The sequence below is a fragment of the Schistocerca piceifrons genome, chromosome 5 (genome assembly GCF_021461385.2).
Source record: "Schistocerca piceifrons isolate TAMUIC-IGC-003096 chromosome 5, iqSchPice1.1, whole genome shotgun sequence".
NCBI classification, from domain to species: Eukaryota; Metazoa; Arthropoda; class Insecta; order Orthoptera; family Acrididae; genus Schistocerca; species Schistocerca piceifrons.
Genome location: NC_060142.1, coordinates 66,332,114 through 66,447,176, shown reverse-complemented (window position 1 = coordinate 66,447,176; position 115,063 = coordinate 66,332,114). Strand labels below are relative to the sequence as shown.

At 42.1% G+C, this 115,063-nt stretch overlaps 1 protein-coding gene across 1 annotated transcript; it reads right to left on the bottom strand.

Annotated features, from left to right (window-relative positions):
* Window positions 1–49,799: 49,799 nt before the first annotated feature.
* Window positions 49,800–114,837, bottom strand: LOC124798661 (UDP-glucosyltransferase 2-like). Its single transcript, XM_047262161.1, has 7 exons — window positions 114,705–114,837; window positions 102,655–103,058; window positions 94,095–94,350; window positions 84,165–84,371; window positions 67,832–68,063; window positions 60,328–60,547; window positions 49,800–50,131 (listed from the first exon to the last, which is right to left on the bottom strand). The coding sequence occupies exons 1-7, from the start codon at window positions 114,708–114,710 to the stop codon at window positions 49,852–49,854; spliced, it is 1,605 nt and encodes a 534-aa protein (XP_047118117.1). The 5' UTR covers window positions 114,711–114,837; the 3' UTR covers window positions 49,800–49,851.
* Window positions 114,838–115,063: the final 226 nt, after the last annotated feature.

Sequence of the window (115,063 nt, the reverse complement as noted above, 5' to 3'; positions counted from 1 at the left end):
TCCCACGCTCTGAGACTGGGAATGAATCCGGTCTGAGATGAGTATTCAGAGCTCTGCTAAGATTTAACACAACTCCGGCTTTTCCTCTTCACGCCCACGCCGTCTAGTATCTCATGGGTAGGATTGCCGTCGGCCGTACTGCTACGAGGATTCTCCTAGAACGTTGTTATTCCCATCCCGATTAAAGAATTTTGTCGGGACGATGGCTTGAGCCGCTTCGGTCACAGATTCAAATAATGTCTCGGGCATGGATGTGTGTGATGTCCTTAGGTTAGTTATTTTCAAGTCGTTCTAAGTTCTAGGGGACTGATGACCTCAGTGCTCAGATCCATTTTTGATGGCTTGAGGCCATGGAGCACGCCCAGCTACAGTTTGGCCGTAAAAACAATAAGTGGGGCTTAGGAGCACAGACGCTTCTATTACTTTTCAGCTGAGATCAATAATGTTTAGGGGTATATGAAGTGCGGCAGAGAAACAAGTGGCCGAGCGGTTCTAGGCGCTTCAGACCGGTACCGCGCTACTGCTACGGTCCCAGATTCGAATCCTGCCTCGGGCATGGATGTGTGTGATATACTTAGGTTAGTTAGGTTTAAGTAGTTCTAAGTTCTAGGGGACTGATGACCTCAGATGTTTAGTCCCATAGTGCTTAGAGTCATTTGAACCATTTTTGAAAGAAACGAAAACTTATGTGGAATTAGAATTATCAGGGAGGAAATTTTCATATTGGATTTATTGTAATCTACGGAACTGGAAACTTTATTACAGATACTGAAAGCTCTAGGCCAGAATAGCAAGATTGCTTCCAAAAATAAGCGGACGATGATGTACGGAAGGCATGCTAGTCTGTAGGCTAAAGTGCCCACACTCTAAAAAGGAGAAAGACTTTACAAATAATTGTAGAAACCAATAAATGGCAGAAAATACCAGAATAAACTGGTAAGAAAAGATTTCAGAATAAATGTAGTACAAGAATTTTATGTATATTGTTCAGAGGGAACTGTCGTATATAATATTAGAAATGACGCAAGTTTTTTTTTAAGACCTTCACATATTTTTCCAGAAAGGTAAAAATCTGAATAGACACACAACGGACTAAATGGAAACAAAAATTAACCTGTCTACTGTGTAACAAACAATACAAACAGTAAATGGGGTGAGTTCATCCAAAACTACTAACCAGTTGCAATGTGATCATCGACTCGTAAGATTCGAAGTAAAATTAGACACAAAAGATGAAATAAATAGTGTAGTTCGACAGAAAGTAAAAAAAAATAGTAGATTATGAGAATTTATGTAAGAATAGGGAAGTCCGCCAAATTAAATTAGGCAAGATGTTTAGAGCCTCAAAGAAAGGCGTTCATGGAGGCACAGATGATAGAGGTACTAATTTAACACAGGTATTTGACGGAAACTACAAAATAGTGGCAGAGGTGGGGCAATATACTTGTGACGACGGCTGCTCAAACGCCCCTCCATCATCCAGAACTAGGTTTTCCTTGGTTTCCCTAAAACGCTCAAGGAAAATCACAGAATGGTTCTTTCGATAAGGACGCGACCAATTTTCTTCTCTTTACTTTCCCTGCAGGAACCTGAGTTCCGTCTCTGCTGACCTCTTCATCAAAGAGATGTTGGTCCCTGAAAACTGCAAAAGGTGCCGGGTACGGCGTTATGCAACTGGATTCCGTCGGTTCAGCAGTTCAAGCCGGTTCAGCAGAAGTGCCGCTGTGACAGATGTATGATACCTCTTATCGCTGTGAGTGTAAAGATTCGGTACAGCACCTCGACGGCGATAAGATTTGGAGTGCCACGCACAACGAGCATGTTTTTTGCGCAACCATTCAAAAATTCTCCGCGGATGGAAAATTTTACTGCGGCCTCTCATGCGCGTACCTTCACACTTTGGACATTTGTCACTAATCGCGATATAATGACATGAAGATAAATTACGTACTGTCGAGCACAGATTCATTTCCCTTATACACTGATACAGTGTATATTAGAATCCCTTCATGCAGTATGCAGCGTTTATTCACACCCCGCAAAACTGGAATACATTTACAAATATTTTTAAAAAATGCGAAAGTGATAAAAACGAGTGACACAAGAAATTAGCTTGTAAATGACAGAACACTAATATTTCGCCACCATAGAGTAAACGTTTTGAGAAGCAGCCAACAGCGGAAACCAGATTTCGTTCATCACGTAGCGAAATGGACACGTCGAATGTCCACATGATGTCTCATTTGCCGTCCAGTCTATTCCTTGTCCACTGTGTACTTGCATCAGTCCATGGATAGAATGTATAGATCAGATGCCGTATGAGAAAATTCTACAAACCTTTTGCCGACACAACCTGTAAGCCGATAAGCTGGCGAAGAATTAATGTCTGCTTTACCTCAGGGAATAGAAAATGACAGCGTTTGCTTAATAAAAGTAGGTTGTCGCGTTGCCTTTGAAATGTAGAGCCATACGTGAAGCAAGACAGTTGATTTTCTAGTTTCAATGCGGTGCTGACAGCTGATCGCAAAGGCTCCACATCGATGTAGTGTAGGGCGTCGTCATCAGGGTCTGTACGGGCCATCGGAGTGAGTGTCAAGCTCAGGATAGGCTAACAGCACAGTTTTAGTGCATTTGATCGCCGCTAGGTCGCGGTAAACGCCATTTCGGATTCTGTAGAAGGTTTTGACCTTTTCAGTGTCCAGGGCGCGTCGTGAGTATCTCTATGTGCGGAAAATGGCTGCCAACGGAGACTGCTACCCACATGACCACGGCTGACGGTAAACTGCGGAAAAACTGGTCACAGAGAGGGAAAACCCTCGCTAATTCAGTGTTGGAAAAAGAACCAGTTGAGTAGTAGTATCAAGAAGAATCTCACCTGTCAGTTCAACACATTTGGGACGCAACTGAGCAAAATACGACTTCTACCTGGTTTCGTGCGATTTTCTTAATTGGTGCACGGCAGCCGGATGGTCAAAATTAAAAATGGCTCCCCAACGTTTGTGAAATGTCCTCCAAGACTCCAAGTCGTGACACTTTCATGTTTCATTAAAAATGTAGTTGACACTAGGTAGGTGTTTGTATTTATACTGCAGATGCATCCTCTACTAGACGAGAACATCGGTTGTAACAAGGACAGGTGGAGAATTTGCAAGGTTGATAGTTGTATGAAATTCTGTGATTATTATCGAACCATCATTTCAGAAAGCTATGGTTGTTACATAAAAACACAGGTTATTTAAAGAAGAATGAACAACTGGTAGAGGCAGACCTAGGAGGAGGGTTTTGGAGAAATCTGGGAACAAGCGTGTTGATACTGGCACTAGGACTTATCTTACAAGATAAAGAACGGCAAACTAACGTTTAGAGAATTTGTAGGTTTAATGGAGGCTTTTGATTATGTTGACTGGAATATCATCTTTGAGATTATTGATTAATTATCGCAATCTAAATAGCAAACAGCAACAAAGTTCCAAGACGGGATGGAATAACAGCTGAACTACTTACGAAGAAGCAGATACGATTGCGAAACAATCACACAAGCTCGTGACCAGAATTCGAGTGAGGAAGGAATACCATCTGCGTGGAAATAAGCGGTCATAGCACCAACTCATAAAAAGGGCGATGTGCAAGGACGAAGGGCCGGCCGCGGTGGTCTAGCGGTTCTAGGCGCGCAGTCCGGAACCGCGCGACTGCTACGGTCGCAGGTTCGAATCCTGCCTCGGGCGTGGATGTGTGTGATGTCCTTAGGTTAGTTAGGTTTAAGTAGTTCTAAGTTCTAGGGGACTGATGACCACAGATGTTAAGTCCCATAGTGCTCAGAGCCATTTGAACCATTTGAATCAAGGACGAAGGAATTATAAACGCATCTCAATAAATAGCACAGCCTACGGAGTGTTCTCCAAGATTGTCCAGAAAAGATTAGAACCATATTTAAAAGAGATAATAGATGAGAGTCAAGATGGAATTATGAAGAGTCCATCCACTACTGATCAGGTACTTGTACCGAAAGAAGCCACATCAAAATACTGAGAATACAATAAAACAATGGCATTACTACGATATGCAATATTGCAGTGTCTGTGTTGTTAAGAGGTAGGATGTAATGTTCCATCAGACCTGCATGCATGCATGTCGCAGTGCCTGTTCTTTCGCACATGCGCTACAATATCCTACTTATCCGCCGATACCTGGCAGAGACTTTCAGTTAAAATGTCCTCTCCCTATACGGAAATTACATAATACGTACGAATGCAGGTTGTTACGCATGAATGACGACATACGGAAGTTAAAGTGTGGGCGTAAGTCGTCCACGGGCAGTGAACCCGGTTAAAGCGACTGCTTGCGTAAATTGGGAAATACAGATTCCAGTCCCGGCCTGGCACAAATCTTCGCTGTTGTCATTCCATTAAACACCTGATGGTTGTTCGTATTCGCAGTTGCGATTACATTTCATGTGTAATGACAATACTGAAAAGTTGTGGGAGAAAATGGAGAAGTTTGGTGTACCAAAAAAGCTACAAATCTTGCAAAAGTTACAGTAAATGGCTCAAAAGGGATAGTGAGAATAAATGAAGAGTGCTCCATGGCTTTTGACGCAAAAACGGAGATGGAATATTACCACTCTTGTCCATTGTAATAATATAGGAAGCACTAGATGCAACAAGTGGAGAAATGAATTAGCCTAAGAATAAAACTGAGTGTACTGGTCTTTGCGGATGATGTAATATTAATCGCTGAAAATTTTGATGACCTGAAAATACTGACAAGAAAGCTATTTCAAAAAGCAAAGGAAGCTGGATTAGAGGTAAATGATGAGAAAACATAATTCATGAAGCTAGAAAGAAATGACAAGAAAAAAGGCGAGTAACGACCATGTGTTTGAAAAAGTAGGAGTCTAAATATCTAGCGCTTGGAGTAAGTAACAGAAATGATGAGTAACAATGAAAAGCGGCGAGGCTAAAAGCGACATGCAGAGAATTGTATTCATTCAGCATACTACTATGATCCAAATTTTTGTCAAGAGGAACCTGAATAAGGATATATAAAACTATAATCAGACCAGTATTACTACATGGGGCAGAAATGTGGACACTAGGTAAGATTACGGAGAGAAAGATGAAGGTTTTCGAGAATAAAATCCTACGGAAGATATTTGGGCCAGTTTGACGGAAAGGAGAATGGTGAAGAAGAAAAAGCTAAGGGAGGTGTATAATAAACCAGATTCTGTTGCGGAAGCCAAGAAGAGGAGGCTGAGATGGGCCGGCACGTCTATACAAGGAGGGATCAAGAATGGGAGAAGCGTCAGAGAAGGAATGCGACCGGTGAAGAGCTATTCGCACACCGAAAATAAGATAGAGAGATCAGATGGCCATGGGTCTTCAGACACATGGAGCAAGGGAAGAAGATGCCAGGACAAAATGCTGTCGAGGAGGCTACTGCGCGAGGCCAAAAACAGACTGCATTTTGTGGGGCCAGAAGAGTAAAAGTAAGAATGACTACTGTAGTTGTAGTACTCAGTCTGATAACTAGTTTGGTGCAGGCTCCACGTAATCTGTCATGTTGAAGACTCTTCTTGTCTCCATAACTACTGCTTTGCGTAGTTAAGTCTAGCGCTCCCTCTAGAAATTATATCCAGATACCGTCTCCATTAGAAAGTGACAATTGTCCGCAGCTCGTGGTCGTGCGGTAGCGTTCTCGCTTCCCGCACCGGGGTTCCCGGGTTCGATTCCCGGCGAGGGTCAGGGATTTTCTCTGCCTCGTGACGACTGGGTGTTGTGTGATGTCCTTAGGTTAGTTAGGTTTAAGTAGTTGTAAGTTCTAGGGAACTGATGACCATAGATGTTGAGTGCCATAGTGCTCAGAGCCATTTTTGAACAAAGTGACAATTCATCGATGCAGCAGGATCTGTCAATTCAACAGACTCCTTGTTTTAATCAAGTTAAGGTATAATCTTCTTTTCTCCCCATTTAGATACTGTACGTCTTCATTACGTATCCGATATACCCATTTAATCTTCACCGTTAATCACAACCAGCTTCTATTCTCTTCTTGCGTCAGGATACTAGAATGGCGCTACAAGACAACTGTAGTGTTTAACTGGAATTTCAGCGTAATTTCAGATCACCATTCTTAGTCGAATGGAACTAATATAATTCTACAAAACGTTTTGGATACTCTACATTTATTTATTTATTTATGTATTGAACCTGATCTGATTAGTACCATTAGGCACACTCCTACATCAGACTAGGGTTTCACGCATAGAGTACCGTGTTTACGTCATAGTTACCTAAGAAATAACAATTTTAGTATGACAAATAGTATTAAAATGATTAAAGTGTTTATAGTGATAATGTGAGAAAGTAATACTGACTATGAACTAATAAAATCAACACTGCCAGTACTTGTACTACTGTTGCTACTGTCGCTAATAATAATAATAATAATAATAATAAGTACAATAATAGCAGTATTTATAGTGCCAAACATAAAAAGAATTTATAGGTGTACAAAAATGTTCAAATGTGTGTGACATCTTATGGGACTTCACTGCTAAGGTCATAAGTCCCTAAGCTTACACACTACTTAAACTAAATTATCCTAAGGACGAACACACACACACACCCATGCCCGAGGGAGGACTCGAACCTCCGCCGGAACCAGCCCCAAAGTCCATGACTGCAGCGCCTAAGACCGCTCGGCTAATCCCGAGCGGCTTTAGGTGTACAAAATAAATGCTTTCTGATATAATAGGTTATGACGAAAGGAAATTTAAAGATGCTGCATCGGCTAAGAACACAGGTTAATGAGGAAAACCAGGTTGGGAAGACGGATGTACAGGATAACGAATGCGTACAGGGACGATGTTAATCGTTACTGTCGCTTTTGCGGATATGTCATTAACTGTGTTCTGAAGCTGGATATGTTATTCAGTTCTCTAATATGCTACAGGAGATTATTCCAGAGTCGGGTCCCTGTTACTGAGGCGGACTTCGAAAAAAGTGGTTGGACGGTGGAGTGGGAAAGAAACGATGTTGCTCTCATGGGAACGAGTGTTTCTGTAATGTGTTTCAGACAAGAGCGTTAAGGTCGAGAAGGGATATGGGGGAGAGTACACGTTGATAAGACGGTAGAGAAGAAACCTCTGCGCTTGTCTGCATGCTGCTAGGATAGCATATGATGGTGAAATATGATCAAAGGCTAGAACATCACAGATCTAACGAACAAAAGCCTTAATAACCAGTTTCTAGCGCCATGAGCCTTCCTGAGAAATGCTTTGCAGGATAACACCGCTGTAATCAATGATTGCAATGTTAAATGTTTGTACAGGTCTCTTCTCCAGGTGAAGAGAAATAAGCTTTTTACGTTTTTGTAGAACATGGAGAGATGCTGATTCTTTCTTAGACACTGCAGTTACCTGCTCAGTCCAGTACAGATTTTCATCTGTTTTACTGCTACACTCTATGCTGAAGAAGAGGAGTTCATATTTTCCCCATTAACGGTTAAAGGTGATAGGGATTCCCGATAATTCGGGCTAATGAGCCTAGAATGACCGACGGGTACCGGCCAGGTTTTGGATGGGTTGAGCTTTAAGCCTGTATCCTGCACCCATATTCATGGTGCACACATGTCGGTATTAAGGTGATCGATAGGTATTTCAGGTACAATAGAGGTCATCAGCGTGCATGTGGTACTTGCAGTAGGACAAAACTGATGACAAACCGTTTGTAAACAATGGTATGAATATAGGACCTACTACTGAACCTTGTGGGACGAGTGATATTACTATTCAAAGTAACAGAACTCCATAGAACCAATAAACATACGATAACTCATTTAGCTATCCCTGTATCTCCTTAGAAATATATCGTAATGAAGAGATGTAGTTTTCTAGTTGATTTTTGGTTTCAAATGCAATATATATCTGATTTCTTTTTCCTTTCAAGGGAAGTTGGAATAAATAAGTAAACAAGCAATGTCTGGTAATCAGACATTTGTAGATAAAAGCACATGTTTTCTTCAGTATAAGTAGGATTAATTCATGTATTTAAACTTCTCTTAAAGGTCGAAATTTATAGAATGTACTTCCTTCTAACATTCTAAAGAAGAAGCACTGGAAATGTTTGCCGTCGGCGGTTTTTCGTATTTCCTTTTTCCTGGACCCCTTGTCTTCTCTGAGAAACGTAAGATATTATGATTACAGAATAAATCAATGTATTTTGACGTCTATAATGATGTAACCGCCTTTTGGCGTGCACTTACCATGTGTACAATAAAGGTTATGTTTCGCGCTAGTCCCTGACAAAACAGCTAGATTTTTAAGGAAAACATGTACGAAGACGCGGATTACTGAGATTAAACCGCCTGCAGTGGTAATAAAGAGACTTGCATGTGAATCCTGAGTGTATTTGGCGAGTGTACCACAGCTCAGATAACAGTTGGGATTGTGGCGGGATTTTGGTTTTGTTGTTATAAATTCCGCTTTACGACCGGAGTTCTCATTGCGGCACTGCTGTCGATCGCAAACTACAGTAGCGGCGTGCTGCTAAGCATCATATTAAAATCATGTGCTCAGATTATTAACACTGAAATTTTATTGTGTCGTTACCCTACCCTAATTTGTCTCTGACTTACGTATAAAGGTAAGTGAATTCTTCAATGAATTTACAAATATTTGACGCCGCATAAAAGTAACGTGGTTCTTAATAGATGCCGTGATAATCAGGGACTTAAGTGCATGATCTGAAACGTGTTGCCACGCTGACCACACGGTTAGTGAGAGGCTCACGTGGTACAGCGTTCCATTACTCCACCAGTGCCCTTGACAACAGCTAGATTGCCATTGGTGCGTCTTTCCGTGTGGCTGTACGTGTCCACAAAGCACCCCACTCGCGCTCGTTCAGATTCAGGTCGCGGGTTACGAGCAGGCCAGTCCACTCATCGAACATCTTCTCGTTCCAAGAGCTGCTCTCCTGCACTGTTCGGTGCGATGGCTCAGTGTCATCCATAAAAATTGAGACCTGGTTGAATGCACCCCTGAAAATAGACAAGTGAGGAAGGAGAATATAATATCACAATGACACTGAGCGCTGAGTGAGCCGTGTTCAAAAGATTTGGAAGTCAGTGCAAAAATGATTCAAATGGCTCTGAGCACTATGGGACTTAACATCTTAGGTCATCAGTCCCCCAGAACTTGGAACTACTTAAACCTAACTAACCTAAGGACATCAGACACATCCATGCCGGAAGCAGGATTCGAACCTGCGACCGTAGCGGTCGTGGTTCCAGACTGAAGCGCTTAGAACCGCTCGGCCACTCTGGCCGGCGGAAGTCAGTGCACCCATGTAACATCGTCCCTAGCCACGCCATAACGCCTGGATCATCAAAACGATGATGCTCGACAATGTTGCTGAGTGCATTACGTGCTCTCAAATCTCGCCACGTATGGACACGTCCAGTAGAAGAACCACATTGGCATCGTTTGTCGCCTACCTAAGCATCTCCAGTTAGCTGTCTTTCCTGCTTCTTCTCTGTAACTATTGCGTTCCTAGGAATGTCTGCCTCTTTTCCACATCGCTGCAGGTCGCCATACTCGCTCTTTGTGGGATATTCCCTTACCATCAATATGTGACATTCGACCATACCAGTGTGGTTGTGTCCTTTCTAACCATTCTACAAATGTTGAATCGATTTTCATTGTTCGTTTGTCCATTCTTCAACCTTTCTGTTATGGAGTCTTCAATGTACTGACTGAGCAGTAGGGGCGAAGGGTTATATTCCTGTCGTATACCCTTTCTAATTCGAGCAATCCGTTTTCGGTCTTCAGTCCTTATTTTTCCTTCACGGTTCTTTTACATATTGTACATTATCCGTCCTCCCCTATTGCTTACAAATCTTTTTGTGAGAAGTTCGACCACCCTAAAGAGGAGGCACGATGAGGAGCACTAATAGATACACTGATTAGCCAAAACATTATGACCACTGCCCACAGTGAGGCTGGGTGCAGTCTGATGACGTTGTCGGCACGTGGAGCGTAATGCAAAGTGTGTAATCGCCGTAATGCAAAGTGTGTAATCGCAAAAGTGACGGATGGGGATCACCCAAGCGAAGGTATGGTCTGCAAATGGGGAAATCCACGGAGATAACCTACTTTGTCAAACGACTGATTATTATTACAGAAAGCCTGTGAACGAGTATCTCGTAAACGGCGAAGCTGGTCGAATGTCCACGTGCTACTGTCGTGAACATCCATGGAAGAAGGAAGAAGGACACTGAAACTATTGCTATGTGCTAAATGCTAGGGCGTTCACGACTCTGCACTGAACGTGGGGTTCGGAGGTTTGTCTGCTCTGTGAAGTATGATAGATCTCTGTGGCACCTCTGCCAAAGGAGCACAATGCTGGAGCACCCACAGGTGTTTAGGAGCACACCGTTCATCGTACATTGTTGAACATGGAGCTCCGCAGCAGACCACCCTTACGCGTTTACAAATTGATTCAACGATATTGTTAATAACGACTGCAGGGGCCACGGGACCATCGGGATTCGTCTGTCGATCAAAGGAAATGTGTTGGCACTTCGGGTGAATAACATTTTTGCTACACTAGATTAATATTTTTGTAACGCTAGGTCGATGATCGTCTCCACCAAAGCCGCCATCGAAATGAATGGCTGCTCGAAACGTGCAGCCCGCCTCGGACGCAGCCTGGTGGCTACGGTATTATGCTGTGGGAAACATTCTCCTGCGATTGCATGAGACATGTGGTATTAATCAAAGATAAGCTAACAGTTGCGAATCACCTATAAGATCCATTCATGCTTGATGTTTTCCCCGACGGCGTTGTCATCTTTCAACAGTGTAACTAAAAATGGTTCAAATGGCTCTGAGCACTATGGGACTTAACTTCTGAGGTCATCAGTCCCCTAGAACTTGGAACTACTTAAACCTAACTAACCTAAGGACATCACACACATCCATGCCCGAGGCAGGATTCGAACCTGCGACCGTAGTGGTCGCGCCGTTCCAGACTGTCGCTCTAGAACCGCTCGGCCACCGCGGCCAACAACAGTGTAACTATCCGTGTCTCGGAGATAGAACCTTCCTAGTGATTGGAGGAGCATTATAGTGAACTCACGTCAGTGTCTCGGGAGACCATATTCGCCTGATGTAAATCCTATGGAATCCCTCTGCGTCGCTATCGGGTGACATTACCGCGTAAGCCAATCAGCGGCCCGTTATTTACACCAATTACATGACCCGTGCGTAGACAGCTAATCCCACATACCTCCACAAACCTACCAACAAACTGTCGGATCAGTAATACGCAGACTCGGTGAAGTATCTTGTTCGAAAGACGGACAAACAAGCTATTGAGCATGTGGTGGTAATGTTGTGGCTCTTCAATGTATGAGCATCGACGACCGCAATCTGTCTCTGCATTCGCACTAACGTAACGGAGCACTCTACGAGGTAAACCCTACCATCACGACAGGTAGGCGAAAGACTATGTAGCTGATTATGCTGTGAACTGAGAGTAAACAGAAAAAAATGGTTCAAATGGCTCTGAGCACTATGGGACTTAATATCTGAGGTCATCAGTGCCATAGAACTTAGAACTACTTAAACCTAACTAACCTAAGGACATTACACACATCAATGACCGAGGCAGGATTCGACCCTGAGACCGTAGCGGTCGTGCGGTTCCGGACTGAAGCGCCTAGAACCGCTCGGCCACAACGGCCGGCAAACAGAAGAATGACTCGGGGAACGTGGACAAGCAGAAATATGATTAGCGATAAAGTTGACACCAAAGTTGGGGACCACGAATGGTTTCTGGTGCCTGGAAGCGGAACACCACGTGACGGACGAAGCAAGGAGCACTTGAAAAATTTCACTAGACTGGTAAACAAAGAATTCACTGGGAGTAGTAATTTGTTTAAACAAGGAGTATCTGAGAATATACATGCGGTGTAAGTACTATTTGTGAGAGAATCGCGGATTGTGTGATAACTAGAAAAAAAATAGAAACGAATCGTTTGAGATGTAGTGCTACTGAAGGATGTTTATAATGAAGGGAACTATTAACATAAGAAATTAGGAGCTTCTACGCAGAACCGGTGTGGAGGAGTACGTCAAGGGAACATTGTCATCGACAGGATGATAGCACTGTCTCAGGACGTCGAGGAACAATCCCATGGTGCCTCAGGGAACTGTAGAGGATGAAAACTGTAGGGTAAGACAGAGGCTGTAAGATATATCCAGTAAACAGTTGAGGATGTAGGTGCAAGTGCTGCTCTGAGGTGAAGAGGTAAGTACAGGACTGACGAAAATAGCAACATAGAAAAAATGAACCTCTGACAGTCATTGCTCACGTATCTCAAATGAAGCCTCAGGGCTCCCAATCGGCAAGTCCGTGTGTAAGCATAACACCACGCTCCGTAACATTCTGCCACACAAAAGCAGATTGCCAACTTTTTTTATTTTGAATTGATAATGAAATGTAATTTCATAACTAATATTCTTGGCTTATGAACTCCACACTGATTAATCTGTGAATATTTACCTTTTTCATAATTTCCCTAATCAAATTAAGCCAAATGCCTGGATGGTTTCTTTCAAAGGTCGCCGTTGATTTCCTTCCGTATCCTTCACTAAGGAGAGCTTGTGTTCCGTCTCTGATGGCCTCCTTGTCGATGGTACGCTTAACTGTAATCTTCATTCTTTCTTTTACACATTTTCCTTCATGCAGGACTTCTTTATGAAATGGTACCTAACACACGTAACACGAAACACGCACACACGAACGCGCACGCACACACACACACACACACACACACACACACACACACACACTTACAGAGAGCGTGAGAACAAAAGAGGGAGAGAGAGAGAGAGAGAGAGAGAGAGAGAGAGAGAGAGAGAGAGAGAGAGAAACTATATACCCTACTAAAAATTTTAAAGTTTATTCAGAGTTTCGCTTCAAATTCGAGATCGTTCGAACTTCTCTGTTGATACATGAAGAGCACGCTTGAACAAACATTACCGAATTTCAAAGATCGCTGGTAATCTAGAAACAAAATGTGAACATATTTCCTTTTAGCGAGTTAGAATGTGTTCACTGTTTCTGAGGAACAATTTCTATCTGTAGCGCCGTTTACATGACGGCACCTAGCTCCTAAATATCGTTTGCTACTCGTACATTTTCGCTACTTTAAACACAATAAACTTCCACGTACGGTGTGTATGAGCTACGATGATGGAAGTGCTGGACAACATGTGAGCGATGTTGAAAAATCGCTTCTGTAGAATAAGGGAACTGGACAGAAGCAGCTAAAGGCTGATCTGTCAATCAAATATTCAAGAAGCTAAAAGACTGTGAACTTTTGGGCATGTTTTTTCGATAATTGTATTGCTTAATAGTAGAAAGAAAAAACTTGAAATATCATTTATCGCTATCTACTTGTACAGGACGAGTTTGTGCTCTGTACAGAAATATAAAATTATACACTTCACAAAACGAAAAAAAACTTTGTGTTGTATGACTACAGCAGCAGTTATTCCCGTTAGAATTACATCGTCATACAGACTCTATACACAAGTCCCTCTGCAGTGCAGAATATGTCTGTTGATGTAGATGCGGACTTACTAAATAGACTCATTGTGATCCTAGCATATGATTATCAAGAATGAAACTCGATATTAACTTATTTGTGAGATGCGACATCCCTGTAGCCAGTAATTTTTTTAAAGTGAAGTGGAATATCGAGGTTCGCACTAAATTCTTTAAATTTGTGTTTGTTAATAAACAATCCTACGTAATAGATGAAAATTAATTCAGTACTTTTGTTTATAAATTTGCTCAGAAATTTCAGATTACCCTAGAAGCTCTTAGTCCCATTTCTGCCTCTTGCACACGAAGCTTCACGATTTGTGATGTGTGACACCATTACATTAAAAAAAAATGTTGTTGTAGACTACGTGCGGCACCAAAAACACTTAAAGTTTTCTTTTTAAGTGGTTTGTTAATTTCAAAATTCAATTAACGGCGTCTGCCGGCCTAAAAACTGATGTCATGCAACATATTTACGTAACATACTGGAAGGTAGTATTATCTTGTAACCAACCTTAAAAACAAGTATTATGAAACAAACTCTGCCGAATAAGCAGTAAAAAATTAAGAACAAGAAGAAATACGCTTTTGCTGTGAGGCTTGTGCAAAAGGTAACAACGGGTGTCACTGGCAGGCAGTGAGCTAATGACCTCCTTTAGTAATCCCTAAATCGAAACTCTGAGAAAGATAAGGTGAGAATATGTCATAAAATGTGTACAAAAACAAACTTCGCTGATTGCATTTGGTTCAAGGCAGTGGAAACCAAGTTGGCAACAACTTTTCCGGGCGGGTGTCACCTTCCTTTCCTCTACAATTTCGAGGGCACTTCTTCCCACATCCCAATCCATATGAGTTAATGTTTCGCCTTTAATGATTTTGATAAAGGCGAGGCAACTGACATCGTCCTTTTACTTTCTGTGTAGTTCCCATTGACTACCTACCAGCATGTAGGCCTATTTTGACTCCCTCCAGCACATGAAAGATCTAGAACGTGGGTTCTTGTCCATTTTCACGTTTACTTCTGCTCTTACTTTATATAATTTCATGGACATTCCACTGACGTAAAGCTCGTTTTTAGCACGCAGCGAGTACGCTTGTCGGATGCACGATTATCGCTGCAGATAAAGCAGATACAGAAACTAAAACGCGTCCCAAATACGTTTCCTTGAGAGCTAGAAAAATCTGGATTAAAGCAATCGTGCTGTGTGAGATACATGATGATGTTCCAAATCTGAGCAAAGCCGCCGTCGCTTTGAATATTCGTTGCTATGTGACACGTACATTGATTGCAACATAAAAAAATTAGTTTTCTTGATGATACTGTCAGTCGCAAAACATCCATACATTTACGCAGAATATCTTTTTATAATGATTTGTGTTAATACTATAGCAATACTCGCCTGATTATGAGGTGTCTCTTGAAACACAGAACAATAAATTAAGTACTTAATGAAATGCAAATTGCTTATTTAGTGATTGATATCGTTACTGCAAAACTGATGTTGCTTGCCAAATTAGACGTAAATATTTATTTATGGTGTATATTCTATATTCAGAGCCTTACTACACATTATAATTTCTCAGTTCTCTTAAAAGTACAAGTGACCATAAATTAGCGCTGAAATTTCTTAGATACACTTTGAAATCATGTACTATGATCTTGAGATACATTTGATTGGATTGTAACTAACAGAATGCGTAGCCGACGGGTCATAATCAACGATACAACGCCCCAGTTGAGGAGCGTAACTGGTTAGCCAGGACAAGCAGTTCAAGGAGGACAGTATTTACGTTTGGAACCACAATTTTCAGAATCAATTACGAAAATTCTCTTAATTAGTTTTTGTAACAGTGAGACAACAACAAGGTACAATGTAAATATACTAACCGCTATTGAATTTACTGCGTCCACAAAGACGGTTCGACGTAATCTTAACTCGCTGTATGTGTAAAATTACTCATCAGCGAGTTCCGGTTGCAAAATGTTGTCGCGGACATGGGCACAGTAGCGCGAAAGCTTACCGTTCTAGATATATGTATGTTGTGTGCCTCCATTGTGTAGCGTGTGTCGGAGGGTAGTTTGTTCCAGTATTATCGATTTTCTGTCTTATCCGATTCGACCCTTGAACGAGGAAGAAATGTCTGCCTCTGTTCGCGGAGGGATCTCGCGTTTCTTCTTATAATAATACCTGCGCGGAATAAAGTGATGACAGCAGAATACAGCTTCTCTAGATTTATCTAACAGGATTTATCGAGAAAATGTCACCATTGTTCTAAGAATCTCCATTTAAGATCTCCTAGCATTTCTATTAAACCTTCGTATGGATTATACTGACCTGTTACAGGTCCTAGTAACGCATCTGTGAATAGTTCGATCTCTGCTATCTTTCCTACTTGAATAGTATTCCAAACACTGAAGCAGTGCTTCAGAATTGGTCACAGTAGCGTCTTGTAAGCGATTTTCTCTACAGGAGTCCTGGAATCAAATCTGTCTTCCAATTTACCTTCTCTAACAGAGCTTTTGTGTCTCCACTAAGTACATCCATTTGCAGCAGGGTATTCAATCCACGGTCTCCCACTACAGTTTTTGTTTCACACACTGCCCTCCATTATGAAACTGACTGTTCCAAGATGTGTCAGGAGTCTCCTATCACCTGTTCGCATCATTTAGCCAAATTACGAAGTGAAGATCTGTTCTCCCTAATTGAGTCCAGTACTCTTCAACGGTTGTCTGACATTCCCATCTGATTCTCAAAGTTCTTTATGTAGCGCCAATTTGAAAAGGTTTTATTCAATTCTTCTCTGAGTTGTTTATCGCCCGCTTAATTCCAGAGAAATACTTAGAGAGAAAGACTTCTTAACACTTTAATTTACACTGACGGAAAAATTGCAATACCAAAAAATAATTCATGTGGCTTAAGGAAATTTCTGGAATACATATGTCTAAGTAACGTATTTAAGTCGATTAACATTGCAAGATCATAGAATAATGTAAGTGTGAGATAAATGATTGCAAATGTGAAATTCTGGTACATTAAAAAGCAGTGCAACCGCGAGAATGTTGAATGCAAGCAAGCAAACGAGCATGCATGGTGTTGTACAGGTGCTGGATGGAGTTCCATGCCTGTTGCACTTGGTCGGCCAATACAGGGACGGTGAACACTGGTTGCGGGTGACGCTGCAGTTGACGTCCGAAGATGATGCACTTGTGCTCGATTGGAGACAAGTCTGGTGACCGAGCAGGCCAAGGCATGTTGACACTCTGTAGAGCATGTTGGGTTACAACAGCTGTCTGCGATCGAGCTTTATCTTGTTGGAAAACACTCCCTGGAATGCTTTTCATGAATGGCAAACAACACGCCGAATCACCAGACTGACGCACAAATTTGCAATCAGGCGCGTGGCATAACTACGAGAGGCTCTTGCTCTTATGCGAGATCGCACCCAAGACCGTGACTCCCGGTGTTGGTTCCATGGGTCTAGGCCACAGACAAATTGGTTGCAGGCGCTCACCTGGATCCTTGTAACCAACGCACGGACATCACTGGCACCGAGTCAGAACCACATTTGATCAGAAAACGCAATAGGCCTCCAACCTTCCTGCAATGAGCTCTCGGTTGACACCGCCAAAACCTCAAATGGCGGTGGCTTGGGTCAGTTGAATGCATGTTACATGGCGTCTGGCTCGGAGTTGCCCTTGATGTAACCGATGTACAAAAGTTAGTTGTTTCACTGTGATGCCAACTGCTGCTTAGATTGATGATGCAGATGCAGTACGATACGCCAGAGCCATACGCCAAACACGATGATCTTCCCTCTCGGTAGTGCCACGCGGCCGTCCGAAGACCAGTCTTCTTGCGACCGTACCTTCCTGTGACCACCGCTGGCAGCACTCAGGTACTGTGGTGTCACCGCCAGACACCACACTTGCTAGGTGGTAGCCTTTAAATCGGCCGCGGTCCGTTAGTATACGTCGGACCCGCGTGTCGCCACTGTCAGTGATTGCAGACCGAGCGCCACCACACGGCAGGTCTAGAGAGACTTCCTAGCACTCGCCCCAGTTGTACAGCAGCCTTTGCTAGCGATGCTATACTGACAAATACGCTCTCATTTGCCGAGACGATAGTTAGCATAGCCTTCAGCTACGTCATTTGCTACGACCTAGCAAGGCGCCATTACCAATTTATATTGAGCTTCTTATTACTGTACCGTCAGACCGATGTTCTACGGTTATGGATTAAAGTTAAGTATTACATCAACTACGTACTTTATTTGCTACTAAAAATTCCCTTAACTGTTCCAGACCTCACGCCAGTCTGCGTGTAATTAAACGCGTGCATTTCGGCCTCCTCTAGCAACATGGTGTTGGCTCTTCTGCCAACACAGCAGGTACAATGGCTCCATTCTGCCACTTTTTTCTGCAGTACTGCGAAGGAACATACAGCTTCTCGTAGCGCTATTACAGGACCTTCTTCGAACTCAGTGAGGTGTTGATAATGGCGTATTTGTCGTTTAGAAGGCATTTGACTAACATCAACTCTCCATAGCGATAAATATAAGGGAATGACATACTAACTCCTTGACCGTTCCAATGCTCATTAAACGTTTGTATTAGGTAGTAGAGTAGAAGATAAATTGGAGCCACAGTGGGCGTAAACTATATTTGTTGTCTTTCTGGAAGGATAAACGTTCACGAATAGTTCGTATATTTTGCGCTCACAAATTGCCGATAAACAGCACCTGTTCAATAGTCTGGTAATGTTACAGCTTTAGGAGTCACTCGTCTGCAATTCCTGTCCTACTAAAGCAAACCTATTGCCTTGCTTCTGCAAACGCTTTAGAATTTGCATGTGCCCGCACTTGCTTACTAACGTACTTTATGAAACGTCCCCTTAGAAAAATTAATGAATGACTGTGCTGATAAACCTCTTACGTTATTTCATTTTCAAACAGCTGAGCAGAACTGAATGTACTCAGACGTTTCTCTCTTTACTTATTCTGATCAACAGTAAACTGACACACAATATTTTTAGCGCAACGCAATCTGACTTTCAATTATCCCTACAAAAGAATGGCCCTGACTAACAATAACCTATAACTTTCATGAATCACTTACCTCACAAAAATCTTCGATACTCGAACTACTGCAATAGAGCGAGCGCCAATACTGCCATCTAAATGAAAGATTCTAACTGCTGAAGGCACTAACTACTGATAGGTATAGTTAGCAAATGAAAGATTTTATTAGAGAACAAACAATGTATTTACCTTAATAATGTTCAAAATTCATAACATATATATCAGTTCATGATATACAGTACAAAAAATTTACTCTTTCTAATGGAAACACGTCCAGATCGTCCGCTCTCAAAATTCTGCCATCTCGCTCCCCACATCCACCACTGCTGGCGGCTCACCTCCAACTGCGCAACGCTACGCGCTCTTGACATCCAACTGCCCAACACTACAATAGCGAATATTCCAACAATGCAAACCAGCCCCAGACTTGACACAGCACAGTCAGTGAGTTTCATATAGAGCGCTACGTGGCGTTACCAACATAAAAACCTAAACAATCTACTTACATTTATTATGCTACTGTCTGCAAAACCTATCCTATTCAAAGAACTGCGGATTTTCAGCATTCTGTCAACAGTCCACTGGCAAAACTGAAATCCAGCACGGTAGTCTTGTGTCCTGAGAGTTCGTAAATACTGTAAATTACATGAATTGAGTAAAACAGTGGGGCGCTAATGGGATGATGATGCAAATATACAGAGAGTCGACAAAAGTGATGGGACACTTACTAATAACATGTCGGGCCTCCTATTCCTCGGCGTAGGGCAGCAGATCGACGTGGCATGAACTCAGCAAGTCGTTGGAAGTCCCCTGCAGAAATACTGGGCCGTGTTGCCTCTATAGCCGTCCATAATTCCGAAAGTATTACCGGTACAGGATGCTGTACTCGAACTGACACCTCGATTATGTCGCATAAATGTTCGAGGAATGCGTGTTGACGATGTGGGTAGCCAAATCATTCGCTCGAATTGTCCAGAACGTTCTTCAAATGAATCGCGGACAGTTGTGGCCCGGTGACATACGTCTTTGTTTGGGAACATGACATCTATGAATGGTGCAAATGGTCTTCAAGTAGCCAAACATACTGAGAGGCACCCACATGCCTTGCTCATACTGCGGCATCAAGCAGTCAGGCCTGCAAGATGAGTGGTCTGCCAAGCGAGTGGATTCATTCTTATTTATCGAGTAACATGAACTCTAGTACTCACACTTAAGTTACCAGTTATCCTCCTATATGATTAATACGCAACGGAAACACGCGTCTGACTATCAGTAATTTACAGAACTCTGACTGTACACTACGCACTGGCAATACCACATTTTCTTTTTGTCTTTTATTTAACGGCTTTTGTCAACACGTGGCCACCGCATTGAATATGAATGGCGCACACATTATAAATTCAGGACATTATGACAACATACAATTCGAAGGAAAAATCCACCAATATTTTTCTTTTCACTATCTTATTTATTCCGATAAATTCTCTAACCTAAACACACAAATTCTACAACCTACAACAATAACACATGAGAAATTCCGCCCAGTGGGCATGGCTTTACAATGGTGAATCTCTATATTATGGTCTCGTAATTATTTTAACGCTACTGTGCACTTTCTGGATAGGATGGTGGATCTTTTATTATACCTCACACTTCGACTCTCACAATCATCACCACGAAACTTTCCTCCAGACCGAGCGGTACCGAAGGAACAAGCATAACCCACTAATGTTTTGTAACTACCTCGCTACTCTCCCATGCAAACCACACATACCCAAATTACATGACATACACCACACTACAACATGAAATACTACACAGAGAATGGTCACAACATTATCACTTTCAGCTTTCCCACTTCAATTAATATTTATCCCAGTTCCACACGACACTGCCCCACTTCGTAATTCTACTTTCCTACTGTGAACTCTGGAGATATTTGCACGTCTTCCTGTGCAATGCAAGCCAAGTGGCGTTGCTGGATAGACGGCCGACTCACGTTGATTCTCTCTCAGAGTTTAAATCTAGCGTCACACAGAATCATATCATGCAAAGTAATATTAAGAACATCACACACGCGAGTCCTCAACTGATACCATGGACGAGTACTTCTCTTTATCCTTTGTCTCATACACAGATTGAGACTCACACAGTACTCACCACGTGGAAGTACTCGTCTCTAATTTCAAGTCCTGCACACGCCATTTATTAAATATTTCAACTTATGGCACACCCGCTATTTCTCAAATATTTCAACTTATTGTACACACGCTAGTAATTCAGCTTAACTTAAGCACACGGAAGTATTTCAACTTATTGCTACACGTGGTTTCATTGTGACCGTTGGTCACTTCCGAAGATTACTACAATCCTTTTAATATTACCTGCCTGACATTTAATTCTCCCCACAAAAGTTCCTGAAATAGAGAAATTATTATTTCAAACTACTCTTAAATATTCCACATGCATACCATGTCTCCACTCTTTCGTCATTACGGAGCACAACTAAAACAGGTCTTAACAGCACAAGATCCAGCGGCAGAGTGCTGAAACATGGCCGTTCTCTAGGTCCTCTCCCATCTCTGTCGAGGTGGGGGAAGTACCTTGCTATCGTATTGGTCAGCCACATTTCAGGCGCTCAAAGCTCTGGTAAATTTCATCTCTTTGGTCCCACCAAAGGTGGCCAAAGGATCGACTCAAAGATGATCATATATTCACATTCACTATCTGCGGTTAGCAGACGACCATACATTCATTCATTTCACAGATCTCTCCAAACTGGATGTAGGGATTTACTTTGTGGGAGTGCACATGTGATCAATTAAATAAATAAATTGTCATTCTTTCCCACACTGGTATCCGGCTTCGCTGTATTAATTGAAATTGAGTTATTTTACAAAAAAAATGTGTTGTTCTGACAAAAATAATGAAGTATGTTGTACCTATTTTCAATGTCGGGCGGTACTGTACCCTTTCAATACATCTTTTCCAGTCAAAGTTCGGTTAATTTGACCAGAGAAACCAGTCAATTCCACCCAAACACGGCCTAAATCATTATGGAGCCACCACCAGCTTGCATATTGCCTTGTTGACAACGTGGGTTCGTGGGCTCTGCACCACACTCTTACTCTACCATCCGCTCTCACCACTTGGAAACGGAACTCATGTGACCAGGCCACGTTTTTCCAGTCGTCTAGGGTCCAACCGATGTGGTCACGAGCATAGAAGAGGCGCTGCAGTCGACTCGTGCTGTTAACAAAGGCGTTTGCGCCGTTCGTCTGCTGCCGTAGCCTATCACTGTCAGACTTCGCGCACTGTCCTGACGGATGCGTCCGTCGTACGTCGAACATTGATTTCTGCAATTATTTCATGCAGCGTTGCTTGTCTCTTAGTACTAAAAACTCTACCCAAATGCCGCTGCTCATGGTCATTACGTGAAGGCCTTTGGGCGCTGCGTTGTCTGTGGTGAGAGGCAATGCCTGAAGTCTGGTATTCTCGGAAAGTTTGGTATTCTCGGCACGCTCTTCAGACTGTGGATCTCGGAATACTGATTTCCCTAACGATTTCCGAAATCGTGTGTCCCATGTTTGCCGGCAGCGGTGGCCGAGCGGTTATAGGTGCTTCATTCCGGAATCGCGCGACTGGTACGGTCGCAGGTTCGATTCCTGCCTCGGGGGTGCATGTGTGTGATGTCCTTAGGTTAGTTAGGTTTAAGTAGTTCTAAGTTCTGGAGAACTGATGCCCTCAGCAGTTAAGTCCCATAGTGCTCAGAGCCACTTGAGCCATTTGTTAACCGAAGCCAGCCATGGTGGCAGAGCGGTTCTAGGCGCTTCAGTCCGGAACCACGCAACTGCTACGGTCGCAGGTTCGAATCCTGCCTCGGGGGTGCTTGTGTGTGATGTCCTTAGGTTAGGTTTAAGTAGTTCTAAGTTCTGGGGAACTGATGCCCTCAGCAGTTAAGTCCCGTAGTGCTCAGAGCCATTTGAGCCATTTGTTAAACGAAGCCAGCCACGGTGGCCGAGCTGTTCTAGGCACTTCAGTCCGGAACCACGCAACTGCTACGGTCGCAGGTTCGAATCCTGCCTCGGGCATGGATGTGTGTGATGTCCTTAGGTTAGTTAGGGTTAAGTAGTTCTAACGTAATGACCAGAGACATTCTTGAATACAGATCTAGACAATGTAACACACGAGCTATGAATTATGTGTGCACCCAAAGAATAGATATGACATCGTTAAACATGACACAGGACGAAAACAGCCATCGCTCATAAATAGACGTTATTGCTGCAAACGCTGGGAACATGACAGTGACCGTGCAGTGGTTACGCTGGTGCTTGAGACACAAAGGATCATAGTGTGTAGGGCTCCCGGTACAGAGTATGGTCTGAATGTAGCACGGACCATTGTTGAAAGAGAGCAAGTGTCAGTGGTTGTTGACGAGACTCGGCACCTCGCCTGCAGCCCCTTATATCAATGCCGGCAGCTCAGACAGCTCAGACACAGACAACACTGAAGGCGGACGTGAATGCATGTGTTAACTGCTCGATTATTTCTTCTCCAAACTACATTCCACACGCCTGGACTGCGAAAGCGAACCTAAGATGAGCACGTGTGTATAAAATGTAATTCTGAACGGGGGCAAGGACCTGCTCAACAGGACACCATTCGCTCAATGCAAATGGCGCTTGACACACATACTTCCCCTTTTCAATCCACGACGAGTCAAGATATGCGCTAAAAGCGAGGAAATCCACTGAGATGAGCGACTTTGAGAAAGGGCAGATTATTACGAGGTGCATTCAAGTTCTAAGGCCTCCGATTTTTTTTCTAATTAACTACTCACCCGAAATCGATGAAACTGGCGTTACTTCACGACGTAATCGCCCTGCAGACATACACATTTTTCACAACGCTGACGCCATGATTCCATGGCAGCGGCGAAGGCTTCTTTAGGAGTCTGTTTTGACCACTGGAAAATCGCTGAGGCAATAGCAGCTCGGCTGGTGAATGTGCGGCCACAGAGAGTGTCTTTCATTGTAGGAAAAAGCCAAAAGTCACTAGGAGCCAGATCAGGTGGGTAGGGAGCATGAGGAATCACTTCAAAGTTGTTATCACGAAGAAACTGTTGCGTAACGTTAGCTAGATGTGCGGGTGCGTTGTCTTGGTGAAACAGCACACGCGCAGCCCTTCCCGGACGTTTCTGTTGCAGTGCAGGAAGGAATTTGTTCTTCAAAACATTTTCGTAGGTTGCACCTGTTACCGTAGTGCCCTTTGGAACGCAATGGGTAAGGATTACGCCCTCGCTGTCCCAGAACATGGACACTATCATTTTTTCAGTACTGGCAGTTACCCGAAATTCTTTTGGTGGCGGTGAATCTGTGTGCTTCCATTGAGCTGACTGGCGCTTTGTTTCTGGATTGAAAAATGGCATCCACATCTCATCCATTGTCGCAACCGACGAAAAGAAAGTCCCATTCATGCTGTCGTTGCGCGTCAACATTGCTTGGCAACATGCCACACGGGCAGCCGTGTGGTCATCCGTCAGCATTCGTGGCACCCACCTGGATGACACTTTTCGCATTTTCAGGTCGTCATGCAGGATTGTGTGCACAGAACCCACAGAAATGCCAACTCTGGAGGCGATCTGCTCAACAGTCATTCGGCGACCCCCAAAACAATTCTCTCCACTTTCTCGATCATGTCGTCAGACCGGCTTGTGCGAGCCCGAGGTTGTTTCGGTTTGTTGTCACACGATGTTCTGCCTTCATTAAACTGTCGCACCCACGAACGCACTTTCGACACATCCATAACTCCATCACCACATGTCTCCTTCAACTGTCATTCAATTGGTTTCACACCACGCAAATTCAGAAAACGAATGATTGCACACTGTTCAAGTAAGGAAAACGTCGCCATTTTAAGTATTTAAAACAGTTCTCATTCTCGCCGCTGGCGGTAAAATTCCATCTGCCGTACAGTGCTGCCATCCCTGGGACATATTGGCAATGAACGCGGCCTCATTTTAAAACAATGCGCATGTTTCTATCTCTTTCCAGTCCGGAGAAAAAAAATCGGAGGCCTTAGAACTTGAATGCACCTCGTATTACGCAGAGCCTGTGAACGAGTATCTCGAAACGTACTACTGTCGTGAACATCTTCGGTAAGTGATAGAAGGGCAGTAAAACTACCATTAGGAGCTGAGTGGTCGGACGTCCACGACTCTTCACACAACGTGGGGTTTGGAGACTTGTCTGCTCTGTAAAGTAGGATAAATGGCTATCGGTGACACTTCTGGCAAAAGAGCACAATGCTGGTGGACGCACATGTGTTCCGGAGCACACCATTTAGCACACACTGTTCAACAAGTGGCTCCGCAGAAGACGATCCAGTGTGTTCATATGTTGGCCCACCGACATCGTCAATTGTCGTTGTAGTAGGCTCGTGATCATTGAGACTGGAGTGTGTACCACTCTAAACGTATATGAAGATAGTAATGTTCTCGAAAGAACAGATACCATTGATGACGGTGCAGCTTCTCTAGAATAAATGATGATTAATTGAAACTCTCAGCTGCCGAGAGGTGTTGTTGATATACCTCGACGGGGACAGCTGAAAATGTGTGCCCCGACCGGGACTCAAACCCAGGACCTCCTGCTTGCATGGCAGAATGTGGGTCTCACGGGAAGCGTGCAAGGGATAAGTCCCTGCAGTTGCACTATTCATGTGTCTTCGGTGGCTCAGATGGATAGAGCGTCTGCCATGTAAGCAGGAGATCCCGGGTTTGAGTCCCGGTCAGGGCACACATTTTCAGTTGTCCCAATCGAGGTGTATCAACGGCACCTGTCGGTAGCTGAGGGTTTCAATTAAGTATCATTCACTCTAAACGTGCCGACTTGTCGGTTGAATCACAGGTAAATGCCGTTATCCAGGCTAACGTGTGCTCGAAACGTGCACCGCAGGCTGGTGGGAGCAGTCTTGTGCGATGATAGACATTCTCCTGCACATGCATAGGGCCTGTGGTAGTAACTGAAGGCACCTGGTCAGTTGCGGACCACCTGCATCCCTTCGTGCTTGTTGTCTTCCCTGACGACGATGTCATCATTGAGCAGTATAATTGCCGGCGTCTTGAAGCTAGAATCGTGCTGCTGTGGTGCGAGTAGCATGATGGTGAAATCACGTTAATGTCATGACCAAATTCGCCTAATGTGAATCCAATCTTGTCAACTGGGTCGCTATTCAGCGCCATCACTACGTACACAAACCGGCGGCCAGTAATTTATGGGAGTTATGTGACTTGTGCCTAGACGCCTGGTGCCACACAGATCCACGAAACTTCCAACGAACTGTAGAATCGATGGTACACAGAATCGGTGATATATTGTGTTACAAAGATAGCCCAACAAGTTATTAAGTCTGGCTCGTCAGTTTATTTGTGTTTAAACAGTGACACATCTTGCGCTTCAAGTAGTAGATGCACTATGGTAGGATGGTGTTGTCCACGTAACACCAAGTACCGCAGTAATTCGTAATGGACAGTCGAAAATGATGTGGTAGAAGTCATCCTCCGCTCCACGATCGCATAGAGGTGAATCAATCACGCGTAGCCGAAAGGGGTGCAGTCGGAACCGTCCGTAGTTAAAGCGGAGGTGGAATGTCGTGACCAGCAATTTCCTACGGTACATACCAAGTGAGTACTACGGTACTACGGTCGTGCAAGGATACTTGGTAGTTTAGCTGCATAGTATCTTTCCCTTTATTAGTAAGGTAGGCGCCACTTATTGTCACGCAAGGTTCTGATGGACAGCCCCCTGTTTCGCAGAGTATCTGCGTATGGATGATTTTCGTTCGTCTTTGACTCGTGGTGGATAGAACTCATAGCGAGGCCGTAGACTATTTCGTTGGCTGACAGCACATGAAATGAGTGAGCGTCAGTGTGTACGCGCAGGAATGATAAACCAAACAATGTAAGAAACAATGTACTGGATGAATTTGTTCAGCACCTTCTTTCGAAAGTATCGGATAAGTATTTGACCTGCGCAAATAATTCGCACTGTATCCTGATCAGTCGCCAATAGGTAATACGCTGTTGGATAAATAAGTAAATGCAAGTTTTTATTAATGAAATATATTTTATTTTGAACAGTAGAACAAATATTAGTATACCGTAAAAACTCGACCTCATAATGTACAATATGGTTAAGTGCAAAACATAAAAAAGTAGACATTGTCTTTGTCAGATTAATCTTGTTTTTTAAACTTTTTTATTTCACGAAACTTCTTTGAAAAGAATGTTTGTAGTTATAATGTGATCGTCGTTTACTTTTTGGCTGTATATGTCTTCAGCACAAATATAAATATCACTGAATGAGCGTACTCATGAGAAAGCCGTGTAAAACTGCCCGTGTGTAAAAAAACAGGTTCTGTTAAAATACAGTCTTGCCCAATAAAGCGTTTGACCTTATCCTTTGTTAATGGTCGTAGCGAAGGCTATTTTTATTGAGAACTGTTGTCTCTCAAAGAGAGAGCTTAATACGTGGTATGAGCATCGTTTAATAGGTTTCAATGGATTTAGCAGAGATTCTCCAAAGTGAGTTACCACGAATGTTACAACATTAATTAATGCTAGATCAGCGTTAAGATATCAAATTGACATAATAATAGCATTTTTTAAAAGCTACTGACGAGATGGATTTAAAGAGTTAAAAAGTTCTGCGAGGTGCAATTGAACGTTGTTTCTTTCTTAACCCAGATAACCCTGACGTCCTTCTGGAAGGACGACGTAACTCACTGTTGAAATTATTTATTTTTGTGAATAATGCATTGTTGCAACGGACTGTGACGCATTGTGATATGAAGTAGGCAGAGTCAGTTGCGCGCTGCGACAGTCAGTTTGACGCCGTCGTTTATAGTGAGTGAGAAACTGTGTCTGGAAAATAGGGCCGATTTTACCATGGACGAACTGACTGACCTTGTCATCGATGGGTATGTATATTTTCTTTCATATTGCATCAATAATTCTGAAACTTGTCATATAATATCTTAAAGAATTAACCTATATTATTTATGGGCTCATATTACGATTGAAAGTTTTCGTCAGTTGTAATTCAATAATGTTTTCAACCGTCCTTCCAGAAGGACGTCAGGGTAATATGTTGTCATTTTGTATTCACAGAAAACGATGTACACTTATGGAACTTTTGGACATGTTAGAATCAAAAGATGAGGAAATACCTGATACTGGTCTGAATGTAACATTACACCCTTCTCTAAATTCAACTGATGACGTAATAGATGAAGATTCGGGTGCTGAAGAAAATCCAAGTGTAGATAAATTACCAGCAAGTCAGCTCAATGCTACTGCGCTACATGACCTAGAAGAGAGGGGCGTGGAAGTAACAGGAACAATAAGAGGAAACAGAGTTAAGAATTGTACTCTATCATTTGTAGATAAAATGATAAAAGAAAATAGAGGATCATATGAAATTTGTTCTGACTCAGCATCCGGGATTTCCATTGTACGTTGGAATGACAACAATGTTGTTACTGTAGCCACCAACTTTGACAGAGTGCACCACTACACTCTGTAGCAAGATTTTCCAGGGAACAAAAGAAAAGGATTAGCGTGCTTCAACCTAACTTGGGAGGCATAGATCGAACTGACCAAAATGAATCCCTATATAGATGCTCTATAAGAGGAAAAAAGTGGTATTTCCAGATCACTGCACATTTTATAGACATTGCAGAGCAAAATGCCTGGGATCTTTACAAGCATAACGAATAACCCATAGATCATCTGACATTTCGTCGTCGAATTGTCACTGCAATTCTTGAAAGTAACAAGAGTCACTACCAGCAGAGGATGTCTTAGTAAGAGGGCAAATCAAGATTCTATATTTGATGGAAGAGAACATTATGTTGCTGAATTACCAACGGACGAGATAACAAAAGAGAAGAAGCAGCTGAAATGTAGAAGTTGCCACAAAAAAACTACTACTATGTATGTGTGTAAAATGTGACGAACCACTTCATGTTTGTTGCTTTTTGTCTTATCATACTAGTGCATAAAATATGTGTATAGGTTATTTTCTTTGTTTTTTGTATTTATTAGCTGTTTTAGCCCATAATTCAAATTTATTTATGTTTATTTGAAAGTATAGAAACCAAAACAAGTTAATTGTGCAATGTCATATACTTTAAACACATGTTCCCTTATTGTCCTGACGTTCTTCTGGAAGGACGCCCATTTTTGGAAATACTAAATAAAAATAAATACTCAAAATTGTTTTTACTTTCTTCCTTACAACCTTGTGAATGAATGTAGATAAGATATAAATCAATTTTTGAAAAACAAATAATTCAGGACTATCTGGGTTTCTTAATGTTGGACAGAATCAGAACTGAGGTAAGCCATTACCATTCAAGCTAAAAAATGGAAATAACGTATTCATTAACTGTTGTAAAATCATCGTTTTTGACATAGAACTGGAGCCGAATAGAACGAGAAACATTTTGTTCATTGATTGGTGTGGCATTGAATTTGATGGTATATAAAACCATCGTAATGCTGTAAAGTAAGCACGTTATATAGAAGAATGTAGATTTATGGTTCTGAAGGTAACAGAAGTGTAACATAAAGTTGTAATCGTCATATGTAATCATGAATTAAAAGTTTAATATATTAAATTATAAAAGTAAATGGTATTTACCGTTGACGATCAACACAGATTTAATTCAGTTTGTTTGCACAGTACACAACGCTTGCTTAAAGAAAGTAAACAGTTTCAATCATATTTTGTGCATAATAGTAAAATTAGATTGTCAGAAAATGGCGGCTTCTAAACTCTTAGCATTGATGTTTATGACAGAAATCACATGATAGACAATGCTTGTGTAAAGAAACTAAAAAACTGTACCAGCTGTATATGTTATTTGAACAGACTTTCAATAGATGTCTCTTTGTTCATTGACTATTAAAAAATGTCTTCAAAAAAAGGTTTTTTAATGAAGGGAATAACTTTAAATTAATAGTGGTGAACAAACTCTACAAAATGATGACTGTTATTAAGTTTATTTCAGAAAGATGGGAGATATGGCATACTGAAAAAATAATATATATTATAGTCCATATAATACATATTGTAATTCGAAATACCTATACTGCTGTATAAAGAAAAGTCAATTTTTAAAGGTGTTACAAAATTAGTTGACCCATTTACTTCAAATTTTTCCATTATATTCTAATTATCATTTAGATGGACATAGGGTGCTTTTTAAAAATATGTATGTATATAAATAAATCTTCAGACATATATACGCTACATACTATTCACTATATATGGTATAGAAATATATATTTAAAATCAAGCTATTATATAAAGACAAATCAGCTTTAACATTGCTACCAAATATCTCGAAGAGCTCGTCACAGATTACTTCAAATTTTTATACTATATTCTGATAACTGTTTGGACTGACAAAGGTTACTTATTTTCGATATATAAGGTATATAAATATAAATACAATAATGCATAAAGAGGAAATCTCGAAAAGTACATGACAGATTCACTTGCGATTTTAATAACAACGTATTCTAATAAACATACTGACTGACATCAGCAACATATTCCTTTATATACATGGATATATGACCAATTTTTCAAATTTTTACATATGTTTTTATAAACATGAGGCTGCAAATATTTTTAATGCACAGTTTCACAGAACAGCATTTTCTTTCTCATAGTCGGTTTTAACAGTAAACCTGTACATTGTGTTTTAAGAAATATATAGTTTACATCTGTCAGATTGTTTATTAGAGTATGATAGGGAAACGTTTTTAGCTAAAATCTCGAAAACTTTCTGACCAACATGCTACAAAATCTTATGACTGTCAAAAAGAAAATTCTGTGCTGTCAAAATGTGCAGTTTGTTTTTCTTTCTAACTGTCAGGTTTATATGTGATAGCAAGGTCTTTAAATCATTAGACAATTTTTTTTTTCTTCCGTATATATCCAATATCCTCATATATAATTTTAAATATGTGTTGATAACTATGGAATGTTTTGCTTTCTTCCTCTCGGTTTCAACAGAAACCAGGAGAGTTATATTTACGGCTCATCAGCTTATGATTTGAATACTGCTTTGGCATCTGAATCGTGCATAACTTCGTATTTCTACCTGTTTGCAAAATACTGTCTTTGAAGCTACTGTCCTCACACATCCAGCAACAGGGGAGGTCTCTCTCGTACCCTGTATGTAAATGTTCGCAACGTATTAACCTATTTCTTTTAAGCGACTTCAATTTCGAATCAAGGTTTCATTGGCTATATCAATACACGAGCGGAAGGGGAGAAAAGGACAGAGGGAGGGAGATATGGACATAGAGAGGGGAACCTGCAGAAGGACAGACAAAAGAGTTAGGAGGAGGTGGAAAGAGATAGGACGAGGAACAGATGCTCATAGAGAAATGGGTAAGCTGATGGACAAAGAGAGGGGAGAGGAGGAGGATATAAGCAAAGAGAGGGCAGAGGAGGAGATTGAAAGAGAGAGAGGGAAGAAGATCATCATGATGTATGTCCAATTCCCATATAGAGGCAACAGTTGCGAAGAATTTCTCGTTTCGCTAGTTTCCTTGTAAGTGTTGTGGTTTATACTTGAGTTTAGCACATGAAACCAATGATTCCTATCAGAATGGTACTAGAATGAATTACTATGTGGATATCTTAAATTATTTATTCTAAAAAAATGCAAAGTGTAAAAATTCTATAAACATGCAGTACACAGTGCCGCATTCTACACTACATGAAATTTCGAGACTGGCAGAACACGTTTGACATTATTTAGGCCGCGCCCCCTGTTAATAGGCGAACACAAAGCTTGCTGACTTGCACCTTCGGAAAATGCAGAACAAGCGAACTGAACTCAACAAATTTTTTGTGAGTGTTTATTAATCCGCCGAACTGTAGTGCGCATGCCACGTGTTGAAGTATGGGAAGCAGATGTATCGCACCGATGATCTGCTCGGTGGGACGTTTGCCTCTGCGCAGATGACGTATACGATGTACCTGCAATTCTCTGCCTGTGCAGTGATCGCAATATTCGGTCCGCAAGCTCCTTTGGCTGAAAATACCTCAGTACAAGACAGAACACAGGTCATGATTTCTGTTTGCTCACTAGCCAGGAACAGACATTCGATTCCAGTATTCCCCCGTAAAGGAACACTTCAGTGTGTGGCAGACTCTGCAGAGAGATAAATAATCATCACCCGAATAAACAAAATGATGAGCTTCTAATGGAGAAACTCCCTGTGTCGAAGCAACATTTCTCAAAATCTAACTGCTAGATTCTACACTGTGGTTCTCGGACAGTGAAGTCTCTAGCTCGGTCGCCAGAGGGAACTGTTTTCAATCAGTCCGGACAGGGATCTGTTCTCAGTCCATCCCCGTAGGGGAGTGTTCTTGATCGGTTTCCTGAGGGAAGTCCTTGCTCACGTCATACTCTGCCCCCTCCTGGACATGCAGCCTCTACTTTTACACTCAGGCAACGAATCACAGTTGCCGTTAGAAACTCATTATCTGCCACTACGTAGGTCTTGAAAACGCCACTCAATCAGCTGAAGCTCATATACCTTTCACAAGATTTTCTGGAATGTTCCATTTTCGCCTACATTACTTAGCACTCCGCTAATCAAAAACATGTCTTTGCTTTTTTGGTGGGACGTGTAGCCCAGCAATCCCTGTGAGAAGATTCGTCAGAGGTTAGCTTGCGACCATTGTTAGCGACCCTGCAGATTCCTTCGCTAAGATGATGTCCTTTCACCTTCTGTTGCCCCAGACTCTCTTTCTTGAGTTATGCTACTTTTGTTCGTCCAACGGAGGAGCAACCTCGTGCAGTCGCAAATTTTTGTACGGTGGTAGGGGTGTGTAGTGAATAGCACACCAAAAATCCTGATCATTGTGGCTGTGAGCGGTGGAGGGCCTCAAAAGATCACAGTATTCTGTCTTTGTTACATAACTCGAAACACATGTTGGTGGAAAGGTGTGGCTGGAGGGTGGAAGCATGAGGGGAGGTAGGTCGCCGGATTGTGGTCAAGCACTTCCCTCCTTCATAGGTCCGCTAAATGAAGAGCGATCAAGCATTCTGTCTACTGTGCTACACCATAAAAAACAACAGGGTGATTTGCAAAGTTATATCAATCCTTCTACAGTTTGCCTTATGAGTCACTGCAGTGTCCATACATGCCCGGGGGTGCTTATTTTTTACAGTGTGCATTAACAATATGTGTAATACAGTATATGATTTACTACTAACGGTAGAAGCGCGAATAGACAGAATGTATGTAAATCTGGACACATCGTTCTACAAATTGACTTTTAGTCATCTTGTACGGCAGTTACGGTGTTCTTCCGGGAAAGATGACTTCCCCATCACTAACGCTGGTCACTTTTCATGCTGCAGACAGACTATACCTCCACTACGTTTCCTCTCCAGCTCTCTTACGTCAGCATACAAAATAACTTCAGTGAACTCGTTTGTATACTGGAGTTATATTCAGTTTATTGGTTGAGTGCCGGTACTTACGTGCAGTTTTTAAGTGAGCTCTTATGTAAAGAATTTCAACGACTGGAACCGGCCGCTGTGACCGAGCGGTTCTAGGCACTTCAGTCCGGAACCGCGCTGCTGCTACTGTCGCAGGTTCGAATCCTGCCTCGGGCATGGATGTGTGTGATATCTTTAGGTTAGTTAGGTTTAAGTAGTTCTAAGTCTAGGGGACTGATGACCTCAGATGTTAAGTCCCATAGTGCTCAGAGCCGTTCAGCGACTGGAGTTTTCTGTAGTGTTGCTAGACGAGGCCAAAATGCACGCGTATAATTACACGCTGACTGGCGTGAGGTCTGGAAAAGGACAATGTCTTGAGAATTGAAAATAAAGTACGTAGATGATGTAATACTTAACTTTAATCCATAATTGGTGTACATTGCTCTTGACGGTACAGGTTTTATAATAAGCTGAATTATAACGGGTAATGGCGCCTTGCTAGGTCGTAGCAAATGACGTAGCTGAAGGCTATGCTAACTATCGTCTCGGCAAATGAGAGCGTATTTGTCAGTGCAGCTTCGCTAGAAAAGTCGGCTGTACAACTGGGGCGAGTGCTAGCAAGTCTCTCTAGACCTGCCGTGTGGCGGCGCTCGGTCTGCAATCACGGACAGTGGCGACACGCGGGTCCGACATATACTAATGGACCGCGGCAGATTTAAAGGCTACCACCTAGTAAGTGTGGTGTCTGGCGGTGACACCACATTTTCAGCTGTCTACCACGCTGAATTCAGTACGTATTGACAGCCTGCTGGAATACTTTTTGTAGCTTCAGGATATCAAATGCATCATCCAAGCTTCAATTCTGCTGACATCCGAAGGGGCCCTGAGGCTTCAATTGACTCCCTTTGTATCAGAAGCAGGTCACCGAGGTGTTATAAAACTTGACCCATTTCAAAACTATTCGAGAAATGTATTACAGGACACCACGGCTCTAGATTTAAACATGATCAGTCCTGCTCTATCAAACATATTGACACCCAACTTGCCAGATGTATTGTGGATGTGTTGTAAATGGCCTGACTGAGTGCAGCCATCAATCACTCTAAGAGTGACAGCAATTCCTCAGTGGAAGAGATTTATCCTGTCTATAAGTTACTGTTCCAGAATTAAACATGATCAGACCTATTCCATCGGACATATTGACACGCACCTTGCAAGGTGGTTGCACAAGTTACACAATTAATGGTGAGACAGGCGCAGCACCTTTCTGGTCCTTGTAACAGGTAACAAGCCGACGCTTTCCATCGACACCGGACTTCGCATGATAGACGTGATAAGCAGTATTTGTTTGGGCCGATTCTAACTAGACGTTGCAAAACTAAATGGCAAATATCTGTCAAAAGACCAGAGAAAATTCGCCTGATGACTCTTAGGAGAAAAACTCTGTATAGTGTATTTTCATTTTATTAAGTGGGTATTTATTTGCATTATCTGTTATGTAAAGAAGCTCAGCAGGTGAAGCTGTGAAGTAACTCCCACGCTGAAGAGCCTGTCCAGTTGTAACATACTGTCCATGTGTATTCTGAAATGTCGATTTCATTGTCTCCACTATCAGTGACTGTAACACTTTTTGCAGCTTGAGGAGTATCAAACATATCACACCAGCCTCAGTTCTCCCAACATCTGAAGAGACCCAGAGGCTTAAATTGCCTCTCTGTGTAAGAAGATTACTGTTCCAGAATTAAACATGATCAGACCCATTCCATCGGACATATTGACATCCACTTTGCAAGGTGGCTTTGGAAGTGTGGTGACTGGCTCCACTCAGTGCAACCCACTCTACAAGTGTCAGCAATGCCTGAGTGCAACAGATTTATGCAGTTCACCAGTAACACCATTAATGATAAGGGAAGTGCATTAACTTTCTGGTCATTTATTAATTCACCACTAAGTAACTACAACACAGTTATACCGCTTTACAATATGCTGTCAACGACAGACAGAAGTAAGATGCCACATTTATCAGTCCAGTTCCCTTCCCACCTACGCTACATAGATCACCAACATCACACTTACAAATTAAGGATTTCTCAGCCATTGTTTATGAGCGAAACTTAAACAAATCGTAAATTGTGCTCTGGAGACGTACGTTCCGAGTAAAGTAGCTTAAGGGGGGAAGAGAAACACCGTTGTTTAACACAGAAATTTGGAAAACGCTGACGAAACAAAAGCTGTTGCACTATGTGTTCAAAAGAGAACGCGCAAATAACGGCAGGCAAACGTTATTAGAGATTCTTGCATCCGTAAAAAGATGGATGCTCGAAGCATACAACAGTTACCACCGTCATACCTTAAAAAAACTCTGTTCGAGAACGCGAGAAAATTCCGGTGCTTTGTAAAATCGCTAAACTGGTCTAAGGCTTCCATCCAGTCATTCGTTGACCAGTCCAGTGTGGCAGCAGAAGGTAGCAAACCGACAGCCGAAGGTTCAGATTTGCGTTTAAGAAATCGTCCGTGCAGGAGAGTCGTACAAATCTATACGGAGTCCCTTATGGACGACATAGTAATAAGTGTCCATAGCTTAGAGAAACAACTCAAGTAAAAAATAAATGTCTCCAGTTCGGTTTTACATATTGTACTCTACAGCATTGGCTTCTTACTTAGCTTGCATGTATTGCGATCCTTTCGACCAGCGAAGTCCCAAGGGAATGGAAAGTAAAAGAACGGACCCGTAAAATTACAGACCGATATCCTTAATATCAGTTTCTTTCAGAATTCGTGGAGATATTCTGAATTTGAATATAGCAGATTTCCTTCAGTCGGAAGCTTATGTCGAGGAGTCACTATAGTTTTAGAAAGAATCGCGCGTGCGAAACTCATCCTTCTCTCACATGATATCCTGCGAACTGTCGATGAAAGTCAATGGGCAGAGCCCATATTTCTAGGTTTCTGAAAAGTATTTGACACAGTGCCCCACCGCAGAGTGTTAACGAAGGCAGGAGCGTATGGAATAGGTTAGCAAATATGTGGCTCGAAGACTTGTTATGTAACAGAATCTAGTGTGTTCTCCTCGACGGCGAGTGTTGTTCACAGACACGGTTATCGTGAGGAGTCCTCCAGAGAAGTGTAACAGGACCGCTGTTATTTTCTGCATACATAAATGATCTTGCGGACAGGATGAGCAGGAATCTGCAGTGTTTGCTGATGATACCGTGGTGTACGGGAAAGTGTTGTCGTTGACTGACTGTAGAAGGATACAAGATGACCTACTCAAAGTTTCTAGCCGTGTGATGAATGCAGCTAACTCTAAATGTATAAAAGTGTAAGTCAGTACAGATGAATAAGGAAAACAATCCCGTGATGTACGAATACAGTATTAGTAATGTGCTGCTTGAAACAGTCACGTCGATTAAATATCTTGGCGTAACGTTGCAAAGCGATATGAAATGTAAGAGTATGTAAAGATTGTAATAGGGAAAGCGAATAGTCGACTTCTATTTATTGGGAGAATTTTAGGGAAGTGCGGTTCATATGTAGGACGCTGGTGCGACCTCTTCGTGAGTGCTGATGGAGTGTTTGAGATCCTTACCAGGCCAGATTGCAGGAACACATAGAAACAATTCAGCGGCGGACTGCTAGGTTCGATTAACACGCAATTGTTACGGAAATGGTTCGTGACTCAAATGCAAGTCCATGGAGGGAAGACGACGTTCTTTTCGCGAAAAATTAATGAAAAAATTTAGACAATCAGCATTTGGAGCTGACTGCAGAACGACTGTATTGCCCCTTCGTAGCGGGAGGTAGAGGTGAAGTGACCTTGGTGGTGGGGAGGTAGAAAGATAGACAGACAGACAAAGAAGGGGGAGCTTTTTTGTAAGGTGAAATCATTTTGTATAATATCTGGGTTCCAGAAATTTATCTACACGAACTAAGTAAAAACACACGTTTCCTCACTTTTAGTAAAAGCTGCTACATACACAAAGCTCTAACACAAAATAAACAGTTGTTTAATGATACTGTAAACCTGATAGTACAGAGTCATTGTACACATGACCTAAAAAGGAGGAAAAAACTAAGAGACTAGTAGAAAACAAAACACAAACGAAACACGTAGACGTTCGTCGACCCAGCAGAATATAAGTATACACCAATGGTGCAACTTTTTATCGTCTTTGACGTAAAGAAACCGTGTAGGAACTAGGCCAAACACTGGAAAATGTGCAGCAGACGTCACTTCCAGATGTGAGCGGAAATCAAACTATACTGCATTACGTCTATTTTTAGATCTAGAAGCGCTGCATTATCGTAAATATATTTAATTAGAGACCACTGGCAATGATTTAAATGAATTCAACGAAACGTGTCTAGTGAAATAAATAGGACCACGCATTTTTAACAGTTGGAAAGTCCTATTTCTAATGCATTTAATACTTTTAACTGAAATAGGAGGAATATTGTTCCAGGAGATTCGGTCAAATTACTGCGTTTTGTGCGTTAGGTGCAGGAAGTCTAAATTGCCTTGCGTAACTCTCGTTGAATGCCTTATTACAGTGAAAAAATACGTAAAGGGAAAAAGTGAAACTAAGTAGCGTTGTAAGAAATTATATGAAATATTAACTTGGTTACTGAATTATCTTTCCCCTAATAATTAAATTTACGACGTTCCTTAAGGAATTTAATTTCGATTTTCTCTGGAAGTTATTTTTGGCTCAAACAAACTTTACCCAGCAAACAGATTTTATTTAGTGTCATCTCAAATACGTTCGTTTGACAGAGCTCGACATTGTGGAAACCAATCCAGCAAATTCGACTCAAGGCTCATGTTATCATGTTGACACAGAAATTTTGAAGGTCTAAAACCGAGGACTTCTGGTCAAAATTTAAACATATTTATTGCCAATTAGCCATCCTTGGTGCCCTTTTTCTTGCGATGCTATGCCACACAGTGTTTTTCATTTGATTTCTTTTTTCAGTACTCTTTTTGAGACTCTTCTTCATCATCATCAAGTACGGTCAACATCAAAATTTATTTTCATGTTACCATTTTCTGCGGCCGATTTTATCTTAAGAAACGCCTTCTCCGTCTCTGGCGATGATCACTTTGTGTCATCGTCATCAGTAATTTTATGCATTACAGTCTGCTGCTAGACCCACCTGTGACCATCCTCATTGTTTCCTATTTTTTCTTGAAAATTTATTTAATCACATTGTTATGAATCTTTTATTATCTATTATAACTCAGTAATCGAAACATACATTCGTCTGACTACACGATAAAGAAAAATTCATGTAGCAGTTAATGTATAATGAAACGACACTAAAGTTGACACATACGAGTAGCAGCATAAACAGTTAAAGTTTAATGAAATTCTATGTGAACGGCACTTGATGATGAGATGGTTCCCTGAAAGCGCGATGTGGAATCAAAATAGCCAAAGGAATAACACTAGATAATTTCCAGTCGTCGTCATTCAATAAATTATGAAACTTGACGAAAATTTTACAGTCACAGTTATGCGAATATTTAACCTTTACAAAGTTCACGGCGACTGCGGAAAACAGCCTGAATATCATCATGCACGTGTTCTTGCAGGAGAGCTGTAGATAATTTGCAGGCGGAGTGTAAAATCATACGAGAAATGTGATGTCGGACAAGTGCAGGCCCACATCGTTCTGCGACCTTAACAATTAGCAATTTCCTATGGATGCCGGGTAATTAATTGCGGAATAGAACGCTTCTCAGACGAAGACTTACTTGTTTCAGCCATCGATTACGTGATGGAATAATTTTGTACTTAAGCAGTGGCTCTGAAGAGTAATGCTGTTGACAGTTTCAATGATACACAACAAACTGAATCACACTGCACAATCTTCCAGTCACTCGTTAGACATAATATTAGCCAGCATATGTAAACTGCACAAATATCTTGGAAAATAACATAGGTTTTTCTAAGAATGAAACTAGATGTCCGGTTTACTCATCTTCAGATTTTGAATTTAAGAAAGATTTGCGAGTTTTTAAAATACTTAATGGACTCTGTGCGAAACATTTTTGTGTACCGTGATACTACGTATTCATTGAGAGTGATGTAAGTATTTCATGAAATTTTCTTGCAAATTTTATTGTCTCAGATCAATAGGTAGACATAGAGGTAATACAAAGAAATTGTAACACTGTGGTATGACGTCAGCGCGAAAGAACGCATAACAAACACTCCTCACCACATTTCGCTAACAGATGGCTCAGTGCATGATAGTTAGTAGCTTCAAGGATACAGATTGTTCAAATGTGAACTGGTGAGGACAGTTCCAAATGTGTAAATGCTATAGTACGAAACTTTTTATTAATCGCATGAAGACAACTGACGTTTGTTATAACAAGTGGAAACACCCATTGTGATTCGTACGTACAGAATGTTAGAAAACGGTTTATTTGGTTCAATATTTTGTATTCTACATTTTGACTAATGGTTAATGTAGATACGAAATAAACAAATGCATTCGAAAGTAGTCACCTTAACTCAAACGTGAACGTGACTAAGAAAGAAAATTTAAAAAAAAATAGTAAAGTTTGTTTCCAATTACTACAACATAACGACACAACTCACTAAATGTTGTGTGTCTTCCGAAATATTAAGTGTACAAATATGATAGATGCAAGAATATAAACCATAAACGCATTTAGTTTGCATTGTGGCCGCCGGTTGGTGTTACGAGTGCAGTGTCTTGACAAAATGGCGGCAAAGCAAGAAAAGAGTTTTTGTGTGGTGGAATATGCGAGATGTTTATCCGCTACAACAGTGCAGTGCGCGTTCAGAAGAAGTTACTCCAGAGAACGGACATGTAAATGGAGCACTATGCGTTCGTATCAACTATTTAGGGACAGTCATTGTCTGAGTAAACAGAAAAGTACTGGTCGCCCAAGTATGCCAGATACGTCCGTGAAGACCGTGACGGAACGTTTACTACGGAGTATATATATATATATATATATATATATATATATATATATATATATCGCCGGTCCCACCAAGCCAGGACCTTGGAATACCGCGTAAAACTGTGGCGAAGATGTAGCGACGGCGGTTACATTTCAGGCCGTAGCGTCTGCAGCATTGCAACAATTAAAACCGGAAGATTACTGGCGGCGTCTAAAAATGCAGGAACCATTTGAGGATGATCATTTTGGTGCCAAGTTGATATTCATCGTCGAAGTAACTTTCCATTTGTCTGCAGAAACTTAATCACCACATGGTGAGAGTATGGGGCACTAAAAATTCTCTTGTAAATTTGGCACATTAACATTCGCCGAAGGTTAATGCTTTCTGAGCAGTGTTACAGACGAAGCTGTATGTATGTATTCTTCTGTGAGAAGCTTTTTGAGGGTTAGCTCTTACCTTGGTGTGGTGCAGCTGTGGTTGTTTCCAAAATCGACTGCTGATTCCGGGAATTTCTTCTATAAAAATGGGGCCCTCCCTCATTGGAGCCCCGATGGTCGTCGCTACCTAAACAACTGACAACCACATCGTTGGATTGGGCATAATGGTGTCGAAGATGTGGGTGCGTTCTCATCCTACCCCCCTCCCCAAGGTCATATAACATAACGCCTTGTGACTCATTTCTTTGGGAATTCGTTAAGGACTGTGCTTACGTACTCCCTCTATCATTAACGCTGAATGAGATCAGAGATTGCATGAATGCTGCTGTGATGGCCATTGACATACTACATGCTACATAAAGCACTGAACGAAATTGAGTACAGCTTGGACGTTTATTGTTGACCAGAGGGGCACTCATAGAACTTTGTAGAGTGCAAAATGCAAATTTGGTGAGTTTGCTGTCCTATTCCTGCAACTTTGGGAAATTTAGAGGTCTGAAAACGAATGAATCGTTTATAGTACCCCTGTACTTTGATCGATGAGTTCTATGAAACTGGGAAGGCGCTAATGATGTCTCTGTACGTTCCGCCTGTTATCAACGTGAAATGTAGAGTGCCTAATGAGCTTCACGTATCTCATTACATGGTAACGCGAACTGGCTTGTTAGCTTTGATGTTGTAAAGTAGTCGGAAAACGGCTTCGTAGGAAAGTGGCAGCTGCGAATGTTTACATATTATACAATAGATTGTACTAGAGGGACATGACTCCTTGTGTCCAGTGTCTTACATTTGACATTGACAAGTTCAGCCAATTCTGGGATGTCGTCTGCTCTCGTTGTATGGCTTCCTTATTCCATTATTATATAGGTACTATGAACCACACGACCGTACCAATATGATGCATGCATCTTTTTCTTTGACATTCGCAAATAATACTATAGTTACTACTTACTACCTTCTGAAAGGCGCTAAGTGCCTCAAACCGGTTAAGGAAATAAAATTTCTTTTGTCGAGCTAATTGCGGATTATTTCAATTAATACAACTACAGTTGTTTTGTATACCTTTTTTTTGTTTATTTTCGAGGACCGCACAGCAACGTTTGATTAAGCGATATCTGATCCTTTAACGTTTCAGAACTTGATCGGTCTTATCTGATATAAATGATTTAAGTTAATGTTGGGTACAATGGCGACTGTAGACCATTTTCGTCTGCTTCTCTCTCTCTCTTTCTCTAAAACTGGATATTCGTTCTCTTCCTCTGCGGAAGAAATAAAATGTAAGAAGTACATTCGGTGACTGATGTGTGACTTTGCGTTATGTGGAGGGCGGAAAGCATGTGAGATACTACAATGTGTTTCCAGTGGTAGGTCAGCTAGTCTAACAAACACAGGCCGCAGCCCCTCTATACGCTGCTGCCCTCATCGATATGTTTCAAGTTCACATCGAGATATAACACCACCTCTTAGTTAGCCAAACATACAAATTTTTCTAGTTGTTTCAGTTACCCTTAGTAGTTTAGTAACGATTGTTACTCCAACAGCCTGAACGTAAGTGACACCAGTTTCAACGTGAACCTTTCGAAACAGTTGAAGGTAATGTCAGAAGCTTCGCCAGTCAGTGAGAAATGTGCGTCGAGTATATTTCTCTGTCTACTGTGAAGGTGAACTTTTCATTACATGTTCGATGATGGAGTGAGCTGCTTATATAAGTTAACACACAGTGCATTACATTGGGTAACAGGGTTGTGAACCAGACATGCGTGGAATTCACGCGCCTATATAACAATCACTGATCTATTCAGCCGAACCACCAGCTCATGTTTGGTAGGCTTTGATTCATTAGCAGATCATTTCACGCGTGGAAATCGTAAAAGAAAATTGGAAGAATACTTACATAGATTATCCTCGACCAATAAATGGTTGCTTATCTAAGTCTACATCTGCATAGGTACTCTGCAAGCCACCTCCGGTGCCTGGCGGAGGGTACCCTGTACAACTAGTAGTCATTTCCTTTCCTGTTACAATTGCAAATAGAGGGAGGGAAAAATGAATGTCTCTATGCCTCCATATGAGCCGTAATTTCTAGAATCTTATTTTGGTGGTCCTTACGCTCAATATATGTTGGCGACAGTAGAATCGGTCGCTAGTCAGCTCCAAATCTCGGTTCTCTGCATCTTCTCAACAGTGTTTCTCGAAAGAACGTCGCTTTCCCTCCAGGGATTCAGATTTCAGTTCCCAAAGCATCTCCGTCATACTTACATATTATTCGAACCAAAAAGTAACAAATGTAGCATCCGGCCTCTGAACTGCTTCGATGTCTTCCTTCAATCCGACCTGGTACGGGTACGGAACACTCGAGCAGTAGTCAAGAATAGGTCGCACCAACGTCCTGTATGCAGTCTCTTCTACAGGTGAACCACTCTTTCCTAAAATTCTCCCAATAAACCGAAGTCGACAATTCGCCTTCCCTACCACAATTCTCACATACTCGTTCCATTTCATATCGCTTTGCAATGCTACAGCCAGTTATTTAAACAACCTGACTGTGTCAGGCAGGACACCAGTAACACTGTATGCGAACATTACAGGTTTGATCTTCCTACTCTTCCTCATTAACTTACATTCTTCCGTATTTAGAGCTAGCTGCCATTCATCACATCAACTGAAAATTTTGTCTAAGTCGTCTTGTATCCTCCTACAGTCACTCAACTTTGACACCTTACCGTACACCACGGCATAATATGCAAAAAAGCGCAGATTGCTGCCCACCTTATCTACCAAATGATTTATGTATATAGAGAACAATAGCGGTCCTGTCACACTTCCCTGGGGCACTCCTGATAATACCCTCGCTGTCGAGGACAACATGCTGCGTTCTATTACTTAAGAAGTCTTCGAACTTATTCCATATGCTCGTACCTTCGTTAACAGCCTGCAATGGGGCGCCGTGTCGAGTGCTTTCCCGAAATCTAGAAATACGGAATCCGCCTGTTGCCCTCAGTGTACCAAGTGCGAAAAGGGCAAGCTGAGCTCATGACCGGTGCTTTCTCAAACCATGCTGATCCGGGGACGTTAACTTATTAGCCTGAAGAATGTTTATTATATACAAATTGAGAATATGTTAAAGGGTTCTGCAGCAAACGGGGTTATTGGTCTGTAATTTTGCGGGTCCGTTCTTTTGCCCTTCTATATACTGGAGTAACCTGTGCTTTTTTTTCCAGTCGCTTGGGACTTTGTGCTGGGCGAGACATTCACGATAAATGCAAGCTAGCTTTATTAGCTAAAGTACAAAATTTTGGAACACAACGTGTATCGTGGCAAATAAATCCATAGCATGTGCAATCATATCTTTCTGAAATGATACCGCCTTTGCTTTTTCTAAAGCTTGAGGAATTTCAGCGCACAATCATTTTGCTACTGACGTGAAAGGAATTTTTTTTTAAATTAAAAATATAGCATGAGAAGGATTTCGTTGCCTTGTTGAAATGACAGGAGTGGCGAATTTTTAAATGCATAGTGAAGGTTTAAAGTCAAAACATTCACATCTTCGGATAAGATACAACAAGAAAGAGTTATGTATTTCTCATTGGAAAAAGATAATAGTTTTTTTAGGATAGAAATCTAAAAAAAACTTGTAGGTTAATACACGTCAGTCCATTGCTGAACTGGCACAGCTCATATAGCATTTAAAATTTAGTTAAATTCATTATAATCTTCGTTCTATTCCTCTCAGAAAATAAATATTTATTGCTGGACAAAAGTAGCCTTTATGACTGGAAGGACTAAGCCATACACTCCATTAATTTCTTATCTTTACTTGTGTCAGTATTGCATGTGATGTTTTCTGTAGTTTAGCTGGCGCCATGAAGAGCCAGGGAGTAAACGGAGCCGCACATCAGTGACACAGAGTGCAGTCGAACTCACCTGAGGGTTTCAGCTCTCCTTTCAGAAGCGAAAGGAAGGGCACGTGGTTAGTCTCCACTCACAGCGGGTATTACACTACGGCCCCGGTACTGTGTAGCTCAGATACCTGGGAGTCGCCTTCCACCAGTTTTTCTCATTATGTGCCCTCCACCCAGAGGACCCATATATCGTGTCGTGCCGGGCCCCAGGGCGTATGCAGAATCTTGGCATTTACAAGCTGAGGCCTCCAGTCAAAACACATTTCCAGAGAACATTGCTTTTACGATTCCGTGCCACAAAGTGAAAACGGAACCCTTATAACATCGCTTTGCTATCCGTCAGTCTACTTGTCTACCTTTCTGTATGACTGCTAACAACCATTTTTCTCATGAACGGGTGGAGGTATCAAGTTAAAATGTATCACACGCAATAAGGTCTATGGTCCCTTGGCGGCATAAGAATTTTATCCTTCAGTCTAAAAGTACGGCCGTTTATGTCAGATATTTTGAAACTCGAAAACTTGTTCATTATAACTTGTAGCGTACTTTCCATTGACCCAGCGTCGGGAAATACGGCAAGAAGCAAGGATTCAAAGCAGAAGTACAGTAAAAAAAAATCTGAAACTTGTTAAACTATAATGCAATCAGATAAAATATGTTTTGCCATTTGAATATACATTGCATTCATCATCGGTAAGAAGCATAACAAACGTACATTACCGCCTGAACACATAAAATGTAAGTTGTAGCCACGTTTTAGCAGCTTAATAAAAATGTTTTACTAAATCTTCTCGCTCTACGTATATAAAATGAAGTTCCCTGCTCGCTTCTTTTTGTACGTCCCAATTAGTCTTGCGGTAGCGTTCTCGCTTCCCGCGCATGGCGTCTCGGGATCGATTCCCGGCGTGATCAGGGATTTTCCGTGCCTCGAGATGACTGAGTGTTGTGTCGTCTTCATCGTTATCATCATCATTCATCCCCATTACGGTCGGAGGAAGGCAATGACAAACCACCTCCACTAGGACCTTGCCTAGTCAGCGGTGCGGGTCTCCCGCATCGTCCCCTACTCTCCTCGGGGTATGGGACCTCATCGTCATCAATTAGTCTGGGGGGACTGTTGTGCCGATTTTGTTTCGGTTTTCACTAATAGGTAGACTGATTCACGAGGAAGGTATGTATATATCAGCACATATGATATGTTAAAGTTCCTGCCGCATTTTCTGCCTGTATGTGAAGGCTAATTCTCAGGAGCTACTGGAGGAATTTTGATTGGATTTCCACAAACAGGCAGATTCGATTGGAAGACTTCTGTATAGTCCGCACCTCGTGGTCGTGCGGTAGCGTTCTCGCTTCCCACGCCCGGGTTCCCGGGTTCGATTCCCGGCGGGGTCAGGGATTTTCTCTGCCTCGTGATGACTGGGTGTTGTGTGCTGTCCTTGGGTTAGTTAGGTTTAAGTAGTTCTAAGTTCTAGGGGACTTATGACCATAGATGTTAAGTCTCATAGTGCTCAGAGCCATTTGAACCATTTGAACTTCTGTATACCACTACAGGAAATAAACAAGTGTGGCTGTAGGTACTTTATGCTACCTGGGTGAAGCTGGAAATGTCTCCAGTTCAGTATAAAACTGTGTAATCGTATTGTACTATCGCCAGCTGCTGTGAACATTTATATTGTCAATACCAGTTTCTATTAGTGCAAATCCTTATCAAGCACAAGAAGTTTTTCAATAACATTATCGGTATGGATACATATATCGCTTTCCATGCCACACTACATCACGTCATGAACACGTACAACAGAACTAAAAAAATAGGATTTAACCATTATCTGGGAGACCCAGTATGTCAGTAATAGAATTTACCTGTGTATGTCAATAACACAATTTCAGAAGCCTTGTAAACTATTTCGGGGTGCACTCAGCGTCGTGATGCCAATTGAGGAGCTACTCGACCGAATAGTAGCGGCTTCGGTCAAGAATACCATCATAACGGCTGGGAGAGCGTTGTGCTGACACCACGCCCCTCCTATCCGCATCCTCCACTGAGGATGACACGGCGGTCGGATGGACGGCGGATGGATAACGGACGGGAGGATTAAGCCCCAGCACTTCTTGACTCCTCCACATCTGCGCCTATCAGTTGAGAAATAACAAGTAATGGACTGCCTGCGACATTCTATGCCATAATGCTCCACTGATAGGGTATGAGATGGCGTAGGCTGCTGTTAACACCACAACGGCTGCCTCTGGAGCGCTGTCTTGAGATGAGAGCGTGTACTGCTGATGAATGGCGTCACACTGCGCTCATCGACGAATCAGTTTCTGCACTACACCGAGTCACCATCGTCGGCTAGCATAACGGCTGTCATGAGCGATGTCTCATTTTTCCAGTGTTTTGAAAACATACTACTCTTATTCGTGGCGGCATGATGTAGGTAGCCATCGCGTACTACTTCTGGTCATTGCTGGTAATGATTCAGTGAACTCCGATGACACAACAGTACATCACGGGCATACGGCACCCTCATGTATTGCCGCTCAGACGATAGTATCGTTATTTTTCAGTAATACAACGCTCGTTTAGACATGGCACCAGTTTCTGTGAACAGTCTACGTGATGGTGAGGTACTCATGTGGCCATTGAGGTCTTTTGATCTGTCCCTGGTAGGAGGTGTTCTAGCCCCAGAGCCAGTATGTAGAACACCAAGAGCTTGCTACAGAAGTTGCGCATCAACTTGCCTCAGCAGAGGATGCAACGACTTTATAATACCCTTCCCATCGAGTTAGTGGATGTATTCAGGTCGGGGAGGGTGGAACATCATGCACGATAGTGGGCTGATATTTCCAAGACATTAGTAAATTTGTAAGCACTGAAATAGCGATACATACCTTCTCAACCCATGAAGTCTCATTTTGTTTTGTCCTCTTCTTGCGAGTGCTTCTATTCTGTCAGCCAGTGTGTTTTAAGTATCTTCACTAACCACCTACAATACCACACTGAAGAACTTCCACATCTGTTTCGACTATATACTACATGGTGTATCAAAAAGAATCATCCGATTTGGCATGTCTGTATTTCTTAAATTAATAACCATATACAATGAATTTTGTTTTTTGATGAACGGGAAACTCAAAAAGTTTTTTGTTCATACCTCTTCATAGGTGTTCAAATATGCCCCCCTTTAGATGCACGGGACATGTCAATGTGGTGTTTAAATTGTTCCCACACTACAGCGAGCATGTCTTGAGTTTCTGCTTCCACTGCTGCTGTTTTGCGATGTCTCTGTTCATGCATTGTCGTTGGTAACGGAGGCACATTAACAGAGTCTTTTATAAACCCCCGCAAGAAATGATCACAAACACTCAGGGCCGGTGACCTTGGAGGCGAGCAATGTAAGGCTGAATCATTTGATCCAATGCGAGCGATCCATCGTTCAGTAATACTTCGATTTAAAAATTCCCGCTCTTCCAGATGCCAGTGTGTAGTGTCCCATCCTGTCGGAAAATGAAGTCGTTTGAATCAATCTCAACTGTGGGAATAGGAGGTTCTCAAGCATATCGAGATATGTGTTTCCTGTAACAGTGTTGTCAGCAAAGAAAAATGAACCGTAGACTTTTTTCCAGTGAAACTGCACATAACACATTAAATTTTGGAAAGTCTCTCTCATGTACAACTTCATGAGGTTGTTCCGTAACCCATATTCTCAAATTATGACGGTTCACCTTTCCATTTAAATGGAATGTTGCCTTGTCACTAAATGCCAAGCGTGGAAAAAACTCTTCTGCTTCATCTTGTTAAAAACGAAATTACAGAACTCCACAAGTTGTTGTTGTGACCTGCACAAAGAGCTTGCAGTAGCCAAATTTTTTATGGTTTCATGTGTAAACGTCGTTGCAACACCCGCCAGACGGACATCGGGGGCATATTGAGCTGTCGAGCTGCACGGCGAACAGATTTCTGCGGGCTCCTTGTGAAACAATGTCGGATGCGTTCGACGTCTGCGCCAACTCGGGGACGGCCCAGCGATTTGCCTTTACACAGACAACCTGTTTCTCGGAATTGTTCACGCCATTGTCTAATGCTCTGGGCTGTAGGAGGATCCACACCATACCAGGTACTTAAGTCACGCTGAACAGTTATTACTGACCCGTACTGCACAAAACGTAGAAGACAAAACGCCAAAAATGTACAGACACCATTTTTAATAGAAATGAAGTGGGCGCACACTGCTACCACCTAGCGGGAACTCGAGAGTATGCTCTTTCCAGCAGTATGTTGTTCACCCTAGTATCTCAAATAACATAACAATTATGATTTTTTAAAAATTGGATGATTGTTTTTGATACACCCTGTATTATCTACAGGTCCATAATTATGAACGAGGATTTTATGATTTTGACGGAATGTGAACGGAGCTGACACAGTTGGTGGCGTGTTACATATTGTTGTGTACATAGTTCCGCGTAGTCAGCGCGTACACAGCTTTCCCACTAGAGCGCGCCCCGCTAAGCACAACAGCGCAGGCGCAGCGCTTGTCTGTCTCCGCACTACGAGATGGCGCTGTCTTAGAGACGGACCAAATACTGCATCCGCCGAACCGCGTATTAATATGTAACGCAGCCAGTGAGATTGCTGCTAATGTAGAACCTTTTCTCCTCGCGGATCACACTCGCGCAGTGAGACCTGAACGCGCGAGATATTATAACGAGTGTACAGACCTACGATTAGTCAGTCTGCATTTGTCTGTACCAGTCTGCATTTGTCGGCTCCAGTCTGTACCAGTTTGCATTAGTCGGTACCAGTCTATAGTCAAGTTTCAGTCTGCGCCTAATAAGATTATCATATTCCTGTACATAGCCATGAAGAGAAATGTATAGACCCTTTGTCAAGTATCAGAGATATGTGAGAATAATATTAACGTACCAAGTCCAAAGGAACTTCAGATTGTCAATTGTAAACAGCATCCAGAACTAAGTTACGTAATGTCTACGCTTTTTATTATTTTAATAAATGTGTGTGAAAATTAATCAAGTTCTGTTTAAAGTTGGTCACCGTCAATCTGCTACTCTAAGCGTGCAAGTGGCATTTCTATCGTCTGACCTATCGGCAGAAGATAAACACACCACGATAAGACCACGAGACATATTGCTGACACTCGCCTACTTCGTTAGAGCGACAAGTCAAATAATCTGATGGTGTGTGTACCGAGCGTCTTACAGTACGCACACCGCACATATTTAACTCATAAAATTGTAGATTTAAGAATGTCTGAACGTTACAGAAGGTGGTAGTTATTTCTTACGATTTTATTATATGGACAGCTAACAATAAGAGAATTAGCGTTCACGCAGCTTTTAACTTCTCCAGTTTTGATCCCACGTAGAGGTCCACTTTCCTGAAACACACGTAGAGCAACGTGGCCGTCAAGACGGCAGCGAGTCCCACGACTGCTGTGACATCTATGAGCAGGTACTGGTACCAGGAGAGGTCGAGCGCGGCAGACCTGAGGTGCAGTGCCCCCTGGTGCCTGATGACGTACTCCAACCAGTACACCGCCTCCTCCAGCGGCGGCCGGGGACGGTCCCGGAACAGTGCAGACAGACGCCTGGCGCGGTCGCGGTACCTGCACATTGGGTTACAGCTGCCATTCATTTTGCAAACCTCTGTGGCGTTATCTCACTTCACAGGTGATTAATTAAGGGAAAGGCTACCACAACAGTCGTACACAGTGTGTCTAAAACGTTTGCTGAATGGTTTCGAAAAAAAAAGAAAGAAAAATAGAAGATACGAACGAAGGAGCACAATCTGGAACGTTATATGATTGGAGGATAGGCGTAACAAAGGTTCACTTCATATGTGGAAGGTGAGAAGAAAAATGTGGTCGCACATTGTCAGCAAACAAGGAAGAGGTCTGAAACTGACTGGGGTCCGTGGGCAGGCCTCTGTTTGCGTCTGTTGTTTCTCTTGATTTATATCAGGAATGGGCCACTACAAATGAGATATGAATTCATAAATTCTCGCTTTCAAGATGTCACACATGTTACTGTCAAAAAGACGTCGAATGTACCGTGGAAGAACTGCTTTATGAAATACTTCACACAAACTTGTCTGTACGTGCTTTATTCTGCATCTACATCTATTTCTACCAGCATACTCCGCAAGCCACCGTACAGTGCGTGGTGGAGGATACGTTGTCCCAGTACCAGTCACTTCCCTTCTTGTTCCACCCGCAAATAGATTAGAGGGGAAACGACTGTCTATACACCTGCTCACGAATCCTAATTTTCCTATTTTATGCTCTTCGCCCTTACGTGAACTGTATGTTGGCGCCAATAGGATCGTTCTGCTGTCAGCTTCAGATGCGGATTCTCTAAATTTTCTCAATAGTTTTTCGCCAAAAGAATGTCGTCTTCCCTCCATGGAATTTTCATTTGAGTTCACGAAACATTTCAGTAACACTCACGTCGTAATCTAACCTACTGGTAACAAATATAGCAGCTTGCCTGTGAAAGGCTTCAATGTCTTCTTTAATCTGGTCTGACAGCGATACCAAACACTCGAGCAGTACTCCTGATTGGATCGCACTAGTGTTCTGTACGCGGTCTGCTTCATAGATGAACCACACTTTCCTCAAACTCTCCCAATAAACCGAAGCAGACCATTCACCCTCGCTACTACAGTCTTTACGTGCTCGTTCAATTACGTGTCGCTTTGCAACGTTTGCTGTTGTTTCGGTCTTCAGTCCAAAGACTTGTTTGATGCGGCTCTCCGTGCTACTCTATCCTGTGCGAGCCTCTTCATCTCTGAGTAACTACTGCAACCCACATCCTTCTGAATCTGCTTAGTGTATTCATCTCTTGGTCTCCCTCTACGATTTTTACCCTCCACGCTGCCGTCCAATACTAAAATCGTGATCCCTTGATTTCTCAGAAGGTGTCCTACCATTCGATCCCTGCTTCTGGTCAAGTTCTGCCACGAATTCCTCTTCTCTCCAATTCTATTCAGAACCTCTTCATTAGTTACGTGATCCACTCAACTAATCTTACATTCTTCTGTAGTACCACATTGCAACAGCTTCTGTTCTCTTCTCGTATAAACTGTTTATTGTCCGTTTTTCACTTCCATACATGGCTATACTCAATAGAAAATACTTTCAAAAAAGGCTTCCTGTCACTTACTCGATGTTAACAAAATTCTCTTCTCCAGGAACGCTTTCCTTGCCACCGCCAGTCTACATTTCATATCCTCTCCACTTCGACCAACATAAGTTATTTTGCTGCCCAAATAGCAAAACTCATCTACTACATTGTCTCATTTCCTAATATAACTCCCTCAGCACATCCTGATTTAATTCGACTACATTTTGCTTTTGTTCTCGTTCATCTTATATCCTCTTTAAAGACACTGTCCACGCCGTTCAACTGCTTTTCCAGGTCCTTTGCTGTGTCTGACATAATTACAGTGTCATCGGCGAACGTCATGGTTTTCTCCCTGGATTTTAATTCCTACTCCAAATTTGTCTTTTGTTTCCTTTACTGCATGCTCAGTATACAGATTGAATAACACATGAGTTACGCTACAACCCTGTCTCACTCCCTCCTCAACCACTGCTTCTCATTCGTGCCCCTCGACTCTTGTAACTGCCACCTGATTTCTGTTCAGATTGTAAATAGCCTTTCGCTCCCTGTATATTACCCCTGCCACCTTTAGAATTTGAAAGAGAGTATTCCACTCAGCATTGTCAATAGCTTTCTCTAAGTCTACAAATGCTATTAACGTAGGTTTGGTTTTCCTTAACCTATCTTCTACGTTGAGCCGTAGGGACAGTTTTGCCTCGCGTGTTCCTACTTTTCTACAGAATCCAAACTGAACTTCCCCGAAGTCGGCTTCTACCAGTTTTTCCGTTCTCCTGTAAAGAATTCGTGTTAATATTTTGCAACCTTGACTAATTAATCTCATAGTTCGGTAATTTTCACACCTGTGATCCTCTTGTTTCGTTGGAATTGGAATCATTATATTCTAGAAGTCTGGGAGAATTTCGCCTGTCCCGTACATCTTGCTCACCAGATGGAGTAGTTTTGTCATGACTGGCTCTTCCAAAGCAATTAGTAGTTCCAACGGAATGTTGTCTGCTCCCGGGACCTTGTTTCGACTTAGATCTTCCAGAGCTCAGTTAAATTCCTCATGCGCTATCGTATCTCCTACCTCATCTGCATATACGCCCTCTTACATTTCCATAGTATTGCCGTCAAGTACACTGCCCTTGTATAGATCCTCTATATACTCCTTCCACCTTTCTGCTTTCCCTTCTTTGCTTCCCTTCTTTGCTGGTTTTCCATCTGAGCTCTTGTTTGATATTCATACAGATGGTTCTCTTTTCTCCAAAGGTCTCTTTAATTTTCCTGTAGGCGGCATCTATCTAACCCCTAGATATATCGTCCTACATCCATACATTTGTCCTCTAGCTATTCCTGCTTAGCCATTTTGCACTTCGAGTCGATCTCATTTTTTGTATTTCTTTTCGCCTGCTTCTTTTATTGCATTTTTATATTTTCTCCTTCATCAGTTAAATTCAGTATCTGTTGTGTTACCCAAGAATTTCTACTAGCTCTCGTCTTTTTACCTACTCGATTCTCTGCCACCTTCACTATTTTATCTCTCAAAACCACCCATTCTTCTTCTACTGTTTTCCTTTCCTCTGTTCTTATCAATCGTTCCCTAACACTTCCTCTGAAACTCTCTACAACCACTGGTTCTTTCAGTTTATCCAGGTTCCATCTCCTTTAATTCCTACCTTTTTGCAGTCTTCAGTTTTAATCTACAGTTCAGTAAACTGTGATCAGAGTCCACATCTGCCACTGGAAATGTCTTAAAATTTAAAATCTGGCTCCTAAATCCAATTGTCTTACTATTGCATAACCAATCTGAAACCTTTCGGTGTCTCCACGTCTCTTCCATGTACACAACCTTGTTTCATTGTTCTTAAACCAAGTGTAAGTTATGATTAAGTTCTGCTCCGTGCAAAATTCTACGACGTGCCTTCCTCTTTCATTCTTTACCCCCAGTCCATATTAACCTACTGCTTTTCCTTCTGTCGAATTCCAGTCACCCGTGACAATTAAATTTTCGTTTCACTTAATTATCTGAACATTTTCTTTTATCTTAACATACATTTCTTCAATCTCTTCATTATCTGGGGAGCTTGTTGGCATATAAATTTGTACTACTGCGGTTGGCGTGAGCCTCATGTCTATCTTGGCTACATTAATGTGTTCATTATGTGGTCCTTAGTAGCTTGTCCGCGTTCCTATTTTCTATTGAATATTAAACCTACTCCTGAGTTACTCGTATTTGATTTTGTGTTTTCAACCGTGTATTCACCTGACCAGAAGTCTTGTCCTCCTCGCCGGCCGCGGTGGTCTAGCGGTTTTAGGCGCTCAGTCCGGAACCGCGCGACTGCTACTGTCTCAGGCTCGAATCCTGCATCAGGCATGGATGTGTGTGATGTCCTTAGGTTAGTTAGGTTTAAGTAGTTCTAAGTCTTAGGGGACTGATGACTTCAGATGTTAAGTCCCATGGCGCTTAGAGCCATTTCTTGTCCTCCTCCCACCGAACTTCACTAATTCCCACTGTATCTCACTTAAACCTATCCATTTCCGTTTTTAAATTTGCTAATATACTTGACCGATTAAGGAATCTGACATTCCACTCTCCGATCCGCAGAACGACAGTTTTGTCTCTCTTGATAACGACGTACTCCTGAGTAGTCCCCGCCCGGAGATCTGAATGGGGGACTATTTTACCTATGGAATATTTTACCCAAGAGGAGGCCGTCATCATTTAACAATACAGTAAATCTGCTTGCCCTGGGGAAAACTTACGGCTGTACCGCACCCGTATAGGGGCGCACTTCGAACAAATGCTTTCATGAATCGTTTCTTTACCTCCAGACTGAGGTTCTTGGTGGTGAGTAAGTCCTTCATCAAATTAAATGCAGTTTTAATCTGGTGTATACTGCTTACAATTTCTTTCTGGCTTCTCCCATCCCATGTTAGCCTGCTTCCCAAATATGTACGTTCCTCTGTCTCTTTTAGTTCTTCTATTTCAATTCTTGTTCTTAAAATTTGCTCTTCTTCAGCACTGGACACAATTACTTCAGTTTTTCTCTTGACTGCAGGAAAGCCTTTCCATTGTGCTGAGGACCTTCTCTAAATCTCGTTTCGTCTCCGTGATGACAGCAGTGTCATTTTCGTAGAGTAGCATGTCTATCTTCTGCTTATTAATTTTGATCCCCACTTTAGCAGTTCCATGAACTCGGCCTATAGCTTCCTGGACGCAGGCACTGAATATAAGGGGAGAAACAGCGTATTCTTATCTAATTTTTGCTAATTTTTCATGATGAAAATTCCGAGTCACAGCCACTTCGGAAGCTATTTATCACCAGCACATCATTGCTTCTTAGACCTGCTTTCTTCTGCTCTCTGAACATCTCTTGTTGGATAACATTATGAGATGCTTTTTCCAGCTTTGTTTTATTTTTGTGTATCTGCTTTTCAATAAGAAGCCTCAATGCGAGTATCGTCACTTCTCTCCCTAAGTCCCTCCTGTATTCAAACTGATTTTCGCTCTACATTTACTCCACATTCTTTTCAATTCCCTGAGACTTTTCTTCTTCGGAATATTTTATGGATGTGATATTAGGCTTAGAGATCAGTACTGTTTACATTTTGTAGCTGCCGCATTCTTCGGTATAGGAACCATGATGCTTTCTGGAAGTCGGATGGAATTTCTCCTGTTCTTTCGATGGGCCTAATCGGTTTCAGCAGCATCATTTTTCGTGTTGTTACCAACATTCTTGGTTAGCTCTTAGAAATGTAGATAATTAAGACCATTCTCAAACTTTTCTTGCAGAATGAAGTTTCCTTTGTCATCTTTGGCTGTTTCTCCTTTTCCTATTACGTCCTGTGATAAAGATGTTTCGTCGCACAATTCACCAATGTATAGTTTCCATCTCTTCACCTAATATTCACCAGTGATTTCTCTCTTTGTCCTCTACTGTACCGGAGTTTGTTATTTTGCGTTTGTTAAAAAATTTATTCGCTTTTCTGTAGGCTACATCAGTTCTTCCATTTCGCATATATTCTTCCACCTCTGTGCAAATTTCTACAAGAAAGCTTCCCTTTTCTTTCGTAGCTTCTCTGTTGACGAAATTCCTTCATTCTCTGTGTTAAGATGTTCCTTTTTCATCAAATGCATTTTTGCGTAGTCTTCTGCTCTAATCCACTTCCTCTTGTTTTTGGTTTAGTTTTCCCAAATATCTTTTCTGCTGCTTTATGTATACCAGATTTAATTTGTTCCCATTTACTCCTGCATGCTGGAAAGTTTTAGCTCGGTAGTCAGTCTCTTGTACGCAGTCCCTTGCCAGTCCGTCGGGGGACCAGGTGTGGTTACTGTCTATATACACAGATAGGTTGTTCCTGCAGTCTTTTACTTGGTTTGTAAAATGTGGTTTCACTAAACTGTAATTGACCTGTCGGCTCCTGGGGCTAAGTCTTCTGGGGCCTTCGAGGTGTACCTTCTTCGCTTGTGGTGTTGAAAAAGGAAATTTACAACGGAGCAGAACTCATTTAGTCAGGTTTCTCTTTTATTTTTTTCTTCCAAGTCCACAGTTCCCCACAATCATCTCTTCCGGTTCTCCACCCTCTCTTGCATTTCAGTCCCCAATGACAATAAGGTTTTCATCTCCCTTAACATGTCCTATGTTACTTATGTCTTCCTACATATTTCGTGAACTACCACGTCCCCTTCTTTGGACGTTGGCATGTAAACTTGAACTATCACAGTGTCCTTTGGTGGGTTTCAGGTTTGACTAGTGTTGTTCTAGAACTGTATCGCACATACGCCTTGTCAAATGAGCCCTTACGGCTTTCTTTTTCCTGCTCATCTGCATTAACTTACATTTTATGCATTTGGAGCTAGCTGACTTTCATCACACTAACTTGACATTTTGTCTTAGTCATCCTGTGTGCTCCTACAGACACAACGACGACACCTTCCCGTACACGACGGCATCACCAACAAACATCTGCACATTGGTGGTCACTCTGTCCGTCAGATAATTTACGTACATAGAGAAAAACAGAGGTCCTCTCACGCCTTGGTTCAAATGGTTCAAATGGCCCTAGAACTTAGAACTACTTCAACCTAACTAACCTAAGGACATCACACACATCCATCCCCGAGGCAGGATTCGAACCTGCGACCGTAGCAGTCGCGCGGTTCCGGACTGAGCGCCTAGAACCGCTAGACTACCGCGGCTGGCCTCTCACACCTTCCTGTGGCACTCTGCCACTAGAGGTTTTACTTAATAACTACTTTCGCAGTGCCTGCGTACAACAACAAAAATAAAACAATAAGGAATTCATGGAGTACAGTCAGTTAAAGAAGAGGTGATATTACATATTACTTAAAAAGTGCATATATTACTTCTGTATGATGTCATGTCATATCCGCATGGCAATGTTGTTAATATAGCCCCGTCAAGAGTGCTGAACATCAAAAGAACATACAGGTACCTGTACTCAAGGTGTGATGTGTCAGATGTAAATGCACAGTTACAACTTACCACCAGCTGATTTTTTACAAGTCAAACAGTAAACTGAGATATTACCTTGTCTTGTGTTTTTTATTACACTGTTATACAACTGATTGTAATCTTGTCGTGTATATTTGTCCAATCATTATGTATAGTGTCTACATCTACATATACATGACTACTCTACAAGTCACAATTAGATACTTAGTAAAGGGTTCATTGAACCTCCTTGAGGCTGTTTTTCGACCGTTCCACTCTCGAACAGCGCATGGGAAAAATGAACATTTAAACCTATCCGTAAGATCTTTGATTTATCCTATTTTGGTACAATGTTAATTTCTTCGTATGAAGGCTAGCGTCAGTAAAATATTTTCGCAATCAGAAGAGAAAAACGGTGATCGAAATTTTGTGAAAAGATCCCGCAGCAACTACAAACATCTTTGCTTTAATGATTGACACCCCAAATCGCTTATCGTATCCGTGACACTCTCTCCCGTATTTCGTGACAATCCAAAACGAGCTACCCTTCTTTGGACTTTTTCGATGACCTCCACCAGTCCTCTGTGGTAAGGACGCCATACTCCACAGCAGTACTCTAGCAGAAGATGGACGAACGTAGTAGTAGTGTAGGCAGCTTCTTTTCTAGATCTGCTGCATTTTATAGCCGAAATGTAACTGGTTCCTATTAATAGTCATGTGGAAGACGTCGCACTTTTCATTACATAGATTCAGTTGCCACTTTTTGCACCGTACAGATAAGCTACGTTGTCCAAATCATTTTTGAGCTGATTTTGATCTTCTGAGGACTTTACTTGATGGTCAATGACAACATCGTCTCCAAACAATCTAAGAGGGCTTGCACAGACTCGCCTCCTGAATCGTTTATAAAAATTAGGAAGAGCAGAGGGAGTGTAATACGTCGTAATGTACATCTGTCGTTATTGCCTCTTTGATAAGTCTAAAATCACCTGATGATCAGTTACAATTGAGCTTTTACATCTGACACGTCATCTCTTTCTACACATACCTTTATTGATGTACAGCTTTTCTGACGGGGCTTTATTAATGACATTGCCATATATATTGATCAGTCAGGACATACCTACTGGCCGGTATGTTCACCTTTGACACGGATAACAGCGGTGACGCCTCGTGACGTGGAAGCAGTGAGGCCTCGGCAGATCGCTGTAGGGAGTTGACACGACGTATGCACTCACAAGTCACCTAATTCCCGTAAATTCCGGGGAGGAGGGCGATGAGCTCTGACGCCACGTTCAATCGCATCCAAGATGCTTTCGATCGATTTCAGGTCTGGCGAGCTAGGGGGGACAGCACATCATTGGAACTCGCCACTGTGTTCCCCGAACCACTCTATGTCACTCCTGGCACTATGACATGGCGCATTACCAAGATGAAAAATGCCACTGCCGTCGGGAAACAATACTCTTTGGTCGTCATGATGCCTTGATCGAGCTCTACTGGACCCATGGATTCCACGTCAATGCTCCCAGACTATAAAGGAGCTGCGGCCAGTTTGTCTCCGTCTAGAGGTACAGGTGTCCAGGAGCTGATCCCCTGGAAGAAGAAGGATTCGCGCCTTCCCCTCGGCATGATGATGAAGCTATCGTGATTCATCAGGCCATGCAAAGTTCTACCACTGCAGCAATGTCCAGTGCTGAAGGTCAGGCGCCCGTCTGAGTCGTAGATGCCAACATCGCGGTGTTAAAATTGGCAAATATTGCGTCGTCGGATGCGCAGGCCCATAGTTAGCAATGTTCGGTGCACTGTGTGTTCAGACACAGTTTTACTGTGCCCAGTATTAAAGCCTGATGTTAGTTCCTCCACAGTTTACCGCCCGTCCTCTTTTAGCAGTCTGCCGTGCGTACGACTTTCGACATCTGTAATGAGGGGTGGCCGCTCAACCCCACAACGTCTGGAGGTGGTTTCATCTTGGTTTCGTCACGTGTTGAAGACACTTACCGCAGCATTCCTCGAACACCCGACAAGTCGCGTAGTTTCTGGAAAGCTTGTGCGGCGCCCCTGGGCCACCACAATCTGTCTTCGGTCAAACTCGGATATATCGTGCGCCTTCTCCGTTCTGCATACGGACCTCACACTCACTGACATTAAATGCACCGTGCGTGTTTCTGACTGGCAGTCATTCCTCGCCAGGGGACCCCGGACGGGTTTGTATCGATAGTAGCCCGATGACCATAATTGGCTGATCAATGTAGTTATGACATGGCATAATGTGTAAATAACACATGAATTTTTGTAAGCGTTGTGCTATGCCACATCTTCTACAATGGACTGTGCCCTATACATTTCTGATTGTTTCATATTCTTTTACTGTATAAAGATACAGTGATGACTGTTTGTGACCGAAACCGACGGTGACATTAAGGATGTGTAGACAAGTGTGTGTCGTGCGTCTCATGAAATACGTAACAAAGGTTTTGTAAAAAAATGTTTAATGTTCTGTACATGATCTATACAGTAGGATAATGAGTAGCGACAGAGCATAACTTCCAGAGAACAGATTAACGCTTAACTGCAACAAAAAGCAATGCGATCAGATTCTGATGCAGAACTTCCAAAGTTTTAACGTCCGTAAGTGAACAAACAGTCAGTGGATCGACAATTTTAAATTCATAGGATTGAGGGGTGTTGAAAATCTTCCTTGTAAATATCGCTGTTTTGTTTGGAAACTGAATGCTCATATCTTCACTATAACAATGATCTCCACCGTGTCTGGCACATAACTGGTTATTTTCACCCTGTTATCCTCCAGAGAGTCATCATTAGCTTTGTGCAGTTAAGAACAGGGGCGATTCTAGAAGTCGGTCAAGAGCCGGAGTTAATGGGGGGGGGGGGGGGGGAGTTGCGGGAATGGAATATCGATTAACAAAAGGAGAGTTGGGGTGCTCCACCGACAAACGTAAAATTTGGTGTTGGTTAAAGTAAGTTTTGGAAACTGTTTTGGAGTTCAGGGTAATAACGTGTCTACAGAATGTGTGTGTCCGGGAAAATAATACGATTTGACCCAGATTTCCGGCGATTTCGAGGTTTTTGTCTGGGGTCAGCAGTTTAAGTGTTGGTAGGTATACCTGGCATATTTAGCTTTCTTGATTGTTGTAAGTGGTACTCGTACATTAAATGTCACACACTGAGACATGCAGAGAGGAGTCGGCAGACGTTGACTGGACATACCAGCTGTGCCTCACCTGGTGCCGTTGACGAGGGAGCGCAGCGACGCCCTAAGCGACTGCGCCGTCATGTGGTGGTAGTCCTGCTGGATGGCGACCCCCAGAGTCTGCATGCGGCTCATGGTGAGCCTCTGGTCGGCGAAGAGCGGGACGCCCAGCAGCGGCACCCCGTGGTGGACGGCCTCCAGCACGCTGTGCATACCGCCGTGCGTGACGAAGGCGCGCACGCTGCGGTGCGCTGTCGCGTTAGACCACCAGCTTTCTCAGACGCATCAACAGCAGGCAGCTCTGTCTACCAGTAGCATCACACACACGGACACTGACGAATCAAAACGTTATGACCACCTGCTCCACTGCGAGTTGGGCCACATTTGGAATGCAGTACAGCAGTGAAGGTAAGGAATGAGGAGGTTCTACGCGGAATCGGAGAGGAAAGGGATATGTGGAAAACACTGATAAGGAGAAGGGACAGGATGATAGGACATCTGCTAAGACATGAGGGAATGACTTCCATGGTACTAGAGGGAGCTGTAGAGGGCAAAAACTGTACAGGAAGACAGAGATTGGAATACGTCAAGCAAATAATTGAGGACGTACATTGCAAGTGCTACTCTGAGATGAAGAGGTTAACAAGGGAAAGGAATTCGTGGCGGGCCGCATCAAACCAGTAAGTAGACTGATGACCAAAAAAAAAAAAAAAAAAAAAAAAAAAAAAAAAAGAAAAACAGCAGTGAATCTGCAACACACGGATTCGCCAAGTTTCTCGTGGCTTTCGGGAGGTATATGACGCTAGATGCTTACGAAGACGTCTCGCAACTTCCGAAAGTCACGAGTCGGTGGTTTGTCATCGTCGAGCTGTCAGCCAAACGCCTTGGAGATCATGTCAAGATAATTTGGTGCCAAAGACGTTCAACACTACTGAAACTGCTGTAGCACAATTCTGGCCTTGGGACATGGAGAGATATCCTGATGGAATATGCCATCGCTATGGGGCGGGGGGTGACATCGAGAATGAAGGAACGTAGGTGGTCGTAAACTACAGCTGCCATAGTGTTTTCGATTACTATCACACGTACCATAGCGACTCAGGTGAATATCCCCCACAGTATAACACTCCCGCACAGGCCAGCAGATGTGCCACGGTTCGTGTTTTGAGGAGTCGTTCGTCTGGATTACAGCGTATCCAGAGAGGACCATCGACATGGTGTGGAGAGAAACGTATTTGATCCCACACCTTTTCACTGATCCGCATTTCAATCTCGAAAATCTCGTCCGCACTTCAACCGTAAGTGACAGTGGCGTTGGGTGTTCATTGGAACACGCAGGGAACCCCGTGGTCGACCCTGGACCTGGTCAGATATACCACATATCACATCCTAAAAGAACGGCACGTCTCCTACGCTTTGTGTGATGAGGCGTAAACGTCTAGTGTGTTTTCGCCTACTCGTGGTTTCGGTGTCCTTCAACCACTTCCCAGAGATGCTCACGACAGTAGCAAGCAAACGGCCGACTAGCTTCCTCGCCTCCCAGTCACCCGTCCCCATGCCCTTGGCAATGTGTCCTTTCTCACGGTCACTTATAGCAGCGGGTATCCACATTTTCGGCTTCTATCGTCGCTGAATGAATTTCCGTTCGTCTCTGCTCATTTGATATATTTTTCCTGCTGCGGCACCAGGTTGCATACAATCTCGCAGTTCACAGTGGTCATACTGTTTTATATCATCAGTGTACGACGGTCATTCAATAATTAAAGAGACAAATTGGTCTGGGAAAAACTGTTAGTAGGGCAATTTTGGTACCTTTATGGCTTTAAGTTGGCATCACTGGGACGAGCCCTGATCAGCTGATGTATCAAAATTGTTCTGTTTATAACCTCAAAAATGCATTTCAAGATGGCGAGTCCACTTGAAACGTCCTCGTTAGTTCCTGAAAGCGAGAAACCAGTGAGTATATACTGTAGAATGTCTAACGTTTATGGTGAAAGTTGTAAGAAGTGTGCAAATTTTTACAAGTTGGCAGAGCAGTTAAAAAATGGTCGCGACTCAGTGACTGACGAACACCGTTCTGCCCGACCAATTTCAAAGCCATCACTTGAAAACTGAACTGGTAACATTATTCGAACCGACCCCGGTGTGACTGTGGAAATGATCGTTGATAAGGTTCAAGTTAGTAGTGCTACAGTTCATAACATTATCCGTAACAAGCTGAAGTACCGTAAGAGATGTGTAAGATGCGTCCTAAAGGAATTGACGCGGCTACCCAAGGAAACAAGGTTGAGCGTGTGCCCAAAGATAAAGGAACGTTATGAAAGAGAGAAGGCGAGCACTTCCTCGACAAAATTTCGTGATGAAACTTGGGATCACTGCTATGGGCCAGAATCAAAAAGACAAAGCATGATGGAAGCACGTCAACTCACCTCCCAAGAAGAAATTCAAAACCCAAGCATCAACAGGAAAAGTCATATTGATGTTGACCGTGTTTTGGGATGCTGAAGATCCAGTTTTTTGTGATTATCTCGAAATGCAGCGTACAATGAACAGCCAGTACTAGTCGGACTTGCTTTTTAACAAGGTGAAGCCAGGCCTGAGAGGGAGAATTCGTGGATCTCAGAGGAGAGGTGTGATTCTCCAGCAAGACAACGCACGTCGTGATATCGCTCAACTAACGCGTGAAACCATTAACAAAATGGGCTGGGAAGTACTGTCTCAACCTCCTTACAGTCCTCATTTAAGGCCTAGTGATTTAAATTATTCTGGTGCACTGTAGGAAGCATTACGTGGAAAGAGGTTCCAGGTCACCGAGGACGTGAAAAAGTTTGTGGGAAATTGGTGCGAACATCAACATAAAGATTCTTTGCATCCGGAATAAAAAAACTTGTAGCCCGTTGAAACAAGTGCATAAATGTTCAAGAGGATTATGTTGAAAAGCAGAAAATGTATTGTTTTAAAAATAAGCTCTTTTTTCTCCAGACCAATTTGTGTGTTTAATTATTAAATGACCCTCGTGTGAGCCCATTAACTGAGGGTTCGTGATCCATAAACAAAAGATTGCGTCATATTCCATGGTCGAAAATAGTGTTATCGGACAACATGCACATAGCATGGGTCTGCGGTACCTCTTTATATATCTGTAATAGTCAGTGTGGACCGAGGTCTGTACTTCTCAGAGTGATTTGTCCATTTGTTACGCGCTATTCTAGCTTTAACGAAAGCTGAAGGGAAAGTGAATATAGTTAGTGGACACTATACATGGCCTGTTCGCCGCCAGACAGCAGGAACTGAGTCAGGAGATGACTGGCGCCTGTAGCACTACTTGACAGCTGTGGAGGATAGTAACACGGGGACGAGAGACTCATAGTTGGGTCATCAATGGATCTCTTCTTCGAATCTCTCTAAAGTCTTTTTTTTCGTTCAAATACCAACACCATTTACATGTAAAATGCAGCAAATACATACCAATTAACACCCATATAATTACTTTTATGAAAAAAATTCATGTATTCATGAGTACATATCACATACAAATTGCAAAAGTTTTTGTTGCAAATATTATAACTTAATTATCCATATATTATTGAAGATTATTAATAAATTTGTAATTTTTTCAATTCAAACGGTCTTTACTAAGAATCTTTTATCAACTACCGATAATTAAGAATTTATATTTGTATTTCATGTGTGAAACAAGAAGACAGGCATTTTTCATAAGAAATGATGATGTTTAGATATGTGTTACTTACTTATATTCAATGAATTTTGTATTTAAGTGATGCATATATTCAAACCGAAAGAAAAAACACCATAGCGAGATTCGAATCGACGAAACTGTAGTTTCGTTGGCACCCTTTTTGCCCCCTCCTCCCGCCGCCCCCTCCTTGACGTCTTTCCATGTCGATTCTGAGCGGCGGTGTGATTGAAATATTTTCCACGGCCACCCATCAGAACTGCGTGATTTTGATGCTGCGATGCTGGGTGTCGCGATTCTGCTCTCGATCGCAGAGGCGTCAAAGTAAGCGGTGAAATGTGGGTAAGAGGGGAATGTGACGACCTTCCCTCAGTATGACACGCCCACAGTGGCGTCGGGCAGAATTGTGGTGAAACGTTGTTACAATGCGACATCACTAACCCACCTTGCAGCTCACAAGAACTTCTGAGCTGCGGCCTTCTTACGTCTACATCTACATTTCTACACCGCAAGCCACCCAACGGTGTGTGGCGGAGGGCACTTTACGTGCCACTGACGTTACCTCCCTTTCCTGTTCCAGACGCGTATGGTTCGCGAGAAGAACGACTGCCGGAAAGCCTCCGTGCGCGCTCGAATCTCTCTAATTTCACATTCGTGATCTCCTCGGGAGGTATAAGTAGGGAGAAGCAATATATTCGATACCTCATCCAGAAGCCCACCCTCTCGAAACCTGGACAGCAAACTACACCACGATGCAGAGCGCCTCTCTTGCAGAGTCTGCCACTTGAGTTTGCTAAACATCTCCGTACCGCTATCATGCTTACCAAATAACCCTGTGACGAAACACGCCGCTCTTCTTAGGATCTTCTCTATCTCCTCTGTCAACCCGACCTGGTAGGGATCCCACACTGATGAGCAACACTCAAGTATAGGTTGAACGAGTGTTTTGTAAGCCACCTCCTTTGTTGATGGACTACATTTTCTAAGGACTCTCCCAATGAATCTCAACCTGGCACCCGCCTTACCAACAATTAATTTTATATGATCATTTCACTTCAAATCGTTCCGTACGCATAGTCCCAGATATTTTACAGAAGTAACTGCTACCAGTGTTGGTTCAGCTATCATATAATCATACAATAAAGGATTCTTCTTTCTATGTATTCGCAATCCATTACATTTGTCTATGTTAAGGGTCAGTTGCCACTCCCTGCACCAAGTGCCTATCCGCTGCAGATCTTCCTGCATTTCGCTACAATTTTCTAATGCTGCAACTTCTCTGCACACTACAGCATCATCCGCGAAAAGCCGAATGGAACTTTCGACACTATCTACTAGGTCATTTATACACTCCTGGAAATTGAAATAAGAACACCGTGAATTCATTGTCCCAGGAAGGGGAAACTTTATTGACACATTCCTGGGGTCAGATACATCACATGATCACACTGACAGAACCACAGGCACATAGACACAGGCAACAGAGCATGCACAATGTCGGCACTAGTACAGTGTATATCCACCTTTCGCAGCAATGCAGGCTGCTATTCTCCCATGGAGACGATCGTAGAGTTGCTGGATGTAGTCCTGTGGAACGGCTTGCCATGCCATTTCCACCTGGCGCCTCAGTTGGACCAGCGCTCGTGCTGGACGTGCAGACCGCGTGAGACGACGCTTCATCCAGTCCCAAACATGCTCAATGGGGGACAGATCCGGAGATCTTGCTGGCCAGGGTAGTTGACTTACACCTTCTAGAGCACGTTGGGTGGCACGGGATACATGCGGACGTGCATTGTCCTGTTGGAACAGCAAGTTCCCTTGCCGGTCTAGGAATGGTAGAACGATGGGTTCGATGACGGTTTGAATGTACCGTGCACTATTCAGTGTCCCCTCGACGATCACCAGTGGTGTACGGCCAGTGTAGGAGATCGCTCCCCACACCATGATGCCGGGTGTTGGCCCTGTGTGCCTCGGTCGTATGCAGTCCTGATTGTGGCGCTCACCTGCACGGCGCCAAACACGCATACGACCATCATTGGCACCAAGGCAGAAGCGACTCTCATCGCTGAAGACGACACGTCTCCATTCGTCCCTCCATTCACGCCCGTCGCGACACCACTGGAGGCGGGCTGCACGATGTTGGGGCGTGAGCGGAAGACGGCCTAACGGTGTGCGGGACCGTAGCCCAGCTTCATGGAGACGGTTGCGAATGGTCCTCGCCGATACCCCAGGAGCAACAGTGTCCCTAATTTGCTGGGAAGTGGCGGTGCGGTCCCCTACGGCACTGCGTAGGATCCTACGGTCTTGGCGTGCATCCGTGCGTCGCTGCGGTCCGGTCCCAGGTCGACGGGCACGTGCACCTTCCGCCGACCACTGGCGACAACATCGATGTACTGTGGAGACCTCACGCCCCACGTGTTGAGCAATTCGGCGGTACGTCCACCCGGCCTCCCGCATGCCCACTATACGCCCTCGCTCAAAGTCCGTCAACTGCACATACGGTTCACGTCCACGCTGTCGCGGCATGCTACCAGTGTTAAATACTGCGATGGAGCTCCGTATGCCACGGCAAACTGGCTGACACTGACGGCGGCGGTGCACAAATGCTGCGCAGCTAGCGCCATTCGACGGCCAACACCGCGGTTCCTGGTGTGTCCGCTGTGCCGTGCGTGTGATCATTGCTTGTACAGCCCTCTCGCAGTGTCCGGAGCAAGTATGGTGGGTCTGACACACCGGTGTCAATGTGTTCTTTTTTCCATTTCCAGGAGTGTATATATTGTGAAAAGCAATGGTTTCATAATACTCCCCTGTGGCACGCCAGAGGTTACTTTAACGTCTGTAGACGTCTCTCCATTGAGAACAACATGCTTACTGGGTGTGTCGACACCTCGCTGTCTGAAGCGTCGCTGAGCCCGAGCGTGACGTGGCAGGGCGCCGCGCTTTTGTATGACGCACGAGGGTTGTAAGCACCTTTGAGCGCCATTACGAACGTTTTCATCGGCATGGGAGACAATTACGGTGCTTCGAAAAAGTGATTTTCTAATTTTGTCACACAGTGTGCCTCTGCGGCAAGACGAAACTGAACAGTAAAACATGTTAGTGGATAGAGCATTTGTCCAGTTTTTGATTCGTAAGACATACCATGGTGTATGTAGTGTGTTCCTCTAGAGCAGGGGTTCCCAGCAAAATTTTCTCGAGGACCCCCTCATCGATCATGATTGGTACCTTGTCATATCACAGTTTCAAGTACCTAAAAAAAGCCAAATTAAGAGTCTTTTTATACGTTTTCTATTTTTGGTACTTAGAAAAAACAATGACATATTCATTATTGAAAAAATGTTGAGCTTAAAACTTTTTCAATTTAGCCATCATTGTTATCGTAAAATTTTTGATTATTGGTCAAAATTTTTGTTTTGAGATCTGGGTGTTTAGTATAACAAACTTCTTAAAAAATATAAAAATTGAGTATGAACTGAAAACGACAGGAAGACGCTAGACGCAGAAGTTAGCATTCGCTAAAGCTCTGATCATGCAGTAAGCGGCCAAAACAAAAAATCTGTTATCATACAAAATATATTTAATATATTTTTAATCTAACAGCATCTTGCTGACCCCTCTGCATAGCTCGCGGTCCCCTGGGGTCCGCGGACCATCTGTTGGGAACCACTGCTCGGTGCTATTGCATCGAATTAGTCCGTGCTTGCAGATAGGCAACCCAACGAGCATATATCCAGAGAGGGCTGATATCGCGCCAGTATTACATAATGTCTTTTCTCAACTGCAACTGAATTGTTTGTGAAATAATCGTAACCAGCAGAGCGCGTAGTGAGCGACTGACCCAGTATGTCGACCTGGGGCAGCCACCTGCTGGCCCACACGTTGCCAGGCAGCCGCACACCGGCCGGCAGCTGGGAGGCGTCGCAGCGCAGCAGCACGCGCTGCTCCAGGCTGGACAGCGCCTCCAGGACGGCGCGCATCTTGTCCAACGGCAGCGTGTGGAACGGGATCAGGCTGCCGAACGACACGTATACCGCGCCCTCTCTAGACCCAGACAGGAACTGCTCCATGTCCTGCGAACAGACAACGACTGATATGAGACTTCCTGGCAGATTAAAACTGTGTGCCGGACCGAGACTCGGGACCTTTGCCCTTCGAGGGCAATGCTCTACCAACTGAGCTACCCAAGCACGACTCACGCCCTGTACTCACAGCTGTACTTCTGCCAGTAACTCGTCTCCTACCTTCCCAACTTTACAGAAGCTCCCCTGCGAACCTTGCAGAACTAGCACCCCTGAAAGAAAGGATATTGCGGAGACATGGCTTAGCTACAGCCTGGGGGATGTTTCCAGAATGAGATTTGCACCCTGCAGCTGTGAGTACAAGGCGTGAGCCGTGCTTGGGTAGCTCAGCTGGTAGAGCACTTGCCCGCGAAAGGTAAAGGTCCCGAGTTCGAGTCTCGGTCCGGTACACAGTTTTAATCTGCCAGGAAAATTCATATCAGCGCACACTCCACTGCAGTGTGAAAATCTCATTCTAGACAACGTTTGTCCATACACCTTCCATATTGCGGCCACACAGCTAACGACTTCAGACCCCGTGTCTAGACTCCTAGCTTTCCCTTACGAGAAGACGTCCGTTACATGCAGAATGTGTCAAAGATGTTGCGTCAAAATTATAGAAATAGTAGACAAGCAGACGAGTAGTTCTTCACTCGATCGCAGCGTATTTTATCTTCTCCTTACTTCGTCTCAAACTGTTCCTCTCGAATAGTACGGAGGTGGTCTCCGAGCTTAACGTCCGATGGTCGGATCGCTATAAAATGTGTCACATGTCATCACTCACTGAGACACAAAGGAGAAGTTTGGAACTCAGTACAGTGAGTTGGTGCAAAGCCTGGTGATCAGGAACTTTACACCAAGATGTCGCCTCCACTCGCCGGGCAAATTATAGTGATGAATATCTCTTATATCACCAGGATTCCAACGACTTACCTCCGAGCCAAGCGCCACAACATAGTCGTACATCAGCAATCTCAGCTACCGAGGAGGATGGCCAGATAGACGTAAAGATTTGAGCGCACTGGACTCGAGTCCGGCCATCCAGATTTAAGTTTTTAGTCATGTGCCTAAATCATCCCAGGCATATGCCGGGATGGATCCTTCGGAAGGGTACTGCCGATTTCCTTCCCCATCCTGGGCACAATCCGAATAGCTTGCTGACTGCCGCGGCTAGTTCAGCGGCGGTATGTTGCCCTCTGACGCACCAATGCCGCCGTAGCCTGTGCATTTTGCTGTTCGCGGGACATCTGAATGCTGAAATGTTTCGTGTGATGGGGAGTAGCTCTTAGCGGTATACTCAATATTCATACTGTTTGGTACAAATTATGTACCATATCTAAAACATGGCTAGTCCAGTGCTTCTACACACGCCATTGTCTCGCAGATTCCTTGACAATACTGCAAGGGAGCAGTTTAACTTTAATACTTCTGTTTATTCCGTTCTTCCCCCGTACAGCTGCTTTCTTTCAATATTTATTATAAAGTTGATTTCGGGATACTCAAATCACAACCACAAGCACTTTGTAGGCTCTGCCAATAACCTGACTCGAAAGCAGAGTGGCTATCTACATCTATATTTATACTCTGCGAACCGTTATGGAGTGTATGGTAGTGAGTACTTCCATAGCCTACTCTACACAAGACGGAGCTTTCCACATCATAACACCAAGCAGCTATCAAATAAATAGCCAGATGGCAGTATGGACGCCTCGTTGTACATAAAATACAAAGCTGTTTCATTCTTTATTACATGCAATTGCACGTTTAATACATGCACACAAGGTAAATGTAATTTTAGCAAGTATCGAAAATTATGGTGCACGAAAGTTAAACATTCTGCAGCTGTCAAGTATAGCGCAGAATGTATGGTAGAAATAATTATTTCACGGCAACAAGTGTAAAAGATGACGTGAAACTACTATCATGTATTAAATGTACTTCGCACAAAGTCGTTTGTAAGGTTATTATACTATCGCTTAATTCAAGAGAATTTCATTATTCCTCGCTGTAAACAGTAACTTGTAATGCAGTCAAAACTTTCCAAAAATTAATTACGTCCAGTATTTTTATAAGAAAACCTTACCTATCACCTATGTTTCAGCTATTAGTTATGCTGCCATTATTTGGAACAGTTAGTCATAATTTATTTTTCGATTAGAAACTTTAGTTTGGAGATACAAAATAATTTTGACAAACAGCACCTTCAAACTGAAAATAAATGTGCGCACAGTTCTAGAACATTTGCCACATTTAGCAAAATATTTAATATACATGTAAGAAATTTATGTTACATACACAGAAAGTTGTGTTCTAGCTGCTGAGACAGTTGTTGTACGGAGATAAACATTGCGCTGTCAATATAATCCCCAAATGTGATACGCTCCATTCCTAAAAGTGACACACCGTCGCCTGCGGCCTAGCTGCCTGCCACACAACGCAGCACTGCGGGTTGCCGCTCTTTGTAAGACGACAGCACAACTGTGGGGGACCCCACGATCAGTAATAAACTCATTGCTGGAACAGCAAAGAAAGAAGAAGTAGGCCAAAAGGCAGGATAGCCAGAAACGTATGGCTGTGACAAATAACAAAAAAGAAAGGAAACCGAGGAGATTGTTCTGATTCTGGCATCTCATTGAAGAGTAATGACAGCACGGATGATGTCGACCTCTTTGGAGAATCCACACCAGGCCCGATTGTAATGGATGATCCAGCAGGTGTAGTTGGAGGAGGCTAAATTTCTAGGAGGATAGAGCAATTCATACAACTCCAGATACGTCTGGAAATGATCTAGAAGCTATGGCTACAGTGTCTGCGGACAAGAACAAAATAGTTTTTAAATTAAAAGAAAAGCCATTTCTCTTACTAATAAGAATAATGTGATAGGGGGATCGCCAGTTCGTCATGAATTCCCCATGAATAAATAAGCCATTGGGTTGTCTCTACTGCAGTGAAAAGTGACTCATTTTATTTATGTGTTATAGTCATGTTCTTTTGTTCTTTCTTATTTTTTTGCTTGGGGATTAACATTCTCGTTTTATTTGTTAATTGAGTATACAAAGTCATACAATGTTTCGAATATTTCTAAAAAAAGACTTCTTTTATAATACTATGATTTCAGATAGGCCCTAAGTATTAGAATGTGGTATTAACAAAAGTTAGTACCGATGTCGAAATGATAAACACAAATATTATGCCATACAAGAAACAAGAATATATCAACCATTTGAAAAAATATCAAGGAAATAAAAGATGTTTTACACATATGAATATTTTCTTATTCATACAGAAAATCCATAATTTCTTGAGTACATTTCCTGAAGAACTGGAACCTGAAGTTTTCTCCATTACGTACTTGAACTTACTCATAATTTCCATTTTAAGGTTATGCTCTTCTTCCGTGATTTCTCTTTGTCTTTCTATTAATAACATTTTTGCTTTTTTCAACAACTCTCGGTTCTTCACTACAGCCACATGTTCTCTCCCACTTTTGCTGGGCATCTTCTGATAAGCTCCCACCAGAGAATGCAGGCTGAGGTTCATAACTATTAGATAAGGTTCCACCTTCAGCAGTTTCATTGCTATATTCAGAGCAGTTATCATCGAAGTTGCTTGAAAGTATCACATTTCCTTCAGATGTGTCATTGTCGGTAACTCCAGCTATCCCCTCGAAACTTATGGGATCATATCAACAACCGTTTGGTTTATATCGTCGATCTTCGTCTCACCTACTCCACCGCCAGTTTGAAATTGTTCTCGATTACATTTAGCTTTCATTTGCTTTGCTTTCGCTTTCATGTCCTTCCACATTACTTTAAGCTGCTCTTGTGATTTTTGTGTAAGAGCTTCTGCGTTGTATTCAACGTGTATTTTTTCCAAGCGTCCTTTTTCCTTTTTAGCATGTTGACACCGTGCTTTTTATATTCTATAGTAGTTATGTACTTTTTCATTATTTCAGCAAACCGCTCTTTTTCATTTTCTGGTATGTTTTTTGAACAGTTCTTGCCTACCTCCATATTGCTGCTCAGATCTCAAACTGGCACTTACATTAATATGTGTCACCAACCAACAATGGACCTTGGTATTTGTAGATAGCGAGGTTAACAATAGATTCATCCATTAATTGCACGTTTCTGTTTCATAATACACAGATCTTATCATTAATTACTGCAACAGCATTTAGATTTTCCAATTTTAATAATTTAATTTAATAATCCTTTTTAGCTTCTAAAATTATAGTGATCAACATAAATTACGCAAAAAGTGATGCAATAATGTTTGCCAACAACCAATATTTTCCGAGAGGGAACGTAATGCACGTGTCAGCTGTGTGCAGAGGTGGCTTACATCTTGAGTAAAAAGGCTTTACTATTTTAGTTACAACTAAAGAAGTAGATAGAAATTGAGCTCTTCAACAATTATTAAAAGAGTATATTACTACAGAAGTAATTTACTAAAGTAGTTCAGACTGACGACGTAAGAGTTACTAAAAGAGTAATTTATACAAGTTTGGTGCTCGCCACCGTAAGTGCCTCATTTACTAACCTAATATCCTTAGCATCACCTGAGTTAATTCGACTACATTCCATCATCCTCGTTTTGCTTTTATTGAAGTTCATCTTATATCCTCCTTTCAAGACACTGTTCATTCCGTTCAGTTGCTCTTCCAAGTTATTTGCTGCCTCTGGCAGAATATAGGCTGCAACACTGTCCCACACCCTTCTCAACCACTGCTTCCCTTTCAGGTCCTTCGACTCTTATAACTGCGATCTGGTTTCTGCACAAATTGTAAATAGCCTTGTGCTCTCTATATTTCACACACGCCACCTCACAATTTGAAAGAGAGTGTTCCATTATGATCTATATTCAGTACTGAAATGCCTTCAGTAATTATAAATATTTTATGGACAATATGACCACACAAATGATGAATTTATTTGGATGCAAGACGAGCAGTTAGAAAAAAGAGTGAACACTGTCTCTTAAGTCATCTTATATGGTCGACCAACATATTTTAGAAAGTCCTACGTATATGTGTCATTTGTGTTCAGACTCGTGTGCATGACTGATACGTGTCGTTGCAGCGAGATTTTCTGTTTGCGTTGTCATAGAATGAAAGGTAGACGGAGTCACTGGGAAAGCATGTAAGTCGGTTCCAGCGGTTAAAATGGAATAAAAATTATTTTAAGATACGGAGCAGTGTCTGTTGTATCATGCTGCAGTGTTACGTCTCCGTAAATCCGTGCTTAAGTGCACAGTCGATGTCTGAAGATAAAGAGTCGAATACAGAAGCAGAAGTCGCCGAGGAACCAGTACTGTGCAAAAAATGGTTATTTTTATGCATAGCACAAACTCTAAGCTGAACTTCTTGCTGATTTTGTATACTTGCAAATCGAGAAACAGCAGGTCGTGTTTGTTCAGTTAAGTTTTTGCTTGGTTCTTCGATTACCTCTACAACAATTAGTCTTGATGTGGAACGTATCCTTAGAGTTAATAATAAAATACATTTTTTCTGTGAAAACATGACTAAATGCTCACCATTTTCAAAACTGAATTACTCTTTATCATCTTTAATCTATAACGAACTTTTTGGAACCATGGGTCTAGATATTCGGCTACTGAAGTGCAGAGACACCGAAAAAGGTGTAATGTGTCAACATGTTAGTTTTGTTTACTGTTACATTGTGCTGTTTTTAATCATTTCGTGGAATTATCTTGAAGAGTACTTCAGAAAAAAATACTTTTCTAGTGAAAATGTTGTATCTGAGAAGTCACCTTTTGAGAAAATGAGCTGAGTTTGGACTTATACATGTTCATGATCAACAACTGCCTGATGTATACGTTTTTTCATCTGCCTCTAGTGTGTCATCCAACCTTCTTTTGCAACATCTAGCTAACTGATTGTATTTTTGCCATTACTGTCACAGATCTTTCAGCATCTTGCACTCTACAGTTGTCACAATGGCGAAGACCTGAGATCATGTTCTCCCCAAAAATAATTCCCAATTTTTATAACACCTAACGCTTGGCAATATTTACACAGTTTTAAGTGGGAACAGCATCATGGACGTAACAATAATGAATCCTAGAGCTCCAAAGCTACAGGCCTAACCAAAAATCCATAAATCTTAAGCCCCTTTCAGAACGATTTTGCTATGAAATATCCAGGCTACGAAGTTAAGAGAAATGTACATTAAATTTTTAAAAAGTAATACAAAATTCATACCTCTTTTTCCAATGAATCGTTACCAACAAATACAAGGCATCAAAAACTCCAGATTCCACTAAGTGCAAAGTTTATTTCCCTAGACATATTAAAGCTACACAGCACATACCCCATCAAAGAATCCATAGATATAAATAAATATAACGGAATAGTATTTCCATAGTACAACTACAGTATACAGAAGAAGACCCTCACCCGACTCTGCAGGACAAGAAACAATTTCACATTCGATGGAAAAATGTTCAAAGAGGATGTAGGCCTAGCAATCGTACTTTCACATCATATCGGGGCATGACAGAAAAACACGATTTTAAATAAAAGTCCTGAAATCAGTTTTTCAGGAATATGTTTTAAAGAGTATATGAACAAATCACAAACATTTAAATTTTCGCAAAAAAATTCCATTTTTTTGAACCATTGCCTCACATAGGTCCCCTAAACTATTTCAAGCAAGTGTTCATCTTATTGTTAAATAACATCCCATATATGACTCTCGTGAATGTGCTGGCTATGATCGTCTATTGGACGGTACTGTTCTTCTAGCTAGTTGTCCTTCTGCAGTCTTAAAATATTCGTTAACCTTCGCACAACGATTGTAGACAAAAACAGAATTTAACACATGACGCTGATGGGATGCTGAGCAGACACTACATAATTTGTAATCATTTTTATCCTGTTTCCACCGTCCGAACCTCCATTCAGCTTACTCACTTCTAAAATCGCCGACGATTCAAGATTCTGCAGTGGCGAACGCAAAATTTGTGAGTGAATGGTGACTGAATCACTGGCAGAATGGGAAGTAACGTCATGCTTAACATCAAGTTTGGAGACGACACGGTAGTGATAAAAAATGAAAGACTTCCGATACTGCGGATGTGTAATTACACAGGATGGTTGGGCAAAGTATGGTCTCATAAGTTGATTTGTACAGGCGAAGGAACGTTGACCACATGTATCAGATACTGACATGGATACGAGGAAGACGTTGGTGAGAGTGTAGCTATGTAGCATATGGGATTAGGATGAAAGAAATATTTAGAGAATTAAAATCTCGTCTATAAAAATCAACATATATTTCGCACAAATTGATCTTGTGATACTCAGCTCGCTTGGTTCCAAAGTGAGACCCAGGGTGCCGTATATAAAGGCATCCAGCTTGATAGTGTGTTCGTCGCATAGCGGAAAGTATTCGGTACAGTTCCGCGTAGTCGTTTACTGAAGAAAACACGAGCTTATCGAGTATCAGACTCGATTTGAGACTGGATTCAGGACTTCTTAACGCAACCCGTCGTTCATAATGGAATAATATCGAGAGACGTAAAGGTAACATCGGGGACACGACAAGGGAGTGTTATTCATAGTAATGATGTATTAGATGACGTTGGAGGCTCAGTCAGGCTATTAGTACGACTCTGTTGTGTGTGGGAAGGTTACAACGCCAGAGGACTGTAGCGAAATTCTGCAAGGACCTGGAGAGAATAGATGATTGGGGCAGTGACTGTCAGTTGACGGTGAACGAAAAAGAGTGTGTTGTACATAAATAGGCGAATTGATACACTTCTATTCGACTACATAACTGGAGACAAATTAGAGGAAGCAGTAACTACCGTCAGTTACCTATTAATACCCGTGTCGAACGACCTGAAATGGAATGACCAAATAAAAGAAATTCGAGGAAAAACTCATATCAGGTGAGAGTATCTTAAATGTAAGACTCACTCGACTGATTTTTCTCATTCTTGAGTATTATTCATCGGTCTGAGAGTTGTACCAGGTAGGATTAATAGAAGGGACAATGAAGATCCAACGAAGAGCGGCGTGTATCGCCGCGGAATCGTGACACAGATGCTCAAATAAAATACGTGTAGAGCGTATGTTCCAAGAAGACTTGGAAGACATATTACTTCCTCCCAGAAATGTGTTGCAACATGACCTCAGTGTGAAAATCAGATAAATTAAACCTCGCACGAAGTGTGATCACCAGTCATTCTCCCACTGCGCCATTCGTGGATGGAACAAGAAAGGGGAAAATAGTGGTACCAGAACTGTACTCCATCACACATCGTAAGGAGGCAAAATGTTGATGTACAGGAGGGGTAGAGTGAAACAGGATCGAAAAAACATTTCATGGACATCATCATAGGCAGTCTGGGTGTTGTGATGTAAATTGTGTTGCCTATACCAATTGCGCAACAAATTGAAAGGATCACTTTTCGAAACCCTGTAACTGTCTGCCATAGTGAGGCAAACTTTGAAATTTGACTCAATGACATCTACAATCTTCCTGTGTAATGATGCAAAAGCGTGGCAATCTGCAACTTCAGCCTCCGGCTTGGCGCTGCTTTAAACACCAATTCAGCCTTGCGGCTGCTCTAGCGCCTGCAAGAAGTCAAACTTCAACTAACAGCGTCAAAGGGTTTGGTGAACCCTCAGGTGCTGCAGCAGTCTCGCAGCTGAATTGCTGTCGCAGTTTCTGACAGGTACATTTTTAACTTGCTCAAGAAAGATGCCTGCGCAAGAAAAGAGCGTGGGTCCCACCGGTGCTGTTGCCGAACTGAGTGTTCTTAGAAGAACACTTTTCCATTTCATTCACACTTATGACACTGTCGAACCCCTTCGTGATCACGCAGAAGAAGGGCCCGAAGAAGGAGGCATGTAAAAGCATAAAAACACGTTATTGCTTCGGATCACGTTCGAATTTCAGCGAATTGTTTTGAACTGCCTCCTGACGTTCCAGGCTGTATCGTACAGCGAAGAATCCCCTAGTCTCCAAAGGGGTGAGAACGCTGTTGATGGTGTTCCAGCCCCGCAACGTCCTTGGGGTAGGGTTAGAATGCCCAGGGCGTGGCAACAGTGGCTGAATTTTTAATCGCGAAATGTATGGGAATCAACGCGCCAAGGGAAGGAGTGCTTTCATTGATGCCTCTTATGCCGCCCTCTGAGGCCACTTCACGTCAGTTCTTAGCGACGGTGTATCTGATATATTTTCCTCGACCACCCATAAGAAAACAACGTGATTTCAGCTCTGGGTGTCGTAGGCTTGACCTGCACCGCAGAAGCGTCAAAGAAACAAAGCGGGAATTATATCAAAATGTTAGATGCAGTCACAATCAAGCTACAGTAGCCCATTACAAACAGTATTGTAAGGTGCTTAAAAATGTTGTTTGCAAGGCAAAAAGTATGTGGTATGCAAATAGAATAGCTAATTCACAGGATAAAATTAAAGCCATATGGTCAGTTGTGAAGGAAGTGTCTGGTCAGCAGCAGAAGGTCGATGATATAAAGTCAGTTCGCAGTAATAATATTTCTCTTACTGATAAATCAGATATATGTACAGTATTTAACAATCATTTTATGAGCATTGCTTGTGAACTAAATAAAAATTTAGTTTCTAGAGGAAATCATATAAATTTCTTAGCAAACGCCTTTGCGATATTGACGTGTGAAATACTCCTCTGTATTACAGACAAGAGGGAGATTGAGTCAATAATTAAATCACTGAAGACTAAGGACTCTCGTGGTTATGATGGAGTGTCTTGCAGAATATTAAAGTACTGTGCTGCACATGTTAGCTCTGTATTTAGCCATATTTGTAATTTTTCCTTTAGGAATGGTCAGTTTCCTGAGCTATTAAAGTACTCTTTAGTAAAGCCACTTTATAAAAAGGGAGAAAGGAATAATTTAGATAATTTTAGACCCATTTCTATGCCATCAGTGTCTGCAAAAGTTATCGAAAAGGCTGTGTATGTAAGGTTAATTGATCATTTTATATCACACGATTTGCTATCAAATGTACAGTTCGGCTTCAGAAGTCGTTTGACAACAGAAAATGCTATATTCTCTTTTCTCTGTGAGGTACTGGATGGGCTAAACAAAAAGTTTCGAACGCTTGGCATATTTTTTCATTTAACAAAGGCATTTGACTGTGTTGATCTCACAATATTGCTCCAGAAGTTAGACCATTACGGAACAACGGGAGTAGCTCACAATTGGTTCACCTCTTACTTTAGCAACAGGCAGCAAAAGGACATAATTCACAATGTTGATAACGGCTGTGATGTGGGATCTGAGTGGGGTACTGTCAAGTGGGGGGTGCCCCAGGGATCAGTGTTGGGGCCGCTCCTGTTCCTTATTTATATAAATGATATGCCCTCTATTATTCTGGGTAACTCTAAAATATTTCTGTTTGCTGAGGACACTAGCTTGGTAGTAAAGGATGTTGAGTGCAACATTGACTCGGTTTCAAGTAGTGCAGTACGTGACCTCAGTTCATGGCTTGTAGAAAATAAACTAACGTTAAATCACAGTAAACTCAGTTTTTACAGTTTCTAACACACAACTTAACAAAACCTGACGTTTTAATCCCACAGAATGGGCATATGATTAGTGAAACTGAACAGCTCTAATTTCTAGGTGTTTAGATAGATAGTAAGCTGTCATGGAAAGCCCACGTTCAGGATCTTGTTCAAAGACTTAATACTCCCATTTTCACTATTCGAACGGTATCAAAAGTGAGTGATACTTCGACACGTAAATTAGTCTACTTTGCTTATTTTCATTCACTTATGTCGTATGGTATTATGTTTTGGGGTAACTCTTCCCATTCTAGAAGGACATTTTTGGCTCAGAAACTGGCGGTTCGGGCAATAAGTGGTGTGAGTTCACGAACCTCTTGTCGACCTCTGTTCATGAGTCTGGGTATTTTGACATTGGCCTCTCAGTATGTATATTGCTTATTGTCGTTTCTTGTTATCAATATTAGTTTATTTCCAAGAATAAGCAGCTTTCACTCTGTTAATACTCGGCAGAAATCAAACCTCCATTTGGATCGGACTTCCTTAACTAGGGTATGGAAACAGGTGTGCAGTATACTGCTGCATCCATTTTCAATAAGCTGCCACTCGAATTCAAAAATCTTAGCAGTAATCCACACGCTTTCAAATCGAAACTGAATAGTTTCCTCGTGGGTACCTCCTTCTATTCTGTCGAGGAGTTCCTTGAAAAATTAAGCTGATTCTCATTGTATTGCTGATAGCGTTTACTTAAACTTATGGACAGACTTTTTTTCAGGTTCATACATTTATTTTTATGTGTTATTACTTTTATGTTGTAAGTTCATGTACTGACACGTTCCATGACCTTGGAGATTTGCTCCTCAATTTGGTCCTACGGAACTTGACGTGTAAATAAATAAATAAAAAAAAGGCTTGAAATGTGCGTACGAGCGGATGTGACGACCTCCCCTCGTGTGAAATTTCCAAGGTGGCGTTGGGCAGAATTTTGGTGAAATTTGGTGTAAGTTTAGCATCAATTAATCCACCGTACAGCTCACGTGAACTTCTGAGCTATCGCCTTTTTTCGGAATGCGTAGAAACCTTGATGTCTGAAGCGCCGCCGAGCCTGTGTGTGTCACAGTGTGCCCCTTTTGCACATTTGCAGAAGACGGTTGTAGGCACCCTTGAGACAAAATTCAAACTTAGGCGATACAATGGGAGACAATTACAGGGTTTCTTGCGCAGTGCATTTTTCGGAACAGCTTCGTTTTGCTCACCCTGTGTATATATAGAAACGTGGACCATTGGAAATGAAGAACACGAAGCGTTGAGTAGTGGTAATACTGATAAAAATGAACTGGAAACATGTGGTATGTATTGTTGTGACAGAATGTTAAAATTATGTCGACAAATTAAGCGCAAAATTAAGAAATGCCGGAAAATAACTGGCAAGAAAAATGGTTCAAATGGCTCTGAGCACTATGGGACTTAACTTCTGAGGCCAGCAGTCCCCTAGAACTTCGATCTACTTAAACCTAACTAACCTAAGGACATCACACACATCCGTGCCCGAGGCAGGATTCTAACCTGCGACCGTAGCGGTCGCGCGGTTCCAGGCTGTAGCGCGTAGAACCGCTCGGCCACCCTGGCCAGCAACTGGTAAGAAGTCTGTGCAGTATCTGCTATGGTATCCAGAAGTGGAGAACTTGACAGTGGAGAGAGCTGTATAAGGGGAAAGTAGAAGGAGCAGACCAAGACTAGATCATAGAAAAAACATTATAGAAGATCTGCAGGTGATGTAATATGAAAGGCGTATCTTAAGAAGAAGAAAATACTGTCTACGACATATAAAAAAGACGCTCGAAAATCCGTAGATGTGATGTACATCTACAAAGAAACAAATGCTTACAATTTCACAAAAACTGAATGTCTTATGCAAGAGGAAGAGCTTCACTAATGGAGCAAGTCAGTAATGCGTTGGTCCATCCCTAACCCTTATGCAAGCAGTTATTCTGCTTGGCATTGACTGATACAGTTCTTGGATGTCCTGAGGATTTTCGTGCCAAATTCTGTCCCAATGGTGCGTTATATCGTCAAAATCCAACACTAGTTGGAGGGACCAGCCCATAATGCTCCAACATTCCGAATTGGTGAGAGATCCGGAGAACGTGAGGGCTAAGTCAGGATTTGGTAAGCACGAAGACAAGCAAACACCGCTCAGTTCGAAACGAGACACGTAACAGAAGACAATTCTACTCCAGTCAATGAGACTTCAGGCCGAAGACGTGTTTGGAGACGCAGTGGGATACCAGCCTTTCGGCCGCTGTAATGGCCGACCCATTTGATTGTCATCTGCGGCATTCTTACAGTACAGCGGTACGTCGACGATATTCTCCTCCCAGTTTTGTTGCCCTTCATCTTAAGCCATCCAGGGCTTAAATATCAGCAAGATAGTGCCCGCCCCCACACGGAAAGAGTTTCTACTACGTGCTTGTCAAACCCTACCCTGCCGAGCAAAGTTGCCGGATCTCTCCTAAGTTGAGAACGTTTTGGGCATTACAGACAGAGCCCTCCTATCATCTCAAGACCTTGGCGATCTAACGAACCAGTTGGACAATATTTGGCACATTATCTCTCAGGACGACCATGTAATGGTTCTTTATTTACGTGACCATTACGGCACTCCAACCGCCAGTTCTCGATACCAGTAATATCGAACTAATTTTCTGTGAAGTAACAGACATATTTTTGTGACAATAGTCACATTTGGTTTTATTAATGTATAGTTACTCCGATGTATCGATATATTACAGTGATATGGTTCTTGTGTGTATGCATTTCTGTGAGACTGTCATAATCTTTAAATTAATTGTAATCGTTTTGGCGTGAATGCGCACAGAGCAGTCTTTCTTTGACTTTGCAGAAGTTATGTTGTTATTTTGCTTTGTAAAAGAACAGTCAAGTCTTGTGTTTAGTTAAAGTGGAAATTAAATATGTGAAGATTGATACAAAACTGTTTTCTTGATGATGTGACACTTAAGAAGAAGTATATGTGAATTTACAAGAAGTCTATTAAAAATTTGGATCGTGAACACCAAGTCAAAAATTATTTCTACCATCCATTGTTCTGATCAGGGATTGTTTGATCATTAAGAATTTCCTGAAAAACGCACGTGTTAGGTCTTCAAATATAGCTAAAATACAGATCCGGACCTTCTAGCAGCCAAAGTGGAATCACCTTAGAATCAACAAGATGAGCCATAACGACTTCGACGAAATCTACGTGGGAATCCATTCAAGATAAGTGCCAAATTATTTACAGTGACCTCATTATTTCGATTCTGACGATATCATCCACAGTCAATAGTTTTGTTGTTGCCCGATAAAGCGAACATATGCAGCGTGAGCAACATTATCAATCTGATTTCTAATCTACTTTGCAAGTGGTGGTATTGTTAGAACATCCAAGAACTATACAATCAATGCCAAGCTGAGTAAGTGGTTGCGTGAGGGCCAGAAGTTGACTAACGCATTGCTCGATATGTGAAGCTCTTTCTCTTGAATAAATCACGCAGTTTTTCTGAAAACGTAATAATTTGTTTATCAGTAGATGTGCAGCATATCTACGAATTTCCGTACCATACGGATAATTCCTTCGTGGTGCGTCGTGTTCTTGTGTGTGTGTGTGTGTGTGTCTTTTTTGATCACAAAGATTGTTGTTGTTGTTGTTGTGGTCTTCAATCCTGAGACTGGTTTGATGCAGCTCTCCATGCTACTCTATCCTGTGCAAACTTCTTCATCTCCCAGTACCTACTGCAACCTACATCCTTCTGAATCTGTTTAGTGTATTCATCTCTTGGTCTCCCTCTACAATTTTTTCCCTCCACGCTGCCCTCCAACACTAAATTGGTGATCCCTTGATGCCTCAGAACATGTCCTACCAACCGATCACTTCTTCTAGTTAAGTTGTGCCACAAACTTCTCTTCTCCCCAGTCCTATTCAGTACCTCCTCATTAGTTATATGATCTACCGATCTAATCTTCAGCATTCTTCTGTAGCACCACATTTCGAAAGCTTCTATTCTCTTCTTGTCCAAACTAGTTATGGAAGTGAAACATGGACGATGTTTCACTTCCATACATGGCTACGCTCCATACAAATACTTTCAGAAACGACTTCCTGACACTTAAATCAATACTCGATGTTAACAACTTTCTCTTCTTCAGAAACGCTTTCCTTGCCATTGCCAGTCTACATTTTATATCCTCTCTACTTCGACCATCATCAGTTATTTTGCTCCCCAAATAGCAAAACTCCTTTACTACTTTAAGTGTCTCATTTCCTAATCTAATTCCCTCAGCATCACCCGACTTAATTCGACTACATTCCATTATCCTCGTTTTGCTTTTGTTGATGTTCATCTTATACCCTCCTTTCATAACACTGTCCATTTCGTTCAACTGCTCTTCCAAGTTCTTTGCTGTCTCTGACAGAATTACAATGTCATCGGCGAACCTCAAAGTTTTTATTTCTTCTCCATGGATTTTAATACCTACTCCGAATTTTTCTTTTGTTTCCTTCACTGCTTGCTCAATATACAGATTGAATAACATCGAGGATAGGCTACAACCCTGTCTCACCCCCTTCCCAACCACTGCTTCCCTTTCGTGCCCCTCGACTCTTACTATTGCCATCTGGTTTCTGTACAAACTGTAAATAGCCTTTCGCTCCCTGTATTTTACCCCTGCCACCTTCAGAATTTGAAAGAGAGTATTCCAGTCAACATTGTCAAAAGCTTTCTCTAAGCCTACAAATGCTAGAAACGTAGGTTTGCCTTTCGATAATCTAGCTTCTAAGGTAAGTCGTAGGGTCAGTGTTGCCTCACGTGTTCCAGTATTTCTACGGAATCCAAACTGATCTTCCCCGAGGTCAGCTTCTACCAGTTTTTCCATTCTACTGTACAGAATTCGCGTTAGTATTTTGCAGCTGTGACTTATTAAACTGATAGTTCGGTAATTTTCACATGTGCCAGGACCTGCTTTCTTTGGGATCGGAATTATTATATTCTTCTTGAAGTCTGAGGGTATTTCGCCTGTCTCATACATCTTGGTTACCAGATGGTAGAGTTTTGTCAGGACTGGCTCTCCCAAGGCCGTCAGTAGTTCTAACGGAATGTTGTCTACTCCCGGGGCCTTGTTTCGACTCAGGTCTTTCAGTGCTCTGTCAAACTCTTCACACAGTATCGTATCTCCCATTTAATCTTCATCTACATCCTCTTCCATTTGCATAACATTGTCCTCAAGTACATTGCCCTTGTATAGGCCCTCTATATACTCCCTTCATCTTTCTGCTTTCCCTTCGTTGCTTAGAACTGGGTTTCCATCTGAGCTCTTGATATTCATACAAGTGGTTCTCTTTTCTCCAACCGCCTCTTTAATTTTCCTGTAGGCAGCATCTATCTTACCCCTAGTGAGATAACCGTCTACATCTTTACATTTGTCCTCTAGCCATACCTGCTTAGCCACACAAAGATTAGCGTGACCTAAAAAGATGGTGCGCAGTATCGAATAACTCGAAATGCAGGTGAATTTTTGAAAAAAGTACAGTAACGGTACCTGCGGCAGGGGCCGCGGCTGCTCGATGTGGAGTCCGCCGACCTCGACGACGTTGGGCAGCAGCGGCACTGCGCCGCCGATGGTCCAGTGTGTGTTGAGGAGCACGAGGCTCGTGGCCGACAGCGACTGCCACAGAGGCGGCAGCTGCGCGCCCAGGTGGCGGCGGTGTAGTTCCTCTGTGTCCGCGTAGAGGGCGCGGTGGCGCACCTGTCGGCGTCGACGTTATCCGGTAGAGTTTTTACCTTATCACGCGGTACGATACTAAGAAAACTCTTATGTCAACAGCGGATGGGGATTATGTAGGGCGGGGCACCCTCGGTTATCCACGGCTCATAGGACCTTACATAACACAAAGATTTAATGAGCCGTGGATTGTGCGAGGATGTCCAGTAGCATGCCATCCATCTTCACGCCAACTTAATCTCCTACATTTTGCGCTATGAGGATATTTAAACTCAAAGATGTATGCCACACCCATCTAAAAGATGCACAAGCTACAGCCACGGGTGAGTTCCAATGCGTTTCACCATACACGAGGAAAACCAAGTGCGACAACTGTGGCTGCGTGGTGTATTCTCCATGTGTGTGCTTCCCAATCTATGTCGAGTTCTTTCTTATGCTCTGTTACGTCAATAGCCGTATACGTAGGTGCACTAGCTATAAGTATTATACTTATCTTGATACTGTAAAATAATCTTAAATGGTTGTTTCTAGCTACTTATATTGTCATTTTCCTTTATAAAGGGTAATTCACCTGCCCCTGCCAATGTCGTTTTATGCAACCCGCAATGTTATACCTGTTTTCATAAATCACGCGTGACATTTACAGTTTATAGTTTATGAAGACCAGGTATAATTGTGGGTGTCATAAAACGACGTCGGTAAGGACAGCTGAAACACCCTGTATATGATTTTTATATTCGTGCCATGCTGTTGGCAGAGAAAAAAAAGTAGAAGAGTGATTACTTCACTGAGCACCTCCCAGCTATGATAGGAGAGAATGGATCATACATCGACAAGTATTTGTTTCATGGACATACGTTTACAATTCTTTTCTCGTTATGAGTTGTACTGTATCATTTAGAATATGAGACAGCAGTGTAAATTTTGAACATGGTCATTTGCACATATGATTGTCAACGAAATGTATTTATTGTAATTACAATTTTGATCAAATGTCACTATCTAATATTCAGGGTCATTCAAAAGTACCTCCAGTGTTGCAGAAGACGGCTGCGCGAAAATGAGACGTAGAACAAAATAGCACATCTCCGCGGACAGAGCGTGTCTGCAAGTTTTTAAATCACATTACGGGTGGCCAGTACAGAACACTCGTCATGACGTGACAAATGTCTGTAATTGGATGCAGTTCATTGACGTCGTTGACAAACTGCATGGGTGGACGCAACAGCAGCCCAGTTTATAAATCTGTTCAATGGGTTGCCTATCCGCAGGTTCTAACTTACGCGATTCTTCAGTACGGAGCAGACGATTTGTCTATATGTGCCGAGTAAGTGTTTTAAGCTAAGATAAATTAGTCTCCAGTTTCCCCCCCCCCCCTCCCCCCGCACCCCTACACAGTTTTTCTGCGTACTGAGTAAATTCCTTGTGCAAGTGTGAGAACGTATGTTCTAAGAGTTTGCGTAGCGTGTAGTGTATCTGAGGCAGAACACGGGAACCAGCTCGGTATTAACGTAGAGGCATGTGGGGAAATCTCCTAAAAAACACATGCAGACTGGCCAGCACACCGACCCGCCGGGGAGATCTGATGTGGGGTCGGCATACACCCGCGTCCAGGAAGCGGTCACGTTAACAAGCCCCGATGACCGGGTGGTAGTCTACATGTTCTAACATGCTTGGCTACTTAGTGTTGCGGTCTGCTGCTACGCCACAACGCGCACTTCGATGCTCTGTCCACTGATGTGTGACATTTTTCTCTGTGTTTCATAATTTTCACGCAAACGTTTTCTTTAACTGTGGAGGGATTAAGAGTGACCTGGTACTTAGTCGGTGCAAAAGTACATACTGATGATATAAACAATATACACTACTGTTACTATTAAATACAGTCTTGATCACGATTTATTTATCAAGGTGACCGGTTTCGACCACTGCTGTGGTCATCTTCAGACCTAAAAGTTGTATACAAAGCTATAATTAGAGGGCTACATACATTAAAGAAAATACATAAAGTTATAAAGCAATAAAACGATGAATTGCCATTGAGTAGGAACCTCTTTCTGTTGGAGAATCACTACTGGAGAAACCAGTGCACGTCTTACTATATGTAATGGAGGCTCCACCCACTTCTGATAACATGATGTCATTACTAACCAATGAGTTATAAGTCGAATAACAATGTAAAATTCCTTAGTTAAAAGAATATTGGCAAGAATTAAAATAAATACACACTAAACGTAGCTTATTAAACAGCTATTGTCAATTAAAAAGCGTTAAAGATATTTAAACATGTAGGATAAACGAACTTCGGTTTGGCAGTACATGGGTTGCCCTCTCAAGGCATGTTAGTGAACCATTTGGAACCACTGGTTGCCATGGTGAAGTCGGATGCCGTTCCAAATATGTGGCAGCAGGCTTCTTTCCACTGAAGTTGTTGTAAAGTCGATAGGCGAATTAGTGGTTGCCATGGTGAGGACAAACGTCAGTGCAAAGATGTGGCAGCAGGCTTCTTTCTAACAAAGTTGTTGATCAAGACTGTTTTTAATAGTAAATATTTGTAACACATTGACCACAGCCACTCCCACAATGCATTCAAAAGTAATTAATATACACTACGTTTGATGAGTTGAAATTGCACGTGCAAGAAATCATATTTGTCGATAGCCTTTTTTGGAGTCATTGATTTTCTGACGGGCTCGATAGGGCTCAACAAAAATTCTTCTCTTATTCCAACATCACCATCTCAGAGTACCATATGCACCCTACGTGCTCAATTATTAATGGGGTTTATACCAGTCTCTTCCTGCCCTTACAATTTTTACCCTCCAGAACTTCCTCAAGTGGAATTCCCTAAGATCTTAACACAAGTCCTATCATCCTGACCCATCTGTTCCACTTCTCGCCGACTCTGCAGAGAACCTCCCCATTCCTTATCCTACCACTCTATCTAATTTTCAGCATCCTTGTGTAACACATCTCAAACACTTTGATTCTCTTCCAGTTTCTCCACACTCTTTGATTCATTAGCAAACTGTGCAGTGTTCCTAATGTTCTTCTTACAGAGCCTGATGTTTGATGTTACCAGACTTCTCTGGGCCAGGAATCCCGTCTTTGCCAGTGTTAGGGTGTATATTGTATTTTCCTTACTTCGTCTTTTATTTGTCATTTTGCTTTCGAGGAAACAGAATTTCTTCTTCTAGTTCCAATTTTGATGTTGCATTTAGTGTTGATCTCATTTCTGTTACTCATCATTACATTCCTCTTTATATGAAACCTTTTTGTTAGTTCTTTTGGATATATATAAATTGTTGAATTTATGGAGCTCCTTCAGCTAACGCTAAGTGACAATTACTTCACTTTTAATGGCAACATATATAAACAACCAGATGGCGTAGCAGTGGGATCATGTATATCTGTACCATACCTGACATATACATAAATCGATTAGAACAAAAATTATTTAACAGCCAAGAACCTTGCCTAAAGAAAATTGAATTTTATAGGAGATATGTAGATGACACACTACTGTTAGTGAAAGGGGACACCAAAGACATTACAAATGGTTCAAATGGCTCTGAGCACTATGGGACTTAACATCTGTGGTCATCAGTCCCCTAGAACTTAGAACTACTTAAACCTAACTAACCTAAGGACATCACACACATCCATGCCCGAGGCAGGATTCGAACCTGCGACCGTAGCGGTCACGCGGTTCCAGACTGAAGCGCCTAGAACCGCACGGCCATACCGGCCGGCAAAGACATTACATACACTCTAAATTATTTCAGTAATCTACATGATGAAATCCAATTTACAGTGGAAAATGAGCAAAATAAAAGTATCACTTCTCTGGACCTAAATATTACAAGACACAACAACACATTCACAGTCAAAATTCATAGGAAAAACACAATGACTGACACCACAATCCCTGCAACCTCATGTCACCTAAATATCCATAAACAGGCAGCATACAGGTCACTGGCCGAAGTGGCTGTGCGGTTAAAGGCGCTGCAGTCTGGAACCGCAAGACCGCTGCGGTCGCAGGTTCGAATCCTGCCTCGGGCATGGATGTTTGTGGTGTCCTTAGGTTAGTTAGGTTTAACTGGTTCTAAGTTCTAGGGGACTAATGACCTCAGAAGTTGAGACCCATAGTGCTCAGAGCCATTTGAACCATTTGAGCCATACAGGTCAATGTTACATAGGGCAACTAAAATGCCATTGAACCAAGAAAACATGCAACAAGAAATAAACACAGTGAAAAAGATTGCAGTTACCAATGGGTACAATTCTTCCATAGTTGACACAATCCTAGAGAAAGTGAGGAAAGTCCCAGGTACAAACTACACCACAGAAGAAAAAGAGAGAAACAAATATATATCTAATATCCCTTACATTTACAATTTATCACAGATGATTTCAAATATTTTTAAAAATCACAAAGTAAAAATTGGGTTTTCTACTCAAATAAATAACGGCAAAAACTAATACACGGTATAAAGTGTAAGCATGATCCATACTCAGACTCTGGAATATACGAGATCACATGCCAGGAATGCTCCATGTTCTACCTAGGACAAACAGTCCGAAATTTCAACACCAGGTACACAGACCACATAAAAGCCTACACACACATCAGACGCACTACATCAGCCATAACACCACATGTACATAATGCAGGACACCCATTTGGAAAAATAGAGCAATCTGTCAAAGTACTCCACGGACTAAATAAAGAACATAAAATGTATTTGCTAGAAGAACTGGAGATATATTCACATTACAGAAAATATGAAGATAAAATATTACACGAAACACTTGCAAGTGAATCAGTGAATTCCTTCAGATGTTTCGATAGTATACTTAAACAAAAATAGTAACACATAGAAATAAGCAAAATAGTAAAATAAACATAAGTAAATTATGATCCAAATTGTTAAGGTAAATATCCTCTGTACAAAGGCATATTATACTCTGTGGAAGACCTATAATGTCATCTCTGTTGACTACTTGTAGGAACATCAATGGAACTGTTTTTTAATGTAAAATATTTTTGCTGTTTAAAAGTCTACAACAAGTTGTGTGTGATGTTTAGTGTGTGTGAGACTCTGCACAAATGGACCACAGGGAAACTGTAAGTACAAATTCTTCTAAATTTCGCCACTAACTTCACAAAAAGATCGGCAACCAACTAAAAATAGCGTGTTTTCTTAAATATTGCATTAAAGTCAACGAAATGAAGCAGAACTCACACATCGACAACATCACATAGGAATGATATAACAAATACAAAAAACGCACTTGAAAATGAGAATCATTTCCCGAAACGCGTCGTGTGAAAAATAAAATAAAGTAAATCGTGACTGGTAGCAGATGAGTTGTTTATAACCAAACGTATTGTTTTCACAGTCGCAGGCTTTCAGAACCATTTATAATGTATCAAATCAGATCAAGAGGGAAAAGAATTGGAGACTTAGAGTGAAGTGATCTAATTAGAAAGGGAATATGACCGGGGTATAGTCTGTCGCCCGTAATTTTCATCTGTGCATTGAAGAAGCTGTGATGGATATAATAGAATGGGTCAAGATTTGAGATTAAATTTCATGGTGAAACGATGTCGATGAAAAGACACCCTGATGGACTTGCTCTCCTTATTGAAATCGTTGTGTTACAGACGTATTGAATGGAATGAACAGTACAGAATATGAATTGAGAGAAAACCAAAGAAAGACGAATGTATTAAGTAAGTTGATGTCTGTGGGGTGGAGGGGGGAGGTGAGAAGGGAGAGGAATGAAAAGAAAGGGAAGGAGTTATTGATGTCAACTGTACCGGGACTTTATGCGGAATCGGCGACAGGTGAAAATATCTCCATTATCACCTGGGAATCCCATGTTGTAGTACTGTAGCACATGCAGATTTTTTTTCAGGTCAAATCCGGTCAGAGATGTAAAATTATTTTAGTGTTCTTTCTATTTCACATACGTAAACTGCCTAAATTTTCGATAACGGTAGAAGCTCAAGAAATGGGTTACAATTTATGCCACAGCCAGGACCTGAACCCACGTCTCCTACTTACCAGGCAGATGTGCTAGCCATTACATCACCGTAGCAGTATAGAAAACGCAGCTGCATGCACTACCGCAGTCCAATGCCGTCGCTAACACACTTCAGGTCACACCTCCGCCCATTTCCCCCTTCTTAAATCGTTAGTAGTGTCAAGCCCCTCTGGTATTGGAACAGCACCCCAGCTTTGTATATAATGGGGCAATCCTAACTGTATGTCAGGCATAGGTGATCTATTGTATTCTCCTTGATACATACGGGTCTCAGTTTAATTGGAGAGCATCGGTAGCACTAACGATTTCGGAAACAGCTGCGTCCGCTATTCTGTTATGGTTGTGTAATGGCTGACACATATGCCTATTAAACAGGAGACCCAGGTTCAAGTACTGCCCATTGTACAAATTTCAATTCATTCCTTCAGCTTCTATCGTAGATGAAGTTGAGACTCATAGGTATCAAGCAAAATTTAATTCCCTCAGGTCAATATCTAAATTTTACTGACCAAAACATTTCTTTTCGTGTGAGTTACATGCCTTGCTTCATCATGGAGAAGAAGGGAACCAGCGAGAAAATGCTCCCATCGGAGCACAAAAAATGCAAATTTTTTCCTGTTTAAATCATTTGGATTGGTTGCAGTCTATTTGCTGCCCTACCCTTAAACAATCCGAGCTTGTGGTTCACCTCTGATGATACCATCGCCGACTGCAAGTTAATGCCCTGTTCTCATATCTGCTAGTGGACAAATGTACGTCAGCAAGTAGAAAGGGACTGCCAACAGTTGAAAATAAACTGCTCGGTTGTCTCTGAATGTATTTTAATCGTTACATCTAATGGTGTTGTGTGGTCACACGGTTTGATGTCCTAGACTGTTTCTTTACTAGTATGGTTTCACTCTTAATCCACGTGGAGGAACTGAAGGTTGATGAGTATGAATATGTATTCTTTGCAGATACAAATGAATACGTCGTTCGTAACGGAACAACATCGACGGACGTTAAGGAAAATTGATAGGACTTACTGTTTATAGTCTATGCAAATGATCTAGCAGAAGGCGTCGGAAGCTATTTAAGACTGTTCGCAGATGATGTGGCTGTCTATAAGAAGAGAGTTCTGATTTCAGAATGGCTTATAGAGGATTGATGAATGGCCATTGACCCTTAATGTCAATAAATGTGACACGCTGCGCAGGCATCAAAAGAGAAATCCAGTACTGCACAACTACATTATCGATGACAGATTGCCGGCCGGTGTGGTCGAGCGGTTTTAGGTGCTTCAGTTTGGAACAGCGCGACCGCTACTGTCGCAGGTTCGAATCCTGCCTCGGGCATGCATGTGTGTAATGTCCTTAAGTTAGTTAGGTTTGACTAGTTCTAAGTTCTAGGGGACTGATGACCTCAGATGTTAAGTCCCTTAATGCTCCGAGCCATTTGAACCATTTGATGACAAATTGTTGGAAACAGTATCTACCGTAATATATATATATATATATATATATATATATATATATATATATATATATAGAGAGAGAGAGAGAGAGAGAGAGAGAGAGAGAGAGAGAGAGAGAGAGAGAGAGCGACCCTAAGCGGAATGGCCACGTATAGCAAATAGAAAGAAAAGTTTATGCCAGACTGAGATTTATCTTACGGAAATATAACCCATTCACGAAAGAAGTGTCTTACGAAGCACTTTTTCGACCGATTCTTGACTATTGCTCATTATCTGGGATCCATACCAGGTAGGGCTGACAGAAGAGAGAGAGAAGATCCAACGACGAGCGACGCGTTTCGTCACGGGATCGTTTGGTCGGGGCGAGAGCGTTACAGCGGCGCTCGGCGTATTCCAGTGGCAGGCGCTACAACAGGCGTTGTGCATCATGGAGAGGCTTGCTATTGAAACTTCGAGAGAGTACTTCACGGCAAGAGCTGGACAACATATTACTTCCTCCCACACATCTCGTAAAATGAGCACGACCAGATAATTCGAGAAATTGGACGTAATACAGAGGCTTACCGACAGTCATTCATCCCACACGCCATTCGCGAGTGAAACAGTGAAGAGGGGATCAGGTAGTGGTGCCAGAAGTACTCTCCGCCACATACCGTCAGTCGGCTTGTGGCGTATTGATGTAGATGCAGATGTAAACAGCGATATACAGAGATTAATGGATACAGCGAAATGCTGTAGAGGAACATTAATTTTGTAATTTAAACCTGCTGTAAACGTCATCGTAACACACTATAAAGACAAGATAAACTCATGGAAACTGCATGTCGAATGGCTCTCAGGCGGATTGTTTGATATATACCTGTAATATTATAACTGAATATAGTTTTCCTCTTGTGAGGTGGCACAGCCGTATATTTGTTGAGAGACATTGTAATGTTCCACTTCGGCTCTTCTGTACCCGGATTTATTTAATTGCTTCCCATTTACCAGTCTCGGCCTAACAGCCATACTCAAGTGCCAACACATCGTAATGTATCCAGTTATTTGACAGGGGACATCGCAGTCCTGAAAACTATACATATGCTGGTCAAAGCTTAGCATGATCCCAGAACCAGAGTAATTTTTTTTTCAGCCTGAAGACTAAGTGGACAAAAAGCTGCGACATAAATCCAGTAACTTTAGAGTAACGTTACGCCCTAGAAGAATCGATGCACATTGAAATCCCTCTCTCACTGTCCTCTGTTCCTATGAGCCCCTGGTCATTCCCAGCTTAACATGCGGGCTTCGTCTCGTTGTTCGGTTTAATGAAATGTAGAAAAAAATGCGGGTGAATACACATTAATACCTCTTAATAACAATGGGAAACGAAAAAAAACAAAGTAAATCAGCTTTACGGAAAATACTCTGTCACCCTGGAGCTGGAATGTGAACGCGGACCGGTTCTAGAAGTTCAGCGAGGAGGAACGATGCGACCAAAGAGAGTCCCAGATTATACTGTCGTGACTCACACATCAAGGAAGGCAGTACGCCTATGCAACCAAAGACGTATTTGCAACTTTGAGTGGAGAAAAGCCGATGGCCGGCCGGAGTGGCCGAGCGGTTCCAGGCGCTTCAGTCTGGAACCGCGCGACCGCTACGGTCGCAGGTTCGAATCCTGCCTCGGGCATGGATGTGTGTGTCGTCCTTAGGTTAGTTAGGTTTAAATAGTTCTAAGTTGTAGGGGACTGATGACCTCAGAAGTTAAGTCCCATAGTGCTCAGAGCCGTTTGAGCCATTTTTGAAAAGCCGATGAAGTATGAACAGATGGGATACAGTACAGATGTGCGAGCCAATGGCAAGAGTAAAAAGGTACTAGATACCGTTCAAAGTTTCTGTTCACGCAAATGGGTGCTAGTATCCTACGCTACATACGAAACGTTGTATCTCGGAAAGAGGGCACACGACGTTTTTGATACTGATCCGTCCACTATAAATAGGCGTTGGATTGTAGTGTCAGTTCGATGCTACTCGAAGGAATAAAGAAATTTAAGATTTTACATATAGTCGACAAAGATCTCATTAAGGATGGTATAGTAACTAATATTGTGCAATGATTGTAAATCAGCGCAGTCTTATTACATTAAAGTGTCTGATCATTCGCCTGAAGTGATTTAGGGAAGTCTCAGAAACTTACAACCTGCAGGAATACACTGTACAAAATTGGCACAGAACAGTGATAATTCTAACATGGCCATACTTACAAGTTTCATAAAAAGATGATAAAAGGTGTTGAGAAAGCGTTCGTAGATACCCATGTTGCCAGTTTCGTAGGAGAGGAAGTAGGTGCCGACGTAGGCAGGACTGTGGGGGTTGGCAACCCTGTCGCTGCACCACGGCGTCATCAAACTAGTTGACACAGCAACGAGTGGCACCCCACCGAGGAGGTGCGCAATAGGGTCGAAGCAGTTGACCAACAAAGCGTGCACGATCACCATGTCGAACTGCTTCTCACCACACCTGTCGAGAATCAATTTTATTACACATAGATGAAGCTTGTAGTAAGACAATTACTTTGCTAAAGAACCGGGAGAGGTCTGAACTATAGGTTTATTGGTACCTGCGTCAAATGGTTACTCCTCGTGAACCAGAAATGGAATTTGAAATAGTTCGATTCACGAACGATGGCGTTTCGCAACAGCTCGAGGCACAGATGGGGGTTGCATTATTGTCAGGTCCAAGCGACATTTGTGGTATCCCGATTAGAGGTGCCAAAAAATGAAGTAACGTATAGAAATAACCGGCTACTGAAAAGTAGCAGTTACTGTGATAACCGATAATCTGGCACTAGCAGTTATTTCAATAACTGCCAACAGTGCCTCACGCCATCTGTTTACCGAAGATCGCGCTACGCTTTCGCATCAACTCATCTGAGAACTGGCTACGATGGAGAGGGATACATTATTTGGAAGCTGTTCTATACTTCATGGCAATAGATGCGCGCCGTCTGTAGATAGAACTGTGTACTATTTCGTGCGCTCTCACTACTTTCAGCACAAACAATTAAATAAAGTTAATAATGTCAGAGCGGTGTCTGATAGGAGAGACCGAAAAGGCAATGCACATGTACGATCGTTCCCTTGAGTCACTGCTGTGTGTGTCAGTTTAGTTTGGGCAGGTAGTAGAAATAGTTACCATAAGGAATTCGAGCGACTATGGGAATAATTGACAGATGTCGGCATATTTCTCTGGCATTTGTTTTATTCACTCGCAGTTCTTGTTCTTTGGCAGTTTGAGGTCTACCACTACAGTTAAGCTGGGAGTCAGTAACTGTGTTCCTGACTCCAGGTAAAGGTCGTAGCACCGATCATATTTCCAGAGAGGATAGTTAGCGGAGTGAACAAAATATTCATATTGCTACTGAAATAACCGCATAACATCTGGGGTTCTAGAGAGATGACAAATAACGGGATTCTATTTTCATTTCTTGTATTTTTGGAACAGGTGTCACTTTCTTTCCGACTTCTGGTTGCGTTATAGAATAATGATTTTCGTTCCTTGTTCTTGTTTTTCTCTGTGTTGTGGCCACTAGACTAGTGGTACTAGCAATAGTCTTAAACATGGAAAGCTGAGAAGTATTGTAAAGAGTATCCGACATGTTAATATTTTTAAGGATTTTACAATGAAATATTTGAGTATTGTAGACGAAAATGGAAAATGTTGAGTATACTCCCAAAGTATACCTTATCCCTAACGCTTAATGGCCCGATTATGATGAAAAAGTACCGGTGCTGTATCTGGCCGATCTCATTAAAGTGTATCTTATCAACTTCAGTACAAAAAAACTTGTGCAGTTTGGCGAAACATAGCTTTGTGCTTTACTAAGAGAAAAATAAGTTTTCTCAATTTGTACACATCCATTACAAAAGGATTTTTTTTATTGGTTTAATTTTTGGCCAATGACTGAAACATTTTCTGCGTAGTATTGAGCACATCTGTTTTATACGAGAAAATTTTATAATGGAATATTTACTCTTCAGACACATGTATGGTAAATTAACCATTTGATGGAGGCATATTTGGAAATTTGGAAATTTGTGGTAAGTTCTATGGGACCAAACTGCTGAGGTCATCGGTACCTATGCTTACACACTACTTAATCTAAGTTAAACTAACTTACGCCAAGGACAACACACACACCCATGCCCAAGGGAGCACTCGAACCGCCGACAGGGGCAGCTGCGCGAATCGTGGCAAGGCTCCCCAGACCGCAAGGCTACCCCGCGCGGCGGTCATTTGGAATGAATACAGGTATGGCTACAACACTCAGGTCAGATATCTTGTCAGTGGTATTTAAATAAAAGTATAGATTTATTTATATTACGCCTACTAGTATTTGTGTATATTACATATTACATGAACGTTTTTGAATATGTGGTTTTTTTTGTTTTGAAAGAACTCAGTTCATTTTCTTTTATATTAAGCAACAATAAAACTGTTTGTCAGGTGCACTCATTGTTATGTTGAACTTCTGTTATATGCAAAACTTAGCCCTTCTTTTATAAGTGCTTACCTATCTCCTTCATGAATTAGTCCTGTACGTATTCAGACAGTTAACTACCACGATATTAAAATAAAAAAAAGAAAACAGAGTAAAAGCAGGCGGTTGCCTTTGACAGATGAAGTGTTTATTAGAACGGATAGAAAAGCAAAACATGGAATCGGCAGGAAAAGTATTCCTCAGGACAGGAAATTTTGTTATTGCAAAATTTCCGAAAGCTTAACGCAAATTTGTATTCCCAGCATCAATACTATTAATTCAGACTCTTACAGTCTGGATACCCAAACCAGAGTTAGATCAACAGATTAAAAAGGGTATCGTAATGACGTCTGAGACGTTTAAATCTGTTACCCTTACGAGGTAAACACCACCAATCATCCAGTGGAATTCTGCGTATAATGATGTCAAACGTAAGAGATACACAACAAACTGAAGGCTTGGAGAAATGTAATTTAGTCATTCTCCCATCAAAAAATTAGGATACTCACGGTGGCTCAAGAATCGAGCATTTTTCAGATCTCACATAAAACTTGGATTACTGTACTCACACATCACGTGACGTAAATTTTTGTGTTATAATACAAGGCCGTACGCTTATTCTATTAAGTGAACAGCACAAGAAATGAAGCTTCGAATTTTACCTACAGTTTCAGCTTACGTATTAGTTCATACTTAAAAAAGCACGTTTTTAACATTTCACTTAAACAGCGCTGTGGTGAAGTTCCGTGTACTTTCTGTTGCAGCTGTGAGGATAATAACAGCGACTGATAACCTACATACATATAATGTGAAACACCAATAACCATCCCAACATCAACAGAAGTGTACTGGACAATTAACTAGCTAAGTTTGTGGCACTACATGACATTCCTGACACTTCGCACAGCACGCACTTCTAATTATACTGATAACTAAACTGGTGGTTATTTAACTGTAACACCGTCTGGAGTATTCGGTAGTCAAAAATAACTGGCAGTTATTTATAACCGTTAAAAATAACGGTTATAAAAAAATAGCTGTAAACGTGATAACGGTTACTCCAAAATAACTACTTGGCCCACCTCTAACGCCCATATTGGTGCTTCGCACCAATGATATGCAATTATATTGCCACAGAATATCACCTCGACAGAAGTTACATCGATCATGTAAAGTGTGTCTCTCGCTTGCTTGTGTAGAATTTTTCGCTTTCCACCATGATCAGCAATGACAATTCCCAAAAAATCGAATAGCAATTAATCAAATTACTCGCTACAATCACGTTTAATGTTCGTAGTGGCTTCGACATTCACAGCAAAGATCTCAGGACAGTACTGAGGGCCCGTTGCGTTTGGAGCATGCGTGACATGGATGCGCAGAACGGACCTAAACTCGACGACCTTCGTTCTTGACTCCTACTAAGCGAGATATTTTAAATTGTGACAAATGAAAGCAATGTAATCTAAGTGTGAGAAATAGCTATCGTCATTAAGTATCGGTTATCGCCTAGAGACGTACGGTTGTGTGCCTGCAGTCGTGGTAAACAATGAATCCCTCCCACCACTATAACGTATCACGCTGTAGAAGAGCCGAAGAAATACGACGCGGGCATTGGCTAATTGGAAATACCGACAAGCTTCCCGTTTCCTGCGTTTGAAAAGGAGCTGTTGCACAACAATGATCCATCAAATGTCACAGTGGTTAGGTGAAGCAACTCTTCAAGTGTGGTCAGAATTTGGATAGGACATCGAAAGATAAATATTGATATTCAATGTAATAGTTGTATTGCATACCTAATATCGCTATCAATTATCAATTGGACGAAACATATCGACATATAGGTGACAAAAACTATGTTTTAAAATTCAAATCAAAACGTACAGGGTGTTTCAAAAATGACCAGTATATTTGAAACGGCAATAAAAACTAAACGAGCAGCGATAGAAATACACCGTTTGTTGCAATATGCTTGGGACAACAGTACATTTTCAGGCGGACAAACTTTCGAAATTACAGTAGTTACAATTTTCAACAACAGATGGCACTGCAAGTGATGTGAAAGATATAGAAGACAACGCAGTCTGTGGGTGCGCCATTCTGTACGTCGTCTTTCTGCTGTAAGCGTGTGCTGTTCACAACGTGCAAGTGTGCTGTAGACAACCTGGTTTATTCCTTAGATCAGAGGATTTTTCTGGTGTTGGAATTCCACCGCCTAGAACACAGTGTTGTTGCAACAAGACGAAGTTTTCAACGGAGGTTTAATGTAACCAAAGGACCGAAAAGCGATACAATAAAGGATCTGTTTGAAAAATTTCACGGACTGGGAACGTGACGGATGAACGTGCTGGAAAGGTAGGGCGACCGCGTACGACAACCACAGAGGGCAACGCGCAGCTAGTGCAGCAGGTGATCCAACAGCGGCCTCGGGTTTCCGTTCGCCGTGTTGCAGCTGCGGTCCAAATGACGCCAACGTCCACGTATCGTCTCATGCGCCAGAGTTTACACCTCTATCCATACAAAATTCAAATGCGGCAACCCCTCAGCGCCGCTACCATTGCTGCACGAGAGACATTCGCTAACGATATAGTGCACAGGATTGATGACGGCGATATGCATGTGGGCAGCATTTGGTTTACTGACGAAGCTTATTTTTACCTGGATGGCTTCGTCAATAAACAAAACTGGTGCACATGGGGAACCGAAAAGCCCCATGTTGCAGTCCCATCGTCCCTGCGTCCTCAAAAAGTACTGGTCTGGGCCGCCATTTCTTTCAAAGGAATCATTGGCCCATTTTTCAGATCCGAAACGATTACTGCATCACGCTATCCGGACATTCTTCGTGAATTTGTGGCGGTACAAATTACCTTAGACGACACTGCGAACACCTCGTGGTTTATGCAAGATGGTGCCCGGCCACATCGCACGGCCGACGTCTTTAATTTCCTGAATGAATATTTCGATGATCGTGTGATTGCTTTGGGCTATCCGAAACATACAGGAGGCGGCGTGGATTGGCCTCCCTATTCGCCAGACGTGAACCCCTGTGACTTCTTTCTGTGGGGACACTTGAAAGACCAGGTGTACCGCCAGAATCCAGAAACAATTGAACAGCTGAAGCAGTACATCTCATCTGCATGTGAAGCCATTCCGCCAGACACGTTGTCAAAGGTTTCGGGTAATTTCATTCAGAGACTACGCCATATTATTGCTACGCATGGTGGATATGTGGAAAATATCGTACTATAGAGTTTCCCAGACCGCAGCGTCATCTGTTGTTGAAAATTGTAACTACTGTAATTTCGAAAGTTTGTCTGCCTGAAAATGTACTGTTGTCCCAAGCATATTGCAACAAACGGTGTATTTCTATCGCTGCTCGTTTAGTTTTTATTGCCGTTTCAAATATACCGGTCATTTTTGAAACACCCTGTATGTTTGCTGTGCTATTTTAAACAGTAAGGAGTGGGCTATATAAATTATTGAAATTATGAAAATCCAAATTTCATTGTACATTAATTTACGTATAAAAATTCACAAGAAAAAATTGACAACGAAAGTAGATAATTAAAACCATGCAAAACAGAGATAACATAAATGAAAAAATTTTCAGTTCCTATAATTATTTTCTAAATAACTTAAAAACAATTAAATTGTTGACATTTCTACCTTTAATCCACTTCTATGAGTAGAAGCGATTTGGTGTGAAATGCTTCTTCACTTCAGTTTTGAGAACCATATACAGGGCGTTTCAAAAAGAAAGAGCAGATTTCAAACATTTATTTCTCAAAAACTACAAATGATAGAAACACAATTCAAACGTTTCTTGTCAGAGAAAGGTTCAAAGTTTTTCAATGGTCCGCGCAGAAGTTCCATGCAAATCCGCAGTGGCGCTGGCGTTTGTTTGTAGGAAAATGGCGACGACACCACAGGAACGATCATTTTGTGTGCTGCAATTTGCAAAGTTAGAGTCCATTGTTGGTGTGCAACGTGCATTCCGCCGTCAATTCAACAAACAGCCGCCTCGTCATAAGCAAATTTATGAGTGGCATCACAGATTCGTAGAAGATGGTTGCATCTGCAAGCGAAAAAGCACGGGTCGTCCACGCACATCGGATGAAAATGTCGAGCGTGTCCGTGCAGCTTACGAAAGGAGCCCTAGAAAATCCACGGCACGGGCAAGTCACGAACTAAACATGTCTAAAACAACGGTATGGCGCGTTCTGAGTAACCGTCTGCACATGAAGCCGTACAAACTGCAGTTATTGCAAGCATTGCGTCCTGACGACCACAACAAAAGGTTCGAATTTTCAACTGCAATTCTACAGGACATGGAAGAGGACAATTTTGCCGAACGATTAATTTTTTCAGATGAATCAACGTTTCACATTTCTGGTAAAGTTAATCGGCATAACGTACGAATTTGGGCGAGTGAAACTCCGAGGGACGTTATTCAACATGAAAGAGACTCACCAAAGGTTAACGTCTTTTGTGCAATTTCGGTAAACAAAGTTTATGGACCTTTCTTTTTCATGGAGAAAACTATCACAGGAACCATTTACCTGGACATGTTAGAAAACTGGCTATTTCCTCAACTTCAGGAAGATTCAAATCACTTCATCTTCATGCAAGATGGCGCCCCACCACACTTCTCTGAACCTGTACGACGGTACCTAAATAACACCATTCCAGGACGGTGGATTGGAAGAGCAGGAGCACAAGATCAATGTCATCGTCTGTGGCCTCCCAGGTCACCAGACCTTACTCCCTGCGATTTTTATTTGTGGGGGTACATAAAGGACTGTGTTTATGTCCCACCTATGCCCGCTACTCTTCAAGAGGTACGACATCGAATTGTTGCGGCCGTGAATTCGGTAACTAAAGACCAGTTGCGTCGTGTGTGGCAAGAAATGAGATACCGGTTTGATATTTGTCGTGTAACAAATGGTGCTCATATTGAGGTACAGTTTTGATATTTGTTGTGTAACATTTGGTACTCATATTGAGTGAAGGACCGTTGGAATTGTGTTTCTATCATTTGTAGTTTTTGAGAAATAAATGTTTGAAATCTGCTCTTTCTTTTTGAAACGCCCTGTACTTTCTTTTTTGTCTTCAGACTGCAGAATCACTAATATAATCACACAACGGACAACGCGAGCCCAAGAGGTTTCGAGAATTATAATTCAAACATTTCTACCACCCTCATTTTCAATTGTAAAAAGGTTACAAAAATATACAACTGACAGCAGTCAAAATTTCTCCAAAAACAGCAAAGCAAAAAACCTGTAGGCACCGTTCTTACGTTGTAAATACGTCACTATTAAAAAGGGAGCAGAGTTGAGATTTCTCTTTTACGAGTTAGGTAGTAATAATAATAATAAATAATAATACGGAATTATATTTCCACAAATTATGACTTCGATATAAATTACATAAATTAAAAATGTCTTTTAACAAATTTCGATATACTGATACATCGATCTTTTGCTATCCGGGCCGACCAAAGTGGCCATGCGGTTCTAGGCGCTGCAGTCTGAAACCGCGAGACCGCTACGGTCGCAGGTTCGAATCCTGCTTCGGGCATGGATGTGTGTGATGTCCTTAGGTTAGTTAGGTTTAACTAGTTCTAAGTTCTAGGGGACTAATGATCTCAGACGTTGAGTCCCATAGTGCCCAGAGCAAGTTGAACCTTTTTTTGCTATCCGGTGTCCCGACCATAGGTCAATAAGTTTGAATGATGAAGAAAGAAATGGATATAGTATCTCTCTTTAAGCAATCGGGAATCTCAAGAGACATATAGGCCATGGTTCTCGAAGATCAGCGTATCACAATCGAGGCGATAGTGGAAATAATGAGAGGCAGTCATGGATCAGTTTTCAGCATGGGACACGGTCACAGATGCTGCTCTTTTGGTTTATCCAATTTGCATCCCTCCCTCCCCATCTTATTGTTCTAGCGTGGCATTCAGCGACTAATTCCTCTTTCTCGGATCGATGACACCCAATTTCGGAACGACAGCAAGGCGATTTTTGGGATTGGAACTTTCTTGAACATCCAAAATCGTTTAGAAAAATAAGTCGCATTAAGATATGACTCTGTAGAGCATGGCTAACACAATCACCGAACATCAAGCTTACAATTTTCCGTTTTGGAGCGATAATTAACTGACTGCCACTCATGCAATCATTTCTAGGGTTTTGAGTATGCATTTTTCATTCAGAAGACCTGGTATATGTGTATTACGTTAACTATGAATACCACAAAGTAAGCAATCAATTACTGATAGGTACCTTATGCTTCTAATGAGGTCTTTAACGGCGGGATGTTCATATACAGCTTCACAATTTTTAAGGTCTTTGCTATATAAGGATGAAACAAATTCTTTTATGACGCCCACATCGAGTAGACCAATGTCTTTCTTGATTGAGGAGGAAAGCTGCTCGAAACTGAACATGTCTGTGATAAGTGCAGCGGACCCCCGGATGTTGATATTGGTGTAGTTGGTCAGCGCGACCTCCAGTGGGGTGTGGCTCACGACGGTCAGGTGGTGGCCCCTGGCGGCTAACTCTCGCACCAACCGTCCCAGCGTGTTGAAGTGACTGCCGCCAGGGAAGTGGAACGGCGCCAGGATGCGGGCTGCGCGGCTGGTATCCACCGCCAAGCACGCCATGACTGCCACAAGCTGTACGTGTACCTGCAACGAGGAGGGTTCTGAATAGATGATAGCAGCTGAAGGTACTCTGCTACTCTACTAGCACCTGGGAGGGGAGGCCTCATATACCTGTACAGTATTTATCTTATTTGATAGTCATTTACAATGTGACCCTAATAAAGTGATTACTAGATATATTACACAGTTGCACAATTGCACTTTTGCGAAATTTGTTTGGATTTAAGCGTATGTTCTGTTGCACATAGCCAAAGATTCTGTTATACAACTAAACTTTTTGCAGCAGTAGCCGAAAACAACATTCAGTAAATATTCGTATTCTTTTAATTACATTCTTTTCAATCATACAATATATAAATGGCTAGATAAGGCTGCTTTCTAACTAAATAAACTGTAAAAAATACATTTATTTTACCCTATAGCTATGAAATAAACAGAAGTTTTTCCCAGTTCTATGACGTTCATCTGAGGCACTTCACTCTTGCAATGATTCATGATACGCTCAGCCTGGAATCTCGAAACCATCACCTTGAGAAATGGACAATAAATGCTCCTTAAGTATTTACGATTTTCCTTTTCATTAAATAATACGCTTCTTACTAGTAACTACAGTACCTCTTCGTAATACAAACGCCTGATACATCACAAAGTTTGTTGCTGACAAACTTCCCTCTGTCCACAGACAGTAACTAATAGTATAACCTATGTAATGTGTCTTCATAACTTAAGATTTCCTTCATATACTCGATAATTCTCGTATGGTTATTACAGTTCTGTTGTAATTTAATACCTCCACTAACAGTCTAACCTCCTTGACACCTACAGTGTTCAAAGCTAAAATTTTCATCTGAGTATTCATTATAGATTTATGTTTGCGTAAGTTACGTTTACAGTCATCATACATACTTGTTGGCTCAGTATTTACTTACTATGTTGGCCACACAAACCAGAGTCTGGTTTAATCTTTACCATTCAGACTCCTCCATCTTCTCTGGTCCATGTATTCTTCTCCAGATAGTGCCATTGAGGTAATATACTCACTGGTCCTGTCAACCCATCTCAAATGCATCTCTGACTGCCACTCATGCAATCATTTCTAGGGTTTTGAGTATGCATTTTTCATTCAGAAGACCGTGGATATGTGTATTATGTTAACTATGAATACCACAAAGTAAGCAATCAATTATTGGTTTGTTGGCTCTGTTGTCTTTGTTGCCTTCTTCAAACACCTGCCTGGTGTCTGCCTGCTTAGCTGTGTGGTAACGTGCTCGCATCCCATGCAAGTGTGCCCGGGTACGATTCCCAGCCGGGTTGGAGATTTTCTTCGGGCATGGACTGGATGTTGCGTTGTCCTCATCATCCTTTCATCCTCATCACTGGCCTGCAAGTCGTCCAATGTGGCGTCGAATGAAATAAGACTTGCACTTTGCGACCGAACTTCCCTGTATAGGGCAATTTCAGCCAACGATGCCATACGCTCATTTCCATCTATTTACCTGCCTGGTGATCTGGATTTCTCCATGCATTATGTGTCCATATTAATTCAGTCTAATATATTCACTAGGACTCAAATCTTAATTTTAAGTGATATTGGGAACTTATCTAAGATTTCAAAATTATTTTTGTATTTAAAATCTCATTCAGCAGCTTGAACTCTTAGTAATAATTCTGATTTTCTTTACTTCAGTCCACTGTGTAGGAAACCTTCCTTCAAATTACTTTAAAAAAGCAGCAATATGTCTTTCGCCCACTGGATCATATGTAACCAACTTATGTAATGTTAAACCACTTTTTATCATCATATCTCTCTTACCCATAGGTTATTTTGTTTAAATACATTAGGTTCTAATTAACTTGACTCATCAGATATATGTTCCCCTAGTTCAGCCATTAAGACATTTATTTAATGAATTTATAGGTTGTAATGGATAATGACCTCTTATACAGTGGACTGTCCTATAACAGTTCCTTTTGACTTTAGCTAAACAATGTTCACTGAATTGACACTCTTTATAAGGTAGATGTACGGGTAAATGAAGAAGTTCACAAGGGGTCAGGTATGGGATCATGAAAATAGCAGGTCTAGATGTCTAAGATATTCTGTGTAGGATTTCTTAAGCAGTAATAGAATGGGACACACCAAACTCAAACCATATATGTTAGGAGATCTGTTCATTTATAATAATGTTGGATCATGTGCTGTAAGGACATGTGGATGGACATGGCCAAACTGATACACAATATTAATTTCCAATATCAGAACTGAATAAAAACTGACTGTGCATTTGTATGTTAGATAGACTCAAAAATTTGAGTTATATTCATTTAGCAACAGTATTGAGGCCTACATGCAGTATGGTGGGTATGTGCTGTAATCACAATATGTTGTTCAAACTCAGCCTCCATGTGCTGCCAGCATTACCAAGAAGGCTGCCCCACTCCCCCCCCCCACCCCACCCCTCCCCACCCAACCGCATATTTCCATGTAGGAAGACAATGCGATACTGTCTTTGCTAGATGCGCCAACCATAACAACAGAAGTTGTAAGGGATGAGCTGAACCACACCACATCCCTGGCCAAGATGAATGGAGCAGCGCCCATAGCTTCGCAAGTGCAAGTAGAGGTTGAACTCGCCACGCCTCCATTCACCCACTAAAATTCTAAAGTCTCCCTAAAATCAGTCAACTGACAGTGCAGACCTGGCAGGAAAGTCGCCAGTGTGGCACACTGCTGATCCTGAGTCCTTCTGACACTACTGAAGTCTTTGGCTCTGGTGAGAATAGGGGCCTAGTGTTAAATACCTTAAAGGCACAATTGTCTACAAATGATATAAATCTGTTTTAATGTTCTTCCCAGTACGTGGAACCTAAAGTTCTAAATGTCTAAGAGATTCTGTCACTTCTAAAGAGTATATATTATGCACAGTTGATAATTATTTGTCCCACAACAAAGTAAAATTGGCACACTGTAAATTAAACTCCTTATTGTCATCAGCTGATTCGAAGCTGTGAGTGATGAGGAGGGTAAACGCTGTAACCTAGTGCCTATATATTCTTCCACCAAAACACACAATGCGCCGTATTTTTCCTGCCCATCTTTAATCTTTTTTAATGACTTCAACTCACTATTAACTGGAGGAAGAGTTTGGTCTGGAGCAATACAAATAATTTATTTCAGTCGATCAGGAATATGAGTGCATGACTGATGGTACTTAACGTAATTACATATTTCTCTCATGGTGTCATACAAAGTATCTTTCTAGATCATATTTTTACAGACATAACACATAACAGATACCCCACTTGTAGCTTCAGCTGGTCACTCAGCAGTATTCTTTTATGCACTTTCTTATCGTTAGTTATTTAAATGAGGAGTAATATTGCGTACTAATGTTAGTCTTAGGTGAACCGTTACAACGTGCAAAATGGTTTACAGAATACCTTCTGAGGGCAATTCTCCACAAATATAAAACCTTGGAACTGTTGTTACGTCACAAGAAATCGGCTACGCAGGGCACTGAAATGGTACAAACTTATGAACATTCTGATGATATTCACAAAAAATAACAGCAACCATGAAGTATAGATACTTCAGTTTAATTTAATCAAAGAAAACCATTTAATGTGCAGAAAGAAATACAAGAAACAAAATTGTCCATAGCACTTTCAGTTATCTTATTGGAGTTTACAAACTGAAGATTTTAATGCATCTCAAACGGAAGATTTTTTATAAGCGAGCCTTGCCTGTTTTGCCTTCCAGCAGTGATACACAGAAATTTTGGGGTTTAAACCCTTAAAAACTAATGGTTTTTAACGAGCAGTGGTGATTTCCCGTTGAACTAGTTTTTTTTTTTTTTGTCATCAGTCTACTGACTGGTTTGATGCGGCCCGCCACGAATTCCTTTCCTGTGCTAACCTCTTCATCTCAGAGTAGCATTTGCAACCTACGTCCTCTACAGCCCCTTCTAGTACCATGGAAGTCATTCCCTCATGTCTTAGCAGATGTCCTATCATCCTGTCCCTTCTTCTTATCAGTGTTTTCCACATATTCCTTTTCTCTCCGATTCTGCGTAGAACCTCCTCATTCCTTACCTTATCAGTCCACCTAATTTTCAACATTCGTCTATAGCACCACATCTCAAGTGCTTCGATTCTCTTCTGTTCCGGTTTTCCCACAGTCAATGTTTCACTACCATACAATGCTGTACTCCAGACGTACATCTTCAGAAATTTCTCCCTCAAATTAAGGCCGGTATTTGATATTAGTAGACTTCTCTTGGCCAGAAATGCCTTTTTTGCCATAGCGAGTCTGCTTTTGATGTCCTCCTCGCTCCGTCTGTCATTGGTTATTTTACTGCCTAGGTAGCAGAATTCCTTAACTTCATTGACTTCGTGACCATCAGTCCTGATGTTAAGTTTCTCGCTGTTCTCATTTCTACTACTTCTCATTACCATCATCTTTCTCCGATTTACTCTCAAACCATACTGTGTACTCATTAGACTGTTCATTCCGTTCAGCAGATCATTTACTCCTTCCTCACTTTCACTTAGGATAGCAATGAGCCGGCCGGAGTGGCCGAGCGGTTAAAGGCGCTACAGTCTGGAACCGCACGACCGCTACGGTCGCAGGTTCGAATCCTGCCTCGGGCATGGATGTGTGTGATGTCCTTAGGTTAGTTAGGTTTAAGTAGTTCTAAGTTCTAGGGGACTTATGACCACAGCAGTTGAGTCCCATAGTGCTCAGAGCCATTTGATAGCAATGTCATCAGCGAATCGTATCATTGATATCTTTTCACCTTGTATTTTAATTCCACTCCTGAACCTTTCTTTTATTTCCATCATTGCTTCCTCGATGTACAGATTGAAGAGTAGGGGCGAAAGGCTACAGCCTTGTCTTACACCCTTCTTAGTACGAGCACTTCGTTCTTGATCGTCCACTCTTATTATTCCCTCTTGATTGTTGTACATGTTGTCTATGACCCGTCTCTCCCTATAGCTTACCCCTACTTTTTCAGAATCTCGAACAGCTTGCACCATTTTATACTGTCAAACGCTTTTTCCAGGTCGACAAATCCTATGAAAGTGTCTTGATTTTTCTTTAGCCTTGCTTCCATTATTAGCCGTAACGTCAGAATTGCCTCTCTCGTCCCTTTACTTTTCCTAAAGCCAAACTGATCGTCACCTAGCGCATTCTCAATTTTCTTTTCTATTATTCTGTATATTATTCTGGTAAGCAGCTTCGATGCATGAGCTGTTAAGCTGATTGTGCGATAATTCTCGCACTTGTCAGCTCTTGCCGTCTTCGGAACTGTGTGGATGATGCTTTTCCGAAAGTCAGATGGTATATCGCCAGACTAATATATTCTACACACCAACGTGAACAGTCGTTTGTTGCCACTTCCCCCAATGACTTTAGAAATTCTGGTGGAATGTTATCTATCCTTTCTGCCTTATTTGACCGTAAGTCCTCCATAGCTCTTTTAAATTCCGATTCTAATACTGGATCCCCTATCTCTTCTAACTCGACTCCTGTTTCTTCTTCTGTCACATCAGACTAATCTTCACCCTCATAGAGGCTTTCAATGTATTCTTTCCACCTATCTGCTCTCTCCTCTGCATTTAACAGTGGAATTCCCGTTGCACTCTTAATGTTACCACCGTTGCTTTTAATGTCACCAAAGGTTGTTTTGACTTTCCTGTATGCTGAGTCTGTCCTTCCGACAAACATATTTTTCTCGATGTCTTCACATTTTTGCTGCAGCCATTTCGTCTTAGCTTCCCTGCACTTCCTATTTATTTCATTCCTCAGCGACTTGTATTTCTGTATTCCTGATTTTCCCGGAACTTGTTTGTACTTCCTCCTTTCACCAATCAACTGAAGTATTTCTTCTGTTACCCATGGTTTCTTCGCAGCTACCTTCTTTGTACCTATGTTTTCCTTCCCAACTTCTGTGATGGCCCTTTCTAGAGATGTCCATTCCTCTTCAACTGTACTGCCTACTGCGCTATTCCTTATTGCTGTATCTATAGCGTTAGAGAAGTTCAAACGTATCTCGTCATTCCTTAGTACTTCCGTATCCCACTTCTTTGCGTATTGATTCTTCCTGAGTAATGTCTTGAACTTCAGCCTACTCTTCATCACTACTATATTGTGATCTGAGTCTATATCTGCTCCTGGGTACGCCTTACAGTCCAGTATCTGATTTCGGAATCTCTGTCTGACCATGATGTAATTTAATTGAAATCTTCCCGTATCTCCCGGCCTTTTCCAAGTATACCTACTCCTCTTGTGATTCTTGAACAGGGTATTCGCTATTACTAGCTGAAACTTGTTACAGAACTCAATTAGTCTTTCTCCTCTTTCATTCCTTGTCCCAAGCCCATATTCTCCTGTTACCTTTTCTTCTACTCCTTCCCCTACAACTGCATTCCCGTCGCCCATGACTATTAGATATCCGTCCCCCTCTACATACTGCATTACCCTTTCAATATCCTCATACACTTTCTCTATCTGTTCATCTTCAGCTTGCGACGTCGGCATGTATACCTGAACTATCGTTGTCGGTGTTGGTCTGCTGTCGATTCTGATTAGAACAACCCGGTCACTGAACTGTTCACAGTAACACACCCTCTGCCCTACGTTCCTATTCATAACGAATCCTATACCTGTTATACTATTTTCTGCTGCTGTTGATATTACCCGATACTCATCTGATCAGAAATCCTTGTCTTCCTTCCACTTCACTTCACTGACCCCTACTATATCTAGATTAAGCCTTTGCATTTCCTTTTTCAGATTTTCTAGTTTCCCTACCACGTTCAAGCTTCTGACATTCCATGCCCCGACTCGTAGAACGTTATCCTTTCGTTGATTATTCAATCTTTTTCTCATGGTAACCTCCCCCTTGGCAGGCCCCTCCCAGAGATCCGAATGGGGGACTATTTCGGAATCTTTTGCCAATGGAGAGATCATCAGGACACTTCTTCAATTACAGGCCACATGTCCTGTGGATACACGTTACGCGTCTTTAATTCAGTGGTTTCCATTGCCTTCTGCATCCTCATGTCGTTGATCATTGCTGATTCTTCCGCCTTTAGGGGCAATCTCTCACCCCTAGGACAAGAGAGTGGCCTGAACCTCTATCCGCTCCTCCGCCCTCTTTGGCAAGGCCGTTGGCAGAATGAGGCTGACTTCTTATGCCGGAAGTCTTCGGCCGCCAACGCTGGTTATTTATCAAAATTTGGGCAGTGGCGGGGATCGAACCCGGGACCGAAGACGTTTTGATTATGAATCAAAGACGCTATCCGTAGACCACGGGTCATATGATAGAAGCATACGAGACTGAAGTGTAGGATGACGTAGTTACTATAATGAAAAGGAAAATTTATGTCGGAGGACACGTCGCCAGGCGCAGTTGCTCAAGAATCTGTCTACTGACTAAAATCATTCACCTTACTGGTTCTTTCCCTTTGAATGCCGCGATTCAAATCGTTTCTGTAGCTCTAAAATAAACATTGACTTCAGCAGTGTATCATCAACATCCTTTATACCGATATACACTCATAAAAAAGTTTTGCATGACCCCAGTTCCCATAACTCCTGAAGATAGACGTTGCCTGTGGATATTGTATCACAGACGCAGTACGTTTGACTATTCAGATATGTCACTAAACCCGCTCAGAGTTGCAAACAACCATGCATGACCAGCGCCTATTAGACGGAGGGGGTCCGACAGTCGATCAGTTCCAGTCATTCCACCAGGAAGGAGGTACACGGCTCGTATTGTAGGTAGTTCAACCATGCCTAGACGGCCAATACCGCAGCTCGATCGCGTCCGCATTGTTACTTTGTGCCAGGAAGGGCTCTAATCAAGAGAAGTGTCCAGGTATTTGCGAGTGAACCAAAGCGAGGTTTTTCGGACATAGAGGAGGTACAGAGAGACAGAAGCTGTCGATGACATGCATCGCTGAAGCCACCCAAGGGCTACTACTGCAGTGGATAACAACTACCTACGGATTATGGCTCGGAGGAACTCTGACAACAACGCCACCATGTTGAATAATGCTCTTTTTGCAGCTACAGAACGTCGTGTTAGGACTGAGACTGTGCGCAATAGGTTGCGTGATGCGCAGCTTCACTCCCGACGTCCATGGCGAGGTCTATCTTTGCAACCACGACGCCATGCAGAGCGGTATAGATGGACCCAACACATGCCGAATGGACTGCTAAGGGTTGGCATCACGTTCTCTTCACCGATGAATGTAGCATATGCCTTCCACGAGACAATTGTCGGAGACGTGTTTGGAGGCGACCCGGCCGGGCTGAACACCTTATACAAACTGTCCAGCGATTGCAGCAAGGTGGAGGTTCTCTGCTGTTTTAGAGTGGCATTATCTGGGGCCGACGTACGCCGCTAGTGGTCAGGGAAGGCTCCGTAACGGTTGTACGATACGTGAATGGCATCCTCCGACCGATAGTGCAACCATATCGGCAGCATATTGGCGAGGAATTCGTCTTCATGGACGACAATTCGCGCCCCCATCGTGCACAACTTGTGAATGACTTCCTTCAGGATAACGACATCACTCGACTAGAGTGGCCAGCACGTACTCCAGACATCAACCCTATCGAATATGGCTGTGATAGATTGAAAATGGCTGTTTATGAACGAGATGACCCACCAAGCACTCTGTGGGATCTACGCTGAATCGAAGTTGAGGAGTGGGACATTCTGGACCAATAGTGCCTTGATGAACTTGTGGATAGTATGCCACGTCGAATACAGGCTTACATCAATGTAAGAGGACGTGCTACTTGGTATTAGAGGTACCAGTGTATACAGCAATCTGGACCACCACCACCTCTGTAGTTCTCGATGTATGGTAGTACAAAATGCAATGTGTTGTTTTCATGAGCAATTAAAAGGGCGGAAATGATGCCTATGTTGATCTCTATTCAAATTTTCTGTACAGGTTCCGGTACTAGAGAGAGCCATGGAGGCCAAAGTCTGTATGGGGAGACACAAATTGGAATATATACAACAAATAAACGAGGACTATTGTATACCAATCTTACTTCGAGAGGAAGAGGTTGGCACAGGAGAAGAAGTCATCAAAACAGTCAGTAGACTGATGACCCAGAAACAAAAACATTGGATTTCGAGTTTTTAAGGTTTCCTGATCGTTTTGTCAGGTTATTTGTTTCAAAACAGGTAGCACCTATATCTAGTTAAATGTCTGTTCGACTAAGAGTGTTCGTCCACGACTGTTTTGTAAGAAAATGTACGACTTACAGGTTTCGATGTAAGTTGTAGGTAGAGGACCCCTGCCTCTCAGATATTTTGGAGATTCGTATCTAGGGTCCTGCAGAATACTTCCTTGAGTTACTGAGATACGAGGGTTGTCCAGAAAGTAAGTCCCGATCGATGGCGAAATGGAAACCACAGTGAAAACCAGAAACGTTTTATTTGCAACAGTTTGGTATACCTTCCACCTACTTCTCCACATAGTTGCCGCTTCAACTTCGAGTGTTGTCGTAGTGTTGTATCAACTTTCCAGTACCCTCGTCATAGAAAGCAGCCGCCTGTGCTTTCGGCCAGTTACCTGCACTTGTCTGCAGCTCGCTGTCTGTGGAAAAATTTTGTCTTCATAGCCAGCCGTTCTTGTGAGCAGAAATGTGACTCAGGGGTAGCCAATTACGGACTGTATTGTGGATGATCAAGCACTTCTCATCGGGAACGCTGCAAGAGCGTCTTCATTGCCCCTGCAGTGTGCGGCCGAGAATTGGTGTGAAGAAGGAACTGCTCGTCAGTTGTGTTATGTGGGCTGCATGACACAGGCGAAATCTCAAACCAGGCCCTCATACTTGGCGGGAGACGCTATTCCGTACGCATCTTTACGTGCTCACTGTTGACTCAAAACTGAAAAGAGCGACGCGAACCGATCGACGGGGATACTAGAGACACTGCCCAACACATCTGCGCAAAGCTTTAGCGAATTTTCCATTTCGCGACCGATCGAACCTTACTTTCCGGAAGTAATTTGTATCCGTCATCTGTCACCCTGTACACCTATCTATGTTGTCAGGACTTACCACAGTTAATACTGAGAGAACTGTTCGTAAACTACCCCGTGTTCAATAAAGTATGTTGCAAATGAATTACACCAGTCAAAACGTAAGTGTTCCTGAATTTCTGCATACAAATTGAAAGAATTATCTCAGAGTCCGACAGCATCACTATATTGTCTATATTATGTGTTTTGTGATTTCTGATATATATATGTGCGTTTTTGTGTGGCGAAACGACTAAATAGATATCTTAAAACTGGGAAATTTTGTGACATTTTTGGCAGTTTTTGCACTATAACCTTATAGAAATACATACTGTGACATTCAGTTTCCATATATATCGAATTTTATAACGTTTGTCGTATAATTTTGATAGCAATAAAATTTCTGCGTGCAGTGAGGTATTCGGAATATAAAATGGTAATAGTCACGAAGCTAACTCCCCAGTTGGGAACAACGTTGTGTCATGAAGTCTAATGCTGGGAAACTAGATTTAAATTTATCTCTCGCAAAGATGTAACTGACCTAGTGCTTCTTAATGACGCACAGCTGTACCATTTTACTGATTTACCCAGTTTTATGAGTTTTGTTTGACATGTACACAGAAAAACATCTGTCACAAAGTTTGTTCCGTGATTTTTTGTTTTCAAACTTTCTTAAAATACACATAACTGGGTGATTATTCTTGTTGAAGCAAAATAAGAATGAAAAAAAATTAAACTTCATTAAGCAATACAATTATACAAAACTGTCACACACTTATTTAAGTATCTGTTCAGTTGACTCACACTGACAGTGTAACACAATATGCTCTAAGTAAGATAATTAAATCAGATTATTAGATCCCTACTTAGAAGTTTAGAGGTACGTGAAAAAAAGTCGTGACATTCAATACTGTATTCTGAACAACTGGTTGTTATATGTAGAAACAAAGTTATAGGATGAAACAATACTTTCTCTTTCTTACAAAACGTTCCAAAAACCTACGAAATAAACTGATACTCTTCCCAGTGGCCGAAGAAGATTTTAGGAAAAGTTAGCTATTATACAGAATGATCTGAACGTATAACTTCATTCAGTCAGCTCTCAAGGTTACTGGAAGCAGAAGAAAATTTCTAAGAAATCCATCCAAACAAAGTTTTCCACCTAAAAACAAAAGGGCTTTCTGGCTATCTCAAGTAACTTCCATCATTAATGGTGAAACTATGCAATAACGCACTGCAGCTGAGTTATCGGTTGCATGTTAACCCGAGTTACGTTGTTTAAGAATCAAAAACCTTCAGCACACTGTTTTCACAAACTACAATACCTCAGTCACAAAGTTGACCAGCTGTACGACATATTAGAATAGTGCAATGATGGTCATGAATGATGTGTCTATTCCAGGGTACTTTATACAGAATAACATGCTTCAGACTTTCAGGAATGCCACTACGCAGAAATAGTGCATTCGATTCGCCTGGAGACAACTGTAAAGAAAATCATGTAAATACCGAAACGGAATATAAACATCACTGGGAATGATTTCAGTTTGCCACTATAACAGGTGAGATTTTAAATACTCATAGGCCAAAAGCAAATAAACTGTTTGTAAGAGTTACCTTCATGCTTGTAACGCAGTATTTTCCGCCTGCTGAAGTTTAAGGTGATGCGTCAGTCCATTACTGGCCACGAATTCGTTTGTGGACGAGTTTTTAGTTAACAGGTTCTCTATCTCTCACAGTTTACCAACACTCCCGTGCCCATATCACTTGCTCGACTCAAGTAGGCTATATGTTTTTGCCCCTATCGTGCAAAACGTCCTTCGGGTGAAGACTGCTATGGGGGGGGGGGCATCCATTTCCCTTTCCTGATAGTAAGCTTGTTAGAACAGCACATGTGAGTGTTCCCACGTACCCGCCAAGTTGTCTAACCTCAAGCAATAACGTTATGCGCATCACTGAAACGTCAATTTTCCATG

Bases quoted from the DNA above. Each gene is read 5' to 3' on its own strand.
- LOC124798661 (XM_047262161.1), bottom strand. The intron at 68,064-84,164 runs GTACCGTTACTG...GTCTGTTCGCAG, and splicing joins AGCCGCGGCCCCTGCCGCAG to GACATGGAGCAGTTCCTGTC. The intron at 50,132-60,327 runs GTGAGGCACAGC...CCCAATGTGCAG, and splicing joins TCCCTCGTCAACGGCACCAG to GTACCGCGACCGCGCCAGGC.